Source organism: Megalops cyprinoides, chromosome 4 (genome assembly GCF_013368585.1).
Source record: "Megalops cyprinoides isolate fMegCyp1 chromosome 4, fMegCyp1.pri, whole genome shotgun sequence".
Classification (NCBI taxonomy): Eukaryota; Metazoa; Chordata; class Actinopteri; order Elopiformes; family Megalopidae; genus Megalops; species Megalops cyprinoides.
The window spans coordinates 20,891,190-21,033,034 of record NC_050586.1 but is presented as its reverse complement, the minus strand read 5'-3'; the positions used below and the strand labels follow the sequence as shown (position 1 = coordinate 21,033,034).

Genomic DNA, 141,845 nt, shown 5'->3' with positions numbered 1-141,845 from the left:
GTGCTTGGTGGCGAGTAGGAGGAGGGTTGTAGGCAGCAGGCTGTCTTCTCTCCTCCCGGACTGGTGGGGGCACTCTCTCCTCCCTCTGGGGCATGGTGGAGTAGCTGCTGTCTACCTCAGGCGCAGCTGGTAGGGCAAAGACTGGCTCAGTTACACTGCACACTTTCCTGGGCTCTGCTGCAGCCTCATGGCTACATGCTGGTCTAGAAGTGTTGCCATCTAACTGTTTTCCTTTCTAACTGAACACTTCATAATGTGGTCCAACAAAAACCCAACCAGGCTTCCCAGTTATGAGAGAATAGGTTGTATAAAAAGAGCTGGAACATTTGTAACTGTTAACTATAACCTTGTCAGTCAGCTAACTGAATAATTGATCAATTATTTTGATTTAAACGAAGGACATTTGTTTAAGAAGCTTTATTTAAGAATCTCTAATGTCAGGAACTCGTGATTACAGAACAGGGGCAATAATATATCTATGTCTCAGGAGAGAGTATGTTTGGGAATTGAGGAGCCACCATAAACTCACCGATATAACCTCACCCTGGATTATGTATGTTGGGGGGTTATGCAGCACTATGGGTTCAGGCTTGCCCTCACCTTGTTTAGCTGTGGGGGCTGCTGTTGCCACTGTTGCTGCTGTGGGGGGTCTAGAGCTCTGGAGTGGGACAGCCCTCTTCATTACCACCGAGCCGCCCTGGGCATCGCCCTCCCCCTCACCATAATGGGAGCCAGTGTGACCCATCCGCACCTCAGAGGGTTTTGGGGCCACAGGGGGGCGGCCTCCCCGTCCAGAAGTCTCTGCTTCTGAAACACACATATAAGCACCCATAAACAAATGCACACCCACACACACACACACATACACACACACACGCACACACACACACACATACACACACACACGCACACACACACACACATACACACACACGCACACGCACACACAGACAAACACACACCCATAAACAAATGCACACCCACACACACACACACATACACACACACGCACATGCACACACAGATAAACACACACCCATAAACAAATGCACACCCCCACACACACATACACACACACGCACATGCACACACAGACAAACACACACCCATAAACAAATGCACACCCCCACACACACACACGCACACACACACAGACAAACACACACCCATAAACAAATGCACACCCACACACACACACACATACACACACACGCACACGCACACACAGACAAACACACACCCATAAACAAATGCACACCCACACACACACACACATACACACACACGCACACGCACACACAGACAAACACACACCCATAAACAAATGCACACCCCCACACACACACACGCACGCACACACAGACAAACACACAGCCATAAACAAATGCACACCCACACTCACACACACACACAGTCTCACACACACTCATAAACACAAGCTGACAGTAAACACACAAATGTACACAAGAACCCAGCAGCTGCTCTTGGCGCGCCACTTCAGATGACCACTCCCTTGCCATGAAATCATAGACACTCCCTGGCTACGGAAGCTTTGATGCGCACTCATTGCAGAGGCATTGACCTACATACAGCAAGCCGTAGCAAGATACCTTGATTGCGTTATCCAATTTTTGCATTTTTCTCCCCTCTGGATGGATTTATGAGGATATTAAACCTGTAATTATACTGCTGCAGTGTCTGCATGGCTTCCGTAGCAGTGCCCTGGGGCATCCGCCTTGTCCTGGCATGCCCTACCCGAAAGAGGCCATCTCCCCAGTTCTGCCTCCTGGACGTGGGGGGCAAGTGGTGAGGGCTAGTGCTTTTTCTTAGGGATTCCAAACAGCTAGGAACTAGCACCCTAAACTATGAACCACATATCTGAAAGGTTCCCATTTAGGTTGCCAATGGATTTCCTTTCACACAACTACTGCAGGCTGCTCTCTCCCACCACTGTGCCCAACCAATTAGGAGAGATTGAGAGGTATCAAATTTCTTTGACAAGGTGCCAGACATTCTACTGGTACAGAAAGCAGGAAAGAAAATAGTTATTCTTGGATAAATGTCTGCCCTTAGGTTGCATGAAGTATGAAGTGTTCATCTTTGATCTAAACTGAGATAAGCCAGCTAAAATATGTCCACACAACTTGCTAGAACTGCAAAGATGTTCTTTAGTAAGGTTCCACTGTTCACTAGGTCAAGCAGTGACTCACTGACAAGACAAGGACCTTCATCATACAGCATAAATGAAAACAATGTCTGAATAATGAAGCGTTGAATGAACAGACAGACATTTTGAGAATGCTATGAGCCCCAATCTATAATCTAAAGATAAATCAAAGATAAAACTAAGAAGAGATATTTCTCCTGAAACAGCTATTTGCTCTTTTTCCACCATCTTTTCAAAGAAAATTGATTTGCTAAGCCTCGCTAAGTTGGATGCAATAACTCTGCCCCACACTTATGTTACCAGGGCTGAGTCTGCCGTCAGAGAACATACCGATATATGCTAAGGCATTCAAAAGAGCCTGGGAGACATTGCAGAAGGAGAGAATGGGCACAGTCTCCTGCAGTGGGAGAGACTTTCGGTTTAGTAACAGTGATAGAGACTGTTTAGGCATAGGGAAAGCTGGAGATACTGTTTGGGTTTAGTTGCAGTGGGTGAGACTGTTAAGTTACAGTGGGAGAGAGACTGTTTCAGTTTTGTTGCAGTAGGAGATACTATTTGGGTTTAGTTGTACTGAGAGAGACTGTGGTGATGTAGTGACAGTGAGAGATACTGTTTGTATACAGAGATAGTGGGAGAGACGGTCTGGGTTTCGTTGCAGTAGATGAGACTGGCTGGGAAACTTTCATGATTAGCTGTAGTGGGTGGGGTTGTAAACTCACCTGCTACTTGTGGTTCTACACTGGGGACCTGACTCTCCACTGGGCCTGAGACATACAATAAAGGGATTTACCACATGACATATGTCTGCATCATTAATGCCAGAGCATTCACTGCAGTCATGCCTACAGCCAACTAATTGCTTTAACACTATCTAAGCTTCAGTACCCTTCAGTTACTCCTAGATATCTGTGAGGCATGCTATCTACTGCAAGTGACATATACCAGATCACACCTGATAAATTGATGACATAAGGTTGTTCATTCCAATTTGACATTCATTGTCTTAATTCTGTCTTTCATGCCAGGAAAGCAATTAGTTGTACATCAGGGCAATATTGAGCAAGCAATGGAAATGGCATGAACAACTGGGAACCCCTGTTCCCCACTCACCCCTGCCCTGTGTTCTGGGGAAGCTGGCTGCCCTGGGCTCTTGCTCAGGGGGTGCTGATGTCCCAGAGGCCGGCTGGGCGCTGGACTCTCTGTGTTTGGAGATGGGCATGGGGGAGGGCAGGAACTGTTTGGGCAGGCCCTTGAAGAACCAGGCACCAGATCGCTTCCACACCTGGACCAGAGAGGGGGAAGGGGAGTGCGGACAATCACAGCAGCTGTCACTGTCTGCAGCTCCTTCTTGCACATTAGCCATTCTGTGCCCACCAGCGGAGCCTTACGACAGGCACAGCCTACTAGCTACGCTGGCCATTCACCACCTGGAGATCAAGAGCCTACTTCCACTGTGCGTAGTGCCACACAAAGTGTACACCAGCCCAGACAAAACAGAAATATTCCAACTGCTACCAACTACACAAAACAGCGGTGAATACCAATTTCCTGACTCCCAGTGAGTAGAGGTGAAGTGCACTTCAAATTCATACTCATTAACAACTGCAGCGTGTTTAACCTGCTTATTTGTTAAATAATGTATTGCCTTTTACTGACAGTTATTTTGAATAACAGATATCACCAAACGTGACATATTCTTGTGTATTTCTTCACTACTCTACTCTAAAATCTAAAATAATGTGCTGGTAAATGTTTGCTAATATTCTAGTTTGCTTTAATGCTTTATGAACAGGCCTTTGAGTGGTTAGACTTGGCTTACACACACAGCATGTGGCATGGCAGCATTTTGCCTCTTCCTTGCCATCTCTCCTGTTTCACTCTCACTACGCTTTATGAAGGCCCTGACATGACACGCCTTCCTGTCTTCTGCTTTTTCCTCCCTCTGTCTCTCACATCCCACTCTCACTTTCTCACCTTCATTTTCTCTCTCTTGCCTTGCCTTCCCCTCCCTCTCCCACACATCACACCATCTGTCTTTCCCTCTCGCTGTCTCACCTTCGTTTTTTTTCTCTCACCCCGTCTCTTTATACCTCCCTCTGTATTTCTCACTGTCAGCTCTCTCTCTCTCTCATCTCCCTCTCCTCAGCTCTCTGCCTCACCTTCCTCTCTCGCATCTCTCCCTCCTTCTCTCCCACCTTCAGCTCTCTCTCCCCTCCCTCTATCTCGGTCTCTCTCCCTCTGTCTGTCTTCCTCACCTCCCGCTTTCTCTCCATCTCACCTCTCTCTGTTCGCTGCAGATCTTGCAGAGCCATATGGCCCGTGGCCGGCTGTTGTTCTGCACTCCGCACCGGGTGCACATGTTCTGGGAAGGAGAAGGACCGCAGATCTTAGGGTTATTCTGCATTTGTGATCACGGCCACAGCCACAGTCACCGTCACGTCATGTGGCATTAGCGATGCGCAGCATTTGGTCTAGCTCCAAACAGACCAAAGCAGCCGGCGTTAAAGGGGTGCTCTACCTTCTTGCAGTCCTCGCACACCACTGAGCTGACCCCCGGAACGCCCAGCTGTTCACCACACAGCAGGCAGCGGGACACGCCATCGCCACACACCATCTTCTTCATGTCGTCCAGCCGGTTCACCAGGCGCCTGAACGGGGAAAGAGCGAGTCAGAGTCAAAACCTTCCTGACCAGATACCCACAACTACTCAACTGCCCTTGGTAGTATCCAAGACACTTAAATTGCGTACATTTTACATATTTTCTATTTTGCATAGATTTATTCAACTAAGCGATTCTAGTGCAGTGCATTGCTATGGGGTCCCTTGCTTAGCAATGCTTTAGCCAAAGGGGTGGCCCATCACCGAGAGAGTTTTTCCTGTCACACTGAAGGAAATAAAAAACATATCCCAAGAATGCTTCACTTATCATCAAATGGAGCCTGCATTACATCAACTGTTACATCAATAAATACTGAACAGAAGGTTACCAGCTCTACTAGACTGGCCCAGGGAATACCAGAATCCACATCTATATTCCAGTGAAAATGTAAAGCAATCTATGAGATTTTAATGGAAGATTTTAACCACCATCATCAGATATTCATATCATGGCTGTATATAATACATACAGATGCTGATTCATTATTAAAACTGACCAGTGACATGTGATTGCATTTTTCCTTACCCTGCTTGCATAATTAAAGAATTATGTAACAAACCAACCATAATACTATAATTAGTCTGATAAAGATTGTACGCATTTTTCAGTTTTTCCATTGGTTTCATTGTTTCCATTGCAAGTATGACAGAATGACATTATCCTATCTTGGTAGCTTGTTAAGTAATACCCAAAACATGAAGGAGACTGATGAGAGTCATTCAAACATTTTTGGTTGTTTTAAAGACACCTGGTATGAAGAAACAACATTCTTCTGGGGATGAAATGCAAGGGAAAACATCTGCTGACCAGGCACACAGAGAACTGAAAGCACTGGGAATCCAAGCAAAAGGAAAACAGCACCACAGGTCACATCATTTTCACAAAAGGCCCACCCCAAAGAGACAATATTTGGAGCAGAAATGAATGAAATAAGATTTAAAGACAATTATCAGAATAATGACTGGCAGTTTTTTTTTCAATTGCTCTTGGAGATTTAAAGTAATGCATCCAATGCCTGATCAAACAACAGATGCAACTGATTTTCAATATACCTTGTGAAGAATTTAGTGCTTTTCACTATAATTTATTATTTATGAATACTGCTAAATTACTGTTGAAAGTCTAAAAATATTCATTCCTGATGCTATGTAGATGGTAAGCAAATGACGACAGAGACAGGGTTGGATCTAGAATTAAGATTTGTGCAAATAAATTGTCATATGGATGGTAATATAACGTTTTCTTACTAATGCATTTGACTTTACCAACTATTGCAACATGTCCTATTCATATATTATATATTAATGACACTCAAAACAGTTTGATACTCTGAACAGACTGTAAAGTACATTTGATAACATTACATAATGTTAAAAAAAAACCAACCCTGACAGCTTCAGTCAGAGTTGGCAACCCCAGATGAAAACGATGAAAGAAATGAGCCTGGATTACAGCCACAGAATGTAGACTTTTACTGCAGGCGATGATTACCATCATTTTTTTGTAGCTTTTTAGACATCACCGAGGCAGGCTGCCGACCACATGCAATCCAGCAACACACAGTTCAGTCATCAGAGCCAGCACCACACGAGGCTGCATGTGTAGCAATGATCTCATCTAGACAACACGCTCCACGCACAGGGCTTTGCAAAGAGTATTTTTATTTGATCTACTATCCCTGCATGTTCTATGCCTGTATAATCAGGCTGTAAAAAACAGTTGTCTTCGTGGCACAAGAGTTGACGAGTCCTGCTACGTGGAAGGCTCCATGGCATTCAGCAGACACCATCTACCTGACCTAGATCGAAACTTCTCACTGATTAATGACTTGTGATAAAAGCATGACATGTTCTGTGTTCCTTCATTATTTTTTTTTCATTTACATGCTCTGGTAAAAGCACATACATTGTACACAGGCACTACATTATAACTGGGAAGTTGCAGGAAGAACCCCCCCCTTTCATACTTACAGCATGAAAGCAGTTCATATTATCTTGCAGTAACAAAATAAATATTTGTTCATAATTATTTATTAATCTTTATAATTATTTATGATTTATAATGAATAAGTAGCAGTCCAGGTGAGGGCCTTCACAAATAAATGCCTGTTGGTGTGCATGAGTGTCAGATCAATACGTTACTACAGCATTGAGAGCCATCATTTATTTCAGACCTATTATCCCCAGACATGCCCAGTATGGAGTCACTGACTCTACAGCAGGACAATAAATATGTATCAGCCCCTTCAGAAAAAAATCCTGAGACGAACCTCACATTCATATTAAGGTGCAACAAAAAAGTATCTGCATTTAGTACATTTAAAGAAAAAGACAAATAATGAGGTAGGAAAACCATATTTAAACCACTGACTTTTTGAACACTGACAGGACCAGGAGATAAGTCATTACCATTTCAGAATGAACACTTCATTAAAAATACATCTTTGGAGACGCCCTGGAAAATATTCACAGCAAGGAGGGTATTTATAGAACAATTTGGAACAGGAGACTGGCAGACTCGATGGTCAGAGGTGGTCTTTTAGGAAAGCCATCTGTGACGGAACAAAACAAAATATGTGTTTTGATTGGATGCACACTCATTGTTTCTCCATTCCGGGTCAGAAAAGATTTACGTGTCAGGCAAATGAGTGGTATTATCAAAACAGTGGCGCAGTTGTTAATACCAAGTTACAACAGATGCACAGTGGTGCAAATTGATGCTAATAGCTCACTGAAAGCTTGCGTATACATTGTACCCACAAAAACTGTTACAGGCTTGAAAGTGCAAGAGAGTATTGACAACTCACCCATTAGGCTGTATTATTTGCAAATTGAGTGCTTAAAGTATTACATCTATCGGTTTTACATGTCTCATGCCTTATAATTCATGTTGGTCTCGGGATCAGCTGATACTGCTGAAAACTTGCTGGAGCAATTGAGGACAAGAACTACACTCCAACGAATGTGAGTTTGTGCCCACCCCTGATTTTAATTCCTCCACATGGCCAGACACTCCGTCTTGCTGTCCGTCCTCACCCAATTCTCTCCTGCTCCATCGCCTCCATCTTCTCAGCCCGAGCAATCACGCTGTTGATGATCTCCTTCTCCTCATCCGTGAGGTCGGGACCAGGTCCCGGACCAGGCTGCATGGTCCAGCTGCCCCTGCCAACCACACACTTCGATGGTCAGGCTGGAACGAGCTCGTCACACGCAAACATGCGATGACACAGACAGGCAAGTACACACGTACACACGCTTGGACAGAAATGCACATATATACGACAATGGACGTGCACACACAGAGAGGCACAGAGAGGCACGATCAAGCAAGCTACGAAGTGAAGTCGAACGAGAACAGCTGGGTACCCAGTGTGCAATGACGCCCTGCAGAAATCCACTGCACTGCAGGCCCAGGGCACGCAGTCAGTGCAGGGATGTGTTCAGTATTCATCGTCGCGCACCCCACTTTATCTTTCCTGCCTGCAATGCCGGGATAAAAGAAACTGGAGGCAGCATAACAGAGGAACGGGAGGAAACGTGCAAGCAGGGCCGCTGCTGCAGCTCGCGTGGCAGACCGACGCCTCCCCTGCAGGCGATTATGCAGCATGTGTAATGCTCTGCAGAGCCTGTGGTGGAGAGATGCCCTGCACCAGCTCGCTTTGGCAGACTGAACTGGGACATGGCACAGAATGAAGCCTGGCTTTGACAGAGGAGCTAGAAACACAACAGGGAGGCACACGCTTGCACATACACACACGCACACACACATACACACACGCACACACACGCACACACACATACACACTGCACACACACATACACACGCACACACACATACACACACGCACACACACGCACACACACATACACACTGCACACACACATACACACTGCACACACACATACACACTGCACACACACATACACACACATACACGTGGCACACACACATACACACACATACTCACACACACACATACACACACGCACACACACATACACACTGCACACACACATACACACTGCACACACACATACACACACATACACACACATACACGTGGCACACACACATACACACATGCACACACACATAGACACTGCACACACACATACACACACATACACATGGCACACACACATACACACACGTACACACACATACACACTGCACACACACATACACACACATACACATGGCACACACACATACACACATACACACTGCACACACACATACACACTGCACACACACATACACACACACATACACACATACACACTGCACACACACATACACACACGCACACACACATACACACTGCACACACACATACACACTGCACACACACATACACACACACATACACACATACACACTGCACACACACATACACACACGCACACACACATACACACTGCACACACACATACACACACATACACACACACATACACACATACACACATACACACATACACACTGCACACACACATACACACACACATACACACTGCACACACACACATACACACTGCACACACACATACACACACATACACATGGCACACACACATACACACACGTACACACACATACTCACACACACACATACACACATGCACGCACACACACACATACACACACGCACACACACATACACACTGCACACACACATACACACACATACACATGGCACACACACATACACACACATACACGTGGCACACACACATACACATACACACCGCACACACACATACACACTGCACACACACATACACACATGCACACATACACGCTGCACACTCACATACACACTGCACACACACACACAAACATGCATGTCATACACACACACACACACACACACACACACACATGCATGTCATACACACACACACACACACACACACACATACACACTGCACACACACATACACACACGCACACACTGCACACACATATATACACACGCGCACACACATCATACCCAAAAACACTCACAGACAAACACACTTACACACACATAACTCACCCACATGCACACAAACATACATACAAAACAGATACGCAAAAATATGCACACAGACAGACACACACATACATACACACGCATATACACTTTAGCTTATTTCTACTTACTGGTCCTGGTCACTGTTACATTGAGAGTAGTGAGAGAAACAGAAAACAGAGGGTAGGTTAGTGCCTTGAAAGACCCAGCCATTGCATAAGCATTTAAGGGTTAATAATGTAATACAACTCTCATATCCAGTGGACACCTTTGCATACAGACTATGGTCTTACTTTCAAAACCATAGACTTATAGACAAAATATTTTTCCCATCATTTAGGCGTATTGTGTTAGTGCCGTGTGTGTTTCTTGACAGATTGCTTAATACTGTACTAATGTGAGACAAATTTCCTCCAATGCCCTTCAGTTTTCAATACCTTATTTTCAACAGCACTGGAAGGTTGAGTAAATTCCAGATAAATCAGTGGCTGCTGTTCTTGGTATTTATGGATTAATCTACCTGAGAGGCATTCCCCATTAAGAGTTACAATGTAATTTGCGTCTGTACCAAGCTGCGTGCGCAGCACCATCAGCATTCTGGCAAACGTATACAGAACGATGTCCTGAAGCTCAAGTGCTGAAATGCGGGGCACATTGGAGCCAGTTATTCTGTGTGTGTGTGTGTGTGTGTGTGTGTGTGTGCTGTATGGCCAAACATCCATAAACGCACTTCTTTCAAAGTGTATAACATAGGTGTGTAAATTATAAAGAGGTACTTATAGCTATATTTGTCCACAGTTTTGTACATAATACAATACAGTCAACAAAACATGCATACCAGCATTCAATAAAAAAGCAAATATACAAGCTGCAGGTACTAAAATTAATTTATTCAAACTATATAAACTGTGAAATAAAATTTTTATCATCAATAATTATGTGTCATCACAGCTTGTTAAAGTCTCATTTATGTCATTTACATGCAGCATATTTCAAGCTGGCATGGCTTATAAAGCCTATGGAGCTGTGTGCACAATTGTGTAGGGATGGGTAATTAATTGTCCACAAAATGGAGTAACAAAATTCTATCATTCTGACCCAAAAAGGGGTAAAACAGAAGGGGTTGGCTTTTGCAGCTATTTTTAATAATGCATGCATGAGAGGGTTAATCACTACAGCGCACAACCATCCCCCCACTCCTCGCTCTTACTTGGCAAGCGCACCAATTTGCCTGTCATTCTGTACCCAGCGGCCCGAGCTCCGGCCCATAACCGTGTCCGTCATGGCTGCACCGGGAGAACCTAAGGTGGCCAGACAAACAGGCACAATTACTTGCAAAGCTAAGATACAATAAGGCAGTGAAGTGTCCACAAGAATAACAACTTGGAAAAACACATTTTATAATGAACTCCTCACAGAAATTACATTATGCGCCAGTATATGCCAGTGTAGCACAGTGGTATGGAAATGGGCTTGTAACCAAAAGGCTGCTAGTTCAATTCCCCACTGGGCATACTGCTGTTGTACCTTTGGGCAAGTTACTTAACCCAGGATTGCCTCAGTAAATATCCAGATGTATAAATGGATAAAATGTGAAACTGTAACCTATGTAAGTCGCTGTGGATAAGAACATCTGCTAAATGCCAACAATGTAATGTAATGTAAAAGACACTTCATTGATCCACATCGTCCAGGATGTGCAGGCTCAAACTCTGTGACATTGTAAGAATTATCTTTCCCTTGTGTCCATGAAACAAAACACTGCAAATCTATAAACCACAAAAACTTGTAACTGTGTGTGGGGTGTGCTTGGCAAGCTTCACTGAGGCAGAAACATTGCATTGTGTTTGAGCATACTGAGAACATTTATGGAACATCAACTACAGTAATCAAAGAACACTTTCAAATGCAGAACATTTTAATTGTTGTTGTTGGAGGATTCTTTGATTTTTTTTCTTCATGAACGGTACCCAATCTTTCTCTGGCTTTTGCTGTTTTGCTCATTTTGAGTTTTGTGAATGTTTTTGTCATCCTGTTTTTGTCTCCTCACTGCACCTCACCACATTCTTCGCCAAATGTAACAATGCCACAGCAGCAGGTAATCATGCATGGATAAGGCTGAGGTCATTTCACATATTTGTGTTTGGGAATTGCAATTAGTCTTCAAACATCTGCAAAAAATAAATGATAAACAGACAGTCACTCACTGCAACAACTGACCTTTCCTCACATTCCTGCTGAGATGCTGCTGTTTACTTTTCGTGATGTAAATGATGTATAAGTGAAGATGCATCACAGATATTGGCCACAATGATATTCAACTTCCATTATGTTTTCTATATTAAAATCATTTAATGAAACAAATCACACTCAGGTTCTACCTTTGCTTTTGAAGGCAATGCGGAAGGCAACCTCAAAATGTATATATCAATATACCATGAATATCGATAATATAGAACGGTGGTAGTGAGACATTCTTTTACAGGAGGTAAGGGTGGGGGAAGAGAAAGTGACTCACAGTAAGAAAACCGCAAAAGTACAGGTGTGTGAACTTGAACTTTTGTGTTTTGAATGAGTCATGTGATATTCAAACGTTCCAAGGTAGGCTATTATATCTGAAGGGTATTTCCACATGACCCCTCAAGCACATCGAACATATTGTGTCAGCATTAAAAAATTGTAAATTAAATGCTGATGCGCTATCCATTACAAATTTGGCTCATATAGAAAATCATTTTTGCCAGAAACTACTTCTCACTGTCTCTAGCTTGCTTTTTGGTCTCTCCCCCCCAGTGATTCGTACCACCTGCTTAGGCGACACATTTTGCAACAATTACACTTCATCTTCTAGGTAAGGGCCAGCAATGCATCATTTCCAACTGGCTGGTCACCAAATGCTCTTACTGTAATTGTGATGTAAAATACACTGAGTCAGCTTGTCCAATGATAATCAAGAGGTAATAAGCCTGCTGTCTATAGCACAACTTAATGTCCACCCTTTCCAACTCTGAGCCTTTTCCACTCACGTGCAAAGCCGTTAGGCATCAGCTGCCAAGATTTTAGCTTTTTAAGCATTCTTGCACCCACACAAAAGTGGTGAAGATCCAAGCAGTCAGACTTCCACCACTTGACAGTTTCAGCCTAGTACTCAAACCAATCCTGGAAATGATACACACTGCACTGGCAATTTCAAGACAAGCGGAGGAAAGCGGCATGAAAGTGAAGCAAAAAGGCAACCCAGTTATGAGAGCCTCACTGCATCCCCACTGTGGCGTCAGGTCAAAAAAGAAAAGGCACAAGCTAACATAAAGGCAGCAAAAAGAGGAGGAGAGCTGTGATCTTACCTGAGGCAGGTGCGTGCTGCAGCGAGATTTGAGCTTAAGAGCACAGGGGGTGGAGCTCTGAAGGGACACACCTCCAGACAGAGCTGAGGACGGTTTCTCAACAGGGTGCAGAGCAGGTACCGGGGCTGTCCACGAGAGCGGTCCGACACGGCTCAGACCTCAGCTCGCCGGACTCTGTCCCCAGGAATATCTTGTTCTCTTCAGCCTGTACCCGCTGTTTATTCAGACAGCATCAGAGAGCTCTGCGAAGTGACGGGGAAGAAAGAGGGGAGAAGAATGGGAGAAGGAGTGGAAAAAAAGGAAAATCAATAAATCTCATCTGTCTCCGGTTCGCTGCAAGCAATCGCACTTGGACGGGCACTGCAGAGCCTGGCTAAGAAGGGAGATAGAGAAGGAGGGAAAGAGATGTGGGAGGGGGGAAAGCGACGTGATGCTGATAGAGACGTACAGCATCAATTCCTGTATCACAGCAGCAGGATGTTGTTCTCTTCGTGACGCTCCCAGCCCTCCCTGGTTTCTGCGCGAGCCCCACTGGGAGCCATACGTCCTAGTCTATACATGATGGCCTCTCATCAGCATTCCCCTCACTGCACAAAATGAATCAGCCTTTTATCCATAAGACAGCTAGCTATGCGGTGGTAGCGAGGAAGCAAGCGGAAGAGATCTGCACCTGTTAGCCGCAGCTAGCTGCAAGCAGAATGTCTCCTTAAGAAAACATTATCGGCTAATGCAGTCTCATCCACAAGAGTCCCAATCTTTTGTCACTGCACCAGCACGATAACATTTACTTATCATTAATCAAATATTTCCTCAAGTAATAACACATCACATACTTACATAAAGACATAAATGTAACCCTGAAGAAAACTCAGCTCACAATTAAGTAGTAAAATTCTAAAGTTTGGCCATGAAATTCACCATAATTATTTTTACAGCTTACATCTAGACAATGAAAGACACATTCTTATAAAAATTTGTGGCAAAAAAGTTATTTCATAGCCCTAAATCAAAACTTCTCTTCTGCTCTGTGAAAAAGGAGGAGTCAACTACATAATGTCATATTCTCACAGAGTGATAGTCGGTCCTTTACGGTAGGGAAGAGCCTGAATGCCCGCTGACATTTCCTTAGTGCTCTTTAAAATGCCAAAGAGCCTGATGATGGAGTGAGAGGCAGTGACCTGACAGTGGTGTAAGACACAGGGCCACTTCAAGACAACCTGCTGGGAGGGAGGACAGAGGAGGAAGGGGGCGCAAGGTGCTCAGAGTTCGATGTGCCCTTACACCACTGTCACTATTACCCACTTGCGTTGCCTCGGCAGCCAACATGCAGTTTCATACGGCATATCGATTTTTCTGAGACCAATTAAAAACCAGTGCCTCTTGAGGGTAAAATCTATGCCCTGAGCTCTGAGAGTTACTCCACAGTGTGGCTACACTTAATACGTACAGTGCTCCCTTCTCTTAAAAATTCGCACAGTCAAAAGGCAGAGAAAAGAGGGCAGGTGGTATGTCTTACACAGAGGAAATTAGAAAACCGATGCTTTATTGATGCTGTAAGGATCGTTAGGTCGTTTTACGGCTACGTCATGGAATTGGGAGGTGGGGGGTGGGGGGCTGGCCGAGAGCTGGATCAGCTCTTCCCCTAAGATGACACAAATAAAGAGCGGCAAGGTAAAGAAGGACAGATCCCCACAGACGTTTTGGTATTACTGATTAACACAATACTCATGCATAACTTCTGTAATGTCACAGCAACACAAACAGAACATTACCTCCATGTTTCTGGATTTAGCGGGACACAGACCAATGGAATAGGAACCTGAACTGGACAGCATGCACAGGTTATATTCATCCATACCGCCCACAAAAAAAAGCAGGAGGAAGGACTTGAAGGAGAAATTCAAAATCCTCTCTTTGACTGGCAAAGCCCTGTCAAGCTATTTCTTCTTAAGCTTGAAGCTAACTCATGTGGATGAGCTCTCTGGCATTTTAATATGTATCACACTAAGCAGGTAACATTTAATGACATTTTGACAACTGCTCTATACACATGCAGTTTCCTGCTTTTATAGACCGTCTCTCCAGCTGTGCTATTTTTACATTTAAGGCTTTGATTTGCAAAAAAAGAAGAGTTAAACATGACTGCATTCCAGTCTTCATCATGAAAATTTTCAAGTAGGTTAATGAGATTCTCAGATCAATGCAATTCCCAAGATTCATTTCACTTATTAATCATTCATTGCACTCCAATGCTGTGACTTGGAGTTTTGAAACTCTGAAACTGTTCCTACACGAAACACATCTTGCAGCAGCTGTCCAGCTTAAACACCTGCTGTCCACTTAGGGGCACAGCTGTGCTGTCCTGGCCAATCACAGCTGACCAAAACCCCCTGCTGCTGGTCCCTTTGGGGCAGGTGAAAAAAATTACAAATGGAATCACCAAATAGCCAATCCCATTCAGGTGACAAATGACAGATCAATGTAGGTCTTTTCCAAGGGCTAACAGCCTCACCAGTATTGAATGACACCGCCCCCCCAACCCCCCATCCCCAGTGACAGCAGTTAGGCAGAGGCTGAGTGACATCCCTTCTGCAATGTTCACCTACAATATTAAATAACACTTCAACATTGGGTAGATGAGGGGAGAGTTATATCCACAGGAAAATGGCAAACAATATGATGAATAGCATTGCTCCCACGTATGTGAAGGTGCCCAGCACACAATCTCCCAGCCTACACCCCACTCTGCAAAATTAGTAGAAGCCTGCATCAGTTCAGTTACTGTTACCTGTACCTGTTACCTCCAAGAGGTTGCAGACCTACAAAAAAGCTGTGATGTCAAAGCTATAATGAAAATGCTTCATGACCAAGTTTTTCCTGGATCAATGCAGCTGGCTCCCGTGTTGGAAATCCAGATTGCTGAGTTCACCACTTCATTACACTACAAAACCTTTAATTACAAAGTAGAAACTGAACTAAGATGAAGATTGCGTTTGCGTTGGCGTTTTTAATCACAGTTAACAGTGAGGGCTTGATGCTGTAAATACAAATAAAGGCAACATTCATTACTTCATGTGGAGAAAACGGTATGTCACGGTCCTTCTCAGGCCAGGAAACATAAGGGAGAGATAGGACCACAAGAGGACTTCTAAGAATCAGACGGCTCTCACCAGGGACAGTGATGTTGGCTCCATCTTACTGGGCCACTTGATCTGCCACTCAACCATTGGTCTGTGAGGCAAAGGAAATGCCATCCTGCCTGAGGAGCGGTGTAAGGAGGCATAGTAGAAAGGTGGCACAGGTATGTGCACCTGAGTCAGGACTGCAGGGACTTCACAGACTAAAGGGAGGATGGCAAGTCATAAGGTCCTGAGATACTGAAACACACAAACACTTGCAGGCTCAGACACATAAACACGCACACATGCACATACACAGGCAAACACATTTGCACAATCGAGATATGGAGATACAGACATACAGATCCACGCAACTGCTCTCCTTACTGTTTACCGCTATATCAGTACATTTTAAATGTGAGCTTATCTGATCTGGAACATGTAACATTCATCATGTAATATCATTCATCATGAACATGTAAAAACATGTTTATCAACCTCTCAATATTAACAAAACCAAAGTTCTTGTGTTGTAATGTCCAGGCCATGGATGGGAATGGAGCTGTCCGCTCAGCACCACCTGAGGCAGTGAGCGTTTCAGTACTTCGGACAGCGACAGCCCCCTCAATCACTGCACCAGCTTTGTGACATCATTACGGCGCACCTGCGGCCCGACAGCTCATCATCCCTCTCTGTTAAAAGCCCGAAGGCGCAAGCAGACAGGCCAGAGTCCAAAGCAGCTCTCGTATGTGACTGCTGACTCTGTTACGTTTGTGAATTTAGTGTAATTGCAATTATCTCTTAAATCAATTGACTTTATTTATTTATTTAAAAAATTAATCTATTTTTCTAGGGACAATTCCAAATTTTTCAAAAAGTCTCCCAGATTTGCAATCAGGAAGTGCACCATTACATAGAGGCATACTTCAGTCACTGCATAAAGAGGGATCCACTACCTGGCCCTAACCCACCTAATATATTCCTCCAAAATATATACATAAGTGTTGTCTTTTCTTTCACAAAATTGCCTCCTGAGCCCCTCCAGGATTGGAATGAATGCCAGTCATTTAACTGAAACAGCCCTTCCCTTTTTGCCCTCCACATGGCACAGTGTCACCATCCATGTTGATCATCCTCCATAAAATGTCTGTTGTCCTTGATACAGTGGACCATACTCCTGTCTACGCTCATGGAACTGGGGATTTGAGGCACCATCATGTCCTGGTATTCCACCTCCACCCTGCTCTCAGGTCTCCTGGAAAGGTTTCATGTCTGCCCCCCCCAAACCTCTCATTACAGGTGTACCACATGGCTCAATCCTTGGTTCATCAACTTCTCCTTCTACACCTGTCAGTCCCTCCCATCTGGGGCTCCTGGGCAAAGACAAACTTTTTCTTAGCATGCCCCCCCCCCCAAGTGTGAAACTAAGCTAACCCCATTCAGAACAGCAGACTCACTCAACTTTTTCTCACAACTACTAAAGACTTATCTTTTCAACCTGCACCTGAATTTATTGAGATTGGATCGGCCCAAATCTGACAGCTGTATTGAGGCCTGAGGCAAATGTACCTACGTACATTTTTTAGTTGTTCTAAAATCTGGCACCTAATTATTATAATTCAGGTTTATTTTGGAGTTGTTACACTGAGGGATTTGTCTTTTAATTTAACATAGATAGCTCTATGCTGTCTTTTAGGTCACAGTCCCCTCCAGGATATATTGTACTTGCTCATTTGCAATATGTATTGTGCAGTTTATGTTCTAATATTCTTTGCCCTGGAAAAAAATGTGTCTGCCAATCTCTTAAAGTAATATTCAGACATATTATAAAGTAGAAAGGCTCACTAGTGAGTAAGTTGACCTGTTGCTGATACAAGACTGATTCGTTAATCAGGAATGCCTCCCTTCCTGTGTTACCTTGAAAGCAAATCTTTGTGTTTTCAAGGTGTTTAAAAAAGACCATTTGGACACAGACACATGTCTCAGTCCACATCCTCTCCCTGGACTGACAGAATGTGAAAATAATTTTAAAAAAACAAGAATATCATTTTCTTTTGTTTTTGCTTGTGTCTGGTTCGGCACACAAGGATGTATTTTCTCAGCCGGCAAGCACTTTTTGATTCTCTGCGCTACTCAAATGAGTCCTCCCCAAAGTCTGTACAAATCTTCATCATTTTTACCTTCAAGCCTGCTGCAGTTTAGGAGTGGAATAAATTAAGGCAGACACTGCAGCCTGATGTATTTATCTCTGCCTGTCATTAAGCCTCAGCTCAAACCTGTTTTAACACACCTCTGTAACTGTTATGCCTATCCATGTCAATGGGCCCCTTTTGGACACAATTCTCCACATGAGACCACTCTGTCTTTATTTATGTTGTACACATTATTTGTTGGAACTGCTGCAACATCTTCTTATCTTGTTTGTTTTAGACAACACCCGAATAGCATGCAAATCACTGTTATTCAGTCAGATCTTCATTTTACTTTCATCTTATTTTCTTCCAACAGTATAAACAACTGATAAGCATAAATTGCTTAAGATTTTAAGGGATTTTCAATTCTGTTTGTTTGTTCGAATTAATATGCTTTTGTGACAAGCTATGTGATTCCCTGGCCAACCCATATTAACTTCTCAACCAGCCAGTGAAATATGACTTTTATCATCACATTTACTCATCATTTTTTACATTTGCAAAAAGCCATGTGCTTATTGAAACTAGCTAGTTATATTATTAAGCACATGACTTTTCGCAAATGTAAAAAATGATGAATCAATGAATGAATCAATGAATCAGAAATCAATGGCTTGCATATTAAATCAATTCAGCAGCCTCCCTAAAAGCCCGAATAGATGACTAATTTCTGCCATAAAGACAGACACACAGTCAGCCCTCCAGAACTTGCATGGCATTGCCTCTCCTAACCCTGAGCAACTAGCTACTGTACTGCTACCATTACTTTACATTACATTACATTACGTCATTTAGCAGACGCTTTTACCCAGAGCGACTTCCAAATAAATGCATAAGTGCAAGATAGATAGATAGATAGATGCACTGGTTTGTTCTGAAGAAAGGCTTATATTGCAATATACACAAATGATTCATCAGTGCTTATAATCAGTAGAAAGCACTACTATATATGTCAGATCCTGTGTCTCGGGCTTCTGATCACTTGTCATTTCTCCATATCGCTGTAAAACTCATGTGTTTGCATTCTCGCTGCAGAGGAAAGGAAGTGTTCTTCAGGGTGGGTCCTGCACACCTCCTACGGAGAGCACATCCTGCAGGGGGGCCGACTCTCTGGGAATCGCTGCAGCAGATCAGAAGTCTGTTCATGCTCGTGAATGAACTCAGAATCGGCCCACCTCTCTCCCACACTAATTCTCTCTGCTAGGGTCTCGAGTGACTCTTATCAACCTTAACATGCATCACCCTTTAATCGCCAGCCTGCTGGAAACATCGCCAGTCTTGCAGAACACCAAGCACAGACGTCACAGTGTGTCACTCGGGCTCCCCAGGTACAAAGCCACCCCCCCCCCCTTCCACCACATGCAGCTTGTACCATCAAACGATCCTCTTCCCTGTCGGACCCGAACGTAAAGGCTGGCTGATTCATGTCACCGCTCTCCACCACCCAGCACAGATATTAAGAAGGACTGTGGGAGAAGCAGACAACCAGTTTACCACTAACAACGAGTTTACCCCCATGACCAAGGTGTCAGTGCATAAACCTGCAGATGTGAGAGGTGAAATGCTGGTCTGAAGCACCGTCTGCAGCGACAGCTCCTGCTTGCTCAGTGTGCGCAGTAATGCAGAGTGACCCCATGTTGGAAAGGACAAAGCCAGCTGTCATCCGGCGTATGAATGTGCACGTCTCAGCCGAGGGATGCTGATAACAGCAAGCAACGTCTTAGAATTCTGTGACAGACAGGCTTAATGGCAGGCCCATGGTGAAACAGTCCAAAAACATAAGGAGTAATCAACAAACTGGAGGAAAGTGTATCAGTGCTGATGGGGTAAAGGGACGTATAAATAAAAAGGATAAGTGCCTGCGGGCCAGAATCGATTGGTGCGCAAGCCCCAACTGAGTCAGCGCAGACAAGTCTGACTGAACGTACTGGCGGTGGGAGGGGGAGACAGAGGCTCGAGATGTTTTTCCCCTCAGGATGGGAGACGGCTGGTCTGTGGCAAGGTTAGGGGGCTAGCCGAAATCAGAGGCACCACACCAGCGCCGTCCCCGAGCGAGAAAACACCCCTCTGCTTTCTAAACGGTCCACGTCCCCCAGGTCTGGCCCCCCGTCGCAGCTGGCCCGCGTTGCTCCGCAGACGTGTCGGTTATTTATTCATGTACACACTAGCTCACGGAGGGAGCGCGGCAGGCGGAGCGAAAGAGGGGAAGCGGAGAGATGAAACAGCCAGGGGAGACGGAAGCGCCCTTCCCCTCGCCGGGCACCAGCCCCGTGCCAAGGCGACCAGGGGGGAGAAGTTGCTTGATGCGAGGGGCCAGGAGTGGGCGTGACTCGGGCTGAACCTGGCAGAAACGGTTCCCCCCTTTTTCCGACGGTACAAAAAGCGCTCGCGGGACCATCTGCCCCGGCCATCTGCCGAGAGCGAGGCGCCCTCTCGGCGCTCAGCGGAGGCTCCCACGGGAGAATCGGGGGAGCTGCCGCTTTTGAGAGACGCTGATCCGGCTCAGCTGGAAAAAAAAGGAAGTCCCCCCCGGGGGGCCGAAAGAGCCCAGCATTGTCACTCTCACTCACTCGCTCCTCTTTCTTTCCGGCTCATTTCATTCATCTGGAGCATGCTCCGTGCTCCTCTACAACCTCTGCGAGTTGTACGCGCCCTGTCTACGCTGCAGCCACGGCAATGCAGCAAAGGGTGCAAACGTCTCCCCAGCCGTCAGCTATCAGATCTACCTGCCCTGCCCCAGCGAGGACTCTCGTCCATTTTCTTCCCCCGGCACTTATGATCGGACCCCTTATCGCATCCTGAAACGAGATAAGCTGAGCGATAAAGCCTGTCGGACGGCCGAATCGTTTGTTCCGGCTCAGCAGGCACACGCTGAGCCACACCGGCATTAATCACACCACTCCGCTGCCACTGTCACCGCTGTCACAGAGCTCTATTATTACCCTCCCATTCTGATCTACTGCCATTGATCTGCCTTTTTGTCTGCAGGGGGAGGGGGCAGGGGGGGAGTTGGTTCTTTTTCTTTTTACACTATTTATATACAGCGGGTCATTTCCGTCCAAGGGAAAGTGCCATGAATCTCTCTCCTGTCCAAGTGCAGGAAGCGTCTAGGCTCTGTCCTTGTGAGCTGGCACCGCTCGGCTGGCTGCTATCGGACACCACCTCCGGTCCCCGCTCTGAGCGCAGATGGTCTCCCACAACACCCCCGTGTGCCTCTAATTGACTTCTGTTTGCAAACAAAGAGCCACAGCTAGGAGAGCGGTGGTGTCGCATGCGGGAGCACTGCTGCGCTGCGCCTCTCTTTCTCCCCATTTGTTTTGGCTGCTTGGCACCCCTTCCGAATGAACCTGAAGTGTGCGGCAAACTGAATCTGCTGCCAGCTTTGACTCACTGCAGTCTGACGGGCGCCCCACGGCTGAGCCAGCCAAATTTGGCCAAGGACCGGGGTGGCATCCATCAGAACCAGGTTGCCACTATGTCTCAGCGCTTACCATGTCGTTGTGGGGTTGCTGCTCCTGTACATGTGGAGGATTAGGACAGGAGCCAGCAGCCACAGAGCAGCAGGGCGGTGCCAATCTGCATGTTTATATCTCTTATGCGATGGATGTAAAAAGCCAAATACATCAACATTATAGATAAACCCAGTGGAAATCACATTGACAAGGAAAATATGTTACATTAATTATGAATAGAGGGAGGCTTGGGGTCACATCCTCCTTCTGAACTCCAACATTCACACACACACAGTCACAAAAATGCTCACAGACATGCACACACAGACAGACAGACACACACACACGTATTTCCACACTCATGAAGACACACACACAAACAGGCACAGTTGTAGTATTTTCTTTACCATGTTTTCTGTAAGACAGGAATGTGATTAGCCAAGAGCTCTGCAAAAAAACTGGGAGGAGTATTACATACACTGCCATAATCAGCTCAAGCTGTCAGAATTGGGAGGCAGTAACATGATCCCAGCTCAAGGTTAAAGCCTTTCATGGAGACCTGCTGATAGTTTCACAAATTAACATGCGGGAGAGGGGAGAGAGACCTAAAACACTTGCAGTGCAAGCTGAATTTGAAAAAAAAAAAAAAAATCATTCGTATCTTTGCAGACTGTGACCATAGAAACAGAGATGTGAAGAGGGAAAGGGATATAGGTTAATATAGATCAGCCTCTCTGAATGATGCACAAGAGACAAAGCTTCTCACAATTTCAATGCTCACATCAGGAATTTCTATAACAAAGCCTCCCTGAACTCTAATATATAATGTACTGAAAACAGCCTTAACATAACCTTTTAGGCCTTTTCAGTTTTTACTGGATGGAGAAGGTCTTGTAATCAGGACAGCATCTTTGTGCAGTTATGATACAGGATTCCTTTAACTACCAACATGTTTTCTTGATCCACATTGTATCTGATACACAGTCTCAGTTCAAGGCTTCTCGCTGGCACACAAGGTGCATCCTGACACGTAGACTCCACCCAACCCTAGTGCCATGACTCCCTGACGCCAGTGCCTCCCCTGCCTTGTTGCCATGGCTTTACCCATACATGGAAGTCGCAGTCCGCCCTGACCCCACTCTGATGCCCTGGCTCCTCCTAGATACTCTGTTCCTCATAGCCTGCAAAGAGTAACACTCATACAGAGGAAGGTTTCACATTGTACAGATCATTGTAGAACAGGAACTGCATTGCCAATCAATCAGGCTCCCTTTCCACCATAAAAGAACACGGTGCTGCCTTTTTGAACCAGCTAACACCTCTAGATTGGAAACTTCCTTTCCAGAAGCATATGCAGTAAGTATGAATACAATGAAATAACTCCTAGAATGGAAAATGGTCACATTACCAAGGCATACATGTATGTGTGGAGTCTCATGTGTTCAACAGTAAAAACCACACAGATGCTGGAGAATATGTCCATCTGCCTGTAATCCTGAAGTCTTAAATTATGCAAAGATGCTGTTGAAAAAAGGGTGTGGAGCAGTTAACTGGCTACTGCTTCTTCCTCCCCCATCTCTCTAATCCTATACCTTACACTCCATCTTTAATTGTACAGTACTCAAAGCCCATCCCTCTATTCTCTCTCTTTCACTGAAACGCACAACGTCCACCCTCTGTCTTATCCATCTCTGCCTCGTCCGCTGTCATTCCCTCTCCCTCCTTTCCCTCCTTGGCTCTCCCTTCGTCTGTGCTTGCTGCCTCTTTCCCTCGCTCTCTCGCTCTGCAGTGCCAGGAGGCTACGGTAGTGCAAGGCAGAGGGTGCTGGCCAATCACCGCGTGCTCTGCGCACACACAGAAAGGCAGCCGCGAGTACGACAGGAGCTCCATTCAGGCTCGCGGAGCTGGCGAGACTCGCTGCTGGCAAGCTCCAAGCCCAGGGGAAAGGGAGGGCCTGCGTTCTCCCCCTCCGACTGCCACTTTCCCCCATCACAGCCCCAGGTGTGGAACTGAGTGACCGTAAAAAAAGAGGACCAGGTGCGGTCTCAGCTCACCTGGAGCTCCGGTTCTCGGCAGCACCTCTGCGGAGGGCTGCCTTGAGAGGACGCCCGCCTGAGCTCCAGAGGTGTCACACACCATTTTGTTGCACTGGAGGCTGCCAGGAGCCGCCCGTGGCCCCTCCGGTTCCTTGAGCTGGCCAAAGTTGCCCATCAGAAGCATTGTACACCCCTCCCACACTAACCCCCAATCCAGACCTGTTAAGTCTTGTCACCCGTCTTACAGCTAACGCAAACCCAGCAGCAAAAACACAGTGAAGCATCTCCAGCCCCTCCTTTACACACAGGATTTTTTGTGCATGGAAGTGGGGGGCATTGTGGTGCAGAGACCAATGAGCCAAAACGCTCCCATACTTCCAACTACATCAATCATTCATCAATTAATGAACTGACACATCAATTAAAGGATATATTTCATAATAGACTGGCAGCCTAATGCAGCAACTTTTCACCCCACATCAGACCCGTTTGCCCAGGAGAGCATATTGTCACAAAATATATTAACAGTTGTCATACTATGAGACGTTTAACTGTCAAACCGTACATGTTCTTGAGGCTTTCTCTGGCATTTGCACACACGTGAGCGTGAAAGCGCGTATACAAATGATTTTAACGGTCACATAAATGGGGTTAAATTTATTTTTCAGAATATTCTTAATTCTGATATGGAAAACAACGTGAAATTTCAAGCTTCAAATAAAAAATGCAACAAATGATACAACTGTTTCATTTGCCATTAGCTGAATATACATATATACATACATTTCAGTCGGTGCAGCAGTCATATCAGTCGACCAGCCCTATTTTAGCGATGGCGAAGATGGTCTTCCATCGAAGCTGCCCGGCACCTTTTCTTATCGTTCCTTCTTCAAAGCATATGGATTTGCCAGCATCGTCCCCACATCTCCCAATCCCCCGAATCGCTGTGCAAAGGCAGTGGTGAATCCACTTACCTGTGATTCAGCTTAATCTTGATGGAAGATGTCAGCAAATGATGCGATCTTGTTCTGCACAGTCGAAGTTATCGGCAGAGGCGTGCATTGCGCATGCAACAACTATCACACAAGCCAGTTGCACCGCGAGGGCGCTCCTGTATTCTTTAAGGTGATAACACCTTCTTGTGCAGCGTTCGCCCCTCTGATCTCAGCCTCGGCGCTCGCTCGCGAAGCTCTGAGTGGGCTTCAGAAGGATGGCAAGCCCTTGGTATTCAGGGAAGGAAACCCCTGTATCCATGTAAAAGCAGGAACGCTCGAGTCGACTTTTTTTACAACTACTACTGCTATAATTTCATGTGTAATAATTATAGTTATTAAGGACACTGAGATTATGGTTATTTTATAATTGTCACAAGTAGTTTAATAAATATTCTCAGTTGTAGTAACAGTGGGAATAGTTGTTGCAGTACTATAAGTATCGGTTCCAACGGTAAGAGCAACAGTATTAGCAATATTATTAGGCTTGCGGGGAAGTATCTAGCAGCTAATCGTACAAGCATGAATTTGCTCTTGTCAAAGGCATCATTGAAATGTCTGTGATGGCTCTAAATTCCTATATTTACAATGCATTTGTTTAGGGTTTTTTCTGTTTCTTGCTTCTTTTTTTTCCTCAGAAAAATGGTTTTAAAAAATCTTTATACTCGGGTTTCCATGCAGTCACGTGAAACCGCAAGTGCGACACATTAGAGTTCAATACCTTTTAAAAGCTAGATAAATGCAGTGTAAATTCCGGAGTTGTATACTTGGATAGAAAATAATACTCAAACCAAGTGTTGCCATCCTGTGGCAATTACTGGAACATCGGTTTAATTTTACCCTACTTGCTCCTACACCCTGCGGAATTTAAGACACGATTCATTCACAGCTGAAAAACACAGTAATGTGTAGATGCAGACAAAGAAGCGATGTATTCAGAGTAGGTGATTCAAGAGAATTGTTAAATGTATTTCATGCTTTTAATACTAACTTATTGTGTTATGCCGAAGCTCATTTTCATGTATCTTGTGCTTCATCTCATGTTGTAGGCTACTTTGACGACAGTGTGTTCGTAATTGGTTTCACTGTCGTAACTGTATTTATCATTTTGGTGCTTTGGAGTAAACTGCAAAAATTCTAATTTTTCTGGAAGACTTCAAAATTTGAGCCTTGCCTTTGTGCATGAAGCACTTTTAGGGATCAGAGCATAAGGCCAAAAATCTATAACAAAAGGAACAGACAAGAAAAAAACTGCTTATAGGAGTACATTATTTAATTAGTTTGATTTAAAATAAAATATATTCTGAACCAAACGACGTTTATATTTTATAGCTTTTGTGGTCTTGCGGTGGTGATCGTTTATTGCGTTTGTCAACTGGAAGTGAAAACATGTTACCGTATGTTACCAAGTCGAATTATGAATTATGTTGCCCTGTCATTTTAGTTGTTTCTTGATTATCGACAGGACCAAGCAGATTTTCTTTACTGGACTAAAGTAGCCATCATATTCCATTTGACTGAGCAGAGTAAGTCCCATTTAAACATACCTTCCCCAAAAGAGCAAACAATCTAGTCTCTGGCTTCACTCGTCCTCGAGCCAACGTTATTTCATTGTAAAGCGTATCCCAAGAAGCACCAGTGCCGAGATGACTTTAGTACACCTAAAACTGCCCATTCCTCCAACATATTACTTTCCTAAACAGAAAAAAGCATTAATTCATACTTTTAGAATTACCTTTGAATGGCTGTATGAGTTTCATTTATTCTTCAATAATTTGACTAAAAAGATGTGTATTCTGTTTGCATAAGTCAACATCATGTTTCTTAAACAACTCACAGTAAACGTTTTAGGACAACTTTTGCATACAGCTTTTAGTCATTTAAGAAGCACTTGAATACTCATTTATTTTACTGAACAAGCCAGAACATTCAAAAGCAAGCCTTCCCCTTATCAAATGTACCACACCACAGTCTGAACAACAATACAAGGTTGCTATTCAACAAACAGAAAATCCAGCACACATCTAAAATGCACACCCCAGCAAATGAAGCCTTTAATCTGTCAGGGCATATGGGAACAATACTCAACTTTACCTAAAGCTTTTTCTTATATTTGTTCAACTAATCGCAAATACACTGCATGATGCAGAAAAACACAAAGGCAACAATGTAAAAAAAATTGTAAGCTTGCAATTCACTGTAGTATCGGACATATGGTTTCTAATCGTCAAGGCAGTGGAAAGCTCACCTTAAGACGTTTTAAAACAGCAGGATTTAAGGGGATATTGATTAGATAAAGTGATTTAATGAAATCCATGTGCAGTTTATAGGTGATAACATTTCATTCAATTTGCATTGTGTTGATCATTTTACAAGTTATTTAGGATGATAAAATGAACAGCATCTGTCTTTCATTCTTAGTATGTTGGTCCTAGAAAGAACTAGTTGAGAAATACACAAAAAACAACTGTACAGTCTTTTTTTGGGTAATATGTTTATTAAACAAAGTGGATTAAGAAGATTGTCCATTAAAAGGGTAAGCAAATAACTCCATTTTCAAAAGACACAGAACAAAGTCATCCTACAGTGCATTTTTCACGCACACACTGTGGTACACTAAGCATGCCAGTGTGTATTAACACACACACACACATACACACGCACACACACAATGCTGGCCAATCCTGGCCCAGACCTATACTACAGAGGCACATAGACCAGGATAACACACCACACCACAAGTGCATCCAGTGCACAACTATACCTGGACAACACTATTACTATACACTATTACACTACTGTTAATCGTTCACTCTCTTGTAAAACTGACACCAAGCATTATTGCCACCCTCAACATGAAATACAAATGATGGTACATAAATATAAATTTACCATTAAATTATCATTATGAAAATAAACCATCTAAAATACTGCAGTTGACAGAAAGTACTTAATTCTAGACAGAAAACAGAGAACAAATTGAAGTTTACTAAATTAAGCCAAAACACACTGAGTCTGAAAATTCACATGCTTCTTTGTTAAAAAAAGTGTCTTATCTATGATCAAGCTGGTGTACACACAGCCACAAAACCTGATCTTGATTGTGCATGCCTTCGCAACTGTCATTCAAGTAATGTCCATTGGATTAAATATTAGGACTTGACCTTTGTGTTACACTATAATGACCACTTGTTATAAACATTTACTGCCACTACATCTATTAACATCAGGAGCTAATCATATGCTGCTACTAAGTAAATTATGGTCATATAGTGCTTTTAAGGGATATGGCAGACATTAAAGAAGAAAAATATTATTTAATAGCATTCCAAATTTTTAAAATTCCTAACACTGAGCAATCATGACAGCTAAAACTGCTAACCAGGCTCCTGTTCACACTGATTTTTCAGTAAGCTTTTGTAAGAGATCAGGCAGATAATGCCTCAGTGAGTCCTGAGGATATTTCACCAAGGGACACAAGTCATGATACCAATGAGTAAGTGGTTCAGCAAGAACACTGGGAAAGAAACCCTGCATTCCTGTGACACCTCACCGTTGGCAGTCCACATAGAGGAGTATCTACAAAGACATTAAATTAAAATGCTGGACCTTGAACAATGAAGAGCAATGTTAGGCAACCTCCTGTCCCTGAACGGGCTTTCCAAAGGGTTAATGATGACCAAAACCTATTATGTTCACCATACAGTACAGAGGGGAGGCAGCCAAACAGTGCCATTGTCAGAGAAATGCCCCATCAAGTAATATTACAATAACAATAATAAACGTACAATGTGGCAGGAAGGCACTGGAACCAAAAAATGTTTAATAATGAAAAGGGTCCCTTTGTTTTTGAAAATAAGATTTAAAAATGCTGAGGTAGATTAGGCAGGTTTAGATATTAGTGTATTATCTGTCATATTTTTTCAGCTGTATGCAAGTTAAAAACATAAGTCAACAATGAAAAAGCCCAGGAAAGATAAAAAGCTGGAAAAACGTGGTTTCTGCTAGTGAGAAAACAAACCATTTGCTTGTGCTCCATTCAGGTTATGCCTGCAATTGCTACCTGTCATTTTCATGGTCCATCTTAGCAAAAACAGAAAGAAAAAGAACTGCTAACCTACTTTCATTCTCTTAGCCTTTGCAGTCCAGTTCTTTTTCATGGTAGAATCCAAGTTCCCTCAGCACAGCTTGCAACAAACAACAAAAACGGGTTTCTACAAAACAACACATGAAAGACATGAAACTCATACCTGAGCAATTTCTGCCATCAGGACCCATGCGGTTCATGTCAAGACAATTGAACAGGTGTTAGAGAAGGCTGCTACAGCAGTTTTGCAGTTTTATATTGGAAATGTAATGTTTTAAGGAATTGTTGCATAGTAATTATGTACCTTTAGGCAAAGTATTGCACACTATTGTAAACTGAAGTAAAATATGTTATTGTACAATATGTTTTTGGAAACCTCACTGTATGAGATGTATGAATGAATAGGAACTAAGACTGGGAAATATGGAAGAATGGTAAAGAAGTTGCGAGAATGTACACAAGACACACGTGAATATTACCTCACAGATAATTGTAAAATCAGAGGGAAGTAATTGCAAAAATAATCAGACACCTCTGTGACCTCAAAATTTTACCTTTTAACTTGATAATCAGTATGGCTCTGAAGAAGACATTTGTGCAAAGATTCGTCTATGCACATGATACCAAGTGAGGGACTGGAAGTCAAAAAACCTAAAAAAATCAGGTGCCTTTGTGGCCCTGACCTTTGACAAAGTGACCTTGATCAATTTTCAATGCAGTGGTGCCTGGAAACTATAAGTGCTAAAAAAAAAACCAACAATGTAAAACCAAAACCTTTTACCATCTGCACACTAGCAAGACCTTTAAGATTCGAGGAATGATTTTATGTAATACCAATAATGTAACCATGGCAGTCAAACAGTTGCTAAGTGAAGTCACACTAACTGTTGTTTGGGAGCAGAACATAGGAGGTCTAGTTTATAGAATTACCAGTATTATATAAAAAAAAATACAAACAAAAGGAAAGCCAAAATGGATCTCTACAAAAGGATAAAAGCCCATAAGCAGTTTTCATTGGTACTGAATTTTTTCCACTCAGGCCTATTTTCTACGGTTCCCTTCACATTTTGTTATTCTTCATGCTGTTGTAGAAATTCATTGCAAACACTTGAATTGTAAAAAGTGATTGCTTTTTTTGTTTGATTATTTGATTGAAAGGGTGATGCACTTTTGCAGGCTCACCTCTAAGAAATGGGGTTAGCACAGTTAAATGGGTACTTCAACACAATGGCATCACCATTCTCTTTCAGCTACCCATGGTGTTCCATGTTGTACTGCACCAGCTCAATGTGGCAAACAGGTCATAGTAGCCCCCTGTGTTCTGGATCTTGATATGAGTGACAATTCCATTCCATCTGGAAGGAGGGGGTGGGGCATGTGGCTGGTGTCATTGCATTTTCAATACAATATGTGTATCCAGTAGACTTAATAAAAGTAAAAGCTATTGTTATGGCTTCGCTGTCTAGGGGAGAGACTCTCGCTTTTGCCGAACCGGTCACCAGACCAGCTTAAGCTGCCGCTCTGCCGGCGAAGAGCTCCAGCATCCTCTCGTTACTCGTTCAGATTTTTTAAAGCATTTTCTTAACGTGGCATGTCCCATCAGAAAAGGAAAACTAGTGACCAGTGCCCCAATCAGCCCCAAATCATCATTCCAGGTGCAAAGCCGCCGTGTTACTAAATGAGTGCTATAGACCCGTGTTTCCCAACCCTGCTCCTGGAGGCACACTGTCCTGCATATCTTCTATGTATCCTTCCTGCTTGACTAAATCAGGTGTGCTCAGCTAATCAAAAGTGCCACTGATGAGTTCAGTCAGGTAGGTAGAGCAGGGATAGATAGAAGATATGCAGGACGGTGTGCCTTCAGGAGCAGGGTTGGGAAACGCTGCTATAGACTAACTAAACTAATAACTAATATAACGAACTAAAGAAACCTCAGGAGAGAAATGATTTGCCATTATGACCCACTCGCTAGGGCGTGGGCATAAAACTGTGCTATGCAATGTACAGTATATTTACATTCACTGATCAACGTAAAATGGCATCACCATTTATTCAATAGATAGCTGAATTATCCAATTTACATTAGTGACATCTTTCTTTAATCATTCTTCCCCTTTATGCAATCCCATTTTGGAATCCCCAGTTGTATACCAGGCTCATAGCACCATGGCAACCATGCAGGGACACTGAGATGACATGACAGCAATCCTCCAATACACCTGTCTTTTGTGCCCGAAAAGTCACATAGCACACTACAGCAGAGTGTGAACTCATTGGGCAATACTTACTCAGACGACACGCTACAAACCAACTTTTTTACGATGTCATGTCAGTGATCACATCTGCACAGAGGTTTGTTGAAAACAGTAAGTGAAACATGAAACAAAAAGCTCAACAGTTGTAGCGAAATAAATGCAATAACTTCAGATATGATATTCTTACAGAACTATTATCTGTAGTTGGAAAGCTCTGTTAATATCTCCAAAAATCATTATTGTTCTCATAATTACCCTTTCCTAGTGTTCCGGTACAAATGGCAGGTTACACACGGTGTTTGCACGTTTTGGTTCATATTATTATTATTATTATTATTATTATTATTATTATTATTATTATTATTATTATTATTAGGCCTGTTACATTGTACTCTAACCAGTTTACGCTTCCTTTCCTAAATCCTAAAGCGAATATTATCTTAAGTCGGATGGTTTTCAAACATATTGCAGGAAAAAAAAAAAGTTTGTAAATTCTCGGTTTTCAACGGTTAAATGATGATGGGAAACAGGTTGCTGTAGTTATGGAAATATTCAGTAAACACTAAAACACCTAAATATGTAACTAAATCAGGAACTGACATTTTTCTATAAATATCCACACGATGTCAGTCTGAAGACGAGGATGTTGTTCCTTAACTGAGTTAGCTGCTTATCGTTCACGATGCTTTTTAATAGACCTATCTATCTAGCAAGCTAACCTCGTTAATGTGAAAAAGCCAAGAAATCACTACGTAACTCCATTTCTCTAGTTAGCTAGATAATATTATGAGCACAAATATTTGGTACTTATATACATGCATACTTAAATTTAGACGTACTTGAAAAAGAATGTTCCGACCACATTAACTTCGGGAATCCCGTCTCATTTAACCGCCCAATCTAAGACATTTTCCGAGGAGAGGATTGATTAACTGCAGAGGAGACGGGAACACAAAGGACAGTGGGAGTCAATGTAATAAACACGGAGTTATGTCTGACCACAGGCTAACGTTATTCTGATCGCTTTGTCAACGCATCGAAGAGTTTTTAAAATAAATTCTACTCTAGCGTACGGTGACCATAGCCTACACCACTTATTGTAGTCTAGCTAGCTATAAAACCGTGCCCAGTCTACGTTTCCGTTCAGTAAATCTGATTTTAATAGTGACTAAAGTGGTGGTTTTCAAGCATAGTGTAGAATAGGGTGTTTGCAATAGAATAACCGTTTGTAAAGTCCAGAATTTCAAAAGTTAAATGGTATGGGGAAATAGATTGCTCGATTAGGCGAAGACTCTTCTTGGCCTTACTCAAAATCCAGAACTCAAAACACCAGCTAATAAAAATATTACAGTAATATATATATATATATATATATATATATATATATATATATATATATATATATATAATACAGTGGCAATAATACAGAGGCTTTATGCAAACTCTATCCTACCCATTCGAGTGTAGGCTACGTATTTTATGCCTTTAGGAACTGACCTAAATCAAAATTAAAATGGTAAAAAAACTGCGATTAAGACTAGGAGAAGGCAAACTGATACTACATCTGTTGTCAAGGCCATAAAGTGCATAAAGGCTCCCACTGCCTCATGAGTAAGTGATCCGGCACATTTGACGAAGTAAGTCTTGCCCAACATTACCGAGGTAACCAGGGGGCGTGGCCACACGCCAATTATGATTATGCTGCATAGATGACGTCACAGTAGGGCTAACAAACTTCCATAACTTCTATAAATTGCGAGGTCAGGCGGAAATATTCAGTTTGCAATCTAGGAGAACTTCGGAAACTTCAGAAGCTTTACACTGGGAAAATTTAGGAATGATCCTATAATTGACTAAACTAGGTGAGGTTACAAATGGCTTCACCTTATTTGCCACAACGTGGCAGAAGAAAAGCCCCCCACTGCCAAAGCAGGGAAGATGCTACGGCAAATCTGAGGCGCCAACAGTTCTTTGACACTGATCGAGTCAAAGAATTTCACCGCCAAATTCTGCTCGCAGAGACTCTGAAGGAAAGGGCAGACCAGATCGAATTGAAGCGGCAATTAGACAATGCCGCCAAAGAGGAAAACCGGAAACTGATGGAACAGGTCCGGCGTAAACAGTTGGAGGACATGGCACGGGAGCAGCAGAGAGCATTGCAACGAGAGCGGGAGAGAAAATCTGTTGCAGAGTATGTGAAGCAGCAGATACAGGAGAAGGAGATGATGAGACAGCAGAAGCAGCAGGACAAAGAGATGGAGGAGATGGAATGGCAGCAACGTCGAGAGCAGTACGAATGGGAGATGATGATGCTTAAACACAAAGAGCGAGAGCAGAAGATGAGAACTCGGACGGTTTACGCACAGCAGGTGCTGAACAGGGATGCCGCCCGAGCGCATGAGGAAGACATGCGAGAGATGGAGGAAGAGAGGCGGAAGCGTTTTGTAATGGAAAAGGAGAAATGGACGACAATGGTGAGAGATATGGAGGCAGACAGGCGTAATGCGCTGCAGAGGCGCAGGGACCTGGTGGCGCAGGTGATTGCTGCGCAGATGCAGGAGGAGAGCCGTAAAAGGGAGGAGGAAGCTGCCAAGGCCCTGGCCAGCGGCTTGGCCAAGCAGCAAGCAAAGCTGGAGCGTGAGGAGAAGGACAGGAATGAAAAACAGAAGGCCATGCTGGATGCCATGGCTGCTCAGAGAGAAAGCAATCGCAGACACCGTGAGCAGGTGGCAAGAGAAGAGAAAGAGTGGGGATTAGCCACGCTCCAGGCCATGAAAGAGGACGAACTAATGTTCAGGGAACACGAATGGCTGAAGGCACTGAAAAAGAGAGAGGATCACTGCATGGTGAACGAAGAACGACGTCAACAAATCGCTCTCAAACGTGCCATGGACCTGTATCTGAAAGAAGAAGAGGTGGCCATGGATGCTAGAAATGCACGTCTGATTGCCAGTGCAGATACACAGTTCGAAGACTACACTACAGCTGTAATCAGAGCAGCTGCAGAGGCCGGTCTGAACATTCTCCCGCTCTGCAAGGCTGCCCAAAAGGGCACAGGGTGTGGGATTGATCCCGTTTATGGAAGAAGGAGAGCTAATTACATTGTTCCAGGGGCCACTTGTGCTCAGATGCCAGAATACATCAGCAGTGCAACCCAACGCATCAATGGATTTCAGAGGAATCAGGACTATGAGTCCACTAAAGCTAGACTGGGATTCATATGGTGAAGGTATTTGAAGCATATTTTTCTCATTATATGACAGCAACATGGAGAAGTATATTGTAATGCAAGCTACGGGGTTTTTGTTGTCATTTTCAGGTAAGTTGCCTGTTTATTATGAGACAAACCTTTCTCAGTCCCTCTTTGCCCTGGTTTCTCTCTATCCTTTATTGATACCTCAGGGTCTTGATGCCAGATTTTCAGGTGTTCTACCATCTATGAACAGGATGCCAGAGAGGAGAAAGAGAAGGGGGCCAAATCCATACCAGGAAAGTACAAGCAGTATTTTCTAGAAAAATGAATACTTAAGGCAAAAAGTACAACCACAGAATCTGATCCCATCCCAAGTTGCATTTAGGTAAAAGAAAACAGACTACAGCACAGGAGCAGATTTGCTGTGCCACTTTTTAGCCAGCTGGGCCTTTTTGTAGCTAGTGCAGTTTATGTATCATCAGCTAAAGTTTAAAAGGTTAATATCATAATTAGGCCAAGCTAGCAAATGAAAATTAACTTCTTGCAAGCATCCCAGTCACAACTGCAAGAAATCCTGGAAGACGGAACAAGGCAAAGTACGGAATTGCCAAACAGGAAGTATGGTAGGTAGTTCTGCTACCTCGGCCACCACGGTTACCATGAATGCCTGTTTTAGGATTCATCCAGAAAAGCGTTCCGTTTACATTCAAGCAGTGCTTGTGGATGAAGATGCCAAGTCAAGACAGTACCTTTTTGCTCGCGAGTTACGGGGGGGTTAAGACGCTCACCTTGAGCACAAACTGTTAGATCCTACCCATTTCATTAGCTAGGGATGAGCATGCCGGTCAAGGTCCCCTCCTCTCACTGCTCTTAGGCACCCTATAAATTGTCAGGCACCTACAAGTTGCTCAGATGACATCACCGCTGTACTGTACTGTAATGCGCTGTGTGACTTTAGCAGTTTTATTAGCTAATAAAGACAAGATGTTAACATCTACGTCATATGTCTGAGTTTTTATTGATTTGAGTTTTTAAAAATACTGATTAGATTATGACAGCCTTAGCAAATTACATCTGCCCAAACCTTAGTTCACTAGGAGTTAGGTAGCACCTTGACAGTCAATTACCGAAAATTTCAAACTGAAGTATTTCTTAAGGCATCTTTGGCCCTGTTTACACTTGGTTTTAAAATGCGACTTGGGCTATCTGATCACAAGTGGACAGCCGAGACACATCGCCGTTTACACCTGTGTCTAACATGCGTCTCCAGGGTGTCCAGCTGACCACGTGTTCAGATTTCATTACTGCCTACGTCACCTCACCTACAGTTATTACGTCAGTTTCTGTTGCCAGACAAGCGCCAGATTTGTTTAGCATGGGCTAGCTAAGAAATCAAAAATGTTTCAAGAACTAATATACATGTACGGGCTATTCCAACTGTTGAGATTGGCAGGACAAAGTCATTTGCGACTTGCAAAAGAGTACAGGACAAGACAAAAAAAGGAAGAATGTTAGAAAAGCATTTTTTCGACTGTTGGCGCGCTGTCACCAAAACAACCACCACATCCTGCATTGATGACGTATCTTCCTGTTACGTTCTTGTCAGGGATGCATCAGAACGCATTAGCATGCGTTTACACTACAAAAGATATGTGGTCAAATGCGTCCCAGACCACCTCGGCAAGTGGTTTGTGTGATCGGATCACAATGCATCTTGGTGGTCATTTACACCTGAATTTAGCGCTGTCCACTTGTGATCCGATCGCCCAAGACGCATTTTAAAACCAAGTGTAAACGGGGCCTTTGTTGCCTTACAGTGTTCACAATATAATCATGCATATAGTAGAGGACTTATTGGGTTTTTAACATCACCACATCCTCTACTGTGAGAGGGGTAAGGCTACAGCCAAAATTGAGCTTTTGCCACAGTGAAGGGTATAATCCTGCAATAGCAGTATGCACATGCAGTGATAGGTATGTTCTAGAAGACACTGTTTTGAATCTTATATTAGTAATTTGTCAAAAGTTGCAGGTCCTTGTATATATGAGGAATTACTTACATTTTTTCTTCAAAATGTCCATTAAATCATTTCACTATAATCTGAACAACACAACAATCAGTACTAGTTAATTTCACAACAGTATACTCACTAAGGTTTTCCCCTTAGTAGTACTGGTGCCAGTGCTAGCAAAAGTATAAATAAGCAATTTTTTAAAAAAAATTTATATATATATATATATATATATATATATATATATTTCCTGTACCATATTAGTCATAGTTAATAACGTTATCTGTTGGCCAACAAAGAAAATATTACGAAGAGTTAAGAACAAAGCCACGTGTTTTGTTTCAAATGAAGCTTCCTGGAAATGTTCAATAAACATTAATACACGAAAATATTGCCATTTTCCTATAAATATACACACGATGTCACTCTTTGAAATGGACGCCGTTCCTTAACTTAGCTAGTTGCTTACCGTTCACGATGCTTTTAGTAGGCCTATGTACCTAGCGAGCTAACCTCGTTAATGTGAAAAGACAAGAAATCACTACGTAACTCCATTTCTCTAGTTAGCTAGATAATATTATGAGCACAAATATTTGGTACTTATATACATGCATACTTAAATTTAGACGTACTTGAAGAAGAAATTAAGCCAGCGCTCATGCTCGCACCGATGTTCCGACCACATTAACTTCGGGACTCCCGTCTCATTTAACCGCCCAATCTAAGACATTTTCCGAGGAGAGGATTGATTAACTGCAGAGGAGACGGGAACACAAAGGACAGTGGGAGTGAATGTAATAAACACGGAGTTATGTCTGACCACAGGCTAACGTTATTCTGATCGCTTTGTCAACGCATCGAAGAGTTTTTTAAATAAATTCTACTCTAGCGTACGGTGACCATAGCCTACACCACTTACTGTAGTCTAGCTAGCTATAAAACCGTGCCCAGTCTACGTTTCCGTTCAGTAATTCTGATTTCAATAGTGTCTAAAGTGGTGGTTTTCAAGCATAGTGTAAATAGGGTGTTTGCAACAGAATAACCGTTTGTAAAGTCCAGAATTACAAGCCTAATACAGAGGCTTTATGCAAACTCTATCCTACCCATTCGAGTGTAGGCTACGTATTTTATGCCTTTAGGAACTGACCTAAATCAAAATTAAAATGGTAAAAAAACTGCGATTAAGACTAGGAGAAGGCAAACTGATACTACATCTGTTGTCAAGGCCATAAAGTGCATAAAGGCTCCCACTGCCTCATGAGTAAGTGATCCGGCACATTTGACGAAGTAAGTCTTGCCCAACATTACCGAGGTAACCAGGGGGCGTGGCCACACGCCAATTATGATTATGCTGCATAGATGACGCCACAGTAGGGCTAACAAACTTCCATAACTTCTATAAATTGCGAGGTCAGGCGGAAATATTCAGTTTGCAATCTAGGAGAACTTCGGAAACTTCAGAAGCTTTACACTGGGAAAATTAGGAATGATCCTATAATTGACTAAACTAGGTGAGGTTAGAAATGGCTTCACCTTATTTGCCACAACGTGGCAGAAGAAAAGCCCCCCACTGCCGAAGCAGGGAAGATGCTACGGCAAATCTGAGGCGCCAACAGTTCTTTGACACTGATCGAGTCAAAGAATTTCACCGCCAAATTCTGCTCGCAGAGACTCTGAAGGAAAGGGCAGACCAGATCGAATTGAAGCGGCAATTAGACAATGCCGCCAAAGAGGAAAACCGGAAACTGATGGAACAGGTCCGGTGTAAACAGTTGGAGGACATGGTACGGGAGCAGCAGAGAGCATTGCAACGAGAGCGGGAGAGAAAATCTGTTGCAGAGCATGTGAAGCAGCAGATACAGGAGAAGGAGATGATGAGACAGCAGAGGCAGCAGGACAAAGAGATGGAGGAGATGGAATGGCAGCAACGTCGAGAGCAGTACGAATGGGAGATGATGATGCTTAAACACAAAGAGCGAGAGCAGAAGATGAGAACTCGGACGGTTTACGCACAGCAGGTGCTGAACAGGGATGCCGCCCGAGCGCATGAGGAAGACATGCGAGAGATGGAGGAAGAGAGGCGGAAGCGTTTTGTAATGGAAAAGGAGAAATGGATGACAATGGTGAGAGATATGGAGGCAGACAGGCGTAATGCGCTGCAGAGGCGCAGGGACCTGGTGGCGCAGGTGATTGCTGCGCAGATGCAGGAGGAGAGCCGTAAAAGGGAGGAGGAAGCTGCCAAGGCCCTGGCCAGCGGCTTGGCCAAGCAGCAAGCAAAGCTGGAGCGTGAGGAGAAGGACAGGAATGAAAAACAGAAGGCCATGCTGGATGCCATGGCTGCTCAGAGAGAAAGCAATCGCAGACACCGTGAGCAGGTGGCAAGAGAAGAGAAAGAGTGGGGATTAGCCACGCTCCAGGCCATGAAAGAGGACGAACTAATGTTCAGGGAACACGAATGGCTGAAGGCACTGAAAAAGAGAGAGGATAACTGCATGGTGAACGAAGAACGACGTCAACAAATCGCTCTCAAACGTGCCATGGACCTGTATCTGAAAGAAGAAGAGGTGGCCATGGATGCTAGAAATGCACGTCTGATTGCCAGTGCAGATACACAGTTCGAAGACTACACTACAGCTGTAATCAGAGCAGCTGCAGAGGCCGGTCTGAACATTCTCCCGCTCTGCAAGGCTGCCCAAAAGGGCACAGGGTGTGGGATTGATCCCGTTTATGGAAGAAGGAGAGCAAATTACATTGTTCCAGGGGCCACTTGTGCTCAGATGCCAGAATACATCAGCAGTGCAACCCAACGCATCAATGGATTTCAGAGGAATCAGGACTATGAGTCCACCAAAGCTAGACTGGGATTCATATGGTGAAGGTATTTGAAGGATGTTTTTCTCATTATATGACAGCAACATGGAGAAGTATATTGTAATGCAAGCTACGGGGTTTTTGTTGTCATTTTCAGGTAAGTTGCCTGTTTATTATGAGACAAACCTTTCTCAGTCCCTCTTTGTCCTGGTTTCTCTCTATCCTTTATTGATACCTCAGGGTCTTGATGCCAGATTTTCAGGTGTTCTACCATCTATGAACAGGATGCCAGAGAGGAGAAAGAGAAGGGGGCCAAATCCATACCAGGAAAGTACAAGCAGTATTTTCTAGAAAAATGAATACTTAAGGCAAAAAGTACAACCACAGAATCTGATCCCATCCCAAGTTGCATTTAGGTAAAAGAAAACTGAGACTACAGCACAGGAGCAGATTTGCTGTGCCACTTTTTAGCCAGCTGGGCCTTTTTGTAGCTAGTGCAGTTTATGTATCATCAGCTAAAGTTTAAAAGGTTAATATCATAATTAGGCCAAGCTAACAAATGAAAATTAACTTCTTGCAAGCATCCCAGTCACAGCTGCAAGAAATCTTGGAAGACAGAACAAGGCAAAGTACGGAATTGCCAAACAGGAAGTATGGTAGGTAGTTCTGCTACCTGGGCCGCCACAGTTACCATGAATGCCTGTTTTAGGATTCATCCAGAAAAGCGTTCCGTTTACATTCAAGCAGTGTCTGGATGAAGCTGCCTCGTCAAGAGTTTCACTGCAAAGACAGTACCTTTGTGCTCGCAAGTTACTCAGGGGTTAAGTTGCTCACCTTGAGCACAAACTGATCTTTCTGCTCAAGGTTTGATCCTACCCATTTCATCAGCCTAAATTGACGAAGAACAGGAGCAGAACAAATTGGCTTGGTTCTGCCAGGGATAGGGATGAGCAGGCTGGCGAGGGTCCCCTCCTCTCTCTGCTCTTAGGCACTCTGCAAATTTTCAGGTGCCTGCAAGTTGCTCAGATGATGTCAGCACTGTATTGTTCTCTACTGCAATGCGCTGTGTGACTTGTAGTTTTATTGGCTAATAAAGACAAATTGTTGCCATTTAATGTCAAATGTCTTAAGTTTTTCTTTTCCATTGGTACGACATTAACACATCTTGAGATGTATTAATATTAAGGGTATTTTATTATTGTTTAATTACAGTAATATCAGTGCATATTTCATCCTGAAGCGGTAAGTGCTCTGGAAGTCTTTTCAGAGAAAGGCTAAATCACAGTCTGTCTGATTGATGTCACCAGTTCACTGTAACACTGATAAACCACTGATCAAAAGGCAAGTGCATTAGGGTATTAAAATGTTCAAAACGATACAGTTCATACAAATTGTATTTTTAAAATATTGATAACAATAGCCTAACCAATCACATCTACCCAATCCTTACATTTCTAAGGTTGTGTTAGGTTCCAGTATGACACACAATGCAGAAAATTTCAATAATAGCTACCTCTAAGAGGTACCATTTCAGCAATATTAGTGTGTGCATAGAATATTTTCATAAAAGAATGTTTTCAAGTATATGACTAGCTACTGTGTGAAACGTTGCATGGGAAACGACAAAAATACTCTGTCGTAACTTATGTCTTCACTTAATTGCTAACATACTGTATACTTAGCTACTCGTATTGATCAACACTGCAACTGTGTTAGCAAACTTACTAAGTTACTTTGCCTTGAGAAAGGCTAAAAAATCATTGGATTAAATGATAAAACAGTTTGCCATAGATAAGCAATTGTTTCAAGCTAACAGGTAGATTTCTGCACTAGTTGTGTAAACACTTAAGTTCGTCCCATTGTGTGTGGCGGTAGGGTTGATAATCTTTAGTTGGCACAAAGTCATTTCAGTCAATGACACATGATGTTATATTCATGGCACACAGGTATCATGCATTAAGCCTTGAAAACACTTTACAAATGGGTATGTATGATTATTTTTTTAAAGCCTTGCATTAGCCACACCAAAGGACACGTTATGTATTTGAAACAGAATGTTACAAAATAAATAAAAATATTTCATAATGTATGATATACCCAAGTAAAAAAAGTTTATTCTTACATGTTTACCAAATATATATGATGCGTACCACCTGCTGTGTGCTGTTGCCCACACACACAAGAGGGAAGACTGAAACACTGTTGTTCATTGTTTCCCGCGTGCAGGCTATTTCATGAGGATCATTCGAAAAATTCACGTTTATGACAGGTTATCTGGCTTTATTTACCCCTATAATCCAAGTCGGGTTTATTCCTTTTAATGACACCTGTTAAAGATTACAATGCTAGTATAAACAAGATCTGTGTACAGTACCACAGTTTCAGGAGTGTCTGTTCTATCAAAATGTAACGTGCGTCTTGCGACTCGTAGGGAAAAATGGTAGCCTACCTCTGAACAGACATTTTCCTCGAACTGAAATCGAACTTTTTGAACAATGCATTGTTTTCGATAGTTGTGGAAACAGCCACTCAGTTCAATTACAATAATGATTTTATTTATTTATTTTTGATAGGTCGATTACTGTTGTGCACAATTGATGTACTGGCTCACAGTCACTGTGTCAACGGTGTGTTAAATATTCCAAATAATATCCGTTGCATAGCAAGTTATATTTGTTGTCATAGCGTTTTCACATGCTAAAGCTCTTCGCAGTCTTCCAGTCGGCAAGTTACTTGTATCTCTGAAAAGATGACGGCAGTTTTTCCACAATGGAGAATATCTGATTTGATTCGTAACGAAGATTCTGATTTAGCATACCTGCCACATTATATTTACATTAACTATATATTACTCGCGTAGTAGACAAACGTTTTCGGATGTGGGAATTTATCCATCGCTTCCTGAAATGGAAAAGCCCAAGTTTTCTAATCCTTTTACAAACATTAGCAGTAGGTGTCAGCCTCGGGGACAGTTCCTACGTGCGCTGTTGTTCTTACCTCTCCCAAATGTCAAATCACCACGGCCTGTAGCCCATTCACCAAGCGTCTCAGAATAGGAATGGCCTTGCTTCTATAATTGCTGGAAAAATCAGTGACGTCTCACTCGTTCTGCTGTGAGTAAAGGCCATTTTAGCGTCTTTAGACTTAAAAGTAACGCTGCCTCGGGATGAATTTAGGCGTCCTCACGAGTCCTCACCAGCAGTACGAACTCGTTGGGATTTGCCGTTTGGTTGTTGTTTCGAGGATGCGCTCATGCATTTATCGGGAGAGCAAATATATTTTGCATTCATTTGACAACTGATACCCGTCAGATGAAAGGGGATATTTTATTTGTCACTTACCAGAGACACCAAAGACGTTGTCACCACTTATTGCTTTAATTAAAGTAATTTAAACTTTCTTGGCGTTTCTATTTGAAAACCATTTCGTCCCACTATGTCACTTACTCCATGTTAAGGGATACCTACAAAAACTATAGCTGGTGACTGTATTCCCATGACTTCTCGCAGGTGCAGGCGTAGTGTTTGGAGACGGGGCCCGTCCCTCCTGTAGCTTATTAGCGACCCCAGCTGGTCATTTCCGCGCTCTATAATTATCTGCATAAACATGCGTTAGCACCGTCCTTTGAATCATGTCTGCGCAAGCTTGCCATGGGGACTGCAGTGTGTGAAATAATCAGTGGCTGACACCACTTGTTTCGGAGGAAGGCGCGTATTTGTTTCACCCTCGGTGTGGGTTGCACCCATGGGGCGGTTTGTGAGACATACACTGTATGGCCAAAAGTATGTGGACACCCGTCCTAATTATTGAGTTCAGGTGTTTCAGCCACACCGATTGTTAACAGGTGCATACAGTCAAGCACATAGCCATGCAATCTCCATAGACAAACCTTGGAAGTAGAATGGGTCATACTGGAGAGCTCAGTGACTTTAAACATGGCACTGTCATAGGATGCCATCTTTGCCACAAGTCAGTTCATGAAATTTCTGCCCTGCTAGATCTGCCTCAGTCAACTGTAAGTTCTATTATTGTCAAGTGGAAGCGTCTAGGAGCAACAACAGCTCAGCCACAAAGCGGTAGACCATGCAAACTTACAGGACGTGGCTGTGGCGTACTGAAGCACGTAGTACGTAAAAAACACAACTCCATATTAATGCCCATGGTTTTGGAATAGGATGTCCAATAAGCTCATATAGGTGTGATGGTCAGATACCATCCACATACTTTTGGCCATATAGTGTATTTGGGCATTCCAAATTTTAAAAAATCTATAGGGCCAAGCCATAAATATACCGACAGTATTGGTGATCTTCTCTCAAGGATGTTTGTGCTGATTTAAGAACACTATTTTCAAGGAGTAGCATTACCACAGACCTTAAATGTATATGTATCCTGGAAAGTAATGGAACAGTAATCAAAAAGGCATATCTATCTGTGGAATGTCAATATAAATCACCTAAAATACTCTTGTCATCAACTGCGGGGAGTGATTTCTTGCGGGTGCTGTAGTTGGTAGAAGGAGAGGGAACATACAGAGTGAGTATATTTGGAGTTCATAGTCTTTAATGTGGGGACACGTCAGCTCAAATATCAAAGCACAATAAATAGATGAAAAGTCCAAATAGTTTCCCACTGGGGTTTTGCTTTTTGTATTTACATTTCCACTCTCTAAGCTTGCTGGGCCGAAGCAGGTGACAAGACCAGGGTCCCTTGGAACATCAGGGAAGAACTCTATCCAGGCCAGTAACACCAGGGATGTAGGGCAGCAGGGAGAACTTGCTGAACCAGTATGCAAGAGCAGTGAACCTCCTACCTGATTGCATGTATTTCCCTCTCTTATGCAGCTGCTGTTGTTATAGTTCAGACATGTGGCAGTAAAACAAGGAGGCAAGAGCTGCATAACAAGGGAAATGATTCCCAGCTGCACACTTCCTTGTTTCTCACAGTTCTTTAATGGTAAATATCAAGCCAACATGAACTTTTTGACCAACAGTATTTGATTCCCATTTCCTTTATTCTTCACACTTCAGGTTTTGTAGTATCATCAGCCTGCAGAGAATTACACTTGACAGTTCATACTTCTGTGTTAAATATGTGTACAGTTAGAACTACTACTGTCCAATATTGCATGTTGTTCATTTTTTTGCCAAGAGTTACACCCACATAAGCAGACAATTAGGGATCTTATTGCAAACTTTTCAATGTATGACCCTTGCCATTAGATCATTACTACTTCCAGCCAAGGAAAATTGGGGGGGGGGGCATTCTAAGCCTATATACATTGATATTGTTGATTGATGTTGTAGTTCATACTGCTGCTACAGTGAAAATTCTTACTTGATCATAAACCTTTATAGATACGTTTCATAGCCTATAACCAAGAAATGGTATGCAAAGATATACAAAGAAACTGCCATTTAAAATCTGTATTGGTATGGTGTATATATACTTCGATATCCTGATGCGAGATATGACGAAAATCCATTTATTAGAATATAAATTTCGTATGAAGATGAAAACCGAGTGCAGCCACTGCTACAAGAGAAAGCGGATGAATCTCATTTGTAGTTTTGTTACTACCATTTAGTGGATATTCCAGCATTGTAAGATTTATTCATCGACAGTATGACATACCATTTTCCTGGGAATATGATCAATATTTTCATTGAAATTCATGATTCACAAGACACACAGCATAACAATTCTTAACGTTTCACAACATTACCATCTCTTCCCAACTCCATCCCTCAAAACACCCATCATCATAATTCATCATATTTATGAGTGTTGTTCATATTCTATGAAATGGGCTACTTATCATTGCATTAAATGTGTCCAACGTCGGATTGCATAGATTTATTGCATATTGGATGTCAAATTGCATATTTGTTAATCCACTTCCTTTCGACAAATTAATTTCGATAAATTATATTTCCCAACTAAATTTCATTTCCACTACATTCGTCACGCACTGTGTCTGAGACACCGGATCCTTGAAAAATACGAGCAGAGCAGTATATTATCCGCTAAACTGGAAGATATATTTGACCGTGACTTACAAATAGCAATACAGGCATAAATAATAATACCTTTAAAAGTAAGGAAGTAAAACATAGTACCTGTGATAAATATGATAGCACAAATCGTCACAGAGTAAAAGAGATTTCTGCCGGCAAAGAAGTCTGCGATAGTCAGTGTGACCCAGAGGAACCTCACGTCAAGTGTTATGTTTTGCCATATGACCACTCCCAACTGCTGATGCCGGTCACATGATTTCGCTGCCAGACAGGACGAAGATGGCGGCGCATTTATCTTATGGCAGAGTAAATCTGAATATTTTGAGAGAGGCCGCTCGAAAGGAGCTCCGAGAATTCTTGGATAAATGCGCTGGAAGCAAGGTAATTTATTTCCGATGGAAAATGAATAGCCTATTCCGTTTCTTCGACGTTTTGCTTGTTAACGTCTGATCGAGAATCTTAGCTGGCTTGGTTGGATATAATTCTGTTTGGTACTTGCTAACGTTTGCTGTTCATCATAGTCTGCAACTGCTGAATTACTATTAATGTACTCTATATGTATGAAAATGTTTCTGTCAGTAGGTAGCTAGCTGCATTTATTTGCTGTCGAACTATCTAGTTACATCTGCATGAACGTCATCACTAGCATGCTAGCTGTGAAGGAAGTTGATAGCTACGTAGAAAACAAGTAGGCTGTCAAGTGCTGTCAAGCCTGTCACTGTTATAGCAATAACAGTGACGCGTATGTACAGAACGTGTAAAATTTTGTTAATGAATTGTGACTATTAATTGTATGCAGGCGATTGTGTGGGACGAGTACCTGACAGGACCCTTTGGCTTAATTGCTCAGTATTCCCTGTTGAAGGTATGATTCATTTCAGGGTAACGTTGCACATTTTTTGTCCAAATTTTCCATATACAACTGTCATGAACTTTTTTCAGAGATATAGACAGTGTGTGCATTTGCATCGTCAATGAGCTCTTTTTCCCTTGCAGGAACATGAAGTGGAGAAGATGTTCACACTTAAAGGAGGGCGCCTCCCTGCAGCTGATGTCAAAAACATAATCTTCTTTGTCAGGCCGAAGCTGGAGTTAATGGACATAATTGCTGAGAATGTCATTAGGTCAGTCTTCTGCGATCTGTCTTGAAAGTTTTAATTGAGTTTGAGGAAACACTGGAGTGGAAAGTGAGTCAGCTGACCCAAGGATCGGATTAACAGACTCTTATTCTTATCTGCTGTGCATGGAGTTTTGGTAGTGCCTTGCCAAATCATGTCCAGTTTTTACTAGATTTCAGCACTGTGTATTTGCAGTTACAGGTGACACAGGGTTAATTTTTCAGAAAATTTTATTCGGCATGCATTGTTGTTATTAGTAGCATTAATTGTAATAATTATGAGAATCTTTCCAATCACCTATGCTGAGTACAAATATGTTGCTTGAGTGTCATGTTAGAGGTGTTCCTGTTTGTGGCTTGGCAGTGAGGACAAGATGCGCTCTCCACGGGACTTCCACATCCTGTTTGTGCCACGCCACAGCCTGCTGTGTGAACAGCGATTGAAGGAGCAGGGTGTGCTGGGCTCCTTCATCAACATTGATGAGTACATCCTTGACCTGATCCCATATGATGGGGACCTACTGTCGATGGAGTCCGAGGGTGCCTTTAGGGTATGTTTTTGACCACCCCAACCACTTTCCTTCCAAACACATACACACACACACACACACACACACACACACACACACACACATACACACATTTACAGAAGCAGGTACCCATAGAAGAACACATGTAGACATGCTGCAAATATACATCATTTGCTTTCTTTGCTGTTGTCGCATTTGAGTTTTTGGGAGCTGTTCTGTATTCTTATTCTCATCTCCAACCCTCTTCCGAACAGGAATGTTACCTGGAGAATGACCAGACCAGCCTGTACCACACAGCCAAGGGTCTGATGACCCTTCAGGCCCTGTATGGGACCATCCCACAGATATTTGGGAAAGGGGAGTGTGCACGGGTACGCACAGGGAGTGAAGCAGACATGCGCGTGTCCTTCTTGCTTAGCGCGTGGTCATGTTTGCATCTGGTCCAGCTAACATATGCCTCAAGAATTCATTTTGAAATATTAACTTGTGACGTGAATTTGTACCTCTTTCATAATGGTTTATAATGGTTATTAATTTGTTGAGCTTTTTAAGCAAAATAGAAGCGCTAACATGCTAAAATGCTTATCCAGAAATTATATATATTATATATATATATGGTGCCAGTTGCATCTTGTATTTAATTAATGCGATGGCTGACAGATGATTCTTCTTAAGACAGAGGTGAATGATAGTGACTGCATGGGGAGCTATCAGGCCTAGCAGGAGAGCGTTTATATGCTTCCCTCTTCCCCACAGCACGTGGCCAACATGATGCTGAGGATGAAGAGGGAGTTTGCGGGCAGCCAGACACAGATCCTCCCAGTCTTCGACACGCTACTGCTGCTGGACCGCAATGTGGACCTGCTCACACCCTTGGCCACTCAGCTCACCTATGAGGGCCTCATTGATGAGATCTACGGAATCACTAATGGTGCGCTCCACAGAACCCCCTGACTGCACAGGTCACATGCAAACACAGTGAGCTCAGCTCTGCATGATTTGGACATTGATGTATTGTGAAATCAAGGATGGAGGACAGGGTAAACGCAGCAGTTGCAATTTACATCATAATGTTTTACAAAAAAGAAATTTGTTTCTGTGATAATTCATGCCATCACGATTGATATTACATGCACTGTATTTGCCTCACAGGATGCTCTTGGCTGTGAAAACAGTAACCAGATGTAAGTACAGTAACAGTGCCCTCCTGGTGATGCGTATGTTTGTACAGGCTATGTGAAGTTGCCCCCAGAGAAGTTTGCTCAGAAGAAGCAAGGTGAGGGAGGGAAGGACCTGCCGACCGAGCCCAAGAAGCTGCAGCTGAACTCGGCTGAGGAGCTCTATGCTGAGATACGGGACAAAAACTTTAATGCTGTTGGGGCAGCACTTAGCAAGAAGGCTAAGATCATTTCTGCTGCATTTGAGGTGAACACCATACTTGGGCTGCTTTAGTCTGATGGAGCCGATTGTCACTTTGTGCCACTGTTGTAATTACAGTTCTTTTTAAAGCACTTGGGGGCACTCTGACTGTTTTCAGAATTGGGTGATTAGTGACTACTTGTGTTTAAATGAGCTTTTGGTGCAGAAATAAATGTTTATGAGGAATCAGACCTCAGGGTTATCATTGTTATTTCTGTAGGAAACCCCAGAAAGGGCCTAAATCTTGGTACTGTAGAAAAGGGTATGCCTGAGCAAACCATAACCTGGTAGGTGGCATACCTGCCATCCCAGTCTTCATGATATAATAAATAATTATGTCTTGGTGAAGAGAGAAGGCTATGAGACCTGTTGAATTGGCAGTGCTAATTAGAAACACAGCATGCATCATCTGGTCGCGCAGGTGTTAATGAAACGAGAAATGGCTTCCTGTTGTGCTGTTTCAGATAGACATTCAGTTGATATCTATTCCATGTCTGGACCTGTCGAAAAACAATTCCCCATTGAGCTAAGCCATTCCCATTTCTGCATAATTAAAACATTCTAGTCTGAAATATTAAAATAGTCTAGTCTTTAGAATATTAAAAGTCATTTCGAGACAGCAATGTTGTTAGATCACTTATAGACAAAATGCAGGCACTGTTAATTCTCTGGATTGTAGTGTCTGTTTTGCTGGAAGCCCTGTCCCACTGTCTGTCTGATAGGCCGTGTATGTTTTTGCAGGAGCGCCACAATGCCAAGACGGTGGGCGAGATCAAGCAGTTTGTTTCCCAGCTGCCCCACATGCAGGCAGCACGGAGCTCACTGGCCAATCACACTTCAATTGCTGAGCTCATCAAGGACATCACCAGTGAGAAAAAAAACCTTTTTTACATGCCAGTTCCTAAATCACACTACATTGCAAATAGTTACCTGTCTCTCAGCAAGATGTATTAGGGAAAGTTACCGCTTGTTACAGTTAACATCAGCATCTGTTGTTTCTGGTCATTTGAAATGAGCCACATAAATACCTCAGAGCCAAAAAAATTAAAACGTGTTTCATTGACAGTAAACTGTAAAGCATATTATTTGTGTTTTGTGCATGTTCAGGCTTATTGAGTACTTTCCAGCTGTGTCTTTCTTACAGTCATTTTTCAGAGTTACAGGGAAAATAACTTCTTTCTCCATTTCAGCCTCAGAGGCCTTTTTTGATAACCTGACAGTGGAGCAGGAGTTCATGACTGGAGTGGACACGGACAAAGTATGTAGGCCTCAGTGATATTCCTCCTTAAGCAGCTGTGCATGTGTGCCAGGGGTTGGTGCTGTTTCGATGTTGAGGTTTGAACAGTTTCCCTCTCTGCCCCTCCAGATTAACACTTACATCGAGGACTGCATTGCTCAGAAAGACCCCCTGATCAAAATCCTGCGGCTGGTGTGCATGCAGTCTGTGTGTAACAACGGTCTCAAGCAGAAGGTCTTGGACCACTACAAGAGGGAGATCCTGCAGGTACAGCCAGGCCTTTTTCTTTCTTTGAAGAGCAGACAGTCTTATCCAAGATAACTGCACTGACAATCAATAATGTCTCTCTGAGAATAGCAGAAGTGCATGACTGCATAAATGTGTCCATTAAGGTTCCTAATGTGCTATTTCCGCTGACCCAGACTTATGGCTATGAGCACATACTGACCCTGAATAACCTGGAGAAGACAGGCCTCCTGAAACCACAGACTAGCACAAGGAACAACTACCCCACCATCAGGAAGACGCTTAAGTTATGGATGGAAGATGCCAATGAGCAGGTGCTCTTTCAGAAGGAGAGGGAGAGAGTGCGAAAAGGAACTTAGCACTCTATGACCAAGAGAATTTTTATTTTTATTTTGTATTCTCTGAAGCATCCATGATATCTTTGTCTATTTTATTTATTACTTTAAGTTAGCATTGGACTTACTGTTTTAAGTGATGCTTTTTTTGAACAAGCCATCAGAACTTTAACATAAACTGAGAAGAGTTGATAGGTGTTGCTGTATCGATAGTTGTATGGTGGTAGATATTGTGGGGTATGTTGGTGTCTCATTTTGTGTGTATCTAACCCTCCACCTCCTCCAGAACCCCAATGACATCTCCTACGTGTACAGCGGCTATGCCCCCCTGAGTGTGCGGCTGACCCAGCTGCTGGCCCGGCCCGGCTGGCGCAGCATAGAGGAGGTCCTGAAGATGCTGCCCGGCCCACACTTTGAGGAGCGGCAGCAGCTCCCTGCCGGCCTTCACAAGAAACGTACGCACTCGGGGAACGGGGCCAAACAATATTTGCCTTTCTGTCGGCATAGCTGTTGGGGGGGGGGGGGGGGGGTGACGACATTGAGGCTCTGCCATTGAAGTGGAGTGAATACCCACCAATATGCTGGGTGTAGATAAGCACTGCCTGTGTCTTTGTGCCACTGCTTGATGGAACAGAGACCGATTTGTTGTTTGAAAAAAAAAACAAGGCAGTGTCAGGGAGGGATGAATGTCCATGTGCAAGAAACAGGTAGGGGGGACTTAATGTCCCTTTCTTATAAACCACTAGCCATTACTCTATCCTCTACCAAATATTGGATTCTAAACTAGGATTCTGTCCCTATGCCACTGTGGTGTTCTGAGATCTTTCACGCATTAATAATGGATGTGAAGCTGATCAAGATTTGTTTCATGTTATGTGTTAATTAGAGCAGTAAGTTTGGAGCTGGGTGTTTGAGGCAGACAAGTCCCTGCATGTGAGGGATATCTCATAATTACTGTCTGGAAAACAATTTTCATAGAAGGCAATTACAGCAGTGCAGATTTTTGGGGTTGTAGAATTGATTAACTGTAAGTGGGGAGGACGGGGTTGGGGGTAGGACGGGGTGGTAGGCAATCCTTTTCAAGTTCCTGGTTTTAATTTCACCTGAACCAGGAGTTCAGGTGAAATTAAACCAACAGAATCATAATGTGGCACTCCAGGAGCATGGTTGCCTACCTCTGTTTTACAGGCAGTATAGCATAGGCTCTGGAAGTAAAGATTGGTTGAATCCTTGTGTGTTTCACCCTCACAGGCCAGCAGGGGGAAAACAGGACTACGCTGGTATTCTTCCTGGGGGGCGTGACCTATGCTGAGATTGCCGCACTCCGCTTCCTGTCCCAGATGGAGGATGGAGGCACTGAGTACATCATAGCCACCACCAAGCTCATCAACGGCACAAGCTGGATCAAATCCCTAATGGATCGCCTGGAGGCCCTGCCCTTCTGAGACTTGTCGCGCTAATGCTTTAGCACCTCCCGTACTGAGTGACATGGGGGAACTTGTGTGACACTGGGCATCAATGCAGTCCGAGGCCCTGCTGCCTGATTCACCTGTGGGCAGCTCGCTGTTTCCAGTCCAGTGTAATCTCCCCAAAACTCATTCCTAACCACTATTCCTCAACAAACACTGAAGCTGATCTAAGTTTATCCGTACTCTGTTTAATTGCAGAACTCCAGGACTTTAGTGCCTAAATGTGAAACCTATCCTAAACCTTCTCTGTCAGTGTTTTAGAGGAAAGTTACTGATCTGTTTAAGTGGGAGCATCACCATCCTATTTTATTTATCTTTCTCTGCTTGCCTGCAACTTACTCTCTCCAACACAAGTCTCTAAACCAGTGTTTTAGGGGGAAGGTATGAATGACAGTGATCTTAAAACAAGCAAAAATGGTGAAACTGCAATTGTACTGTTTGAGCTGAACAATACTAGCTTATGTTCTGTGAACCTGTCATATCCCTGCATAAACTGGTATTCAGATGGTTCCTGTTTTCCATCAACCAAAGGCCCGTGATGATTGTGAAATTATGCTGTGATCAAGGTCTTGTAAATAAAGTATGTTATAGAAAGGACAGTGCTGATCCGTTACATCTTAGGTCCATCGTCTCCTGACAAAGTTAGCTTCAAAATGAAAAGGGCGTTATTTTTTATATTCTTTATCATTCTATGAACCCATTGTAAAATAGTGGACAGGTTTCAAATAACTGAGAGACAGTATGTATGATGGACAGTTTTTAGCTACTCCTCCAACTTTGTGCAAACCTTTCAAATGGAAGTGTGTGGTTTAACTTCATGGTGCTGCTTGGAAGAGAACCTACCCCAGTCCAGACTTCTATGGTGGTAAGATTTATTTTCTGGCTTATAAGAGAAGTTAAGTGTGCACAGCTCACGTGATATTAATGGAACCCGTGTGTGATGCATTTCCAAATTAACTGGTAGTTGGAGGATGTCCTCTGTGAATATTCGGTATTCCACCACCGTCCTCAGAAAGGCTAAACCGAAAAAGAATCAGAATAGAATGAGCCTGTCCACTGAGTTATTCATAGAGGGATCAAAGTATAACGGGAGCTTGGTCAGTAGTCAGCAGCCGGGCTCTCTCGTGGAGCAATTAGTGCTAACAGGCCTCCTGATCAGCCGATAATGGCCCGCTGCTGTCTGGAGATCTTACCCTGTAATAGGCAATGATTTGATAGCGGAGGACGTTGATTGAATTATAAGGGCATTTGCTCCTTGTTCCGGTGGAGGATAACTCGGTTGGCGTTGGAGTTTGATCTCCCTATGATCGATGCTGTGTCCGTGCCGTGCGCCACGGATTGTTCGGCCGGGAAGCAGCAGGAGGTGGGCTGCGACAAGAAGCCGGAGAGGAAGAACAAGTCTATTTTGATCATTCAACAGAAAAGTTTCGGTCTTAAATGTGTTAAAGGCTATCCATGAATTAGCTCTCTATTGGCCCAACTTTCTTTATTGCGCAAAAAGCCTTTAAAATGAACACAACCCGGATAAGTCACATTTATGTCAGGCGATCAGAAACTACAACTATGAAGTGTCAGTCCCTCGTTTTATCGACCAAATGCACTCGCATAGAAACGCCACTTTCTACAATCAAATACATTTAAACTCAGACTGAACATTTGTGATTAAGGAATATATTACAAAGGGGTTGCCACCCAAGGGCACAAATAGGCTAAAATGTTTAAATCTAATTAGATATATGCCTCGAGTAAACTGAAACTGCAAATTATGCCAAATAAATTATATTAATATAGAACATATCTTCTTCTGTTATTTCTCAAAATAGAAAGATTTTGGTGCGGGACCTGTTTTTGAAAATATTCAAGAATGAAGACCACGTTTTTTGAAACATGAAAAACTGCAAGGATTACGACGGGGAAGGGCTGGCTCGGATTCATCCTGGGAGCAGGTGCATGACGTGGCTTTCTTTTCCATTAGGAAAAACCCAAGGGTCTAAGACTCTTGTAATCAGTTTAATTGCCCGTGACCACTCCTATGCCATTAGGACTTGTTGTGGCAGCGGGCATCACCTTGTTTCTCCCCACAAGGCAAGGAAACCGTTGATGTGTGCGTACTTCAGGACTTCAACTTTCTGAATAACACGAAGGAATAAAACATCAACTGAGTAAGTGAGTAAGCCTGAAATGGTATACAAGCTTTGCATTGTTTAAGATTGCGTTAGTTGGTTTTACTTTTTTACCGAATAGAATTACTCGCATTTTTCATGATGTATTTTGAATTGTTTACTTTCAAGACATATGATATGTGGTTGAGCCATTAAGTTAAAAGCGCAGGCGTTGCATAATAAGAACAAAGAGCAAAATGTCTTTCTGCTGTTTTCAACATAACCAATTATTGTTTATTTTACACTGAATGCAGTCTAATAAAATGCAACAATAATATTATAGCTAAGCTGTGTCGAACAAATTGATTGCCAGACATACTTTTTTGCGGAAAGTATGGGTCCATACACTCCTGTAGCCTTTTCTCAGTTGCCATTATTGCCTACTGTATGTATCGCTGCTGCAGTTACCGTACACCAGGATGTTTGTGATATAGGCTTATTAAGTCACAGGTTTGCTGAAGTTCAATATTTCAGCAGCAAGGACAGATCTTTTGAGCGGAAATAGCGAATACTTTATGAATATCTACTAACGTGGTGTGGAGCCGGACATTTTAGTAAATATTTTTTTTCCTTTGTAAACTTTTCATGTCAACAAGTGCTTCGCTACTGAAGTGCATTCGCTCAGTTTCTGGGACACTTTTTCGATGTAAACCTTAAAACATGGTTTCCCGTAAAATAGCCTATTGCATTGTGACAAGTTCGATTCACTGTCTATTCGCGGAAAGATCTATGCGTAGAACATTAAGAGCAATTAAAGAATTAAATATTCATGCACTGGTAGTGGTACCTCAGCTTTGCATTTGCTCTCTGAAGTAATTGATTTAGAACAGCTATGATCGACCTGTTTACTTATAGAAAACAATCAAAATGTATAGTTTGCAAAATGTCTTCAATGTCATATTTTAAAAATGTTTTACCAGACATTTAGACAACCACCGCAGTCTGTTTGTGAAGATAAACCAAGAAGACCACGGGGAGATGGATGTCCTTCGTTTTGAGAGGGAGCCTTTGACCATCCGTTTCCTCCGGACCTTCAAGGAACTTCTGAAATTTGTGCTCTTCAGTTACACAGTGCTCTTAGGAGCGTTGTTGTTAGCCGGGTGGACCACATATTTCATGGTTGCAAAATAAAAAAAAAGATGAAAATGAAGATGACAAAAGTAAAACGACAAAAGTCTCGCGTAAACTGGGTGCCTACCCTCTGCGGTGAAAAGTGAAATGTACAATTTGTTTACTTTGACAATGCAATATTAATTACATGAATGTTTGTTTTCATTAAATCGTACTGTGCTGACAGTGGCACTGAAACCCTTTTGTGTTCGTTTTGTATCTTTGTTTTAATAACTTTGACCACTCTTTGCAGAGACAACGGCAGTGATACAAAAATCATGACGTAATGATTTCTACCAAATATAACTAACATATCTGATAGTTAAACTATGTCAGTACAACGAATCAATTGGGGTTATACCCTTCGTGGACCTTGTGAACGACGAAAACACAACAACTTGGAAATTTCTGCATTTAAGATTCATTCATTAGCAAAGATGAGAGGGAGAGAGCACGTCAACAAGAGGCATGAGGGAGTTCTCCATATAATTGACCAGACTTCATTAATCAGAATATTGTCATGTTTTTTTCTACCTGTGCATTATCATCAAATGCCTGAAGTGCACCATTAATTAGTGACACAACCAGTTCAAAACGGAATTGTAAATATGGCCCTCATTAATAAGGAAACTACAGGCGTCAGTGGGAAAATGGAAAAAAAAACATTTCAATTTTGTTTCAATTTAACGAGGTGTTTAAAAAAAAAACAATAAAAAGCGTGTGAATCAAAACACAAAGTTGTCATGTCTGATAGCACATTGAGTTATATTACAAAATGATCCGCATCTCTTGGCTGTTTTTAAGGCTTCATTTCCTGACAGTAGACAATTGTTGACACTAACAACTCAATGTAAAATATTATATATTTGGCATGTTTATGTTGGCGTTCATAATTAGTGATAGTTTTGAGTCAAAGAAGATACTAAATCCAAATATTTTCATATGTATCGTTTAGATTTAGTATATATAATAAAAGATTAAAAATAAATTAATAGCAAAACAAAATGGTGAAACTCCACAAAATTATTTTAATTAATGGTGGAATAAATAACTTTTATAGTTTTTGCTTCGTGAAAGGATGAATATTTTTTAACATATAGCAAAGCAGTTTTCTCAGTATTTAGGCGCTGAGTCCATTATAGACAGACCCTTTGTGCATTTAGGGTTTGCTCAACCCCCGTGCTAGCATTATTAACCATGGATAAAACAAAGGAGAGTAACTTCATACAGGGGAACCTTGGTATTACGGCATGGACTTATAACATTATAACTTGTAACTATTATAACATAACGATAATAACAGCTAATAGCTAAGATATTAACGACAAAGTGTATGCACAATTCTCAAAGCAACAATTTCCATACAACTTCCATACATGTTTTAATACTGAATCAATTGATACTGGAACACAAGCTACATGCCGAACTGTATTTGACTTCAAAAATGAACATTACAATGGCAAGAACAAAAACTTAAATCGTAAGTTTTATCCAGCAGCCTACCATACATTACCCCAAGAACACATGGACGTGATCTAAATTACATTTACGAATATATCACATGACAGATATACTTCAGAAAAAAATCTTAATAATTCGAAGAGGTAAGTGCAGGAAAATGTGAAAAATAATTAATCATTTTAAATTTACGCGGAGTACACACGAACTAACTAAGGAAAGATCTAATTTAATACTAAAACGCGTAAAAATGGATGGTTTGTCCCTAGCCGGGCTTCGTCGTAGGTTTTACGTGGCAGTGTCGGACAAGCCAGCCTAGGTAGCGCATTAGCGCAAGCGCAACCTCCGCAAGTCGGCGCTCACACTCAGAGGAGATTCCTGGGAGCCGAGTGTGTGTTTCTGCAGTCCCGTGTTTGTCTAACATTAGTAGCTAGCTAGTTATACGACAAATTAAGTAATAATGTTTACACTTTCGGAGCTCATGTTCCTTCTAGCAGTCTTCTCTGCCACTGCGTCTGGCTACTTCGTTAGCATAGACGCTCATGCCGAGGAGTGCTTCTTTGAACGGGTCAACTCAGGCACCAAGATGGGCCTCATGTTTGAGGTTGCCGAGGGAGGCTTCCTTGACATCGATGTGGAGGTAAGGCCTCGGAGTTTTGACAGATCAGCACGGCAGTAACGTTAGCGAGTTAGCTAGCTAGTTACCTAGCCAGCTGTTGTGGCAGTTCCGCACACGATGAATGCAGAATGCAGAAGACAAGAGCCGCCTAGCTATCTGAGTAGCTCTATCTGAACTTGTAATGCAGATAATTACTCTTGTGATATGTCTATAATTAGTTCGTATGTATTGTAACGTATACTGTTGCATGTTATGTGTGGCTTTCTAACTAGGATCCATCCATGGTTACCTTTGAAAAGATTGTCCTGATTCCAACATCTAACATAGGTAGCTACTTGGTTAGCTCCTCTGCTGTCAAGTATGTTAACTAGCTAGCTAACTCTAGCTAGATTGACGATATTGACGTAGGGCGAATGTAACAGTTATCCATTGGGGGAAATGTTTTTATTGACTTAAGGTTCACCTTAGTTGGCTTGCAAAAACCGGCTTGGGTTGGGTTTACGTCAGCAAACTTCACAAACAAATTCGCTGGTTATGTAGAAAAGTAGTTGGCAAGGTAGCGAGTTATTTAGCAGATCAATTAATTCGGCGAACAGCTGTCGAGATTTTACTTAATCAGACTGCTGGTTACTGAGTTTATGAACGTGCACACGCTCTATTTTCTAGCTGGCTAACTGCTGTGGTACAAGGTCGTTAGGATAGACGGGTAGCTGCTTAGCCAGCCGCAGTTGTCGTTGGTTGATAGCAAGCGTGCTAACTGGGTAATCAGTTGCAAATGGCAGATAGCAATTCATGCTAGTAGTGGCACTTCAAAGATAGCTGCAGCTGTTGTGATCAGTGCTGTCTTTATTATCACTGCAAAACCTTTGTTCATCTAAAAGAGTATTGTGTAATAGTGTAGTCTAGTTAGGTGTGGGTGTTTGTGTGTGTGTGTGTGTTGTTGGCATATGTGTAAATTGTGCTTTTGGTGACATTTAAATATCTTGTGTAGCATATGGACACATATTATGTTTAATAAAATGGCCTAAAGGCTCTTGGAGGCGTAATGTATTGAAACTAAGAGATGCAGTTTTGAAAAGTCCAGTTGTTCACCAGAAACTATGGCCAAAAAGAGTAAGTTAAAGTCTATAATGTGCATATTGCACAGTTAATGCCTAGAGTTATAAACTTGAAAGTTTCAATAGTTGAAGCCTTATTCGCTCAGACTTGTCTGGAAGAGGGAAATGTCAGAACAGGCAGTATTAATACTTTAAGCAAGAACTGTCAGATTTTTAAATACAGTCCAGTGGCGTTACATGTCTCTGCTGCAGTTTCCAAATTCTTGGATACTGAAACATGTGGGTGGGGGTGTATTATGATTTGTTAGCTAGAAGAAAAGTAGCATTTGATGGAGCACAAGAAGGAATTTCTCCCTCCATTGCAGATTACAGGACCTGATGGAACACAGATATATAAAGGAGACAGAGAGTCCAGTGGAAAGTATTCTGTTGCTGCTCACATGGATGGAACCTACAAGTTCTGCTTCAGCAACAAGATGTCCACGATGACTCCCAAGATCGTCATGTTCACCATTGACATCGGAGAGGCCCCCAAGGGAGACGGCATGGAAACAGAAGGTGGGCTCAGTGGTTTCGAGGGAGCATTAGTGCAGAGTGCTTTCATCCACCTTTTACACATTTCACATGGTTCATTTTCAGCCTCCAAATGGGAATGGTAAGAGGCGATGAGCAGGTCAGACTTTCAGAATTTTATTTGCTGTGGGGCCATTTGAACCAAATTGCCACAGGGTAATTTACAGAGATAATGAACATTGCTTTGTCTCTCTGCCAGTCTAATTTTACATTCCATTGGTCTTGAAAGTGTTCTGTATTTTATTCTTAGCATCTTTTAGAAACTGTTGAAATGCCCATCAGTGTGGATATATGACTCTGAAGTGATTAAGTGGTACGCGTTGGTCTTTTAATGCTTCATTTCTAAAATTTCTTTTCCTCCTAAGTGTCAATGCTGTCTGTAGTTACCGCCAAGGTAAACTGATGGTCATATCACTGCTTTGCCAATCCATGCTCATTTTATTATCTTTGTATCCAAGTCAGCCTCTAATGGTTGATTGTTTCTACTACATTTTTAATTTTCTCTCTTTGTGTTTTCCCCATTGGTTACATGGAGTCTGTCATTTCTTTCATCTTGTTTATCCCATGTCTTTCCCTTCTCAGGTGATAGCGAATCTTGGGATGGTAGGTCAAATTCTGCATGGGAAAATCTGGTCAACAGTTGCCTTATGCTCTAAGGCCTTGTGCAGCATTCAGATTTAACCCTTGCTCCAATGAAATCCTAATGGGTTTGTCAGCAGAATTGCCGTAACATTTTTGCCTGTGCGCCTGGTTGTGAAGTTTGGATGTTTTACAGACACTTACACGTTGCCTGGTTACAAAGTGCAAATACAGGTGTTGAATACCATGTGGAAATAATGCAGTCAGTGTCATAAAAGCATTGTCATTTACTGGATTAAACTGATTGCTTTGTTTCTTATGACAATGCTTTTGTCATATGTTAAGAATAATAAGAGAAATTTAATTTGCGTGAAGCGGTTCGTCACTTAAAAAAGCTTAATGAAACAATTTGTTGGAAGAACTTTGTGTGCTGCATTTGTAGGTTATTTATACAGCTACCTTGGTTTCATTACAGTTAACAAACTATGACATAAAGGTTTTGTTGTTGTGTTTAGGGGCACAGGCAAGATATATAGCTGCCCCTGCAACAAGTAGACCATGTACACGTAGGAAATTCTTAACATGACTTGCCAGTTGCTTTTGAGTTGCTTTTGTTTGAATGTTTAAGTGATTGATGAATTTTTAGAAGAATGTACCATACCTTGCTTGACAGTGTTTTACTTTTCAGCTTGGTATGCTGTCAGTGTGCCTGGTGTGGGCGGGGGGGGGGGGGGGTTGCTGGTAATGGTTGGCCCTTAAATCTGAGATGTGGTTTCCTTGCCCTGCTGTGTGTGTTTCAGCCCACCAGAACAAGCTGGAGGAGATGATCAATGAGCTAGCGGTGGCCATGACGGCGGTTAAGCACGAACAGGAGTACATGGAGGTCCGAGAGAGGATACACAGAGCGAGTAAGCCCTTCCCCATCACAGAGCTTCCACAGACAAAAGGTTTTATCCCTTGAAATTACTGACAGGTTTTAAAATGATGCATCATAACTACATTGTATCCATGTTTTGTAAACTGGCAAATTAAAATTTCAGGACCCACATGACTAATAGGATCTGGAGTTACATAGAAACGTTTTTCTAGATTGTGACTACTTAAAAGTTCTACTTAGCATTCAAGTGACAAAGAATTTGAAAAATATTTTGGATTTATTTAAGCAGGCAATTTCACATACTGTAGTTTAAAGTTTAAAACATGACATGACTCAATTGGAGTGGAAATATGGAAAAAGGTGAATTTTTTAAGATCGACAAACACTAATGCGTGGAAAGTGATTAGAATCAACATAAAATAATCATAATTTACTTTTTCAGACCAGCCTTACTGCCAAGTGTAAACTTGATTTGATATGGCATTGCTTAATATCACCATTGTGCACGGTTTCTTTTTTTTTTTTTTCTTCAAATGCTCATTTGCAGGAAGATATCCCATTTCTGTCTCCCCCAGAGTTCTCATTGCCTTACTGTACCAAATAATATTTAATTGTCCACACTTTCTTTGCTTGAGGTACATAACATACTATACAAATGAGAGTTCTCTGCCCCCTACTCCTTTGAGAGAGAGAGAGAGAATGATTCAAAATGTAGTGGACATGTAGGTTATGAAGGAAGGGAGGCAGATGGGGATATAGCCAGTAGGTAATCAGAGACAGGTGTGTAGCTAGTTAGGAAAGATAGATATTGAATTTCACAGACATTAGGTCAGTGGTTACACTGCACAGCACAGCATTCTTTAATAACGAATTACTGTTCATAACATATTTTTCGTGTCTGTCCAAATCCCCCAGGTTTTTTTCATTCTAGGTTCCAAGCAATCAAGGGCAGAAGTCAGGTGGTCAGTGTGTTCTCACTAGCATCTAGTGGCTATGCTGTGAAAAGAACTATGCATCTGTATATGAAAACTGTGTATAGCGGTGGTTTAGTATTTTTGTGAGATCAAAACACTCCAAACTTATTTGAAAAGGGATTTTGAGTATGGAATATTAGATTGTCATTGATTTGGTGTGGCATTTTATGTGTAAACATGCCATAAAACAAAAGTCCAGGCAATTTTCTGGTGATTCCTGGTAAAAGTCATTTTTTCTTTCTCTTTCAGTCAACGACAACACAAACAGCAGAGTGGTCCTGTGGTCTTTCTTTGAGGCACTGGTTCTGGTTGCCATGACCCTGGGACAGATTTATTACCTGAAGAGGTTCTTTGAAGTGCGGAGAGTTGTCTAAAACAATTTATGAATCTTTTTTACAAAGCATTTCATCTCTCACCGGAAACATTATATGTGCTATTTACATCAAGATTGGAAATGATCTCACTACACCTCTGAAAAGCCTTTAAATACATATTCTATTTCTCGAAAGCCTTTCGATATACTTTCAGTTTCTTTCTTTTGGTTGCTGAGGTCCCTCTTTGTTTTCCAGTTTCATTTGTACTTTCTTCTTCGGCTTAGTTGATGGTACCATTGTACGGTTTTTGATCACTTGCCTTTTTAGTTCTTCAAATTAAGGTTTTGGTAACCTTCACCAATGAGATTCCCCTCCTGATGCCATGGAGGACGTTTTTAATTTATTTTGACTTAATCCTGGCAGCTTTTGAGTTCATTTGAAACCGCTGGGAAAACAAACTTGTAACAATGACATGAACTTTCTTCCTGCAGTATTTGCGAATGGCATGCAGCAGTTGCAGTCACACTGGAGAGATGCAAAGCTAGCTCTGGCATTTGTGGGCTGGGTGATTTGAACTGATGCAAATTACATCACAAGTCTACATTCATTTGATGGTTGGGAGAAAAGGTTGTCATTGTGCTTGATGCTTGTGTAACATTATTCTTGACATATGGGAAGGTTTTCGGAACAACTTGGGCGGTGCCAAGACACACCCGAACATTCTGATTGGCCATGCCTGTATCAAGTGACCTCCTGGGAAAGAAGCAGAGCTGTACAGACTGCCACCCTATGAGTTCTACAACTCGCAGCTTTTATGGAGGAGTACAAGGAAAGTTGGTTGTTTTTATCATTCAAGGCACATACTATATGCATCTGAGAATGTTTTGTGTATGGGACGGGATGTTTTTCTCCCAGTTTGTTCCCAATGGGATAAAAGAAAAGTTTAATGGTGTGTGTGTGTGGATCAAGACAATGTTGTGAGTGGTGTAACTTTTTGGTCTAATAAGAAAAACATTTATCAAATGACAACACCATTTTTTACAGTTAATTCCTGGTTGGTTAAGGAAGGTTTGATTAATTTTTGGAATGGGTATCTGTGGTTAGTAAATGAGTGGGTTGACTACTAAATAATACAACAAATTTTGTGCAACAGAAGACAACTTGGACAAAACTGTAAAGATGTAAAGTTAATGCTGTGTGTAAAATATGACCCAGGTTTGATAAAAAATAAAGACATTGTTTAAAACTTTTTTTTCTTTTGCTTGATTCAAAAATCATGCTACCCACAATTTATGAAATGGGAATATGGCATGTAAAGTGCTTTTAAATTTTATTAATTGAATTACCAAATTCATAGCCAACTGTGGACTTGAAATGACTGAATTTGCATTTGCGGTGCTATATTTGAAACATTAATACAGTGGTTGCTCTCATTATATTGTCAATATATGCTCATCATATATTATCAAATATGACTTGACAGCCTTCTAATGTTACGCTGTTCAGTAGTTAAAAGTTAACTCACCGTTGTGTAGAAGTGGTCTCAGGGCAAAAATATATTACCATTACCCTTTGTAGTCTACCACAAATATCCATTGAACATCCTTACTAAATGCATATCATAGATACATAATCATTATATTTGGTGTACTTAGGCCATAAACTCCATAACCTCCACCACAGCATTGAACAATACAACTGTGACTGACAATCTGGTCACATAATTATAGACAATAAAGAACATATGCTAGCTTTGGAAACATACTGTGATTTAGGTGAAAAGTATGACAAGAACCAAGGACCTAACAAGACAATTAGAATCAACAGAGGTTTAAAAGTCAAGGTGTTCTCTACAGTACATACTCTTCACCTCAGCATCCCTGATTCCCTGATCCCAGACAACGTGTGTGTCAAAAATGGCTTCAATTTCAATCAATTCATGTGTCAATCAATCAATGCAATGTGTCCAAAAACAAAAAACAAATCCAGTTTGTGGTTAGGGACATCATTTGGACCTCCTATATGTTTATTCACAACTGTGATCAAATAGTAAAGAAATGCAATGTATAACAGAAATACAGGATATTTTTCCTACTTAATTTGTAATGTTGTGCTTTAATCTTAATACCATTACACAGAGCAGTCATATTGTTCACAAATAATGAATTTTATTCCAGAAAATTCACGAGTCACTTTTGTTCACTCCCGTGTCATTGGTATTTTGTTATTCCTCATCTGAATAATAAACTTTATTTAATAGTGGGCTTTTCTGTTCAAATACAACTTAGGACACTGCTGTTGCACACTGTTTTACCGTAACCTTAATTGATTCAGTGAAATATACAGCTATATAAATCAATAATGTGTAAAGTATTTAAGGCATGGGTGTTGGTTTGAATTAACATAATACCAATAAATATGTGCATTGATTCTACTCATCAAGACAGCAATTGACATAATTCACCATCGACTACAGCATCTTAGGCTTGAAGAATTGGGTTTTCCCGGACCATCCAGCAAAACCATATATAACTGCAGTAAGTGAAAAACAATTTAAGAAAACTACAAATAAAAGTGGTAAGTATACACAAATTTTAATTGAAATTAGTCAGTTGCGTTATTTGTCGTGGAATTCTTTTGTTGGGTAGTGACCTGCATGTAATTTGCTGAACTCGTTTCAAATCTCACCATGTAATCCTTTTCTTCCAAAATCTATCTATTTTTTGATCCATGCTTTGTAAAGGAATGTGGCACCAAGTTGCAATTTTGGATAGTCTGCGTGTGTGAGAAAAAACGCACACGTTGACTTCTGCGGCCAGTATGAAATTCTGGGAACGGGGTTAATTCATTCACATTGGCTTCTGAAACTGAATCGTCTCCGCTAGATGGCGTACGTTGGCGAGACAGCATAAGATGTCATTTCAATGCGACAACATAAGCAACCCCCCCCCCCCCCCCCCCCCCCACCCTTTTTTTTTCTGCGCATGTGCTACGGGTCCACGCGTTCTACGTAATATCACATAATACATTAGTAGTGGGGAAGCTTGTGGGTTCTCCGAATGCGGAGTTGACATGGCGTCAGGTAAGTCACTATAGCTAGTAGATTACTACTTATCCTCGGTTTTATATCTGCTATAATGAAGATGATCTATTTACAACCATAACTATAAATATAGTTTGCGATAAGTGTACGTGTGTATGCGCGAAAAGATGCTCGAAGTTTGGTAGCTAGGCTAGTTAGGTAGATATTAGCTGCTGCTGACAGCTATCTTAGAATTTTAACTAACTTGCTGATGTTAGCTGAAGTTGAATCCACACAACAATAAAGCACTTTGACGACGTATTTGGTTTTGGTTTGCAGATGATGAGCTCAGCCTCCTGGTTATTGTGTTGGATGTTAATCCCATATGGTGGGGTCAGCAAGCACAGAGGGAACCAGAGGTAAGGTAGCCAGTCAGTTTTTTAGATTGCTGGGTAGGTAGCTATAATCGGCTGCTATATTTTCCTCAGATCCTACTTTTTATGTTACGCATTTAACAATGGAGCTTCCGTGAAATGTAAACCTTGGTGTTATGGTCGGCAGTACAATGACCTACTCATTTTGCTTACGTTCAACAATATTTGCGCTAAAACCATTGGATGTTGTTAGCTGGTAACTAACAGCTGTGATAGATTAGTTAAATGATCAAAGGCTGCCAAACTGTATTATGAAATAGCATTCACACCGATTTAGAATGATCACATCACTTTTGTACACACTGACGTTTCTCCTTTTCCATCTGACCAGTTCACCTTGTCCAAATGTGTGGATGCTGTAATGGTACTGGGGAATTCTCACCTGGTCATGAATAGGACTAACAAGTTGGCCATTATTGCTAGCCACTGCCAGGAGAGGTATGAAGTCCTCTAACTCAGGGGAAGATGGCTGGAAATATGTAATTTTTTTTCTCATGGCAGTTAAGTCCTCCCCTCTCATTCTCACTCTCTGCTGTCATGCAGCCATTTTCTGTACCCCAATAAACACTGGAATTCTGGGGACGCCTCTAGTGATGATTCAACATCACCCAGCGGCGATGGCAAGTACGAGCTACTGTCAGTCGCTAATGACCTCATTGCTGAAGAGATCAGGAGTCTCATGGCTAGAAGTGAGTCCACTTTTCTGCCTTTTGGGAAAGAAAATGAATGTCGTTGTCTCACTCTCAATGTACTGTACCCTCAGTGGTCACCAGTGTCTCTTAATTTTGCAGCTGAGGTGAGGGGACATCAGACAGACACCCTACTAGCCGGATCCCTTGCCAAAGCACTCTGCTGTATCCTTCCTTACAAAAGCTTCACCATCAAAAACTATTATCTACCCTTTACTCTCAAATTACTCAAACTACTCTGCTGATGCTAGTTGGGAAAAGTAGTAAATAATAGCAGCTGCTCTATAATGTGTGACTTTTTACTGTAAACACATTGTAACTTTAATGATTTTCCTGTTATGAGGACTATCCATACTCATCTGAAAGTGCATGGATATACGTATTCCAGCAACCATTGTCTCTAACTTTTAATATACAGATATTCATCGAGTGACAAAAGAACTTGAAGGTATTTGGGTTCTTGTAATTATTCATCATCTAAGTGCAAAAGAATCCTTTGTGCTGAGAATATTTCTAGAAGCTATAATACTTGAATACTATCTTCTGTCAACTCAGAACACCTTGTTTTTTCTTTCCAATCCAGCTGGGCAAGAAATGAAATCAAGGATATTGGTAAGATTTTCCTGAAGTCTGTGTCTGATGTTATTTATATGGTATGTAATTATTATAACACCGGTGTTTGTTATTTCATGGAACAGGTTATAAAAGCTGCAGAAGACTGTGCTTTGCAGTACATGAATTTCATGAACGTGATCTTTGCTGCTCAAAAACACGTAAGCATGGTTCACTGCATTAACATTTAGCAGTTTGATCATTTATTTCAGTTTTTAGATAGGGCTATGATTAAGTGGACTGTGTTCCTCTCTTTTAGAATGTCCTGATTGATGCTTGTGTATTGGACTCTGACTCCGGTCTTCTGCAGCAGGTGTGCCTCAGAGAACTATCAGTGGTTTGCCAAACCAGACTGTTCAGAATGCACTATGTAGCAGTTTAATCACAATGATACATATATGTTTCCCAGTCTCTAACATTTTAATTCTCTTTCCAACATTTATGTTACAATAAATGGTCATGTGGGCTTGTTGTGGAGCCATGGACCCGTCATTTAACCTCTTTTGGAAGATGAGAAACTATTGGCAGACTTAAGGAGGTTAACTTCCAATGTTCTGTTATTGTTTTGCTAGGCTTGTGATATAACAGGGGGTTTGTATCTAAGGATACCACAGAAGATTGCTTTGGTGCAGTATCTGCTGGTAAGTATGGTAAACCTGAGTTTAATTTTAGTAAAGTTTTGGGGTCCTTCATGGAAATGTTGACCTTTGGTCCTTCATTTCTCTTTGCTGTTGTTGACTTCCTGTGTGTCCTGTGCAGTGGGTGTTCCTCCCAGACGCTGACCAGCGATCCCAGTTGGTCTTGCCACCTCCAGTACATGTGGACTACAGGGCAGCCTGTTTCTGCCACCGAAATCTCATCGAGATTGGCTACGTTTGTTCAGTCTGTTTGTCAAGTAAGTTTCAGGATGTCTTCTCTTGTCTCTTACTCGGTTATGTAACACTTTAGCGGACACTGATGTGAATTATCTGTGGTGTGCGATCAGTTATGTGACCAGTAATTTAACACAGATTGTATACCTATTGATAGTGTACCTATCAAGCTGTACAATTTTCTCATATTGATTATTTCAGTGTGTTTAGTTGGCACTACCATAGAGTGAAACATAGCAGAACAGTTTCGCTATGTAGCCAGCACCACAGCATTGCACACTTACATTTGTCAAGATTTTCCCTCCTTCCTGATGGTACAGTGATGGAAACAAAAGCTTTTGGCTATGTGCATTTAGGACTATTTATGAAGCAATTACAGTTCGTGTGTTGGTAAAAATGGTAGTTTGTAACTATAGATTTACTAGCGAGGTTAAAGCTATTGGGGTTTAGAAGCTTCAAAAAGACAGATAGGGTATTTGAAAATGACATTTCTAATCGTTTGAATGTGTCTGTTTTTTTCATGTTTCTTGCATGAAGTATTCTGTAACTTCAGCCCTATCTGCACTACATGCGAGTGAGTATCCCTTTCACTAAGCCTTTTATAAGCTGAATGTGCTGATGTTTTTTCCATTTATGAAAGATCTGCTTCACTATATTCAATGCACTTGTTTTTCTTCTAGGACTGCCTTCAAAATTCCATTGCCCCAGCTGACAAAGTCTAAAAAGAAGAAGCTTAAACCAGCAACATGAACTCCTCAATTCACATTGCAAGAGTCAGATGGAAATATCTTAACCTGCAAACTGTGTAAAGAGGGAGGTTTTTTTTTTTTTTTTTTTTTTTTTTTTTACAATCAACCGTTTGTTTCTGGACCAAGTCCTGTCTTTGCAGCAGAAGACGTATTGCATTAAATAATACAGTGTTCTCATATTTTTGTATCGTACAATTGATATGAAAGGTTTGTGAGGCCAATAATTTATATTTCAATATCCACGATGTTGTGGATTAAGTAGATCTGTTAAAATCTACAAGTTGCATGTTAACTGTTTTGATACTTTTTTTTAAAGCGGGCAGCTAAGTTTGTATAATAAAGTTGGAATGGTGATCATTAAAATAAACACATGGTGTATTTATTTGTGAAATCGGCGCAGTTTTATTAAGGATTGTATGATGACTTCTATGAACCTTTCTAGTCACTATGAACTTGCGTTATAAACAACTATATGTCTATAAACCTTGTGTTCGCTGAAACAACCAGGAAAGGGCAACGATCTTTTTTTTTGGTCTAGAGGGGTGACTTCACAGGAATGTCATCGAACTAGACCCTACAAGTTAAAGCATTTCCGGGTTAGAGAGTCAGACGTAAACATACCAGGGAAGCGGGTGAGTCTAGCACCGTAGCCTACATTGTATTTGCAAAGGTATTATCTCTACATCCCCAAATGCGGTCGTCTTGCTCTGTAGCTGGCTTTATTACTAACTATTATTGTGTGTTAATTATTTACGTGAACTTGATACAGATAGAAATGTTTCTAGCTATACAACTTATTTATAGCGTTAACCACAGCAACCTATTGACTGATTGGTGTTTAGCTTAACTGGCTAAACATCTAGCTATCCTTTGTCGGTCGCAACAGTTTATACTAGGCAGCTAGATAAGCAGTATACTTAGATAACTGCAATCTGAAAATAATGTAGCTTAAAATGGGTAACTGGGTAGTTGCTGGTGCTACTAGCCGGGTAATTTTAGAACTAGCGTCAGTTTGCTTTCGTATTGAGAGGGATTGTTAACATCAGGTTCGTAGTTACGTTCAAAGTAGTGGCTAGCTAGCAACCAAACGACAGCATGTTATGGTAACAAAGGGTAGGTAGTTTGTTGGCTAGTTTAAATCAAACGTTAGATAAGCAGCTGTGCAATAACTTGTTCTTGGCACAGCAGCGAACAAAGCTTGAACAAAGTGTCTTCGCTAGATCTAACTAGCTATTATATTAGTTTGCTGTAGAACAGGAAACGTTTATCTAGGCAATGATTTAGTACTAAAACTTCTATTCTAGCGCCGTTCTTTAAAAAGATGACATTATAAGTAGTCCGAGTTAGGAAAAAAATATGAAGTAGTGTAACCAACGATATCTAACGTTAGCTAGCTAACAAGTTGACAGGTCATTCAGTTATCACGAGGGTTAGATTACCGAGGGCTAAATGAATACGTCCTTCTCGCTAGGGGGAGACACATTGGCCTTTAACCGGTATTTGATAATAGGCGATTGCAGATATTTTCAAGGACCGCTATGGATAATCATATTGATTTGTCAAATTTTGTTTCACGTGACAGCACATTTTTTGAATGTGACCAGGGCCGTTCAAGCAATGTGTCTTGTGTTCCGGACAGGCGATAAGCATGTGGGCTCAGCAGCAGAGAGGGATCCACGTCAGCCAGGCAGAGCTCCTCTGCAAGGATGGTTGTGGTTACTATGGCAACCCTGCATGGCAGGGCTACTGTTCTAAGTGCTGGCGTGAGCGGACCCGCAACACACAAGCAGACAGGCAGGAGAATGGGTAAGGTAGACTCATCACGTAACAAAAGACTGACCCAGTTCTGTTTCTGGTTAGATTGGAGTGTTCTCAGTTCAATAAGTTTGTGTGGTAAACCTTAAACTGTCAGTGTTGTTTATCTCTGGGTGCTTGTATGACTTTTATTAAAATTCAGTCTTCACTCCCACAGTACTAGCCTCAAAAATGATGGAGGAACTTCTCTCACCTTTTCGAAATTCGAGGAGAAGAAGAACATTGAGAAGGGGCGTCGGGTCAATACAATGAGGAAGCTTCTCTGGGGTACTCCCTCCCCACCCAAACGACTAGGTTGTTCCTTTATGCTCCTACCCTATACTGGTATTAATGTACGCTAGTTTCACAGCCTGTGTTTCTACAGCCATGCACTGTCTGAATGACATCTGCTGGCAGACAATTTCTCTTTCAAGTCCGATCTGTACTTGATGCAAATCAAGGGCAGTGGGAGCCAGTAATATCAAATGGCTGCTTACTGATCAGAAGTCCCTCTTTATCCTTTACAGGGGAGTCATCAGAGGGCCAAGAAGCTGCCCTAAAGGCCTTCCAGAGCCTGGAACCTGGAGACTTCACTAGCTTCCTGAAGCTGCTCCGCAAGCCTTCCTCTCAGCGCCTGCAATCACGCTGCACTGCCTTCCTTAACACCATGGAGGCCTATCACGTAAAGCCCTTCTTCACAATACTTTGAGGCTACATAACAGTTTGCTGTTTCTCAAGTCATTACCCTCTGCTGAACACACAAAATTTTCCACATATGTCCCTCAACATATTTTTATATTCCACATTCTTTCAGTGTGAAATAATGAAATATCTGTTATGCAGCTGAGCATGTTCCAGCGCTCTTGCCCTAACACGTTTTCCTACTACTCTAGTTCTGAGAGAGCTCACTAATTCTCTAATAAGGTCTAAGCCCCTATTGAGCTCCTGTTCCTATCTTTGCAGGACTTGCCAGTGCAGAAGCAGTCTGACCTCGTGCATGATTTCTACCAGAATGTCGCTACACATTTCAATAGTGAGTATTGGGATTTGATATGGGGTTTGGTCAAATATTTTACTTATATATTACTTTAATATATAAATATATTTAATTGAACCCAAATTGTGTATCCACAAGCACTGAATAACGCCCCACTTTTTCCCCCTTAATAAAAAATGACTCATTGTAAAGAGAGGCACTTTCGCAATATCCAGGAATCTTATTTGTGCAGGGGCCTTAGGCTCAACCTGATGAATATTATAAATGGAAACTTATTGGAAAATATTTTAGATTAACAATTGTTTTGAATTAACAAGCAATCAAATACTGTCTTTTTCTACATATGTGAGTTTGTATTTGTAGACTGTATGTTACTATATCAATAACTGCATTTCTGTCAATCTGTAGCAGTAGATAAGCCATCTTTGAGACATGTCAGACCCCACTCACAGCAAATTGATCCAGGTCTGTACTCTTGTGGCTTACTGCACATATGCTAGTAAGTGTGCCCTTAGAGCCAGATAGTGCCTTTTTCGGTGCTTACTCCCAACTAGGACCTGCCTTGTTCAAATGCTATTGATAATATTTGAACCTTTAGAAAATGTTTTTTTTTGCAATCTTTAGAGCTTGAGCTTATGCTTATGTTCTGGACAGGTCTATCAGAGGAGCAGACAACACAAATGATGGAGCACATTGAGAAGTTGATCATGACCCGGCTGCACAAGTGGGTGTTCTGCCATGACAGCTGCGATGACGAGCAGAAGGACCTTGCCCTGCAGAGGAGGATAAGGTAAGAGCTGGGGTGGATGGCGACCTGGTCCATCTCCACTGCTGGGCCCGTCACTTTGTCCGAGAGGGTCACGACCCACATCCCCATGCAGCAGATCCTGCTCCCTGCTCAGAATGGAGTGGTGATTCATTCTTTCCACAGATGTGATAATGGGAATTGTTGATAAAACGGTCACTTTTAATGAGGAAGATCATTCAAAGTGACAACAGTGGGAAGATTTCAATTAAATGAAGAGGTAATCATTTATTTGCTCCTGGGTCTGTGGTGCCATGGACACAGGGTAGCATGAGTCATTACCCTGAGGAATGATAGGTTAAGATCCTTATCTGTGAAAACATCCTGCTTTAAGAATGCACATGAATCATTGATAATAACAGTACAACTGTGTTAACTTTTGACTTCGGCAGGGCACTTAAATGGGTCACCCCTCAGATGCTGCGTGTTCCCTTCCCTGAGGAGAGGTCTGACGGCAGTGACCCCTTTCTGCCAGCTATTACAGGTGACTGTTTTGGGTGATCAGTGGGAGGGAGGGTTTTGTCTGTCTGGATTTCAGGAAAGACTCTGCTTTAGCTGGTAGTGGTAACCTTCAGTAACATAGTGATGTCTAACACATGAAAAAATATGAATGCAAAATTATTTCCACTGTGGGCCAGTCAAATCTCAGATAACTTGAATTTTTTCCTCTCCGCTTCCCTTCTCTAGCAATCATTGAGATGGATGCCAAGAGAGCCCCTCAGGACAAGCTGAGCTGTGTGTCTAAGTGCAGCCAGAACGTGTTCCAGGCACTGGCCTCGTCAAGCTGTGAGCCAGCAAATGCTGATGACTTCTTGTCAGCCCTAGTGTATGTGGTACTTAAGGCCAACCCTCCCCGGCTTTACTCCAACATGCAGTACATCATCCGCTTTGGCCTGCCACACAGCCTGATGGCTGGGGAGAGCGGCTACTACTTCACCAACCTGGTGGGTACAGGCACCAAACTGGAGGAAATTTAAATTGTTTCGTATAAATCCCTCAAATCCAGACTGGACTGATATTCCCCAATAGAAGTATAGAATATAATATCGACTCATTATACTCAAGTAGGTAAAAAATGGGTTTTGGGGTTATTTGTATGCTGAGAGAGATGTTCAGCTGGGCTCCACTGAAATATAAGTAACAAAATGAAGGTTCAACACATTCAAGGCAGCATTAGACACATCTTCTGTTGTCTGGGCACAATGGTTATGGCAAGTATGTGGTCCATTGACTTATTTTACAGGCAAATATCAACTTTATTCTTAAAAACCTGGGTCTTGGGAGATGCTGACTATGTATTTGTGCATCAAGCTACTGTTGGCCCATGAATTCATCTTCTCTCTCTTCAGTCCTGTGCTGTGGCCTTCATCGAGAAGCTGGATGGGCCAGCCCTTAATCTGAGCCCAGCAGAGTTTGAGGCGTACATGCAGGGCCGGCGGACTATCCCCAGCAGCCCGCAGGTGGGCAGCGAGGGGAAACGCAAGGCCATGGAAACAAGGGAGCAGCTGGAGGAGCTGGGGAGCAGACAGGAGAAAGTTGCCCAAGGTGTCCAAGCCTTGCAGGAGCAGCTGCAGCAGTGGGTACAGTCTGTGCAGGCACAAGTGGATGAGATCACAACCCTGTCAGTGTCAATGCAGACGGAAGCAGTCGCAGCCCAGTCACCACCTGCGCAGGTGGATGAGTTCACTGCCCGGTCTGTGCCAGCACAAGCGGATGAGGTCACTGCTCAGTCTGTCCCAGCGCGACTAGATGAGGTCACAGCCCAGTTAGTGTCTACGCATCTAAATGAGGTCCCTGCCCAGTCAGTGATGACCCAAGTGGATGAGGTCACCGACCATTGAATGCAGGCCCAGGTGCATGATGTAGCTGTTTAGGCATCCAAGTATATGAAACCATTACCACTGGGAATTGCATCACCATCGGTGCTCTTATTGGGCATGTAATGACCTCATGGAGAGGGTGCTGACACTGTGCATTATCTTCACCAGCCTTCTCTTCTGGTACAATTTGACCACCTATGCAAGACAACAGCCAACAATATTCTGTAGTGCCATAGCCATACACCACACTTCAAGATACCAGCAGTCTCTTGTCCCAAAGCTGTTGCCTTTCTCTGAAGTGTTACTGTCATGTGTATGAGAGGCCAGTTGGTGTTGCCTTCTGTTTACATTCATGCCTTTGTGCAGGTAAAATTCTCTCAGCTAATAAATTATTTGTTATGGTATGTGGTTGACACCCACTCAAAGTAAGGATTTAAGGTCATCAACAATCATACTGGCATTTAGAGCTGAAGAAAATAAACATACTGTCTTGTACAGAAGCCTCTTCCTTGCACTTTGTAAACCAGGTGTGGGTTATCCATACCCCGAGTGCTGAAAACCATTCTGGTTTTTGGTCCTTACAAATCTTTAATAAAATATGTGGATTAAATGTTAGGATATGTAAATGCAGGTCACCATGTGCTCCTTATGTTTAGTGTTTTACTGTTTAGAGACACCAAGAAAATCAGCAGTACTGTAGCACTTGAGGAACAGGGTACATTGCCCTGTTAATGATGGTTAGTACACAGGTACTGAGGAGAGGGTCCAATAAATTATTAATGGTTACCACTTTTATGTGTACTTTGTAAGGCAATGATGTCTGAGGTTTTTGAAGCTATTTTGTCTCTTTTTATTTGTCTGTTCAGATTCCTTGTGTCTTGAATACAAAAGTGCCTAAACATTTAAACCTGTAAAGTTTTAACACCTTTTCAAAGGATCCTTCTGACCAGCTAAAGGTTCAGTAACTCACTAATGAAGCCGTCATGTGGAACTCCAGATTACAGTGTTACCCTCAAACTGAATGTTAGTGACCTACCAATGGATTTTTTTCCTTTTGCAATATATGTGTGAATTTTTGCAGTCAGACCGTTATCATGAAGAATTGCAGCACAACGCTGCCTTTGTATTGAGGATCTGCTTATATATTCATAAGAATTATTATTAATTTAAGGTGGAAGTACTTCTCTTTTGATACTCCTCAGTATCACTAATACTGACTGGAGGGGGGAGGAATAAGTAGATTTTTCTGTGTGTAGTTGACAGACATTTGTGAGAAGGCCTTATTGTTTACCTGTTTTAAATGAAGTTCCCAAAGACAATGAAGATTTGATGTAATAGTTTATATATATATATATATATATATATATATATATATATATATATATATATATATATATATATATGTGTATTAAAATTAATTGAATAACTTGTCATTGTGTGGTTGAAATGTTTATTTAAATTGTGTTACCATTTGTATGTCTTAAATTGCAGTCTTAGGTGAGACACTCATGTCTGCCTCTGTATTTCAAAACAGTTCTCATCCATACATACTGTCTTTTTCATTGATAAACCTGTTTAAAGCTCCATGAATACCGAAGTACAAAAAGTAAAACATTGCAGGCAGGTCTATCTCTATTTAATGGGTGGTGATAGCCGTTTCATTTTGGGACCAGCAAAGGAAGACCGTAGGTGACTACGTTCCGTCCGTCGCGTTAGAATGAACATATTGACGCTTTTGATGATCCGTAGTTGTAGTTTACCAAACTTCCGGGGAGCGAGAGGCCATGAAGATGACAGAGGAAAACAACAATCCAAACTCCACAATATCAATTGAAGATGTTCAAAATCTTGTCAAAAAGAAAGATCAAATAGAAGAACAAATTAAAGCCTATTACGATATGCTTGAAGATGTAAGTCAATATTGTAAACCTTCTTTGCTATTTGGACAATGACTCCGACACGGCGTTGCGTATTGATGCGCTTGCTAGCGAGCTAGCCCTGGTTGTGGATAGCTAGAAACCCAGTCAGAAGGGTTATCTACGTCTCTTAAATAACTGTTGTATTTGAAGTGGTGAGTGGATGTATTTTAACAACAGTGTATAGCATTTCCTGTGATGTAAAAATCGATATGTTGCTCACCGTGGCCGCCTCGCTACTAGCAAGTTAGCAAGTCACTGAAAATGGCCCGATGCCGCTTCGAACTATTTCGTCGATGCTTTACTTTATGACATCGGTATTGCGCTTTATTTGGGGGTATTTTTCGCAGTTGATAATAATGTGCGCAGTTTGATAGTACACTTGCCTTAGAGGCAAGATGCAGTTATGTATCTGATGGTGTGCGTATGGATTTGTTATGAAATGACGCTGACGAACTGAATTAAATGTTTATTTTGCTTATTTTAACAGCAAGGTGTCGGAATGGAAAGTCCTTTGGTTGACAGAGAAGGTTATCCTCGTGCAGATGTTGATGTGTACCAGGTTCGAACGGCAAGGCACAGTATCTCTTGTAAGAAGAGTTTTCTACACTGTATGTTTAGAAAGACCCATAGTCTGTTACAGATCAGCCTGTTGTACATTCATTTTATATGACTGTTTGTAATCCACATTTGGGACTACCCAACAATCCTAAAATTCAGATTTAATCACTAAGCACTTTATGGCACAACCCACCTGTGCAGTGTTGAGTATACAATGTAAGTACGTAGGTCTGTAAGTTTGATTCTATATGGTTAGTCCTGTTCATTACACCCACTCAGTGTATGGATTTAATTGTGCCTTCTGTGTGTGTGGTCAGGTTTGCAGAATGACCACAAAGCCATAATGGTCGAAATCGAGGAAGCGCTTCACAAGCTACATGCTGCAGAGAAAGCCAAGCGGGAACGGGACCAGGTGGAGGCCCAGGCAGAGGCTATGGAGCAGGAAGTCAGTCTGCCTCCTCCCTTTGCCAGGGTGGACACTGTCACACAGGGCTCCCCTGCTAGCCAGTCTGTGAGTCTGCATCCCTCCCTCATCTCTCAACCCCTTCTTAGCTTGGCTGTCAGGGATAACATTAATATTGGCTATTAATATGCACAGTAGATGAATAAAATAATGATAGTTGTGTTGTTTTTGCGAATAATTACCTCATTTTTGTATTAATTACAGTGGCTGTGGTTAATTTTTTATGAGCATAGGACAGCTTTGCCTATGACCTTTAGTTTGTGAATTCAATGAACTTCATTAACTCCAGAATTGTGGCCACTTAAATAGTAAAAATGTATTCTAGTGGCGTTATTTGTGATCATTTACCGTGTGGTAATTTGTGCTGGTTCTTTCCCACAGGGTCTACGAGTTGGTGATGAAATAATTGAGTTTGGCTCTGTCAACACAGGGAACTTCCAGAGCCTTCAGAATATTGCATCCGTGGTACAGCACAGTGAAGGGGTAGGTTCAAACATGCACAACCAGTACAGTCAGTTCTTGGAAAGATAAGCAACCATTATTCAGAGGTTGGAGAAACAAGGAACAGCACAGATAAAGTACATTAATAAAGAAACAGAAATGATTAAATCTAAACATTCTCTAGTCCTTCAAAACTACGTAGAGTGACATTTAGAAATAATTCTAATACTAATTTTCAATATATTTATTCCAGTGATGAATAATGATTCAAAAATTGGCTTAAAGGAGGGTCTGTAGAAGTGTTTAACTATATTATCTCTGCTCCAGAAACCCTTGAGTATAACAGTGATTCGCAGTGGTCAGAAAGTCCACCTGGGCCTGACCCCACAGCGATGGTCAGGAAGAGGTCTGCTGGGGTGAGTGTTTCACAACTTGTGTCACACATTTTAACAAAAAGAAAAATGATCATCTTTGTCAAGGGGCGTATTAATGGGGTGTCCTGAAACCCCTGTTTTGTTGACCTCAATTTTGACATCATGGACAACACGGTCATCATCTTGAATTTTTTTCATTTTCAGTTCTTTACTGCAAGAGACAGCAGAAAATCTCTTTACTTGTACTTTATTATTTTACAGTTGACACTTTCATTTTCCAAAAATGAAATTCTTGGGCCTATTCAGGACACCTGTTATTCATTCTGTGTATTTAAGAGAACTAGAAAGATCCTCATATTTATATCGCCATTGCCTGCAGCTGCAACATTGTGCCTCTTCGGAGATGACAAAGATCACATGAACAACAGGATTTGACCGAAGACCATCAGGGGAACATCTCTGGATTCTCAGCGTGACAATTATTGGGTTGCTTTTGAGGGAAAAGCTCCATCATGGAAATCTTATTGCTTTGCAATTGGATTATGATGTATTGCACTACACTTTGTTTAAAGTGCTTACCTTGTGTAAGATGCTGGTATTCTGATGTGCCACTTGTCACTCGAGGATAATGGTGTGACAAATGAAATGTTTTGGGTGATATAAAAAAACAGGTTTGGTGTTCTACTCTGAAGGCTCATGCCAAGCTTGTACAGAAGAGTAAACTCTATTGGCAAAATAAATCAAATAAATTTCACCTCTAAAATGTCATCGCTAAAATGTCTTTTTTCATCCTTAATATTTATCGGAACAAAGTCAAATGAGGCTGGAACATTGGAGCAATGTAACCTTTCTGAACATGTTTGTGAATTAAACAAAAAAAAATTGAATTAAGTATTGTGGCCTGTTATGTTCACTTTTTGGAGCTAATGTGCGGAGAATGGGGAAGTTCCGTTTTGGGCAGCACTGAATTACAAGTAGTTTACAGCAAAACAAGCTTTGATTACACTTTGAACAACTTCCTGATACATGAAAATATATTGTAATTAAATTGAAACAAATTGTTAGTCTGCAATGTCATTAGAGATAACATCGAATGTGTACGACTTCCATGTGTTCATAGGAAGGCAGTGTGTGTACTTCTGCCTGCCAGAAAGTATTTATATTTATCAAAATTAAATTCTATACAACACAGTCACAATTCACATTGATAACCTCTGCCTATACATGTTTGACAGTTTGTCAGCCCAAATGTTGGTCAAAGGAATGTTGGCGAATTCACAGCAGATGCCAGGAAGTGTTTCCCATTTAATTTAGATACGCCTCATCTGTCTGAAGAAGCACAGACATGAGATCACATAATTCAGTCATTCTTTTCTCTTTGCAAAGCTCATTGAATGACGCAAACTTTTTTTCTTTCATTTGGTAAATGATTCGGTGCTTTCTATCGGCTCTAGATGAATTTTTGGCAGTGCCACCTATCGGTTCAATCTCACCAGTCCCATCAGTCCCTTTGAACGTATCTAAGCAACAGGACGCTTTATTCCAATGCGCTGTTGAGTCCACAGAATTCGGTATGTAGCGAAGTAGCTAAATTTGTACTTTGTCTTAAAGGGACTAATTGTTGTTTTACATTATGGTATTCATTATTTGTATGTTTAGTGTGATCAGACAGAATAAAGTTTTACTCGTGTCAGAAAGAAAATGCACCACTTTCCAAAATCAGCCCGGTAGCTAGCTGGCTACCAATTCATGTTAGCTAACTCATCAGCGAGCTTCACTTGTTTTAACAATGCTTTCGAAGGTTTTTCGAGCTATCATTAAAAATCATTCAAAACAGCTGCCTCGCTAATAAAAAGATAATTGGCTTATCCGGCTAACGTGAGCTAATAACGTTGCTAATGTGAAAATACAACTTTCATGTAACGGTCATTTGTGTGACAACTGTCAATTATTGACGTGCGCTTGTTCTTTTTTGTAGTGGGAGCACAGACTACCTACCCTCTAAGGACTTGTGACTATCAGAAAAGACAGGAGTTTAGAGACAGCCAACACGCCGTGTGCACAATTTGTGACATCAAGTGGGAACAAAGTCTTACCAGCCACACAGCAAGTGGAGTGAGTAGTCACCAGTGTTTTTCAGCATTAAAGTAGTTTATTTGTAGAAATCCGATTCTTTATAGATTCACTGATTAATAAAATAATAGGATTACTCGATTATTCATTACTCACAGCGTACAGAATTATATGATAGTACAATTCACAAGCACAAAGCACTACGTTTACGTACAATCTGCATGGTGGCTATCAGATGTGCAGCAAGTTAAGTGACAAAGCGTTTGTGCGTGTGCAGTTATCATCCTAATGCTAGTGTTGAAATCCACGTTTCTGAAACATGTAAACGTATGTATGGTAATCATAACTGTGTCCTTCTGACAGCCTCAATTAGGATTTCAAGACTAGTTGAGCTGTTGAGAACAGATTTTTCTTTAGGGGTGTACTATCCCTTCCCCCAAAAGGGGAGCTGTTTTAGTGTTAGAACCCTGCTAAGATTTCAAGGACTTATCTCAAGAATTTGTCCTTTCAAATATTGATTAATATAGATAACATTTACAAATGTGAATTTTAGTAAATTTGAGGATCAGATCTGAGTTAGGAGTTAGGCATTCCTTCAGGTATTTTCATTGGTCTTAATATGATTAGGAAGAGAGCTTTGTGATAGTGATAAGAAATATAATGATTTAAAAACAGTACTATGATTCCTAATAAGCAACATACTCATATAGCGTTTGTTTTTAACAGTTTGTGGTGAATTGAACAATGGCTGACATTGATGAAGTACAGGGCAACAGCCCCCCAACAGGAGAAGAGAAAGATGTGGCCAACGTCAGCCCATCTCCAGACGGGCTACCGGTTCCAACAGAATGTTCCAAAGCTGAGGGTAGCGAGGAGCCTGGCCCAGCTGAGGATGGAGAGGATTCTGGGCAGAGGGATGAGGACAGAAAGGAACCTGGGAAAAGGGAGGAGGATAGAGAGGAGCAGGAGCAGAGGGGTGAGGATAGTGGACTAAAGGGGGAAGATGTGAGTGTGGAAGAGGACAGGTTGAGCCCAGGTGGGGAAGGAGCGCAAGGTGGACTGGCTGACGGGCCAGCAGACCCCGACACAGCTGGCCGACCACCATCTGAAGTCCTAGAGCAGCTAGCATGCTCTCCAGTCTATGCAGCAACTTCCAGGGCAGTGACCCCGCAGAAGAGGGTGTCACTCAGTGTCAAAACATATCCTTTGGTAAGTCTGCCACATAAATACCCAGGTCTTTACAAAAGATCGGACAGCAAGCAGCATATGAAAGTGATGCGTGCAACCCCTATTCAAGGCCATAGATTCCTACAGTCAGTCATAGCAGCAATCCAAAGTTATTAGAAGTGGATCATTTTTACACTCTGACCTTGACAGCCCAGTGCTGGTGTTTTTCTGTGGTTGCAGACTCTGGAGTGGGCCTACGGAATAAACCGGGCCCTCCCCGTCTTTAGCCTGCTGGACACGGAGCGGCTGGAGATTCTTTACGGCTGTGCCAACGTGGCAGTGATGTACGACTATTCCGCCCACTCTCAGCACATCCTCCAGGCAAGGCTGGCCCCCTCTTTGCTTTCCGCCCTCCTGGAGAGGAAGAGAGAGAGAGAGAGAGAGAGAGAGAGAGAGAGAGAAAACAGCTGGCAGACACCACCACAACTGGCTTGGATTCACAGTGCATTGTGTCTCATAAAATAGAGGAATCTGTGACAGAAGTGCATGACATTTGCATTATTTTTCACAGTGTACAGCAGTCTGTAGTTCATACCGGTAATGTATGCGGTTTGCAGTGAGCCTAACCTGGAGATTTTCCTTCTTGGAAACTAGGTACAGATTTACATGTTAACTCTTTCAGTGACTCGGTACTCTGCTTGTTGACATGTAGAAGAAACAAGTATATCAATAATGGCAGACAAAATGCTTCCCCAGGGTCACTGCAACCCCATTTCCTGTTTGTGTGTGAGCGAGGACAGACGTTGGCTGGTGACTGCAGACAAGGGTCCAGACAGCTTGGTGATCATATGGGATGCATACTCTGGGTAATGCTGTCTCTGGTGTCTCACAATTTAGGAATTTGATAAAAACATCTGATCCATCGAGCAATAAGTGCTAATAAGTCTTGCAAAGACAATCACAGGTTTTGTTTTACTTTTCTGGGGGCGGACATACTAACATAAACATTTGTATGCAATTAATTTTTGTGATTTTAACTGGGTGCTGCATCAAAGGTGGCTGTGGTCTTGCCAGACAGCCTTTGCATAGTTGTGCTATGAAGGATTGTATAGTATGCTTGGGTATAATTGCAGATGGGCTTGTTTTGTTTTGAAGGATTCCTGTGCAAACGCTGTTTGACTGCCACCCTGAGGGGGGTGTTTCAGCTGTGGCGTTATCAAGTGACTCAAAGCTGTTGGTGACCGTCGGAGCTGGAGAAATTCAGGTGTGTGATAAGAGGAACAGGAGGCCACAAAGCCATCAGTGAACCAGTAATTTTTGTTGGGTTATTAAGGAAAACAGTCCTTCAATTGCTCCCTCATACTACCTCATTGACTATTGGTATTGTGGAAATCTTTTTTGTTCTTTCTTTTTTTATTACACATGTTCCTGATTCTCAGTGTCATAAAAGTGAAATAGTGGATGTGTTCACTTTGCTAGGGTATGTAGTATTGTTGTCCTAGTACATAATAGGTGAGAAAAACTGAGAATGGCTGAGTAATACAGTACTTTAAAATAGCTGAATTGAAAGGAAAAAAATCTTTCTGTACTCCTCAGATAACTCCCTTTTACCCATGGCACTGAGTTGTTTGTGTGCAAAACCACAAGATGTTTATTGTCTTTTCACAGAGAGTCTGTATCTGGGAGTGGACCAGTGAAACAGAGGCTCCAGTCTGTGTTACGGAGCTAAATCCAGAATATGGTTGCCAGGTAACTTGCATCGCTTTGGATGGCTTGTTGAATTCATTTATTGAATCCTCAAAGGAAAAATTATTCTCCTTGTGAAATGCTTTGTCATCATGTCTGTAATATATGCTCACCCTAATATTTTATTGTACTGTCACAAAATCAATCTTATGAAACATAATTACCATGGTATCGGGCACAGTGATTTGTATGTCAGTGTTGTTTTCTTCTTTATTTTAGAATTACATAATATTTGATCCAAATGACAGTACCCAGCTCCTCAGCAACAGCGAGAGTCAAGTTTTATTTTACCACATGGTAAGTAGCATTTTGGATGTTTGCATTGTTGTTTTGTTTCAACATTGATTTTATGAGCTATAATGTTTTATGTTTTGTTACAGGACAAGGCAAATCTGGAATGTTTGGCACCAGAACTGTCAGATAATGTAAGGTCAAGAATCTGATAAGTAATTGTCTCAGTGTGTGTTTTTAGTTCTGTACTGTAATTGTAAAAGTATACACATTGATCTTGGTGTATTTGCATCAAAGAAAATCAGATAATACTGATGATATGAATTGTAAATACATATTTCTGTACTGATATTCTGTTTACAGCTTCACGTGCTGCCATTTTACATTACTTCATTTATTTGTTAATGAGATGTTTATATCCAGTGTAATAGATTTTTTTGCATTTTACACAGTACCCAGTTATACAGTTGGATATTTACAGAACAGATTACACTGATGCCCTCACGACTGGTACAGAAGTTGCCCACAGCAACTGTACAGAACAGTTATGTTCTGTACAGTTGCTGTGGCCTCTGTTTTAGACTGCTGCCCTGAACACTGACACACACTACTGCCCTGCCTTGCTGTTCTGTCAACTGCTCTTCACTACTAACCTGACCATATAACTGCTGTCCACTAACAGCTCTCAGGTTTTTTCTTCTCTCAGACCTTCAAGAAGGTGGTGGGGGCCCTCAGCCAGTCCATCTTCCACTCTGGAGGCATTCAGGCTTTTACGGCCACCATGGGAGGGAACATGGTGGTGTGGGATGTGGAGGAGGGCTCCACTACTAAGGTCCCCATCTCCAGAACAGCTATCAAGCTCATCTCGCTGCAAAGACACGGCATCACTGTGTTGACACGGACCGACAGGTATTTATCCATCTCCAACTGCCTGGATAACTGTGCCACTACTGCCCTGAGCATTTGTTTATATTTCCACTGCCTGGCCAGTAAGGTCCGTGGACAGATTTCTGGAAGCCTCTGTGCCATGTATGAGCTATGCTTTGTTTATTGTCATACTCAAGGTGAAGTAGCCAGCATTGTAACAGGTAAAACAATGTATTCTGGGTTTTGTATAAGGATTGGATCAGAAGAAATACGAATACCCGCAGTAATAGTTACATATAGTTACAATAGTTAGCTGCAAACATATTTTATAGATCATCAACATTCTGCTGCTTAGGAGTAGGTCAAGCTTTTCATTCTATGCGCTATACCTCACCCTGCCCTTGAAAAAATGTTATTGGTTTCCTTAAGGTGTGTGCCATATACTTATTCCTTTATTAAAAAACATTATTAATAAACATTTGTAGGACAAGAAGACATGGGCCTTCAGTGAGTGAAGGGCTTCTTACTTCATCCCCTGAGTGCTGGTCCAGTCTTGCTTTGTTAAGAGTTTCTAAATTGCAGGAATGCTGTAAAAAGACATCTTCACAGACACATCTATTATGCATTTCATTCATGTTCATTTCCATAAGAAACTTTGGTTTTCAAACCAATTATCCGAGCTTCTAATCCTTGATTTTTGACACAATGGCATTGTAATGTGACTGTGAATCTGTGATGCCTGTGGTTGCCAGATCTTAATGGATTGCTTGCAATGCCTCAGTTATCTTGTGACAGGCAACACCAGGGGCCATGTGAACTTCTATGATGAGAACTTAAAGCTGATCAGCTGGTACAGCAAGTTCAACTTGGACCAGATCACATCCATCTCCTTCTCCAAAGAGTCACCACCAGACAGCGCAGTGGGATATTTAGAGGACTGTACTCTGGAAGCCAAGCCATTTGTAGTTCGGTAAGCACAGAGGGAAGTCAGGTTGTATTCAGAATGGCATAGCTGGAATCTTTTCTATTCTACAAACAGAGAGCAGCACTGTTAACAGACCAGTGAGCATGGCAGTGTGGGACATGTTGTGTAAGTACATGCCCTGCTTTGACCAAAGGGACTGTGAATGTGACCTGCCTTTTCTCCCATAGGAACTTTGTGATTTCCACGGTTAGCGCCACCGTGGTCCATGTGAACACCAAAAGTCTCCAGCTGCAGACGGTGGTTAAGGAGCACTCGGAGGCCCTGCACGCAGTGGCCTGCCACCCTGCCCGTTCCATTGTCTGCATGGGCAGCTACTGTGGCATCCTCAAGGCCTGGGACTACAACTGTAAGGAGCCAGTGTGCAGCAGGGTTTTCCAGAAGGAGAGGCAGGTCCACTGCCTTGCGTATGACCCGAAAGGTAACTGCCACTGACAGGCTTCACCAGAGGCCCCTATCAAGCTCATAGCAGACACCCTGTCACCCTGTCAGTCAAAATAAATTCCCAACATTCTTCAGGTTATTGCTTTCTGAATATCATCATTATTAGTCGAATGGTCTAAATTTCTCATTAGCATATAAATGATGTAATTTAGCATAAAGTCTTTATTTAAATGAGACATGAGTCTCCAACCTGCTGGACAGTAGAGCAGCCTTTTAGATCGATCAATGACGGTGCTTTTCTGTTCAGGTGCTTTGTGGAACTGGATATACAACAAACTGATTGTACTGTTTTCTGGGAAATATTTATTATTAATATTTAATAATAATATTATATAATATTATTATTACATTATATATATAATATTATAATTATATTAACCATGATGTGAAAATACAAAAAGGCATTAGACTCTGTTAATAATGTCTGTTTATAGGGAGTCATTGTATTCAACAATACATTAATCTCACTGAAAATGAGGGTCACTAGTGGTGATGGGAGCTCTGTGCCATGCGGATAATGTTCTGTGGTGATGCACACTGGTGGACACACTGCTCTGATGGACTTGATGCATTTTCCTTTCTGCAGGTTTCTATTTGGCAGTGGGCTTTGCCTGTGGGACTGTTTACGTACTGGACGCCTCCACACTGCTGAACCAAGAGGAGGAATGCTTCAAGTTTGCCAAAGACTGCATCACCCATATCACCTTCTCTCCGGACTCATGTTACCTAGCCACAGCGGTGAGTGAATGCCTATGCAATTCACAGCCCGTACACTGGAGTGCCTCCTACTGGTTGTCACTCACCATTGCATCACACACTTAAGCTCCCAAACCATTATCCCAGTCCCTTCTGCGAAGCATGTAATTGAATTTGTTGCCCTTGGCATTTTCAGTGCCACAATAAGTCAAAAATTGATCAGACAAGAAATACAAATCAGTGAAGTACAGAAACATCACACTGTGTCTTGGTGATGTATGAATTCCAAATGATTTTTTTTCTGCTTGATCGTGACCTTGATTCAGGATGCAGGGAAGGCCGTAACAGTGTTCCAGCTCTGCCCTGAAGATGGCAAAAAGGTGTGGAAGTACCAAGGGAGACACCGTGCCCACTACAAGCCCATTCAGGACCTCCTCTTTGGAGTCTACCCAAACAGCACCCAGCCCAGGTTACTCTCCCTGGGCATGGACAGAATGCTGGTGAGATCCCTGTATTTTCCAATTTACACACAGTGTTGATATATTTTGATTGAAGTAGCTGACAAATTATGTTCCTGCTTGTTTCAAGTCAAAGACTGTTTTTTAAATGCATTCATGGAACATTCTGGGACAACTGATCAGGTGTTTGCAAATACCATTAGTTCAGTTTAAATGTGTGACAGATATTTTTTGTGTGAGTGTGACAATGGGAACAGATTCATGGTATTCATTGAGGTGGCCGTGACAGCTGATGTGAACGGATACTTGGACCACTGGTTATAGTCACTGTTGTGTTTGTGGTTATGACCAGGTGGAGTATGACCTGAAGAGCTGTGGCAAAGACCAGCTGCCGCTAATGAACATGGTGCGCATTGAGCAGAGTGCCGTGCCCACCTGCATGGCCTGGTACCCTCCCCTCAGCTCCGAGCACCTCCTACTTACTGCCTCAGACCTCTACAAGATGAAGCTCTTCAACAGCACCACCAAGATGTGCAGGTCAGCACCCTCCTTGCATCATTCAGTTATATTCTTTCAAAGTACTATTTAATGGGTGTTCAACCATACAGAACTTGGGTAATTGTTACAGGGCTGAAGGAGAGTATTCCTATTTATTATTGTTCACAAGTTTGCATATTGTAAGCACCTCATAGCCAAGGGAGAAGTATTCATGTGTAATATCTAAAAGCGTGTTGTAACATATGTAGAGGAATTTAAGTCACTTTTAAGCATTCAGCACTATTTCATTCTTAAAGATTATATTCAGGTACATTGTGCGTACAGCTGTTTTGTGTCATGAATGGCTGTTTATTTTTATATAGAATCTAGATTTTCTGGCTGAGGTAAAACCATTTTCTCATCTTTCCGGTGTTCATGCACAGAAAAACAGTCCTGGGGCCCACATACGGATCTCCTATTCAAAAGATGGCCGTTCTGCCTTTATCCCAGGAGGGGGACCCTAAGTCTAATTATCTTGCATACATCACAGAGGACAAGGTGAATGTCTACCCTTCCCAGTGTTGTGATGTCCGCTTTGTCTATGCACTGTGTGCGCTGGTGCTACTGTTTTCACTAGTGAAAGAACAGCACATGTCTCACCACGGCCTTTGTAAAGACACTGAACAAGTACATCACAAAAATGCAAACAGAGAACGGTCAAAGAAGGGATCCTTGGAGTGGCATTGAGGGATAGAAAGGCAAAAAATGAAGAATGTCTCTGTAAGAAAAATGAAACATTGCTTTCTTTCCAGTTGGGTATGCAGTGCAGTTCTGTTCTTCAATTCACACTGCTGGTATAGGAAAAGTAACCATTGTGCCTATAGTGGCAGCAATGTGGAGTTGTAATTTGGAAACAAGAGTCTGCACAGGATGGGACATTCCTGAGCACAGTGCTTAACACATATTGCTTCAGTGAGGAACAATATAAATAGTGGTTTAAGTGGGTAGCATGTAAAATGTTAACCATGTTACTCTCTCCACATTAATATAGCTCCCAGATCAATAAATAATGTAGCTGAGAAATACAGGTGAAAACAGTGTATTGTCTTCATGGAACACAGCCAAAATGTACAGCGGCTGAGGAAAAAGCAGGTAGTGTTTGTTTGCTTTTAACTGTATGCGTATCCTCCTGTCCAGGTGGGCCTCCAGATCCTTCCCTTAGATGGCAACCCCTACAAGTACACTGCCATAATCAGCCACCCAAAGGGGGTCTCTGCTTTCGCCTGCTCCCGTGATGGCAAGTACATCTTCACCTCGGGTGGCCCTGACTACACCGTCCTCTCCTGGCAGATCAACCTGAAGTGAGTTCACATGCAGAGCGCAGCCAACATTACTGTATCACAGTATGTCCTCTTCAGTGTACTGTATACATGTGACCAGTGTCAAATTGGGCCCTTGCAGCCTCCAGCCTCTGCACAAGATGTTCACCATTCCATTTTTGTCATGCACTTTTTGAAAGGATGCAAATTCACCAACTCTTGACAGGTTAATTTTCCCTTCCTCTCCTGTTTCAGCAGCTATATGTTCCCAAAACCATAGTTCTTTAAAACCTGAATATGTATTACTGGTCAGATTTTTTGCCTTTCTCAGTGAGGATATTAAACCAGATCCAGGAAAATTACCTCCCAGAATATCCTTTACTCTGAATCCTAATCCTTCCATGTTTCTTGTGAGATGAATCCCTTATAAAATGGGCACATGTGTTTAGTGTCCACAAGCATGTAACTCTTGCAGTGTACATTTTAAAAACCTCATGAGAATACTGACAGGTCAAAGGGGTTTCTTGCTTGGTTACCAAACTCACAATACACAGTAAGGTCTTCTTATACATTCTTTATTTGAATCAGACATGAGTAGATACAGTCAAGATTCCATTTCACTGACACATCTTTGAACAAAGCCTGTCTTCCTCCCTCCAGTTTGAACATCCAGTTTTTTTTCCCCTTACATCCTGGCCTAAGGTAGAGCAGGCACTTTTCTAGTCATACCAGGAGTACCTAATCTATGGCATTATATTGGCAGGTTGGTCAGATACACAAACCTACACTTACTATGGTAACTTGTACAATATTTTATTCTCTTTGTTACACAGAGATGTTAATCTGTTTCTTGCACTGATTTGATTTAACGTGTCCCTACAGTGCTCTGGAAGCTGCAGCATCCCTGGGAGGGAAGGACATGATGCCTTTTTACAGCCTTCTGGAAGGAGGGAGAGATGGGGTGCTCTTTAAAGTGAGTGAGAGAATGTATTATGTGTTATAATGTAATTATTATGAATAATATCAGAATGCCGATGTGTCAGATTTTCAAATCTTATTTTTGCCAGTCTGAACGGTACATTAAAAGGAGTTAAATAAAAATAGTTCAGTAGTACACTGCATCATTAATTTACTTAGAAGATTCCAGGGAAAGATTCCACATTCTAAAATGTGTCACCGTATCTGATATCTTTGGATGATTTACCTCAATCTATGTCTTTAACTAATGCAGTTACAGACAGCAAAAATCCAGTTTTTATTTTTAAATCAGAAGGATAGGTTAAATAAAACTCAAATGTGGCAAATGTTAGGAATATAGGCTGTTTTTACAGAACAAAAGTCAAATCAACAATCTTTTGTTCTTGATTTAGAATGTTTACTGATATACATCTAATATAGTCTAACGTAAACCATTTACCATATTTCATTTTAACTGGAAATGCTGAATAAGTTAACTTAATTTCATACAATAGCCTACACTTGATTCAGAACCTACAATTATCATGTCCCCTATACATAATTCTCAGCCAGATTCTTGCCATGTTAAGGATGAGCATATCTGAGCAACTAACAGTAGTATGCTCTTGTGTTTTCCTCTCAGGAAATGGAGGACTACTTCTATTACTGTCAGCTGCGCAGCCAAGGGATAGACTCTATGGAAACCCGACAGGTGTCCACCAGAATCCCCCTGACAGAATTATCTTTTGTCATGAGGGCTCTGGGCTTCTTCCCCACAGAGCAAGAGGTATTAGCGTCCTCATCTGTCTATGCTCACCACACACCAGTTTGGCTATCACTGGCTTGGGGGCCATACCTCTAAAAATGATCTGAATTCCCTCTGCCAGCTTGAAGACATGCGGAATGAGGTCAAGTACAGTCGATATGCAGAGACAGGGGAGATTGTGAGGGACATTGATCTGGAGGAGTTCATAAAGCTGTACATCAACCATAGACCAGCATTTGAGATCTCCAGGGATGAGCTCCTGCAAGTGTTCAAGGTCCTGGGCCACTCGGACGAGAATGGAGAATGGGTGCTGAACAGAGATGATCTTCTGCATCTCCTGCAGACAAGAGGTTTGTTGCCATGTTACCTGTGAAATGCCATGTATAGAAAATACACTCTATACACTTTTTATGGAGAAATCAATTCTCTCAATAAAGATATATGCATCTATGGGCAGATCGAGTGCTCAAAGGCCATATAATCTATTGGTTTTCATTTTACTTTAAATTTTAATTGTTTAATTTTTGTCATATATTTTAAACTGGATGTCATCATACCTATACTGTTTCACAGTAGCATTTAAATAGACTCACTGGACTTGAAGAGAAACTGTTGTGGTTGTTTTCATCTGTTTAGCTTAGCTCTGTGATCAACCACAAAGCAAGAGGGATTAGCTCTTAAAGCCTAGTTGTGGTTTTCACTGAGTAATACAAGTAACATTTCATACAGTGTTCACCATAATCAGCAAAAAAAAATTTCAGATGTAAATTATTGAAACGGGAGTTTTTTTTTTATTTTTCATCAACTCATGAGCAAAAATAGTAAGGTACTGCATTGTGATCTCTAATTGTTAACAAACCAGTGTATCTTAAATATAGTTAATACCTCATTGATTGTAAAACAATTACTCCATCACTTAATCTGTTTGCCATTCTTAAGTTGTGCTCCTTTTCCCATACTAATTATGTTACTTTTCTGTATTGTGTTCTGTGAAATGCACTTTGACAATTGTTTTGCTAAGAGCTCTGTAATAACAAAAATTTGATGATGATGAAATGTGACAAAGTCTTGCAAATATGTCGCTAGGTGAGAGGTGAAAATCTGAGTGAGTTACTAAGGTTGCTAAGGGCAGCATGTTGTTTTTCTCCAGGGGAATGTATGACAGAGGAAGAGCTAGCAGAGTGTTTTGCCACATTGCTTGGGGTAACTCCAGAAGGGGGAAGATCGGAACAGGCAACCTTTGACTGTAATGGTATGTGCGGGCCTTAGATGTACGTCTGTATTAATTTTGGAATATTACGCCAAGTGACTGTTGGCCACAAGGCATTTAGACCAAGAAACTATCTAATAGTGACAAAAGTCAACAAATGGATAGTTTAACAATAATATGATGCCTCAGGCACTGAAGGCACTTTGTTGCTGATTTTGTGCTGTGTGTCTGGCAGATTCAGATGCTCTACTGGAGAGCAGAATCCCGGAGGAAATCAAAATGGACACACTCATGGCAGACATCCTTGGCTTCCCTGTTTTCACCCGAGAGCCCCTGCCTTCTGAAGCAAAATCACCAACTGAGTCTGAGCTTTCATAGACAGAAGTGTGAATCACTCACTGTGGCCTCCTTGGTGTGTGTCAAAGAGAGAATGCATCTGTCTTGTGGTGACCTTGCCGGGTTCACCAGCACTGTTTGCCACCCTTATGTTCATTCCTAAGTGTAATAATTTTTTGTATCACTCATTGTCTCATTGTAACATTGTAATGACACATTGCATGTGATACTATTTTCTTGCAAAAATAAATGTATTGTTAATACAGTGGTGCATTTTTAGTTCCCAATTTTTTCCCCCTCACCTTCCTACCTGTACCTTCATATGAACTTTGTTTTACCCATCTATCCATTTTTTGTATGAAAGGAATTGAAGCAAAAAAAAAATGTATTGGGGAAAAAATGCATTTAATTCTTAATGTACTATTCTGCTGTTGTAAACGTGGATCTTTATACATTACATATTATTGTATTATTTCGAAATCAACAACTAAACTTCACGCTTTAAAAGGTATCAGCGTTTGTTCTATTATTCGTATTGTGTCGTATTGAGTTGACCAGGTTGCGTGTACGCTGGATAAGTTTTACACAAAGTTTCAGCCCATAGACAATACAACTTTGAAGCCTTTGTTCTCCTGTCTGTGTACAGTATTGTAGCTCATGTATAACAAAGCTCGAGCTGTGCCTTGCCGTGCAGCTGTAGGCTCTCCGCTCTGTGCTTGGCGCAGGCGCGCTCCCTCCTCTCAGTGCTCTACATTGAGTGTTTGCATTGTGTCTGAACTGCCGGCGAGCTTTAAAAAAATATTTTACCAACAGCAGCAATGTCGGGCAGGTCGGTTCGCGCGGAGACCCGGAGCAGAGCGAAAGATGACATCAAGCGGGTTATGGCAGCTATTGAGAAAGTACGAAAATGGTACGTGAGTTGGAAAAAAACATTATTCGTTATCTAAGCCCAGCTTGTGGGGGAGGAGAGAGGGAGAGAGAACGAGAAGAAAGAATGAAACGAAAGAAGGGTCATCTCGAATTGAATTTGTTCGGATTGTTCAGTCGGCTCAGGTGTGCTGCGGCGCTCTCGCGCGCTGTATCGCGCGCCGGAGTGTTTACAAACCGAAGGTTTCGGCGAATTTTAAATGGATTTTCCCCATTAACATTTAATGTGGGTTGAACCCAGAAGCCATTTCGTTGCAGTCACATGAAGCCTTTGCTGTTTTCTGCCTGGTGTAATGCCGGGTGGAGAGAGCTTTGTACAGTGCAAAGTGTCTCGGGATATAGGCAGCGTACTAATCATAACAATAATCTCCTCTTTGTAACTATATGACGACGGCGCTCTAGAGCCAGAATAGTTTTTATACGGTCTCGGGGTTTTAAATTTAGCGCTTAGAGTCGCTCTTTAGTCCAAATAGAAATAGCGTGCGGTGGGGGCTGGGAGCGAGTGTTAGTGCATGGCTGAGCACGCAATATGACTCAGACAGGGAAATACAATGTGATATCGTTTTATCAGGCTTTCTCCAACGGAACCATTTAATTCGACTCTTATAATAACAATAATTAGAAAGCAGTTTACATTGTTTGTTGAAGTAAATGACAAACCTAATTTTGAAACGGAAGCTAGCTAGACATTAGGCATTACTCTGCTGTGTAGAGTCTAATGTAATGTACTTAAGTCATGATTGTTTAATTTTTATTTTGAACATGTAGTTCATTTATTTTTAAGTCGTCAGTATGGAAATTTTTATTTTAAAATCCGATTACACAATACCTTATTTAGTTTTTTATTCCAAAGTTATGAACTTTATAGATCACAGTTTATGATATGCACGTCAGTTATATGAAAGCTAATTTCTCTGAATGTGTCAACAAGAGTGGGTTGTAGATACATGAAAATGGTTATTATTAGTAGTTTTACTGAACAAATAAATCAGACATAAATGAACAAGCAATTTAATTCAAATTTTTATTTGAAACGAACCAAAAATATTAATTTAGTCCATGTTAGGATTTTCACATTAAATTTTGCATCATAATCGTGATTTTTGTGAACCGCACTGCTTACAGTTGGACTGCCGTTAATGCACTGCTTGAGGGCGTGTTGATCATAACTGCTCGCTCTAGCACACAAGTGCCCCCAGGGTTAGTTTTGTCATGGGTACCATGCAGTGCCATCCCTCAAAGAGCCATGCAGGAACCCCTTTGTGCTAGATTATGGAGCCGTAGAGTTGGAGCTATGCCCAGTGGTTCACAATTGAGCGCCAAGCGGCTTCTTCCATGTCTAGACTGCTTGATTGGCATGCCAGACCCTGTTTTTATTCCCCTGTAAGGGGCAGGAGCCATGTGGGGCTTTTGATGTGTTTTGAAAAGCCCTCATCAATGTTCCATTGACTGAAGTAATGAATCCTGTTTACTTAGCTGGATTTATAGAGAGGTGGGCATTGCTAAAAATGTTTTCTATTTTAGAATTATTTGTATTATTTAGAAAGATTGTGCATGGGGCATTTCATACAAATCTACAACACAGTTAAAATCAAATATTTGCAGAAAGCAATAATGTTCATTTACTCTACCTTAGTGTTTAGGTCAGTTAATCAGAAGTTAACTATATTTACTGCAGTAAAGTAATGTTCTTTCTAATGTTTTTATACAGGGAGAAAAAATGGGTAACTGTTGGTGACACATCCTTAAGAATCTACAAGTGGGTCCCAGTGACTGAGCCCAAATCAGATGATGTAAGTTCACTTGCTGTTTTCAAGTATAAAGTCTTTCAGAATGCCAACTGATTATAATGTATTTGTGACAACACATGTATAAGAATATATAGACTTGGTTTTGCATTAACTGAAAAGTGAATCATGTGACCTTGTAATAGCCACCTTAGGATGGATACTTGGTTACCAATAACTGCTCTGTGCTTTAATTAAGACATGTACAAGATTGGAGCTAATATTAGTTAAATGTCAGCAAGCCTAAATGTTTCCTAAATCATAAATTTTTCATAGTTTATAGGTCTGAATTTTGTATCCATTTGGCAATGCTAATTACATTACATTTTGGCAACAATTTCTTGGATATTTGTATACTTTGCCAGCCATGAGAGTTCATTTAGTGTTGATGTTATGCCTGCCCCTTTGCAGAAGAATAAGAACAAGAAGAAAGGCAAGGATGATAAGTGTGGGTCAGAGGTAACGACCCCAGAGAACAGCTCCTCTCCTGGAATGATGGACATGCATGGTGAGTCCTTTTGGACTTGCAGACTTACACATAAACTTCTGTTGGACATGTCTAATGGTTTAATTTATTTGTTTTTAAGCTTTTGAGAAGTCACACTTACTACAAGCTTCCCGTGGGTTTTCTTGAGAGTCTTTGAGGCTTGCTTTGGGGTTTGTATCTTAACACAGTGCATTTGTCCTTGTCCCTCTCAGATGACAATAGTAACCAGAGCTCCATCGCTGACTCCTCCCCCATCAAGCAGGAGACCAGCAGTAGTGCCAGTCCTGCCCCCGAGCCCACAGTCACCTCCCACAGCGATAGCAACGAGGCCAAGAGTGACGAGAGCCAATCTCCCGGCAAGGAGCAGCTGGCCGCAGACAGTAAGACCGGTCAGTCCGAGCAGAACCAGCACCTGCCACAGGGCAAGTGGGGCAATTGAATTCTGTCATTTATCTAGTGAGTTACCTTTCATGAGCTCAGGTTAGTGTGTTTGATTTGACATGTGTCACAGTCCTGTTTAATATGAACAATACAATCATTTGTGTGATGATCTACAGAAACCCATCTGAAGGTGCTGGAATTAGTTTTGGCTGTCTGTTAAAATGCTTTGATAGTCACTCCAAATCAAAACCTCGATCGCTATAACCAAATTACTGATGCACATCAACAGCTTGAGAGTACAATGTACCTCCTATGAAGAACCATAATCCTCACAATATATGCATCTTGGCACAGTGAGGACACAGTTGAGAAGAGTTACTCACTTTATCAATGACTAAACAGTAAAACTTAGCAATGTTCCTTGCGGTTATGCCTGTTTTTTCATCCTGAATGTGTCTTGACAGATAGCAGATGTATGTCACCAGGTTGTTTGTTTTTTGTGAACAACATATTTTAGACTAGACAAAAACTGTAAATGTAAGTAAAGACATTTTTACTTGCCTAACAAATTCTATGGCCAGTGGTCGAATTTAAATTATTAATGTTATTAATATTCTTTATTAATGTACAGTACATGCTGCCAATTTGCATTGATGTGATAAGTATGCATATATGTATCTTTCAATGACCTATTGGTAATTTTCCACCTCTTGCCTGCTACATTTACTAAAAGGTCTGCTCCAAATTCATGTATCATGAAATGTCCCAATTTCCTCTCTATTATGCAACCTTATATTGTCCTGTGTACAGTTTAGGCCAGGAATGAACCTTAAATTGATTGACTTACTGATATTTGTAGTGATTGATGTAATTATAATAATGACAACAACAACAATACGAAGAAGAAGAAATGCTGAAATATCCTGGAAGCTACTGTCCAATTCCATTTTAGAAAAGGGCAAAAAAAAAATCTAATTACTTTGCATGCATGTGGATTCACCTACCTGTCTCCTTAGCTTGGTCACAGAAAAATGTACTGCCCGTAACGAGGAAGAGGAAATTTGTCTTCCATGTTTAGTGCAGATTCAATTTGAGACATTAAAAAATAGTAACAAGAATACCAACTACATTACTTTCAGACCTGCTATTCCAGGGCTCGATGACATCCTCAATGTGTCCATGTCACTGGGGAGACAATGCTGTGCAGATCCACAGCTCTCTGATTTACCTGGGTAGCTGATCTCATTCTCTGCTTCTGCTCTCAACCTATTCAGATAACGTAATCAGTGAATCAGTGCATGACCGGTGCAGACCTTTGTCTGTGGGCACTTCTGAGAATGTGTTTTGTTTCTCACATACTGTGTCAGATTTTGCTCATGAAATATGGCAGGAATAACAGCTGCAATTGTTTTACAATCTAGCAAATTAGGATTTTTAGTGGAACTCGTCTTGAAATGTCACAGCTGCACCATTTACGTTGAATGGCAGCAGTGTTTATAGGAACCACAAGATGGCGCACAGTGATTCTACTTTGGGTTAACTTGCCCGGCATAGCGAAAATGGATATGCACAGAGAAATATTTTTCACTGAATTTTCCCCTTTTCCTTCCCTGAATTAACTTACTTTCAAAGGTATATACAAATAATTTAGGGCAATGCAGATTAGACACTTCAACTGTGCAGAATGGATCATTAGCTACATAATTATAACTCAGTACAGGACCGAAGTTTAGACAGCTTTCCCACCCTTGCTAACCTTGGAATTACTACAAACTACAAGACATTTGAAGCAGACTAGAGAGAATACACCATTAGTGTATCATATACAGGGTTGTATCTGTATGTTTACCTGCAACTTCAGTCAGCACGGAAAACAGATTTGAAAAGTAATCTCACAAGCTTCTGTTATTCTGTTTGGTTCATTGGAAGAACTTAAAAGGGAATCAAACATGTGCCATTTTATATAATAGGGTTTCCTGTGATTTTGTTCTAAGAGATCTTTGTCATCTTGCAGGTAAAAATCTCTCAGAGTCCTCGCCTGTTGCAGCCAAAAAAGACTCCAAGTCCTCAGGGGAGAAGGAGCCCTCCTCAGAAGCTGCCAAAGTCACTCAGGTACAGCCTGCCCCTATCGCCTGTCCAACAGGCTGCATCAACACATTACATACCAATATCCTGGCAGGAAGAGTAGCAATATCACCTATCATAGAGCTGTAATGTGAGAATTCTTCTGACATGCTGATTGCTGGTTACAGGGCTGGAGTTAGTTTGACAAAATAAATGCCTTCACTCTGACATCATGCTTACATCACACATACAACATTGAAAGAATGAGCAGAAGGATTGGAATTCCTTTGGGGTTCAGTGACTGTCACACACAGCATTGCTGCTTCTATCTTTGAATGCTTCCTTTCACACCAGAGGTGGTTTGAATTAAGTGCATGTTCATTTTGGTCCAAATGAATATATGTATGACCATTGCCATTGTTTCTTTTTTCATATTCCTCTGGATCAGGAATTGGAAGATGGGGCTCCTCCCAGTAAGAAGGGAAAAATGGAGTCTCCCTCCCCTGGTTATGAGGAGAGTTAAGTGTCCTGACCAATCTATTGCTCTCCCACGCCTCTCTACCAACCCACTCCACGCCTCTCCCAAGCACTCCTACTTACTCAGAGGTGGAAGGGCAGTGTTTCTCTCCACTAATCCCACCCCAAATACATATTTACGTTGGCCTTGGACAATTCTGCCCCCTAAGCCCACACCCCACCCGTTCCCTTGTTCCAGCCTATGTGATGTGAGTATGGGGGAAGGAAGGGGGGAGAGTGTAAGCACCACAGCACCTGCAAGACTAGGCCTGCTGAAAGACACTGACAAGCTGCATCTGTGAAACACTCTGGGGTAGATGGTGCCCTCCAGCACTGATCCAGGAACAGCAAACCCAACCCTAACCATACTGCGCAAAAAGCTGAAACTGATCCAAAGTCAGGGGTTGGGGGCACCATCTATTTAGAATGTGAAACACAGCGCTGCAACCAACCTGTTTTATTGCTCTCAAACTTTCCTCTCCTCCTTTTGTATCTTTAAGCTTCTGTTCCAAGGGGTTTAGTTTTTGCTCAGGAGGGTCAACGCACTGTTAAATAATGTCAAGATCACAGTTGGTTCTGCTGCTGTAGTATCGTTTAATATTTTGCAATTATAAGAAGGTTTATTTAACAAAGGCGGCAACAACAATATATTTAATGAATGGTACAGGTCACATATTGAGGTTTTTTTTTTTTATTTTCAGTTTTGTCTTTATATCTGTTTTTGTGAAGACCAGCCTGTAGCATAGGTCCTGCTTGGTCATGTGCCTTGTGTTACCAAAAGGATGATAAGCTTGTGTTCATTTTATTTTTTATTTTAATTTTTTTTTTGTACATTTTTTTAACTTTGTATTGTTTTTGTTCTAAAGTGCCCTCTTTTGTATGCTTTACTTATGAACCATTTTTGACAAAGTGCATATAAGCGACAGTGTCAGTTTCACATGAACAATATCTTAACAATATGAACATCAAGGAATGGAAAACAAAGATGGCAGCAGCAAACAAGTAGATATTCATCTCTGGTTATTTTGGCATTCTTTTTTTTCTTAATGTGAAGATTGTCTGCCTAAAGGATTGAGCTTTAGCATTCCAAGGTAAAATTTGTTGTTTCAGAGCAAAGAAAGCCTTCTGTTACTTTTCACAGTGTACAGGCTTGGTCCTGTGGGATCTTTCTTTGGTGTTCTTTAGCCAAATGGACAAGTGAACAAGTAGTTTGTATTTTAAAAGAAACACCTCTTCTTCTATCAAAGTAGGTTCAATTGAGCTAAGCTTTAGAACCAAGGCAGATTTGTTTGGTTTTGTGTGCATACTTAATATAAATGCTCTACTCTATGATTTTTCCCATTTCTGGATATTTACTTGATGACGCTTTTATTTTGTTTAAATACCATATGTATATTTGGATTCTGAGTAGGTGTGTTTCTTTATGCTAATTTTAGGGAACATTCCACTCTTGTAGCATATTTTCTCGATTAAAAACACACCCACACATATTTACTTCAGTTGGATTATGTAGTAGTGCAATTAGCAGCATGGTAGACTGTAGGAAAGGCATTGTGTACAGTCTGATGTTTGACCCCCATCTGCTAGGATGAGAGGTTTATTGTTACTGACTGCTGCGCTGATCATTGGTGTATTTGATATGATCAAGCCCCTGTCTGACTCTACATTGGGTTGTCCATAATAGAGTGAATGCAAGGTTCTAATAGTAACTCTGCAGAGAAACAAAAAAATTAAGCCACTGTTGTGGGGGCCTAGGAGATTCAGCTGTTTTCATGATCAAAGTTTTGTTTGTTCTGAACTTTAGTTTGACTTGCTGTCCTTTTGGAGGAATTAAACGCTAAATGGAATGGCACTATCCAGTGCCACGGATTGGAGAGAATGGCAAATTTGCACATACATTTGGAACGATAATTTGAAAATATTTACTCCTAATACTTCTCTGATGGCAAGCTCTGGGGCGGCGTCACATGCTGCCCTAGTTTTGTGGCAGCTTTGGGAAATGCATATCGCAGTTCCAGAGTTTATCCTCAGGTTTCCAGAAATGAGATGGCGAGATATGGGACAGCATGGTCCAAAATCTCCCTCTCCTGATAACACATCTTTCCCTTTTTTTGTACAGACCCCAGGGTGCTGCAGTAAAGCTGACAACTAATGCTTGTTATATTGTAAAAATGTCAGGCTGTGTGCAAGTCTAGAACCACAGACATGAGGTGCAACTGCAGAGACAGATAGAAAAACATTTTCCTCTTTAAAGAAGTCTCTGTGGGAATCCTGCATCTTTTTTCTTTCACAGAAAAATAGAGCAGTACAAAACAATCCTCTTTACTTGGATGGGTTACACTTTGGGTCGCATAAGATGGCTCTGCGAATACCTCATTCTCAGTCCAGCAGTGCTGGCACTTAGACACTATGTATTGACTTAGAAATCATGCAATTCTCTCTGCTTGAAAAATCACATATATATGAGATGTTTTCCATATTCCATTTCACCTGTGTCAAGCTGAACTCTCACCATCAGTTGTTAAAATTCAACAGTTTTGACTTATAGCAAGTTGTTTAAAAAACTGTTCAATAAATAGTATATATTTTTGGGACCATATTTTTCCTTTACAGGCTTCAGTAGTGTTGTCTTGTTCAGCAGTATGGTCTGATTTTACTTATTTATTCCATCGGTAGTGATTGGTTTTATCATGTACAATGGATTTGTTTTAATAATAAAAAACTCAAAAGACTTGACTTCTGTGTCTCATTGAATCAAGCTGTGTCCATATTTGGGCAAGCACTAAACTTGTTCAGAGGGGTCATTTTATGCTGGGGATATGGCCCCACCACTTTTTGTCGTGGCCCATTTCGTCCCCACCACTTTTTGCAAGCCTTTAGTTAGTTGAACTTACTGTTGAACACGTCGAACCCATCGTTGTCCCCAGCACTTTTCAAAACAAATTGACGCCCATGAACTTGTTAATAGTTTAAATGTTTAAACACCTTAAAAGTGTTGCAAACAGTAACTGCAATCTGCTTTTAAAGAACAACTTTAAATGTTAATGCATTTATACAAGAAAAAAAAACAAAAACAAGGTGACTGTTTTCAAACTGCTGTTTTTTATGTTTTCTGGTGAAGGTTACGTGGACTGGTGCCAGCTGGCTGGACTATTTCATTTATGACAACTAAGTTAATTTATTTGGTACTGTGTGAATGTTTGAAGGGGAGTTGGCTCAGTGCTTCCTTTGGTGATATCTCTCACTGTTGGTGTGGGAGGGGCTCTTTGTACTCCTCCCCCACCTCAGCTAACAGACAGCATTCCCACAATGTTTCTGAGATATTTGCATCTTTGCAACATGATAGTGTTACTGCTGTCTTACAACAAGCCTTGAAAGAATGTTTTGTGTTGGTTGTCTCAGACCCTGGGCAGGACCTCTGTTTGAAAACTTCAAAATGACTGAATTGAGGCATTGTTGGCTTTGTTTGGCTGTACCTTCTGGTCACCAGAACCCCCCAAAACACATACTCAGAATCCAGGAGATCTCTACTTGTGGAGTGTGCCCATTTATCTTTTTTTGTTTGGTACTGTTAATTTGATGATATCATTCAGTGTTTAGATTCACTAACTGCTGTTTTAAAATGGCAAACATGGCCATGTGTTTCTTTATGCTAATTTTAGGGAACATTCCACTCTTGTAGCAATCCCTGTCAATTGCTGTTTCCACTACTAAAAGCCACCAATTGCATTAATGTAAGAAAAAGAGCAATAGAAAAACTGGAGAGTTTTTAATACCAGTAATGAAACAGTGTACATCACTATACAGCTAAGTGGCGTGGCAAAGGGCTTAATCAAAGGCTGTTCCGAGAATGATGGCCGAGAGATACAGGTTTGAATTAAGATGTATTTTGAACAATAAATATGCTACTGTACTTAAGCTCAGTAATAACACCTTGTAAATATAACGACGTTGGACTATCACGTTACTTGTACTGTTGTTTAACCATCACGAAATAACTACGCTTGCAGGTGCTGATTTACCGTGATCCTCTTTCGCCTGTCGTTTGATATAACAAACTTTCAGACAACGGCAGCTCCATATCGTCTTGAAGACGGCTCGCTCCCAGCGCCTGCCTGTGGGCGTTGCTCCGATTCGAGCCAATCGTGTTCGGCGTTGCGGTGACGGAGCAGCTGTCTGTGTTCACTCTACACTGCGCCCGAGAACTTCCCAGACTGTGTTTGCAATAAGGAGACGGAGCGGGTGAAGTTGAAAATGACTACTTCAGCGAACTCCACCTTTGCAATGGGAGTGAAACTGTTTCTCCTTTTCCTTTAGACGGCGTTATTTTTAAGTGAGATTTTAAGAAATTAGCAATAATTACGGTATGGCAACCAGGGAGCTACGACAATACCGCCGGGCCGCGATGAATATCAAGCAGGAGCAGGATGATGACTCTGATAACGAGGAGCCAAATCTAGTGCTGAAAAAGTCGGATGGACGCGAATCCCAGATTATCCACAGTGGCCACTTCATGGTGTCTTCCCCGCACATTGAACACCCACCTAAGAAAGGCTATGACTTCGACACGGTCAACAAACAGACCTGTCAGACATATCATTTCGGAAAGACCAGCACCTCACACCTCTCCATCGACGCCTCTCTCACGAAACTCTTCGAGTGCATGACTCTTGCTTACAGGTAACGTATTATTAGCCAGACGGGTAACCTTGGCTCAGAAATTTTGTGTTCCAGGGCAGACAAATCTGGTTGGCTTGGTAAAAGTTGTAAGGCAAGTGGGGAAGGTTGGTGTCACGTAGCACTTGCTAGCTTGATAGGCAGTTATTAGCTAGCCAGCATGGCTAACTAAGCTTCCTGCTGCTCGAAATGATAAACATCCCTCAAGCAGCAGAAGGGGATGTTAGGTTCCTGATAGCTACAAATGTGCTTGATGAACAACTGCACTGGTAAAGTTAGCTAGCCTTCATGCTAACTGATAGTTAAGTAACCTAAACGTCCTCTTGCAACTTTGCATCAACATTTTTTTTTTCTCAGGAGTGGTTTGCAGTCGACAGCTATCTTAACGTATCATGTTTTGCTCAGTACAATAGCTGGCTTGCTACAGGAGTCAAGGAATTAATTTTCTGGCCATCTGCACTAGCCAGGGAGCTAGCCCCCTTTGTGTCTTTGTTGTTACCCGTCTTTATGCACGGGCGAGCTTTTGGTAGTTCCCTTTTGGTAGTTAATGTCAGTTCTTAAACTTACAACTGGTTTGGACTGTATAAATTTAGCAATATAGTTCACCAGCATGTATATACGCACCGTCTTCTGCAAAATGCAAGTGGGTGCAGAAAAAAAACATAACGTTATCTAACTGCATCGATGTGAATCGGACAAAACCTGATCTGTGCGTGGCTAGCTATGACAGCTGGTATTGTTCAGTCACTTGTGATACAGGCCGTATGTATCTAGCTAGTGAACATTAGCTATTACATTTATTTAGCTAACGTTTATTTAAATTTGTGTCACCTAGCTAGTTAGCGAACGTCATGTTGTATACACGTAGCTAACACAACTTTTGCTAACTGACTAAGTTCATTTTACCGGGAAACAGCATAACCTTAGATAAAAGGAGGTAGTCTAGCTAGCTACAGTATATTTTGATAAACTTAGCCAGCTAATTAATTTCGTTAGCTAATGTTAGCTGTGGAATATTACAAAATTGATGATTGAAGTGTTCACCATACCCATCTGTTGTTCCCTCAATTTGGTGGAACAGCTAACGTTACTGAGCTAACTACTGTTATTTAGAGCGTTGACTGTTCTTAATTTAGCAAACGCTGTTTTTGTCCATGACTCACGTTTACTTTCGCATCTAAATCCGTTAGCACTCTGCCCTGTTATGTATATTACGCCCATACTCATACGTTTCGCCCATTATAACATTAAAATATTACTGTTTTTCATCATAAAACGTGTTTAATTGGTTTTTAAACTTGATAACTATTTATTTTCATTCAGATTCCTACCCTCATTAGTTTTTTACAATGCCTAATTTCCAAGGAAGTTAATTTCCTTGCGTAGCTAGACGGTCTTTGTCTCCTTCGTAGGCAAAAAGCCTGTTTACTTGTTGGGTTTTAGAAGCAGCAGTTTGGAAGAGAAAACTTTAAAATTATTATGTCGAGTTGACTATCTAAAAATAAGTTCAGATAAGACAAACAGGATATTGTATGTGCTCTCCATATTTTGTTCCTTTTTTTCCAAAAGCATGTGCATCATTTAAACTTCACCCCAAAGCTGCTGATAGGACATATCGTGCACCTGGCTTACAGGCCTGCAGGTTCATAAATGGGTATGTTTTAATGATACAGAAACCAATTTCAAATGATACAGAAACCAATTTCAATCAGCTATTGAAAGAGAGAGAATTGAATGCAGTTAGATTTTGGAGAGCTGACATGGAAATGAAAAGTGATGTACTCTGAGTTCAGTGAGAAAGATGGGGAGGAAGGGGCATGGGACAGGTAGGAATAGTAATACTCAATAGGCTATGCCTTGCATGCTTTGATGGACAGGTTGGCGCTGATGCATGTAAGCTCCAGTACTGTACCTTATTGACTGAACCATCTGCATGAGGTCTGTTGTGAATGCTGCACTCTCAGGAAGCCTCATCCATTTTCTTCTCTAGTGGGGAGGTCTGAGTGTTTGTCTCACTCAGATAAACATGTAGTTTGTCAGACAGCCAGCTGGATAAAATCTCCTGTCGGTTTCAGCCAAATAATGCCAGTTAGAATTGTCCTTGTTGTCCTTTACTACATAATGTGCTGGGAGGTTAAATGTTTGGAAGATCATTGGTACCATTGGAACCCCACCTGACATCAGCAGAGTTTATGACGGACTCACTATATTGGTAGGAGAAATGTATGATCCCCTCATTCAACCCATATCTAAGTTAATGAATAGCTTGGCTGTTCCTGGCAAGACAACAGTTGTTTGAATTGGAAACCAGCTACTTTGTGAGTGAACCATATGGTAGCAGGGCTCATAACCCCTAGGTTGACAGTTCGATTCCTCACTGGGGTTTTGCTGTTGTACCATTGAGCAAGGTATTTAGAAAATATCCAGAAGCATAAATGGATAAGAAGTAAAAGTTGTAACCTGTGTTAGTCCCTCTGGATTAGAACATTTACTAAGCAACTAAATGTAAATGCACTACACTGGTGTAGGGGTGAGAAGAGTGTCCTACTATATGTTGACCTATAACCAAAAAAGTTATCCAAAAAAGTGCTGAATTTTAGAGTCATGTTTCCCAGGTTGCCAAGGAATCTCACGCTCATGGACTGTAACAGGCAGTTAATTTGAAGCGGAAGCACAGTGACACACTGGAGTTACATGGTGTGTAACTCTTGTTCCTGCCATCCCCCAAGATGTTTACACCAGAGGCGATTCCCTGGTGTAGTAGTATGGCTGTTACCACGGTGTATAAAGCCTTTAACCGTGGCCGGCTTGGCCCTGATATGTGCAGCATGCTGGGTTTAACCGTGACCAGAGCTTAGCCTGCTGACATCGCATGCTCCAGGCAAGTGCTGCCACCAATCCTGCATCTGAGCCCTACGCAGGTTGGAGCTGCTTCCATTCACGGTCGCAGGATGGGCGAAAGCGGCCTTCCTGTGGCTCATGCCTGTGTTGCCGTCGGCTCCATCTTCCTATTTAATGCCTTCTTCATGACAGGAAGGATGTCAACAGAAGTTAAGTTGGCATCCATATATTTTTATCAGGCATTCTTGTCAAGGGCAGCATGTCTGTTTATATCTCTCACAAACTTGTTTTATTACAGCTCAGTGAAACTCTCTTCAATGCACTGTACTTTAGTTAGGTTTTAGATTTAGATTTGAAGATTTTGAAAATTTTGCAGTTGTTAGTACTTTACCTGTGTTTTGGGTTTTTGACGGTATCAGGTTCAAGCAGGTACAGTAAAGTTTGGTAGAATTTTCTCATCACTACCAAGAGCACCCATGTTCATATCATATCATCATATCATCGGGCTCACAGGAATGCTTTATGAGAACATAAAATCTACAGGAAATGTCTCCATGGAACTGCCAAGTATTTATTAATCAGACTGTGGCTGGTTTAAATCAGTCCAGGAATGTTGGCTTGATCTGACTATACAAACAATTTCCATGAGGTCAGTTGTCAAGTAGGCCAGCTTATTCTTTTCAGTAAAATGTTAGATTGTAGCTCCAGTGGTATTTGTATGAAAATATACATATGCAGGCCTATAATGTGTGCAATACATATACAAACATGTGAAGTGAGAATGTTAAGATAAAACTGGTCATTATTCTGAGAACATTTCTGAGGTAGTGTGCTTCTTACATTTGAAAACACCACTGTTCCCCAGACAGATTCCAGGAGTTGTGTAATTTGCTGATGCAGCATCAGTTTTCCGGTTGAAAGTTGACCGGAGGAAGGATGTAGACCTTGCTGTGTGCGCTGAGGCATTCTCATTACAGGCATCTCACCAGCTGCAGCGCCTAGACCTGGAAAGTGCTGTCACTGAAAAGGGGATGGAATGGAGCCAGAGAGCAACAGCCTGAGGAGGCAGGGGACAGATGTCCACCAACAGGCTGACTAGGGAGAAGCCCCCATATCTCTACCAAAATCTTCAGATTTTGAACTGATATTGAACGTTGCTAAACGTGGCCTTAATGACAAAATGATCACGTTTAGTTTGCTTACAAGGCATAGTAAGAGCTTGATTTATTGTGTGGTGTGAAATGCTACTCCAGGGGTCTGTCTTTTTTGGTCATCAGGTGTGAATTGACTTTGTTGTTCTATGTGTGTGTGATTGATTTTGATCAGAGTTTAGGCAAAAGAACATTTTCTTGTTTACGTGTCATAATGGTGCTGTTACATTAAAAAGGATACACAAAGACATATTAAGATTGTGCATATCTGCGTCAGTCTTCATGAAATGCCATTATGGTATGACTCTCGCTGACCCCTGCCAAGCAAACCCTCCAAGTACCACATTAGTCATTCAACAAAAATAATATTTAAGGAGATGGAATTAAATAAATGTTAGTAAAACGTCATGAGAGTAGGCCTGATGTTGAAAGTAATGACCTGTTTACATTGAGACTTAAATTAGGGTCTGTTTGGAAACAGTGTTCATTTGCATAAAGGAAAATGGTTGACACCTGCATCCCATGTCACAGAAAGTGTATAAATGATCAGCACTCAGAGTTGCCCTCTGACAATTGCAGGCGATGGTGGATCCCTTATTTACATCACCTCTTGAACTTTTGAAAATAGCGTGGGGGGTAATTGATTAATAAACAAACGGAACCAAGAATAGCCCTGTTAATGTCTCTAGGTGGAATTATGTTTCTGGCATTGGCAGTTCCAGTCTTGGTGACTCAGTCATCTGGATGCCAGAGGGAGACAGGGGTAAGTTTGGGGGAGGGAGGAGTGTCAGTTGCATGGGAAGGAATGTAACCACAGACTGCCCTTTCCACAGATAGCAGGTTGCACCGAACAAGCAAAACAAAGCGCGTTCAGCATCCCAACCAGCCCCGTAAGGTGCGAAAGGAGTGCTCTGATGTGGCTTCTTCTCACCCCCCTCTGAGTTTGGGCAGGTGGCGTAAAGGATTGTGTACGCTCACGTCACCCGTAGCCTGCTAACCCCGGGGCTGGCCAGCCGGGAATGTTCTAAACTTAGCGGCGGTGCGTGCTTGCCGCAGCTGTGGCTAGCCTGCTGGAGATCCGACGTCCTTCAGAGTGGCAAGGCTCCTGCATATGGCAGCTTTCAGATTAGAGAGAGTGTGTGTGTGTGTGTGTGTGTGTGTGTGTGTGTGTGTGTGTGTGTGGGCAGGCGGACAGGGAGGGGGTGAGTGTAATCCTGCTTTACTTGAGGAAGTGAGGGAAGAAGGGGGCGGGATTTGTGGCCACTCTCTTTGCCTCTGGCCTGCTGTTTACTAACACCTTGCCAGCTCGTGCCCATGTCTGCAGCTATAAGGGAAGGGAGACACTCACTGCCTCCATTGTCTCCACACAGACTCCTTGTGTATGTGTTGTGTGCTCTCAAGAGCAGTACAACACATTTGCAGTTCTCCTTTGGCCGATGTGCCACAGCCGCTCAGATTTGTAATTGTTTGATTAGCTCAGCCATGGTAGATAAAGCATGCCGTGACGCACAAGCGCAGACACGCAGCCTTTTTGGAATGGGTCATACAAAAACAAAGCAGAATTTCACCTCTTTGGCTATGACGTTGAAGGTTATGATTAGCAGATGGATCAGAAATATTTATGTAATAATGAAATGTTGTTTACTGTCACCATGGATTAATTTCACCAACCCCTGGATTCAACCAACACTTGTGCTTAACTTTAACTTACAGTTAAATGCAAAGGTCAGGTTCTTACAGTATATATGTCTTTATTAATTTTTGTGGTTGCTGAACTCACTAAACTGTATGTAAAACTAGAAAGTAACGATTGAATTTAATTCTGAGTGACAGTTGAGGAGAAACGTTGATTGAATCTAGGGCAGACATTGGGGAAGTACATGGTCTACAATATCAAAGGTCTTAGTATTAAACAAATGTGTTTTGCAATATGCATACAGATTAAAGTATTGCACCTGGGGAGTGTGTTGAACCCTTCATGCAGTGTTGTATGATACACTGGAATCAGTTACCCATAACCTCACTCTGCAGCCCATCTTCTTTCGTATCTGTCAAAAGAGCAGCTCATGCCATTGTTTTGCCTTCTTCCTTCCACATGGTTTTGAGTTCCTATTGTGAAGTGAGGCCAGTGCCCTCATATTCCTTTGTCCTCCTCATCAAGCCATCTGTACTGAGGAAGCGGCTTGACTCACTCTTGAGATGGCCTTAGTGTGTGTGGACACACACAGTGTTTTTTGCTCTTTCCTCTATGGAAAATGTCAAGGTCGGGCTTCTGAGTGCTCAGAGGATTTCAGTGCACTCTCCACTGAGGAGTTGTCTGTCAGAACTGCAGCACAGGGGCCAGAGGAAGAAACCTCAAGAAACCCAGCCTGAAACTGAAAACTGGAAGTGAGCTGCTGGTTAGGTAGAGAACGCAGTAGGGAAGGGAGGAGAGGAGAGTTTTAAAGGCTTTGTTGTTCCAGCATGGGCGGGGTGGCGATTAGAAAGAGCGAGGGAACATCATGTGTCTGAGGGACTGCGAGTCCAGGGACAGCCCAGGGGGAAGCCGGTTTGCCGGAGAGGGTAACCAGCAGGAAGGGCACGTGATGGGGCAGCCACTTGTATCACCACAATGGTGAGGTTTGTGCACATCATCATTTATCTCTGCAGGCACCTTTATAAAGGACAACTTGCATTGCCCACCTTTTGTCTGTCTTCTGTACTCCTGTATCTACTCAAATGAGCTTTGTTGGAGCAATGTGCAGCAACTTGGAACTCCCATCCCTGTGGCCACAAATTCAGTGCCCTTACCGCAATCACACACAGCTGCAGCTGGAGAAGTCTCCGCTCTCTCAGGGTGAGATTGGCTCATGGGCAGGTGAGACTATAGGCACAGGGTGGGAGACAGTGCTTCCTGTGAGAGGAGAGAGCACTTGACATAGTGGCCTGGCAGCACTGGTGCCCACACACCAAGTGTTAAGGACCGTGGCCTGTGATAAAACTTGCCTGGGGTGAAGAGACCCTCTCTTCTTCTTGTCAGCAGCTGGCATCCATGCCAGGGAGTTAGGCAGTGCAGCAGCATGCCTATACCCACCCTGTGCTCCAACAGAAAAGGCCGCGCAGGGAACAGTACAGACCAGATGATTGCTTAAGGAGGTTAACACCAATCAATGTACAGTGAAAGTTAACAGGTTACATTCAAGCTTGGATAATTTGTATGCTGCACTTTACATATAATCACATTTACTATGAAGAGCATGAATAAATATCATCAACAGCAATGGCAAAGACTATTCTCAAAAAACTGAAACTGTAGAAAATGAATGCTTGGCAATCCTGTAGCACATTTCACATTTACATTAAATGTACTTGTGTTTTATATTTCATCTTATTTCGTCGCTGAGCATGCTCCCTAGTTCTGTTCAGGTGCTGCTCTATTCAGATAACTTACAAACAGCTAAAATTACACAGTGGCCTAAATAACACTGAGATCCTCATTGTCTTTCACTTGGCCAAGTCTGTAAGTCAGATATGGGGTCTGCACCACTGGTGCCCCACTTCTGGTGGTGTTGTAATTCACAAGCCCATGAGGGTTCCATTGTAACACCTCTCCTATAAAAAACATGGATAGTATAGTTTGTGCTTCTCCTTTCACTGGACTATGCACATTAGCACTCAGGAGTCTAAGTACTTTACTTCAAAAAACACTGAGACAAATGACTGAACAAAGGCTTTTTCTACTAGTTGCCAGCAGCTTGTGTTTCAACCATTAATAGTGGTATATCTTCGAGGCAGCGAGGAGAATGTGCCGCAGGTGCTGAACGAAGGTGTGCAGCAAGATTCTACATTCCGTATCGCTTAAACGGGAAAATTATGTCGATTTTTAACTAAAAAGTGAAAGCATGAGTTATGAAAGTATGAATTATGTGCTAATAAGAAGATAAAATCAGAATGATAATATTTATGGTACTGTGAAAGGGCACCAGTCATCACTGGGCCTGTGTCCACCATTGGAGCTGGAACTTGCAGGAACTATAGCTGATGCCTGGCCAGCTGACCTTTTCCTCTGTCCATTTCAGCACCGTATGACCATCAGGGAGGCCTTAAAGCTGTGCTTATTGTGCTACAGCCAAGAGGATCTAAGGGAGTCAATATCAACACTGTAATATGGTATAATATGGTGTGGGTCGAATTGTTGTGTACTGAAGTAAAAGAAGAAGCATTCACAGACCATGGAAGAGCACCAGGGCTGTTCATAGCTACCTGTGTGCAGTGTTATGAGTAAGACTTTGAAGCTGATTATTTGCACAAAAAATTAACTTTTGTTTTTCCTCTGCATTGCAAAATTAAACTGATTTTCACAAAACTGTTGTCCCATTTCCATAGACTAGGTAGAAGACACATGAAAGAAGCATACCCCTGAAATGTTTGAGACAGACACCTGGACAGTTTCTCTGGCTTGGCTCTTTGGCTTCCCCTGGCCTAATTTGTAGTACATCTACAGCTATGTTGTTAGCTGCACACAGTGGATTTGTTTTCTCTTCTCACCAGGACCCTCAACACATCTGGGCATCTGGTGTATGGTAGAGGTATGCATGAAAGCACCTCTGTAAGTCCCAATGGGCACAGTATGTATAGAAAAGCTTGCTGTCTGTTTGCCTTAAAGCGGTGGGTGGGTGTGTTTGTGTGTGTGTGTAAGGGGGGGGGTGTCACTGTATCTCTCAGAAGTAGGGTAGGAGTGTCGGGTTTCGTGGGCGGGTAGCTCCTGAGCGGGTGGGACGGGGCAGCTGGGTGTTCCATCTCAGACAAGTGGTGAAAGTCACACTATAGAGTGACGATATCAGGGCTCCATAGGGGCTCTCTTATGGTCCTCACACTGTCATGCTAAAAAACTTATATGAGGAACTCCAGTGCTAGAGCGTAGTGTTAAGATGGCTTAAAATAAATGATGTAGGTGGTGTGTTTTAAAAGTCTTGTTTGAATAGCAGCTCTTTCCTTGTAAATTCACTGGGTCTGCTCATTCTTATTTTGTCAAAGCTTGTTGATTATTTTGAGGTGATTCTTTGAATAGGGGTTAACTCAGCTGACCCTCTAAGCATAAACTCTGAAACTCCTGTCATGGACATGAGTTGGCAGCTTTCAATGTGGGCTATAGAAAGGGTATTGTAGGACAGCGTGTGGCACTTTTAGTTCTTCCTCTGCTGTGCTGGATGGTTTTTACAGCACAAGGAAAACGCCTGCCCTGGGGTCTCCTCTCTAGTTCGCCTATTGTTAGCGCTGGCAGGAGTGAGAGGTGCACATAGCACGGAATTCGTGCTCTGGCCAAGAGCTTAGAGAGATGGCAGAGGGAAGCCTCGCTGTCCCCTCTGACCCCAAGTCTCCTTTCACACCCTTCGTTGACTAAGCAGATGCCGTTGTCACATGTAGTGTTCAGAGTTTTTTTTTTCTTTGGCCTGAAGCGTCATACTATACATTATACTAACTCTCTCAGAAGTGGACCATAGGATATGGTGGAATAAAGCACCAATACATGGCTTGATATGGGAAAAATTGTTTCTGTACAGTTTAATATGCGTGACGAAAATCACATTTGTTGGTCATTTTCTTCAGTGTGATGTGTATGTGTGAGCCCATATTTCATCAAAGAAATGTGGACTTACTGTTGTTGTTTCTTTTTTTTTTAATACATTGTTGATATTTAGATAAACTCAAATGGTACAGTAGTATGGCCGTCCCAGGATTCAACTCAAAGACTCACTGGTTGCAAAATTTTGTACCAGAAGCACTCCTCTCCTCTCTGTGTTGTGTGTGAACTCAGTGAGGGTGGCTGGGACACGAGGCTTCCCCTTGCTGGCTCTGCACTTGGCTCGAGTCGCCCAGCCCCAAGCCCTCGAGCAGAGCAGTGTGACGTAACGCCAATAAATTACAGGTCAGCAGCCCTTCACACTTCACACACTCGCAGCAGAGAGTGTGGCATTGTTGGCAGACGGAGCTGCCGCCCCTCGCAACCAAGTGTCCTCGGCTTTATGGCCACGTTATCCTAGAAAGCCCCTCACGGAAGGTCATGTGTGAGCCTTGAGTGCAAAGTTAAGGAGATGTAGGGTGCAAGTACCACATACGGTCTGCGAGAGATGGCATCCCTCATAGGGGAGAGGAGAAAGCTCTTTTCTTGACCCAGTGTGTCTTTTTGCAAATTAAACTCAAACAGTAAGCAGATGGGAGGCACTTTATAGAGGAACTTCACCAAGCAGAGGAGCGTGGGCTTTCCCTATTATATTATCTTGTTTATTTATCAGATGTCCTCTTTCAGGCAATGCATGGTTGCTTGCAGTCACGTGTGTTGTGTAACAAAGCTTCACAGTGAACGTATGCAGTTTCTGTACTCCCTGGAGCACAGCAGCACCAGTCCCTTGCTGCGGGGCGTTCCAGTGTTTATGAAAAGCACATAGGGGAGTGGGCCATGGGGGCTGCCGAAGTGCCATTTCAAATGGTAAACAGATCCAGTTACAGTGGCGTCTGGCGTCATTTACTGTGCATTTTGTGTCCTGTACAGTTCTAATGACCTTGCGTTGCTGGAAAAAGTAAAAATAAATTCCAAATAGAGTTTGGCTTCCCCAACTTCACAGCCAACCTTATGTATGTTTTTGCATGATAATAAGATTTACTGTGCATGGCGCCACTACTAGATAAGGGTCACTAGTGTAATTCCTGCTGCCGTGGCGTTATGCTTGTGACAGACTTGTTTGGTTCAGCCTGGTTTGGCCAGACTTGATATAACCCTGCCTACCCAGACTGGCAGGGCTCCATCCGCCTCACAGGTCACACCGGTGGTTGGGTTATTGCATTGTTGTGCACAGTTCCCTTCTCGGTCCTTCTGGTACTCTGTACAGCAACTGAAACTGAGTTGCTAGAGTGCAAGGCAGAGGGCGGTGTACTTGGGAGACTCCTGAGGTTGCTCAATATTGTGGAAAATTGGACAAGTGTTCGGTTATGTAATTTATAAACAGATGACGTCCTCCGTAAGGGCCTCGGTTTTCTCACAGCGTTGCAGTTGCTCTGTATGTGTCATTCCCAGATGTGCCATGTTTACAGTGTCCGTCTGCAGCAGGTGTAGCTTCGTTCTACCACCTCGAGTTCTACGCGTAGTTTCATTGTAATGTCAAACGAGCTGTACATGCCAACCACGCTGGCCGTTTCTGAGGGAGTTTTCCTCTCTGGAAAAAGGGAGTGACTTTACAACTGCCGTTCCCCCTCAACTGTATGCTTGTGCTCATTGTTTGCGTAGGCTATAAACAGCAGCGGGAGCCAAGGACTGACTGTACGTAACAGGATAAAAATAGCTGCAGGCTCCGTTCTACCCTTCACCTAAAGTTTTAGCGCGACGACTTTTTGGCATGTTGCTTTGGAATGCAGCATGCAGGAGGGTGCCGCGTAAATACACTGTGTCCGAGCAGGCCCTGCCCAGAGCGGGGAGGGGGGGGGGGCGTGGAGAGAAAAGGCCGCTGGCTTTGGAATCTCTTCAGACATCCCCGGGACACAAATCAAAGACGAGCCATTCGTATTTGTTCACCTCTCTGACTCGTCCTCCCGCCGCTCGGTAGAAGAGGGCCTACAGTCGAATCGCTGGGCCGCATTGTGCTTGGACGCGCGCGCTGTTGGCTGGGGGGGCCGCTTGATAAATGCATGTTTCCTGTCAGCAGTTTCAGAGTGGGTGCTTGCACGTACATGCCTCCTATCTGCTCTTTGTCAACTGCCAGACGTGTTCGCCAGGCTTCTGTATCGTTCCGGGTTTACAGGCTCGGCTGCATCACAGATCATTTCCAGCGCTCCTTTTCTGTCCGCAGAAGTTTGCAAACATTGCACTCATGACCTGCATCCCCACACATAACAAGCATAAAACATCCCTGTAGTTTCAGTAATATGCTTTGGCTGACATAGGTGCAAATACAGTGTGAGAAGGTAATTCTGCATATCTAAAGGGCTTGACACCACGGGATTGTTCATTTGCAGAATAAGCAGCTGCATGGAGCATTGTGAGCACCTGCAGCTAATGTGCGTTAACAATCAGTCTGATTTCACTGGCAGTAAAACTGACAGCTGGCTCTGTAGTTAATTAGCTCTTTAAATCACAAAAGAGGAAGACACCTGCTGGTAATCATAGTCAACTTCCAGTGTGACTGGATAGCTAGTTACCTTTCTCATAGTTGTATTCTCCATAGGTATATTAAATTGTCATCCGTATTGCATGTCAGTCATCTTTATCATCATCCATAATTTAACTCGCTGGCCTGTTACATGATAACAGAACATTGAAAAAATACCCAGCAGAATATGCAAAATATTGTTTGCTAGCTGGCTTTAATAATCCTAGCCAAATAATGAGTTTGAGAGAATGCATTGTTGTTGTTGTTATTGTTATTGTTATTATTATTGTTCTTGTTCTTGTTAGTTTTATTGAATGTGGCAAATTTTCCTGATTTAAACTATGAACTTTTTTATTGATGATAATATGCAGGCTTGTATCAATGGATAGAAACAGTGTTTAAGTGGTTCTCAAGTAATTTCCTTCTCACTAAGCATGATGGTAGCACATTACACTTGGTTGTGCTACAAGCAAATTTATGTGTAGCAGTTAAGGTGATGTAACTAGCAACTGTATTACCTCCATGAGTGTTGATCCAGATAAATACAAACAGTTAGCGACTATTGAATGATTGTCTCTAATGTAATTGACCTAAGTCATTCCAGCTAATTGTTTGGTTTATTGCCAAGCAATCTAGCTGGCTAGCTAGGCAACTGTAGCTTGCTTTATATGCCTAAGGAGAGAAACAAGTTGGTAGGAATATTCAAGTCCGGAGCAGCCAAGGTTTACAATCTCTTGCTTCCCCAGTAGCTCTGCCCCTTGTACTCCTACTCTCGCTTGCCTGTTAGTGCTGTCACGTCTTTCCAAAACTCACGTGGTTTTTTATTGTTGCAGTGGGAAATTGGTGTCACCAAAATGGAAGAACTTCAAAGGCCTCAAGCTTTTGTGGAGGGACAAGATCCGCCTGAATAATGCCATTTGGAGAGCCTGGTACATGCAGTGTAAGTGTGTCCTGCCAATACAGTGTCACCACCCTCCCCATCTCACATTCCTTAACACCGTCCTAGTAAATGCAGATCCACGGCCCTGAAAATGGTATGCAGGGCCTACTCCTGATGCACCATGGCAGAAATTCAGACCACATTTTGGGTAGAAGGAGATGGTCCTGTGTTAGCAAATAACGGGATAATAAATCATAAATAATGGGATTTGATTTTTCAGGGGTGAAAGATTTCAGCAGTACTTTCAGGAGGGCTCGCTTTTAAACTGACCATGTTTGCCACAATCACCGGTTGTGCTGGGTCTTGGTTCTATCTGCACATGTACATACTACATTAGGTATAAGGCTGATGTGTTTGACTGGATAAGATTTAGCCATTTCTTAATGCTAAACAAGCTACCAGTGACATAGTGGTGTAAAACTTGATGGACCACGGCCCTGAACTTGTCTTTGTTTGCACATTGCCCATGATCAATGTCTCACTCTTAGTCTGACTGAACTGTCATTTTTCCCTTACGGGATGCAGCCAGGTGTATTGATTAATTATGTTTACCTTTGAGTTTGGTCCACTCATACCGTACTGATGTGGTTGTGGAACGGAGCCAGCGTGTTGAGTCTCTCTCAAAAGCAGCCCTGAAATGTTGTGCCCTCACAGATGTGGAGAAGAGGGACAATCCAGTCTGCCATTTTGTCACTCCTCTGGAGGGGACCATGGACTCTGAGGATCACAGGGGGCCAGAGGTGAGCAGTCGGCCTCACCTCAGCACAGAGTGGACAGTGGGTTGGGTGGCATCTCTCTGACATTCATGTTTATCCCTCTCTCTCACTCTTGCTCCTTTTCTCGCTTTCTCTCTTACTTTCCCCATTCCTTCCCTTTTTTCTTTCCTCTTCTGTCTCTCTGACACACCCACTATCTCTCTCTCTCTCTCTCTCTCTCTCTCTCTCTCTCTCTCTCTCTCTCTCTCACACACACACACAGGCAATAGCCACAGAGGGGAAGTATTGGAAAAGAAGAATTGAAATAGTCATCAGGGAATATCACAAGTGGAGGACATATTTCAAGAAAAGGGTAAGGTGATTGTATAAAATACAGTGCTTTATGCCGTATGTCAACATTTCTTTCCCTTTTATTGATTAACTTTTATTGCTGCTTTTTTTCAGCAAAGGGCACCGATTTGAAAAGGGATAGTATGACTCGAACAGATGTAAACTCATTTGGGAAATCCATATTTTATAGCTACATCTGCGTTCCCTCCCTTGAATTGTAAATAGTTAATCTTTTGTGAGCTCTTCTGAGCATGGTGTGAACTATGGTCAACTGCATAATGTTTTACCATGATGATGGACTCAAATGAATGTGTCACTGTCACAGTTACAGAAGCACAAGGATGATGACCTCTCCAGCCTTCTTAAAGTAAGCATATTTGCCTCCAGTTAAATTCTTTATAATCACGCATTCTTTATCACACACAATTGTTGACAATTTACATTCAAAGTGGAGTTTGAAAATGAACCATATATTAGCACTGACACATTGCAAACACCTAATGATTTTTTGTGTATTAATTCATTCATTCAGCTTCAGGAAATGCTCTTACTGAGCAGATGCATCATTCAGTCCCTGTATGGCTATATGCTTGCATTTGTTTGCTGTTGATTTAATCCAGAATTGGTCCTTTTCAAATGAAGATTTTTTTAACATACACTAGTGCTTTTTCGTGTTTTCTGGCATCCTTTGGCAACAAAGTCTAACTGTCATAGCCTGCATTGTGAGAATGTTTTAAATGTTGAGAATGCTTTTAGAGGCCTGGCATAAATAAAGACTTATACCTCTTTAAAAGAAATACATGGCATCTGAAATGAGGCTTCATGTAAATAAGAGAGAGCATGCTACATAATTGGAAGGTTGAGGGGAAGTGTTAGCAGTGTATGCCGACCAGTCCAAACCAGATTAACTAATGGGTCTGAGCTCTCTGTCCTCATTTGGTTCACGTGCATACCCTGCTGCATTAGGAGTTACTGTGTACCCTGTGCTGAGTGTCTTGTGCTGTGTGCACCGCTTTGCTTGCTGTGAACTGACCAGCTGCCTATGCATTTTGAACACTCAAGGGGGCCGAAGAGCAGTTTTCGTTGTTTGGGGAGATCTTTCCAGACGCCCTCCGTGTCTCCCTTTGCCAGGACGAGGAGGTGGCCGGCCGGCGTGTGGCGCGCAAGAGCCGCGAGTCCCCGGTCCCCATGGAGATGGACCCCATCTTCGACGTGGACGTGCTGATGTCCGAGTTCTCGGACACGCTCTTCTCCACGCTGGCCTCCCACCAGGCCGTCGCCTGGCCCAATCCCAGGGAGATCGGTGAGGCCTCGTCCCGTGACCCCACCAGTCTCCACCCACCCTCCACCCCATCTCCCTTCGACAGGATTAAAGCAGACATTTACGTCAGTCGTAGATGAGGTCACTGGGGATGTTGTCCTCGGGAAAGGGATCACATGAATTCACTCATGTGCTGTGTTGCACCCTTTCCAATGCGCATAAAAACAGCATTTTCTGAGAACACGTTAAATGAGTGCTTTGTTTGGGTTTTAACCAATGATCTGTTACACAGGGCCATCTTTTAAATAGAAGGACCCGCTTTCAGTGCTGTTCTGAATCTCTTGCCCTCAGTTCTTCTCCTGGAGCTTTAAGTTTAACTCTAAGTTGTGTATTTTTTTCAGGGGAAATGAAAATAGGGAAGTGACTGACAGGCCATTGTGAATTTTAGGGTCTTCAGCACTTTTTTCTCACCTCAGGGTGCAACCAGTTCGCAATTGTGACAAGACATGTGATGTTATTCCAAAAGGTCACACAGTGCAGGTGGTTGGTGGTTGTTTAGAGGGCAGTATGAGAGGTTGTGGGAACCTGCCTCTTCCACCCCTGAGCCCAGTGCACTGTTCTGCATCAGAACTCTGCGTGCCCTTCCTCCAAGGTCCTGACCTTCCCTCTCTCCCCACAGCGCATGCCGGGAATGCTGACATGATCCAGCCGGGCCTCATCCCCCTGCAGCCCAACCTGGACTTCATGGACAACTTTGAGCCTTTGCAAGGTAACGTGAAACATTCCAGCAGCTAAACGTCTGAAGAAGGAGCACACAGAGCCCCGTATGCTGTTTTTCCCGGAAAGTGAGCTCAGCAGTCAGCTTTTTTCAGGATGAGTTCTTTATTGTGTGCATTTCGTTCACATTGGAACAAAAATGGACATTTGCCATATATCCTGTCGGATTCACTAATAAGCTGTGTGACTGCTTCCATGAGAAGATGCAATGAGCTGAGAGTAAAGCTGAGACTGTGCATATAGCACACAGACACACTTAATCTGCACATAGCCATTTACTTTTGTTCAGAGCACTGCAGTCCATCGGGGTTTCATTGCTCTGTTAGTTATGAACTCCAGGAGTTGCTTGTGTCCTGAAACTTCATTAACCCTGGGGTGCAATGAAACTCAGTTTATGAGGCAGAAACATTGTCTAAATCACACTACTTACATTCACTATTTCTGTGTATTTAAGGTAACTCTCATATTGGCATCCTGAGGAAGAAGTGTCACGTTACAGTTTTAAAGTGAGCGGTATAAATGTCATGTTAATGCTTTACGACTGACCCCAGCACATCTCTTCTTCGCTTGTCATCTTAACATGCATTGTGTCGCGGACATTGTGCATACGCCATTTAATCAAGTTGTTGAGTCCCTCTCTGTTTGTTTCAGACCTGTTTCACGCCCTCCGTCAGCCAGTGTTTGCCTCAGCCTCCCCCACCGCCTCATCCATACCCCCCTCACCTAGCAGCAACTCTCAGACCCAGGTACACCCCCCAGCTCCCTGGTCATCGACCCAACAACCAGCTTCACTTGCCCTGAAATGTCCCTCTGTCGCCTCTCTTGTTTAATGTGCAACAGATCCGCTGGGTAACAGCAAAGAGACCCTTAATGATGTACAGTACCAGTCTAAAGTTTGGACACACCTGAATAAGATGATGGGGAAATATGGATTCAAAGACATTTTTATCTAAAGACATATGCTTAAATGCTTGAAATTTGTTTTTGTCAGACAAATACAAATCATGAAGTTGATCCCTATGTATGAATTTTTTTCTAAAAATGTTTATTTTTTTTGGCTGCTTTGAAGAATCTAAAATCTAAGAGTTTTGATTTGTTTAAAACACTTTTTGGTCACTGCATAATTCTGTTTGTTTTATTTCATAGTTTTGATGTCTTTACTATTATTCTAAAATGCGGAAAATATTAAAAATAAAGAAAGAAAAGTGTGTCCAAGCTTATGACTGTTACTGTATTTTTATTTTCTGAAACATTGTATAACTCAGAATATTGCACAGAAGCTTTCTCTGCATTATAGATTTGAACGAATACAATTGCTCTTTCACTTCCGCCTTCCATTGTCAGCTCTGATTAGTGTTTTCCCAAAGCCCTTGCCTGTCGGGCCTTGTTTTTCAAGGAAGTTTGTAGTATGTTTGTAGCTCTGCAAGAGTGTTGCATAATACTACGTGTGCTGCTCGTGAGGGATTTTGGGGAACTGATATTGTCCCTGTATAATGCTTGCAACTCTCTGTTGAATGTGAGAAGCTGGCCTTGTGCTGCTGCTCTCAAGCCTGTCCTGTCCTCTTTTTCCTGCCAGGCCTCTCTCCTGCTGCCCCTGACGGCCGATCCCCCATCCGTCAGCCTGGACCACAGGCTCATCACCTCTCCTGGCCCAGAACCTGCCCCTGTCCCCGTCCCTGTCCCCGTCGTTCCGGCCGTGGCCAATCACAGCAGTGGAAGCGCTGCCGTCCCCACCTACGGACAGCACTACTTGCCACAGTACTCGGCGCCCATGGCCCCAATGCCCGGCCCCGTGAACGCCAACCCCGCCGCCCTGCCCCCCATTCAGGCCTCTCCCGCAGTGCCCACTCCCATGCCCCTCCCCCTGCAGGGTCAGGGACCTGCGGCGCCGCCGACGCTGCCACGGCCGCAGCCCGCTCTAGACCCCTCTCTGCCTCCAACCGTCATCACGCACACCGCTTCTTCCACGATCACACCCAGCGAAGCTGCCACCACGTTCAGCCACAGCTCGGGGTTCACCCTTCCCAGGGTGCCTTGCAAACCCGCACCTCAGACCCAGCCTCCTGCTCCGGTTGTTCAGACCTTCGCCCTGCCCAAACCCATCCAGCCCTCGGGTTCGGGCAAGAAGACCAGGCCTGTTCAGAGGATCGTGCCTGCAAACACAATCTCATCTCCCCACCTTATCTTAACAGGTGACTCAAATGCTTCTCTCTGGTGTGGGTCCCTCCTAGAGACATGCTGTTTAAATGCACTTCACCTTGCTCGAAATGTGGAAGCAACGTCAATTGCTGTCCCATCTTCAGATTTGGTATATGTGACCATCCAGGTGTGGTTCCATGTTGGTAGAAACACAGAAGGCAACATTGCTTCAGAAGGTCGTTTACACTTTCCACATACAGGAGAAAAAGTGCACACCCTTAATCGCACACATGAGATCAACCCTCCTTATAGTATAGACAAGTCGCTCTGCTTGTTCATGGACATTGGTCTGGAACAGCAGTTTCACCTGAGCTTTTGAACTGCATGAGGTGAGAATTCAGTGGTAAGCAATAACTTCAGAATGCACAAGCAAACTATTCACTATTCAGAAGCACCAGAGCAATAATGAAGTGCCCCTGCCCCACTTTTTTTAGCAAAGTCGTACAGTTTTTGCCATTGATCTGCATTAGCTCTCCTGCAGCGCACTATGGGACTTTCAGTGTGACTGTGACGGTGTCATGTGGCTCTGTCCAGTGGCATCACCTTTTGCTGTTATATTAGCAGTTGATTGATTTCTCTGCAAATATTAGATGAGTTGCATATTTAAAAGTATGTTTTAGGGAAAACGCTGTATATTCAGGAGAATACAGTCAGTGCTTCTGCCTGTCCTTCCCTCAAAAGGATTCACCATTTCAGTAGGACAGCCAATCTTTGGTAGTGGGAAAGGGAAAAGGATGGTAGAATCTAATAAATCACTTTGAAAGTTCATCTCCCTCGTGACTTACAATGACCACATAGGCAGTATTCTCTTGGAAGAAAACGCTAATGTATTGTCTACTTTGGCCTGGCTGTGATTATAGACTATATCTGGCTATTCTATATGTGTTGCTGCTTTAAATCTCTGACAGTGCAGCTTCATTTTGTGGTTTTGTTTCATGCTCCCTATAGTGTCAATCGAAGGTCTCAGAGTGGTGCCTTATATTATACTATTTTACAGCAGTGTTTCCCAGCCTTTCAGAATTTGCCAGCTCAGAGAACTCTTCTCATTTGCGGTTTATCCTGACAGATGTATGTTAAACTTTTTTCAGCTCAGCCCTAAATATATTATTTGGTATAATAGCCAAACAATACTATGATATGTGTAAAATAAAAAACAATGTTTATTATATTCATAATACCACAAAGGAGCTGTATGGAATTGCACTGTACAGAGGCTCTTTTTCTCAACGAATTGTAATATTATCATCCACTAGGGGGCAGGGCTGTGCTACGTTGTAACTAACTGTTGTAACTAAAGTTTTGGTCTCTGCACTGATGCAGTACCTTTAGTTTAAATCATTGTCATCTGCAGCCCATCTCACAAAGTTCGTGAGCTCTGACTTCCTGAATGGTATTGTAAATTCATTATCTCTCAGTCTTAAATTGCTCTGAACTTTGTGACAGCCTCTTCTATCCTGTTTGCCGATTGAACACTGTCTGCTGCTGTCTTTTTCAGCACCATTTCCTGGGCACACAAGTGCTGTGATTGTCACCCCCAGCCCTTTGAAGGCGGATGTGGTTCCTCCAACCGGTGTTGTCATTACCTCTTCTATTGGACGGGTAAAACTGCCAAATTCATTCCACCATCATACTTAACCTGGTTTTATATTTCAGCTAGTTCATTATGAAGTTCCTGATATATTTCTCTGGTTAGGAATTACACGCACATGAATATATCTGTGTGAGGTGATGCCCAGCAGAACAGAACGTCCTGCGGGCTGCCAAAGTGGCATAGAGTAGCGCTGGCAGAACGCTGTTGAAATGCTGTTCTTCTGTTTAAGTGGGCAGACATAGGTGCTGTCCTGCCTGACTCCTCTCTGTCTCTCTTCCAGGCTCCTGGCTTTCACATCCTACCGCAGACTCAGACATCCCCTCAGCTGATCATCCCAAAGGAGGAGACGGCCTCTTCCTCCAACTGCAAAAAGCAGGTGCCCTCTCCCAGCACTGGTAAGAACCGGTGACCACACTAGCTCTTCTCAGTTATACTTCAGTGATACTGTGGTTGGGTGAAATATATTATAAAACCATGTATGTTGAGAAGCATTTATTGTTTTCTTGTGATGTGGTCATTATGCCAGGGTGATGCAAATCAGGGCAGTATGTGCACATTTTGATGTGGAGTTGTATTACAATCCACAGCCCAATGACTGTTCCACTCACTGAGTATGTGTTTCAACACACAAGACAAAATCCCATCTTTGTAGTTAGGTTAGTACTTTGAATTTGTTTGTTGTTCTTTGATGTAAGAAGGTCTGTTAAAAGGCTTTGTTAGAAGCTACACTCTTGCTTATTTGCTTGTCAGAGTCCCTTATTCAGCTGTACAGTCATAGCTGTAGTTACAGCTAAATGTCTGTTTACACAGATGATTATTAAGTGAACCAGTTAGGTTAAAGGTAGATCTTGAAGGTCCAACAAGGTCTCCCCTTGGGAGTGCTCTGCTTATAGGCTTATATGCTTATATTGTCACACTACTGCCCCATTTGTAATCAAACAGTTTACTGAGCTCTGTGCTAACAGAGGCTGTGCTGGGCCCATTATAGTTTGTCGTTTTTTGTAATTGTGCCTCTCTAATGCCTTTCTTTGCAAGTACGAGATGGGCGTTGCTCAGGGCAGGGGTCACCATGCGGGCCAGAACAGGTTCCCAGCCCTCAGTCGCCTCATAACAGCTGCACAGGCCTGGCCAAGAACGATCCCAACCAGGTGACAGCTACTTCCTTTGTCTGAGTGTCTGCCTTTCTCGTTGTCTGTTACTCTTTACCTGTCACTACTTCTTTATCTCTCTCTCTGTCTGATATCACTTTCTCTTCATTTTTCTCTTGAATCAGCAAGCGCGTTGATGTCACGTGTTTCTGTCCCATTTTCCTCCAGAGCCGTAGAGTGAATCACATTTCTGCCGAGCAAAAGAGGCGCTTTAACATCAACATCGGCTTCAAAACTTTATGCAGCTTGGTGCCCACACTGAAGTCCCAGTCAAATTTAAAGCCGGTAGGAATATAGATTTTTTTTCTATTACTTTGCCATCTTTGAATAATATTCTCCTACACATGATGAAGTCTTCAGTAGGAAGTTTACCTGTGATGAATGCATTATTAATGTTTATAAATTAATGTTTATAAATGAGGTCTTAGTCCCCCAGTTGTTGCTATTTTGAGAGTTGATTTAATAAATATATATGTAAATGTTCTTAAATAACAATCTGTAGCCCTGGATCATGTGTGTTTATTAGGGTTGTAAACCTCTGGTTTAGTTATGATGCAATGCAATAACTATACAGTATGCCTGTATATTCTATTCTCTACCTGAATTTATGAATTCACTTTGGCGCAATGCATTATGATTAGATATTATACATTTGGATACAGTGTGATTCAACATAACCTTAAAGGTCACTAGTAAGCATTAGTTAGAATAACACTACTTGTTGAGTGTGTGAAGATAATTGGGGTTGTTGCATGCACTCTAGTTTAATCCAAATTGCTGCATTAATATGAATAAAAATTTAAAAAATAAAAATCAATGGTTTGAGTCAGTCCTAGCACATAGCATAAATATAATTCAATGTATTGTACCCTCTCCCAGAATTTGATCATTTCTATCTACCAGTTGAAAGTTAATTGGAAACTAAACCATATTTTCATCTAGCTAATGTCAGTATGTGTCACAACAACTGTCAAAGTGTGATGCTGTTGCCCTGATGGTCAAGTCTGATACTGTGTCGCATTAGAGTGGATAGCGCACTGTGATGCTCGTTGATTAGCGTCTCTTGCGTTGAGGCAGATAAGCAATGCAGCCACCCTGCAGAAGACGGTGGAGTACATCGGCAAGCTGCAGCAGGAGAGGCTGCAGATGCAGGAGGAGACCAAGCGCCTCCGAGAGGAGATCGAAGAGCTCAACGCCTCTATCAAGTGTGTGCCTGTACCTATGCATTAGCTTTCGCCTGCTAATGTTAAATGAACCTCCCGCACGCATGCTTCAAAAACTGTGGCGCACCCGGTTATAAATGCAGTTGTAGTGTCATGCTTTCTCTCACTCCCAGTGGTGTTCTTAACTGGCATTTTTATATTGGAGGTCAGTTCCATATCTTAAGCCGGGACATTGAACAAGAGGTCAGAGCCCACAAGTGAGCACTGACTCCATATTCTCTGTTGCCTTTCCATATTTGTACATGTATGTGAATACAAGGGTCATAGTGATGGTTGAGCCCCCATGTGATTGAATGGGTTGCATACCTTTGATGGTAATTGGTGACACAGCTGTAATGCAGGTCTTTACTGTCCTCCATTTATATATGAGGGCATGTTTATGGTAACACACTAGAGCGTTCAGCTGTACAGTCAGACGAACAGACTGCTCTCCTGACATGCACATATACTTTCCTATGCGGCAGCAAGTCCTTACAGGGAGATAGGCTGGGAAGTAGTGTAGTATTTACTTTTTGCTAACTTGTCTTGTATGAAGACTTCAATTCTTGTAATACAAATTATTTTTTTCCGTACTGTTTTTGAGGATAAAATGTGATCTAATTTGAGTGTGATTTGTCATGTTTTTGTTCCTATTTACTCAGGGGTAAGAATAAATACGAAGGGCACTATACCTGTTTGTGTACTAGTTTTCAGATTTCCGGGAGAGTGTTACTTCATTGGTGTGTTGCAAGTACATATCTTAGGATAGGATATCATCATTCTGTGCACATGCTTGTTCACACCTGAACAGATCTGTCGAACAGATCGAACAGATCTGTCGAGATCTACAGAAGATCTGTGTGGAGATCTGTGTAATCAGGACTGCTGCCTACTGCCATCAGAGTATAAATTAGCATTTTTATGTTTCCCAGCTCATGTCAGGAGCAACTCCCAGCAACAGGAGTCCCTATAACTCGACATCGTTTTGACCACATGCGCGACAAGTTCGACGAGTATGTGAGGAGCAGGACCCTTCAGAACTGGAAGTTCTGGATTGTATCCTTTTCATTGTTAAACCCTCTCTGAGCCACAAGGCATCTCTACAAACAAGTGTGCAAGCGCTTGACCTCCGGTTAATTCTGTGAGCTTCAGAGTCATTTCCAAAGTTCACGGCTAAATCTGTGGCATTTATATATCCGCTGGAGGATGCTAACAGTGTTAATGATTCATTGCTTTTCAGAAAATATGAGGTGGCATGTAGATGACTAGTTAGACTTTTTAAAATCCTGGATGCTTCAGAGTAGCTCTGCACTTTTCCCTTTTAACTGAAAAGCAGAAACACAGTATCTGTTAGTAGATGCACCATGATAAAGCCGCTGAACCACATGTGGAAGCCACTCTACTCACTTTGCCCTCTGCTCTCGTGACCTTTGAGTGGGTTGCATTTATAATCTTTGAGGTGAGCTCTGTAAACTGAAAGCATAGCAGGCAGCCGTAAGAAGCAAACACTTTAACACTGTCGATCCTTCTGTGGAGTTTGAGCCTTGACCCATGCCACCCCCGCCCCAGTTCAGCATCATCATCAAGCCCCTGTTCGAGTCCTTCAATGGGACAGTGTCCACCACCAGCACCGAAGAGCTGTGTCAGACCACGCTGCTATGGCTTGACCGCCATTGTGCTCTGCCCGTCCTGAGGCCCAGTAAGTGTCCAGCCTGTTCCTGACTCATCCGCAGGCACACACACACCTTCACCAAGGCCAGCGCACCGCACAGCTTTGGTCAAGGCCTCAGTGCAAAGTGTGCATACTCATGGAAACAATACACTGGAAAACCAGTGCCAAGGCTTCCATAATTCACCAATGTATATGACTTGTACATATGTGTTTGTTGATGTCTAGTTTTATTTGTGATGACACAAACAAGACAATTTTCCCTCTCAGTTACATTTTCCCTTTACTCACATATTGTCTGTAAGCATTTGAGAGCTGCTGGCCCAGGATCTAGCAATCTTTAATTTCATAGGCCAGTCTAAGAGGCTCCCTCCCTGTTAGGATGGGGTGGAAATCTGCACCATTTCCCAAGGACAGAGGCAGCCTGTTTGGCTTCCAGGTTCAGCAGCCATTAGTGAATGGATCAAAGGACCTTTTATCATGCGCAAACTTGTGCATTATTACATATTATACATCTTATGTAATGCATGTAAGATTCATGCATTATTACATTGTATACATCATCTTATCCATTATTGTAGAAATACAACTCTCTGAGTCAAGTTTTAGTAGATCAAAAATATACTCTTTGTGCCCCACCATTTCAGAGACGTTGATAAGAGATTTGTCCTACGTGTCATAGCAGGTCTTAAAAGTGTGTCTTGCTGGAAATCCCCTTCAGCACTGGAAGCCTTTGGAAACTAGATGACAGATGCTTCCCTTTCTGTTTCATTTTCATAAGCTACATCATATTATCCTTTCATCAATGACAAATTCTGCATCTTGCGATCTGTATCTTTGGATGCTGCACTTTTATGAGTCAGCAGTGGACAGGCAGGAAAATACAGAGAAGTGCTTAGAGGTTGCAGTTTCCACTATGTGTTTTTTTTTTTTAATGAACACATGGTTTTCCACAAAGTGACCACGGGGAAACCTGTGATGTGCTTAGTGGCTTCGTTTTTTAATCCAGACAATTTCTATATCAATTGAGAGAAGGGGGCATGGCCATACATAGCGTGGTGTAAGTTATATGGAAATGTGTCAAAGGTGGTATCAGAGAATAGTCTCTTTTGGAAATGGTCATTTTTGTCAAAGTCCAGGGGGATATGATTTCTTCGTTATGCCATCTCTCAGTAGAAATTCAGTCACGAGTGTAAAGTTTTATTGAAACCCCTTTTTGTCAAATTTCCAGGAGTGCATGTCTGTGAGATCCTCTGGGTTGTCACACATGCTATATCCTCTAATTGTAAAAGGTAGATTCCATGCAACAGGGAAATGACATTGTAGAAAAATCTTAGTGGTGTGAGTGAAAACCAAGGCAAAAATGGATGTGCATGCAGTGACGGTAATGTACAGATGACCATGCTTAATGTTATCCTGCTCGATTTCACGAAATCATTTCTTTCCAAAGCCACTTTATTTCAATATTAAATGGATTGTTAATATCCCCAGGAAGCCCATTCAGATTGGTGTCTCTCCTGTTCAGTGTTGGTATGTTCAGAGTAGCTGGTTAATGTGTATTTTGTTTAATTATTTGATTTAACCAAGAACACTATACTCAGCTATATAAACATTGTGAACACCCATTCATACCAGGTGAGGTGGTGTTGCTAAGGGGTGTCAGCGAAAATAACACAGGTTAGTATGTAAGGGCGGATCAGTGCCCACTGTGTCTCTTTTGCATTCCTTGGCACTGTGATATTGTGTTGTTAATGTTAGCATCATATTGCTAAGCTATCCAGTTAGCTACTGGGAGTTGACATGGTCATGTCCCCAGGCTATAGTCTCAGTGTAGCCACTGTTATCCAGTGTCTGTTACTGGATAACTCCCATCTGGTACACTATGGTGCCACACAGGACCCACATGTCTCTGACATGGCAGTATACTGTTTTTTTTTTTTTTCTTTTTTTCTAATCAGCAAGTCCTTTAGTCCCCTGATGCTTGTTGTGTTTTTAGTGAGCTAGCCCACAGATTGGTACTCTTATCAGAGGCTGTTGATATGTTGAAAGTGTGTATTCTTACATTGTCCTTCATTGGCTAGCGACTTTATTAGCTTGTGTCGATCGTGAATCTGATCGTGTATTTACCTGCTTTGATGAACAGGCCTTGGAATTGGCTTTGTATGAAGTCCACTTTCCCAGACGAACATTATGTATGCCATTTAGGCAGTATTTGTTACTTGTTGGTACTTGCCATCGGATATTAGGGCTCATTCCACCTGAGCTTTGACAACATGCTGTGTGGGTAGCAGTGTGGTTTAGTGGTAAGGAGCAGGACTCATAACTGTAAGGTTGCTGGTTTGATTACCCAATGGAGCACTGCTGTTACATCATTCGATAAGGCACTCAACTCACAATGGCCTCAGTGGAGATCCAGCTGTATAAATGGATGCAATTATGACCTGTAAGTCACTCTGGATAAGCCTATATCAGTGCCTCCACTGTCTGGGCATTACCATTACCCATTACTCGATTCTACCACCTCAGCGTCATGTTAGTCATTGGCTATGCATCTCTTGGAGTCTTTCTTTACCTCCTTTTTGAGAAACACTAAGTGTAATCTTGGCTCTGGTGTAGGGTTGGGTACCGAAATTGGCACCGGTTCCTATACAACCGGTATCTCCTGGACCAAATCGCAACGCAGATTTCGGTCCCTCATTTCGGTGCCACTTAACCCTTTCGCTCGTACGGTCAAACCAGTGTGCTTAGCCGTTTAGCACGTATGCTAAAACTGGTGTGATTAGGACATTAGATTGGAGAAATTCTAGCTAATTTTAATTTTGAGGAAACCGCAATTTAACGTTAAAAAATATAGCAAATGCTAACTGAAAACTGTGAGAAACTTAATACTGCTAATGAAAACACAACGAACCATGTAACGTAACATGCGCTACGTAGCATAAAAAAATAAGTTACGTGTGAAAGGGTTGTTAAGGTGCTAGGTTTCTTCCAATATTTTTCCCTTTAGTCATATCTGATGCGGGAGCGCACCTCCAGTTTTCCGAGGCCATGTGAAATGTTTCCGGGGGAAAAAACGCCACTCGCAGCTATTCCATGTTGATATCACAGCAACAGCACTATGCTGCTTCCATGTCGTAGATAGAAACACATGGCTACAAAAGATAAAGAGTGAAAATATGTGCTAACAGTGCGAATGTTTGTTAAGTGTTTTGTATTTATTTATATTTGTATATTTAAGTATACTTTAAACTGTTAACAGTTAATATATTGTTCAACTTCAAGTTCAAATTTGCCTTAGCAATAAAAAAAAGCCATTCTTTAATGTTGTCGACCATCATTTTGTGCTTTTTTAAAGTATCGGTTCAGGCACTGGTACTGTTTTAAAAGTATCGCTTTAGCACCGGTATGGGAAAAAACCCAAACGATACCCAACCCTACTCTGGTGTATGACGCTCAGTTCATGAGATGAAGGAGACCCTGATGAGAGCAGCCCTTAGAGCACTTCAGAATGGAGGTTACAGATGTATAGCCATGATTCTATGACTTTGTGGCTGCTGCAGTCATCTTCACATCATCCGTGTCACCTTGGAAGTCAAAAGACATAGAATAGAGAATGATACACCCTCATATAATGAAAGAAAGACTTCCAGATCACTCCTTCTCTGTTATGAGAGCTCCTTTGATATTACTCCTTTTGAATATGAGGAGAGAAGGGATGAATCCGTTCTGATAATATGGACCGATTGGAGCAACCTTTAGTAACATTGTTACACATGTAACATCAGTATACTACCATTGACATTGATTTTTGCCCAGTATTCATGTGTAATGGTATGTGAAATTGATCTTTTTCATTGATCATTACACTTGATCAGTGATTCAAATTGATGGTATTTTCTTGTTTGTTTCTTTTTTAATCATGCATGCTTCAAGTACAATGCAGTCATTTTTAGGGGTGTCAAATTAGCAGAAGTTGGAAAGCAAAAGAACTTTTGCATTCCGAGTAATTTAGTCTGCCAGTTTCTCACAGCCAGAGCAGTAGCAGGAAATTTGCAAACTGATCAGAACAAAGATGGCTATCAGCATTGCTCACTGCAGTGAGATGTTTTTTTTTTTTGTATGTCATGCGGACAGAAAAAGCAGTCTACCGTAGTGGAATTTCTGCATCTTTTTCAGCACTTTCTGTCGGTCCCTTACGCTGTCTTTTCTTTGTTCCCCTCCAGTGGTTTTGAGCACGCTCCGACAGCTCAGCACCAGCACCTCCATCCTCACCGACCCCACCCTGCTGCCTGAGGAAGCCACGCAGGCTGTCGCCAGCATTCACAAGCGAGCGGGTGATTCCTAGCCCGAAAGAGACGGAGGGCAGGGGTTAAGGAGGAGAGAGGACTGAACAGAGTGAGAATCGCGCTCTCATCTTCCCCCACCCCCGACTGGAAGCAGACGCCGCGGTGCACATTTTGCACAACAAAATACCTCCAGCAACGCAGGGGTTGCTGTCTCCACGAGCCATTGCTGCAGTCCCAACCGTGCCTCTGTGCCATCTTGTGATGTCTGGGCCTCCTAGATAACTGGACGCGTCACAGGCCATCTGTTCAAATGGCCGGGATGTCTGTTCAGAACCTCTTGAGGAAGTTGATTGCCTGGAGCTTTGGAAAAGTTTTAGGGGGTTTTAGAATTTTCTTTTTTTTTAATTTCCTGTACATTATGAAAAGAAACACCAGGAAATCTGCAATCGTAATAGCTGCCAGAAAGGGAAGGTGGTTACCGGAATACCCCGGTACCTCCGCAGATTTTTTTTTTTATTATTATTTTCAGTTTTCTGATGCTCATAGGTTAGTAGAAGACAAACCAAAGGGAGATTTCTGTTTCTGCTGTATGACTTCCTGCTTGCCACACAGCTTTCTTTCTCACCTCATCCACAGACCCGTGGACCGCTGCTGGTCTGAGAAACGGCCATCTGAACTTTGGACCTCACCTGGTGGTCATGGCAGACCCGTGACAGCTACCCACCTCCGTGGGGTCCTCCCACCACTCAGGGGATGCCAATCTGCGCGGAGCTCACAGACCGCCCTAGGAGTGCTGCTTTTCTCGCTGCAGTTTTAAAAAGGCCTTAGAAAAGGGATCAGCTTGTACCAAAGCCTCCTTAGGCACTGCCCCTTCAACACCACCCCCAAGGGGTAGTAAAAAAAAATCAGGAAAGTCCATGTGCACAGTTTTCCCATTGATAGAATCTGTACATGTTTCTTGGGAAGGGAAGCTCCAGAAAGTGGCACCAAGGGCCAAATTTACTAAAGGAAAACTTACACTAATACACATTGCAAAATGTAGTGTGTTCAGTATACTATAGAGCATGGCAGAGTCTTGACAGCAGTACGAAAAGGCTGAAAGTTCATGACATGAATAATGAATGAAATGCAAGCAAATCTGGAGTGCAGTCACACAGGAATTAAATGTTGTAGAGAAGGACGGGATGTTCATAAGAGCACAAAACAGTTCCCCTGCAGTGACATTTGCAGAAAGTTGCACTGAAGGTTCAACATGCAATAACTGTTACATGGCTTAGGGTAAATACAAAGCTATACCCCAAAACCTTTCCAGCTGATATAACCTTTCAGATATGTCAGATGTATTACATGCGTTCTGTTTCTCCATCTCAAAGTTTTTATGAAGTAAAGAAACCAGCAAAATGGTGAAAATTGCCATTTGATTTTCTCAACACAATTTAAAACTGAGAATTTACCATTTTAAAGTACTGCAGAAAATAAATTGGATAGTAACTACAATGACACTACAAGGTAGATGAGGGCTCTTAAAGTGTATAGCAAATCTGAAGGCACAATTGTTTTGTTTTTAGTTGAGTTTTGGTCATAAAATGTTAAATCTATGGTGTTGTTTGTTTAGTGTATAGACTTGCTTAATTTGTAGCATGTTTTAAGGTTTAGCTTAATGTGCAGGGTCAGGATAATATAATGTGATGCACTTACATTGATGGAAGATGACTGTTATTCAGTTACTTCCAGACTTATTTTAGGGGCCTCAGGACACATTATATAGGCCTAGAAAGGGATTATGAAATATCACTACATATGAATCTGAGTCTGTTCTTTCATTGAGGTGGTGAGGTCAACACACAGAATTATAAACACCTTTGAAATTTTTATTCTAGATTAGTGCACAAAAAGAGACTACCTTAGATAACCAGATAATCTAGAGAGATAATCTGTTGTTGTGATATCTTGAAATATCCCAGCAACTATGACGAGTTCCGGTGCCTTATAAATTTGGTAGATTACATAACTGAAAAAAACCACACAGCAAGGTCAAGGTAATGCACAGTCACGTCATGACCTGGAAAGATAAACACCTGTTCATTGCATGTTTAAGCCACCTGGTCCGTAAGTCCCACATGATGATGTGTTGTGTGTGCGGGGGGCTCCATAGTTTCGTAAATCTGGCCCATTGTAACCAGCCATTGAACTCTCTGGGGCTGACAGCTTTTGAACCAACTCCAGTGTTAGGAGCACTTGTAACAAGCTTTATATTGACTCCCTCTGAGTTCTGAAAGGTTGTTAATGCTATTGCAAAAAAACGCATTGCCATAGAATCCGTATTAAGAGATGTTTTATTTTCGCTTGTGCGCTCAGGGCTGAATAGGGATGAGCTTATCGAGTTTATTTCTTCCAAATAAACCAGAAAATCAGGGTATTTTCTCTGAAGACACATTGCAGTACAAGCACACGAGTCTCATGCATTGATAATAATGAAGTGTGCGTTTCTCTTGCAGTCAAGGAATATTGATATTTCCATACCAGAGTTTTTCTGCCATTGTTTTTTGCGTTTCTTCTTGCTGCTAGACTTTCAGGATTGCATTCTGTGTTAACTTGTGTCTTATGTGCTTGGCATCTTCTGCAAAACACTGATCAAAACCAATTCATTTTCACACCTTTGAGTAAATATTTGAAAGAATCTCTCACCATACAGGATTTTGCAATAAATGTCAACAAATTATGAAATATTGATGTTTTGCTTGGTTGCCTATCAAAGGTAAGCCAACAGAAACATCAGTAGTTAGTAAAATATTTTCTTGATGTTTATCACAAGACACTTGTATCCGAGTTTCTTTACAAAATGCGATGGTCCATGTGAATTGTCATTGCACCTGCACAGAGATGAAGCCGTGTGTGATTTTCTTTCTGTTGAGAACCAATTGACACGGAGACAAGTCACAATGCGGGAGTAGCATGTATGTGCTAATCACTTTCATAAGTTTCCTGGTTTTGTTTCTTTCTCGTGTTTCTGTGTCTGGTATAACATTAATCCATTGTTTTTCGCAATGAAGGCAACATGGCAGGAAATATGATTTAAAGGTTTTGTTGTTTATTTTTGTCCCTAATCGAATCTGATCAGCATGGTTTTGTAGCCTCCTGTTGTTAGCAGCCACAAAAACACAGCCTTCTTTGATATGAAATGTTTTACTTATGCATGATGTTTTCTTATACAGAAGAACCACTTAGAAACACACCTTTAGTTAAGATATAAACTTAGGTGCAGTCTGTCACGTGTGTATTCCTTGGTTTTACAGTTGTGTGGTTGATGTGTCACTCCTCAGTTTTAGGACATGCAATTATAAATAGAGAGGCCCCTCTTTGTCTAAGCCCGATAATAATCCCAGTAGTTATGTATCTTACTGATGTATAATGTGTCATTTGTGAGGCAAAATGCTGTTGAAATGTTGGTTTTGATGAGTGCATGATAAAATGCTGGATACTTGCTGACATTTCAGATGCATCAGCAGCATGCTAGTGGCATGTTCTGTGCAGAGATTCAGCATGCTTCCGTCCTTTGAGAGATTGATGATACATTTCTCTGTATTTATTTCTTTTAAATGAACACTTTTAAATGAACACTTCCACATCAGTGTTTTTTTCCCCCATTTCACAACTGCTTTATCTCTTTCTCTGCCACAGTATAGATTTTGAGAGGGAATATTCTATTTGTTGTGGATTTTTTTTTAATAAAGGCAGATAATTTTGAGGTAGCATTATAAGGCCTTAATCTACTAGTGATATTCTGAAGTTCTGTGTGGTCTCCGATCTGACCTGGATATATTTTTTTTGCAGATGGCGTTAATCTCAACCTTAAGTCAAATACTTTATACAGTAGTTCCAGACTATGCAAAGACAAGAGCACAAGGGCTTTACAAGATTGACTGTATTATAATGATACTATTATAAGGATACTTGCTCATTTTGTTCATAGTTTGCTGACCAGTCTGTTTGCTGTTCGGGAAAGTCACCAATGATTCTGTCTGTCATAATCATGAGACATGCTACAGAAAGACCTGAGAACACATTGTATTTAATTTTTTTCCTTTGAGGAGCATGTGGGATAAATTATTTTAAGTTGTTTTGCTTTTGGTATGTTGTAGAAATGTGGGGTTTTCAGGATATTAATGATATGAAACCATTTGTCTTATGTTTCTGGGGTTACAATATTGTAAATATTGTATTGTTCTGTGTATTTACTTCAACAAAGTAAAGAAAAACCCAATTCTGTTTTTTTCTATATGGGAGACCTGAGTTTCTGTTATGTACATTTAGGTATGAGATTCATTTCAAGTCCAAAAGAGGTTTGACTTTCACCACAGTTGCTGCACATGTCTGTGACTTGACCTGGTATTGAATTTTACATTTTACATTTACATTTTACATTGAGACCTTTACCGATACTAATGTTCTACAGTTAGTTGTATTTCAGGTACTTAAAGTACCAGTTGAAGTGCACAGTGTACAACAGTGTCTTGATTTAACTCTGTTTATACTCCAGTATCTAACATTTTGCTGTTATTCCTGTATTATGGCCAGTAATATTCAGATTTTCATATTTTCGTATTTGTAAGTCAAACAAAGGAAGTAATTGTTAAATCACAAACGGAGAGGTCATAGGTGGTCTGAAATAGCCGAGCACCAACTCACTGAATTCACACTCAAAGCACATAGATGCAGACATTTTACTGTCAAAAGTAGAGTACACCAGCTAACAGTTCCTGATTTTAGTACCTGGCAGTTTTTTGTAATGAATTTTTGCTGTTTGTTAGCTGCTCTATCAATGAATCAGTTTACCTTCACTGATAAACTTACAAGTGAGTTTGATAATGGACTCACATAGATGATGCCTGTTCTCTGACCAGCAAAACAATGGCTGGCACATTTGCAGAATTATCTGAGTGAATTAGTCTATGATCTCCTTGTATTAGCATTAGTTCCAACATTTTACCTTGATGTTGGTTTATAGATACTGAGATGGTGAAGCATTTTTCAGCCAAAGTAGAATTTATTTTGGTCTCAGTTCACAGCACCAACTTGCATTAATAGGGGTTGCAACAGAGGTTGCTAAGACAATTGCATTGAAGGCCACAGACTAGTTAATAAGTTAATAAATAAATACATTGGTGAATAAATAATAATGAGTAACAGTAGTATTCTTATTCTTGAATAGTATTTTTAGAGTTGAGCCACTTTGGAATTGTATCCATCCATTTTATGTACAAGACTAGGATATTTCTTCCAAATTCCAGCTTCTTGTAGCTATTATTCTTGAAGTCAGGTGGTCTGCATGTTAAGTCTTCTCCACACTCTTTTGGCTCAAATTTCATCCTCTGCCTCAGGTTGTTGATGCGCTGAACAATCTTGTTGAATTCATTGTGCAGAATCTTTTCCATTTGAAACCCAGCTGCCAGTTTCATGTGGCAGTGAAGTTGAGAGAGGGCTTTGTCAATGAGGTCCTTGGTCAGGTTTTCTTTTGGTTCATGGATGCAGCCAACCTGAGAGGGCACTTTGTGGCCCCAAGGAATTGAGGTCTTTCTCTCCTGTAAGGCAAAAATGTTCCATCAAACCACAGAAGCACTACAAACCTGTCACGTCTGATGTTAGGGGCCACATTATGGCATGGCAAACTCTCAAATATATACACGTAGACATAAAACTTACATAAAGAGACAGTGCAATTTTACCGTCTTCCAACAAGCTTTCAACGATGTACTCGAGGGGATGAGGGATAGGCTGAGTGTGACCCAGGGCTAAAAGCAGCAGCATTCGTAGCACTGTGGAATAGACACAGAACTTGAGTCAGCAGCCCAACACATTAGCACATTATTCATTAGCCTCCTCTGGCCATATTTTACATGTTGCATGTGTTGAATGCAACATGTAAAATATGAAATATGGAAATGCATAAATGCAGATAATATTTTGTAAAAAATGTAATGTGTCTGTCTCGGGCACCTAATGAACTATGCAAAAAAGGTGCACTTGAGTAGATGATAGTTTCAGGTTAAAATAAAATAGCATTACTACTTGCCTATGCCTTCAGCGCTGTGACTAACAGCCAGACAGTATTGAAAAGAATTTTACAAAATGCTACAGCTCACCTTTGCTGAATTCCATTTTAAGAGAAACGGGGTTAAATCGCTTAGTGGAATTAACTTTCACTGAAGCAGAGTGCGTTTATGCCTCTATATAGGTTGTCATTCTAATGAAGTTTAAGTGTAAATATGCTGTTGTAGGCAGATAATTATGTCACTTCCTCCTTATCTTTGACTTCTAATATTAACGGGAAATGAGGGAAAAATAACCATGACGATGGTCTGATATAGATTTGGAATCAGATGTTTGGGGGTTTTTTCTAGCACCAATATGAACCTGTTGCAGATAATGAAACATTGCTAAATGGCTTATCAGATCTAAAAAGGAACCTGAACTAACTGAAATTATGAACTGAATGCTGAATTTGAGTGTCCTTGCAGAGTTAGACCACTTCTATCACATTTTAAAATATGATTCTACAGGATAATTAGAATATGATCCACAGTCATCAAAAAGTTTGATTGTCATTAACATAAGTATAATTCATTACATCAGTGGAGCATTCTGACAAGTGCAAAGCAAGTACAATGAATGTATGAAAGTGACATTCAGCATGTCCATAAAAATGACAAAATGTCAATTTACCCTCAAGGGGATCATACAGAAACACTCAACATATTCAAAATCATTAAGCATATTTCTCCCCTTATAAATGAGTGAATATTTTATGACAAAATGAGACGGGTAGATCTGTAGAAAAATTAAATTATGCCCAGAAGGTAGATTTGTTTTATGGTCAAGTCCAAGTTAACAGTACAACATCACAACAGTAAAGAAGCATCAGATAAACAACACATAGAAAAGGTGAATGCTGAAGAAGTACAGGCAGAACAGTAAGCAATGTCCAATATCCCATTATCTGAAATATTTTTTATTTATAAATAACTATACATAGGAATATGAGCTGTCAGTCAAAGTAAGGGAAGCGATTTTCAGCAGTTATGATTAAACATGAGACGAAATATCATTATTACCATTATACCATTATATCAAATTTTGCGAAATCATACAATGATGATATATTTCGTGTCCATGGCAACTTATTTGTTCTTCAGAAACCTTTCACCCAACCGAAGAGGGCCCACGTTACACCTTTGTGTCGCTCCAGTGGCTCCCTGTAGCTGCCCGCATCAAGTTCAAGGCCTTGTTGCTTGCGTTCAAAACAACCAACAAAACTGCCCCTACCTAACCTGAACGCTCTACTACGAGCCTATGTTCCCCTCCTGACCATTGCGCTCTGCTACCGAACGGTTTCTAGCGGACCTGTAACACCGCGCCGCGAAATCACTATCCAGAACTTTCTCTTTTAATTTATTTGATCGGTCCATTAGTACTCTGCAGTGCTTGGGACAACGACTAATTTGCGATTTATGTTCCCATGGGTCAGTGTGCATTCCAGTTGTGACTTATTCGCCGACACGGATGAATGGCATTTTCGAAAATGGGAAAATAAATAAATAAAATAGAAAATTGAATTTTCTGAACTTCGTTTTAATATCGTTGAGCTTTGTCAAAAGTAAATATTGAAGCTGGTACATTCCACATCACTTCGTTAACGAACCCAAGTAGCAAAAAATACGCGGGCCGAATGCGGCTCGATTACGGCCACCCGACTCGGCCGAGCTCTGGCTTTGAATCTAGGTCCAGGTCCGGCCCGAACACTCGGCTTGAATGCCCGAGTGTAGTATAACGAATGCTTACGAATCGGGCCACTTCCGGCGCAGACAGTAAAATACCCTTTGCCATACATTCAGCCAGATACCAGAAGCCCGAGTGAGCAGCTGCTGCTTCGGTTTCATCCAAAAACTTGCCTTTTTGCTGCTTTGCTATCTAAATTATTTCATTTCTTACATAAAATAAACCCCTTAATGCTTGAGCTACTACTAGAAGCGTTACTGTGCTTTAAAAAAATATTGTTTATAATGTAAATTAAATAATACCTATAAAAATGTAGAAACATTCTTAATAGTATGTGAAGAACCTGGGTTTTCTCTATAATAACACAGCCATTACTACCCTGTGAGTAATAAACCTTTCATTTTACAGTAGTGCAAACCAATGCGCCTCACTTACATTTTACCACCGTAGGAGGGAAGTAGATCATTGACGAAGACAGTTACATTCACGGTGGGCTAAGCAACAGCTCATCGCTCCAAGGCATGCTGGGAAGCTCTGCCCACTTACCCCCAACACGTTACAATAATTAGATAATGCTACCAAATAATTCTAAATGTAAATTACAACCCATGGAAACAAACGTAATAGGTCTAACATTGGGCTACATACCTAGCAAGTATTCATTATTTTTTCAACAAAAATGTAAGTTTGCTAGCCAGTTAACCCAAAAGCCCGCCAAATGGTTAGCAAGTTAGCTAGCCAACGTTGGAACCTATCTGGTCAAATGGTTGCTAATGCCCTTGCGCATCAATGCACCCAAGGCTCATTGATGCGCAAGGGCAACAAAGGTTATCCTGTCTGGTCTGAACTGACAGAAGGTCTACTGCTACTACTAAGTCACAGAAAATTTTAATGATGGTTACTGGAGGTGTCACAACATACAGTGCATCGCACCCTGCTGTGTATGGGGCTGCATAGCCGCAGACCGGTCAGACTGCCCATGATGACCCCTGTCCACCGTCGAAAGCACCTACAATGGGCACGCAAGCATTAGAACTGGACCTTGGAGCAGTGGAAGAAAGTTCGCCTGGTCCGATGAGTCTCGTTTTCTTTTAGATCACGTGGATGGCCGTGTACGTGTGCGCCGTTAACCTGGGGAACTGATGGCACCAGGATGCACTGTGGGAAGATGACAAGCCAGTGGAGGGGATGTGATGCTCTGGGCAATGTTCTGGGAAACCTCGGCTCTGGCCGTTCATGTGGACGTCAATTTGACATGTGCCACCTACCTAAACATTGTTGCAGACCAGGTACACCCATTCATAGCAATGGTATTCCCTGATGGCAGTGGCAGTTTCGGCAGAATAATGCGCCCTGCCACACTGCACACATTGTTCGGGAATGGTTTGAGGACCATGATGAAGTGTTGAACCTCTACCTCGCAACTTACAGGACTTGAAGGATCTGCTGCTAATGTTTTGGTGCCAGATACCACAGGACACCTTCAGGGGTCTTGTAGAGTCCATACCTTGGCGGGTCAGTGCTGTTTTGGCAGCACACGGAGGACCAACAGCATATTAGGCAGGTGGTCATAATGTTTTGGCTCATCAGTGTAAATCAATACATTAATACACTCTCAATAAAAGATTTAAAAAGGTGAAAAAAATACACTATATGGACAAAAGTATTCAGACGCCTGACCATTACACCAACAGGGACAGTAATGACATTGTATTCAAATACATATACTTAAATATGGAGTTGGTCCCCCTTTTGCAGCTATAACAGCTTCCACTCTTCTTGGAAGGCTTTCCACAAGATTTTGGAGTGGGAATTTTTTTCTGTGGGAATTTGTGCTCATTCATTCTGTAGAGTATTTATGAGGTCAGGCACTAATGTTGGACAAGAAGGCCTGGCTCGCAATCTCCGTTCCAGTTCATCCCAAAGGTGCTCAATGGGGTTGAGGTCAGGGCTCTGTGCAGGCCAGTCAAGTCACCGGACTCATCAAACCATGTCTTTATAGTCATTGCTTTGTGCACTGGGGCACAGTCATGTTGGAATAGAAAAGGGCCTTCCCCAAACTGTTGCCACAAACTTGGAAGCATAACGTTGTCCAAAATGTCTTGGTATGCTGAAGCATTAAGATTGCCCTTCACTGGAGATAAGGGGCCTTGCCCAAATCCTGAAAAACAGGTGTGGCCAAATATATTTGTCCACATAGTGTATTTCTGTCTATATCCTTAAAAAGAAAAAAACTGTTGGACCTTTTTTGTAAATAGCTTTTCTCCAATCTTAGATTTTTGTCTATGACCAGTTCCAAATTCATCAGCATCATCTGAAATCAATATATGTACAGTGTGCGTGGTAGCTTCAAGAAATAATGGAAAAGACCTGTCATGCAGTTGGTGTAGTTTCTGTAGAATCCTTTATAAAAAAGAGAGCCCTTTGAAACACTTTCATCATGGTCTGGTAAGTATTTCTTGATGCACTAGAGTTTTCTTTCAAATGCTTTCACAGGAAGTGCATCCTATGCTGTCATAATCCTAGGAGAAAATGAGGGATTTTGTAGAAAAACATGACAAACATGAAAAACACGATTGCACAAAGCTTTAGGAAATTCCGGCAAACTGAAAGTAGCAGCTTGATGAACAGGAACTTAAAGGCCATGGGGGCAGCAACAGTATAAGAAGGAAAGAGGCTGAGCTACAGAAGATGAAAAAGGTACCAAAGTGCAAGGTGCATGAACTCCGCAATGGGAATTTTCCCCAACACTTGGCAGAGTACACGGCATTTAACAGAGCTGTAGGTAGATGATGAATTTTAAGAAAGGGGTAAATGATTTGTCAACAACATTTAATTTTTAAAAATAGTAATCATATTACATACATGCATACATACATACATGTGTTGATATGCTTCTGGGATTTAAAAGGTCACAGGGCAATTGAGTTAGTAAACAGAAAAATAAACTTATAATGATGGGGCAATAAATAATGAAAATGTTCTTTTGCAAGTGACCTAAAGAACAGATTAATATTACCTTAATCTAAATAGGCATTTGATATTCATTTCACATATATATTATTTTATGAGACATCAGACAGTCCTAAAACACTATTTCCAGCATCTGATGCAACTTTCCAACCTGAAAGCTACAATGAAAATCAAAAATTGATAAAATATAAGGAAATGTTATCTTTTCAAACAGAAGGTTTGAATATGAAATGTATTGCATTTTCATTCATAACTGAGTAGATTAAAGTATACAGTGCAGAAGGTGGTGGAACAAGTGCTGAGTAACAGACATTATTATTATTATTATTATTAGTAGTAGTAGTAGTAGTAGTAGTAGTAGTAGTAGTAGTAGTGGTGGTGGTAGTGGCATGCTAATTGTTTCTGTTAGTTGTTTTTTATGATGAAGATGATGATGATAAGAAGAGTAAGAAAGCCTGTTTATTGAAAGTTTCCACTATCCTCCAATTCTTCTTTGTTAATTCAAATAATATATTTTTTTAAAACACAGCAAACCAGAACCAGGCTAGACCTAGCTGGACACTGACAGTGACATTTCTCTCCAGCCACACACACCTGTATTTAATGATCCTTCAGTTGAATGGGTGGAGTTTGTTAGCCAATTGATGGCTAGACACACTGATAATTACAATTACAGAAAATGACAATTAAACTGATTTAAATGAAGTCAATGAATTTATATCCGTTATTTGATAAGATGATAAGTTGTTAACAATGAGGATCCTTACATTTACACATACATTTAAAAGTTTACAAATATATACATTAATAAAGTAATTGTGGGGCCAAGTGAAGGCTTTCCCTCACCCATATCATTGTAATCTGCAGGGGTTGCGTGTTTTGTTAAATGTATAAGGTGATCATTAATTTTGAAAATATATATTATAAAATACTTTCATGAAAAAAAATTGGGCACTCTTATGTATTTAAGTTGGGAGGGAGAGCAGGACCCTCCCCTAAGCCAAAAGTGCCGGAAAAAATTCAAGACCCACGTCTATGCTAATTTAGATTAACATCTGGTTGAATTGCTACATGTAAAAATCTGTCAGGAATTTATGAGCAAATCATAATCATGACCTTTTGTGATCACACAGGGGAGTTCCTTTTCTCATTTAAAAAAATGCACATCCTACTCTATTCCTGGAGGAAGGGGACACTGCTTTCAGGATATGACTTTACTGACAGATGTTCCTCTTTGATGACTTTTCCTTTGATGACATTTTCTTAAATTGCCTCACCCACCTACAGCAGAGAGTGGTGATGGTCAAAGCAATGTTG

General features: G+C 41.9%; 10 protein-coding genes across 17 annotated transcripts in view; 9 read left to right on the top strand and 1 right to left on the bottom strand.

Annotated features, from left to right (window-relative positions):
* Window positions 1-25,165, bottom strand: part of LOC118776399 (rabphilin-3A-like) — a 33,742-nt gene extending 8,577 nt beyond the window's left edge. Inside the window, exons 1-11 of one of the 4 annotated variants that reach the window (XM_036526732.1) lie at window positions 24,959-25,165; window positions 13,186-13,427; window positions 11,052-11,142; window positions 9,973-9,984; window positions 7,863-7,988; window positions 4,686-4,815; window positions 4,446-4,529; window positions 3,278-3,449; window positions 2,887-2,931; window positions 601-807; window positions 1-126 (exon numbers count right to left, since the gene is read on the bottom strand). The exon at window positions 1-126 is cut by the window's left edge and continues 54 nt beyond it. In XM_036526732.1, the coding sequence (XP_036382625.1) occupies window positions 1-126; window positions 601-807; window positions 2,887-2,931; window positions 3,278-3,449; window positions 4,446-4,529; window positions 4,686-4,815; window positions 7,863-7,988; window positions 9,973-9,984; window positions 11,052-11,125 (976 nt within the window). In that variant the 5' untranslated portion in view covers window positions 11,126-11,142; window positions 13,186-13,427; window positions 24,959-25,165. Of the gene's footprint in view, window positions 127-600; window positions 808-2,886; window positions 2,932-3,277; window positions 3,450-4,445; window positions 4,530-4,685; window positions 4,816-7,862; window positions 7,989-8,192; window positions 8,604-9,972; window positions 9,985-11,051; window positions 11,143-13,185; window positions 13,428-24,767; window positions 24,938-24,958 lie in introns of those variants that run through there. The other 3 variants (XM_036526733.1, XM_036526734.1, XM_036526735.1) reach the window with 3 other exon arrangements.
* An 8,285-nt stretch (window positions 25,166-33,450) lies between these two features.
* Window positions 33,451-39,399, top strand: LOC118776154 (trichohyalin-like). Its single transcript, XM_036526263.1, has 2 exons — window positions 33,451-34,258; window positions 38,192-39,399. The coding sequence occupies exons 1-2, from the start codon at window positions 33,451-33,453 to the stop codon at window positions 39,397-39,399; spliced, it is 2,016 nt and encodes a 671-aa protein (XP_036382156.1).
* Window positions 39,400-45,628: 6,229 nt separating this feature from the next.
* vps33a (VPS33A core subunit of CORVET and HOPS complexes) lies at window positions 45,629-51,846 on the top strand. Its single transcript, XM_036527284.1, has 13 exons — window positions 45,629-45,732; window positions 46,151-46,216; window positions 46,348-46,475; window positions 46,833-47,019; window positions 47,253-47,369; window positions 47,755-47,929; window positions 48,230-48,423; window positions 49,159-49,285; window positions 49,608-49,675; window positions 49,784-49,921; window positions 50,077-50,214; window positions 50,522-50,690; window positions 51,487-51,846. The coding sequence occupies exons 1-13, from the start codon at window positions 45,631-45,633 to the stop codon at window positions 51,678-51,680; spliced, it is 1,803 nt and encodes a 600-aa protein (XP_036383177.1). The 5' UTR covers window positions 45,629-45,630; the 3' UTR covers window positions 51,681-51,846.
* A 4,931-nt stretch (window positions 51,847-56,777) lies between these two features.
* Window positions 56,778-62,638, top strand: LOC118776600 (transmembrane emp24 domain-containing protein 2-like). 2 transcript variants are annotated; one of them, XM_036527042.1, is made up of 5 exons: window positions 56,778-57,074; window positions 58,477-58,669; window positions 59,267-59,287; window positions 60,064-60,171; window positions 61,364-62,638. In XM_036527042.1, exons 1-5 carry the CDS (start codon window positions 56,895-56,897, stop codon window positions 61,486-61,488), a joined length of 627 nt encoding a protein of 208 aa, XP_036382935.1. In that variant the 5' UTR covers window positions 56,778-56,894; the 3' UTR covers window positions 61,489-62,638. The 2 variants fall into 2 exon arrangements, with proteins under 2 accessions (XP_036382935.1, XP_036382936.1); XM_036527043.1 differs by lacking the exon at window positions 59,267-59,287.
* A 1,834-nt stretch (window positions 62,639-64,472) lies between these two features.
* gtf2h3 (general transcription factor IIH, polypeptide 3) lies at window positions 64,473-68,123 on the top strand. The gene is made up of 13 exons (XM_036527605.1): window positions 64,473-64,510; window positions 64,790-64,869; window positions 65,216-65,322; window positions 65,428-65,573; window positions 65,676-65,738; window positions 65,992-66,021; window positions 66,157-66,185; window positions 66,272-66,346; window positions 66,445-66,498; window positions 66,758-66,826; window positions 66,945-67,080; window positions 67,595-67,631; window positions 67,738-68,123. Exons 1-13 carry the CDS (start codon window positions 64,501-64,503, stop codon window positions 67,805-67,807), a joined length of 906 nt encoding a protein of 301 aa, XP_036383498.1. The 5' UTR covers window positions 64,473-64,500; the 3' UTR covers window positions 67,808-68,123.
* Window positions 68,124-68,382: 259 nt separating this feature from the next.
* Window positions 68,383-74,527, top strand: LOC118776665 (rab5 GDP/GTP exchange factor-like). 3 transcript variants are annotated; one of them, XM_036527149.1, is made up of 9 exons: window positions 68,383-68,438; window positions 69,446-69,612; window positions 69,779-69,915; window positions 70,128-70,282; window positions 70,564-70,633; window positions 71,252-71,387; window positions 71,795-71,886; window positions 72,090-72,346; window positions 72,752-74,527. In XM_036527149.1, exons 2-9 carry the CDS (start codon window positions 69,455-69,457, stop codon window positions 73,241-73,243), a joined length of 1,497 nt encoding a protein of 498 aa, XP_036383042.1. In that variant the 5' UTR covers window positions 68,383-68,438; window positions 69,446-69,454; the 3' UTR covers window positions 73,244-74,527. The 3 variants fall into 3 exon arrangements, with proteins under 3 accessions (XP_036383042.1, XP_036383043.1, XP_036383044.1); XM_036527150.1 differs by lacking the exon at window positions 68,383-68,438 and adding an exon at window positions 68,441-68,476; XM_036527151.1 differs by lacking the exon at window positions 68,383-68,438 and adding an exon at window positions 68,877-68,919.
* Window positions 74,528-74,988: 461 nt separating this feature from the next.
* psmd9 (proteasome 26S subunit, non-ATPase 9) lies at window positions 74,989-77,811 on the top strand. Its single transcript, XM_036527735.1, has 6 exons — window positions 74,989-75,132; window positions 75,629-75,728; window positions 76,017-76,210; window positions 76,544-76,645; window positions 76,931-77,019; window positions 77,357-77,811. The coding sequence occupies exons 1-6, from the start codon at window positions 75,007-75,009 to the stop codon at window positions 77,382-77,384; spliced, it is 639 nt and encodes a 212-aa protein (XP_036383628.1). The 5' UTR covers window positions 74,989-75,006; the 3' UTR covers window positions 77,385-77,811.
* A 1,126-nt stretch (window positions 77,812-78,937) lies between these two features.
* Window positions 78,938-90,748, top strand: cfap251 (cilia and flagella associated protein 251). Its single transcript, XM_036526262.1, has 21 exons — window positions 78,938-79,092; window positions 79,777-80,259; window positions 80,458-80,598; window positions 80,974-81,083; window positions 81,373-81,481; window positions 81,886-81,966; window positions 82,183-82,260; window positions 82,344-82,388; window positions 82,901-83,103; window positions 83,843-84,031; window positions 84,214-84,464; window positions 85,074-85,225; window positions 85,510-85,683; window positions 85,994-86,178; window positions 86,562-86,676; window positions 87,316-87,479; window positions 88,320-88,410; window positions 89,038-89,181; window positions 89,282-89,510; window positions 90,311-90,412; window positions 90,606-90,748. Exons 2-21 carry the CDS (start codon window positions 79,795-79,797, stop codon window positions 90,746-90,748), a joined length of 3,171 nt encoding a protein of 1,056 aa, XP_036382155.1. The 5' UTR covers window positions 78,938-79,092; window positions 79,777-79,794.
* A 722-nt stretch (window positions 90,749-91,470) lies between these two features.
* LOC118776748 (B-cell CLL/lymphoma 7 protein family member A-like) lies at window positions 91,471-97,532 on the top strand. Its single transcript, XM_036527278.1, has 6 exons — window positions 91,471-91,616; window positions 93,345-93,426; window positions 93,832-93,928; window positions 94,120-94,296; window positions 96,303-96,400; window positions 96,801-97,532. The coding sequence occupies exons 1-6, from the start codon at window positions 91,525-91,527 to the stop codon at window positions 96,873-96,875; spliced, it is 621 nt and encodes a 206-aa protein (XP_036383171.1). The 5' UTR covers window positions 91,471-91,524; the 3' UTR covers window positions 96,876-97,532.
* Window positions 97,533-101,068: 3,536 nt separating this feature from the next.
* Window positions 101,069-131,086, top strand: LOC118776338 (MLX interacting protein). 2 transcript variants are annotated; one of them, XM_036526616.1, is made up of 17 exons: window positions 101,069-101,548; window positions 114,494-114,600; window positions 115,255-115,340; window positions 115,579-115,668; window positions 115,972-116,013; window positions 116,778-116,949; window positions 117,587-117,676; window positions 118,336-118,430; window positions 119,261-119,876; window positions 121,379-121,482; window positions 121,755-121,869; window positions 122,510-122,622; window positions 122,791-122,907; window positions 123,700-123,827; window positions 124,757-124,880; window positions 125,394-125,523; window positions 129,717-131,086. In XM_036526616.1, the coding sequence occupies exons 1-17, from the start codon at window positions 101,235-101,237 to the stop codon at window positions 129,836-129,838; spliced, it is 2,565 nt and encodes an 854-aa protein (XP_036382509.1). In that variant the 5' UTR covers window positions 101,069-101,234; the 3' UTR covers window positions 129,839-131,086. The 2 variants fall into 2 exon arrangements, with proteins under 2 accessions (XP_036382509.1, XP_036382508.1); XM_036526615.1 differs by having other exon boundaries at window positions 116,709-116,949.
* Window positions 131,087-141,845: the final 10,759 nt, after the last annotated feature.

What these genes read in the sequence shown, in the direction of transcription:
- LOC118776154 (XM_036526263.1), top strand. Translation starts at nt 33,451, where the DNA reads ATGGCACGGGAGCAGCAGAGAGCATTGCAACGAGAGCGGGAGAGAAAA. An exon ending in CATGGATGCTAGAAATGCAC is followed by an intron (nt 34,259 to 38,191) that starts GTCTGATTGCCA and finishes TTCTGCTCGCAG; the next exon opens with AGACTCTGAAGGAAAGGGCA.
- vps33a (XM_036527284.1), top strand. Translation starts at nt 45,631, where the DNA reads ATGGCGGCGCATTTATCTTATGGCAGAGTAAATCTGAATATTTTGAGA. An exon ending in AGTCCGAGGGTGCCTTTAGG is followed by an intron (nt 47,020 to 47,252) that starts GTATGTTTTTGA and finishes TCTTCCGAACAG; the next exon opens with GAATGTTACCTGGAGAATGA. An exon ending in TCATTTCTGCTGCATTTGAG is followed by an intron (nt 48,424 to 49,158) that starts GTGAACACCATA and finishes ATGTTTTTGCAG; the next exon opens with GAGCGCCACAATGCCAAGAC.
- LOC118776600 (XM_036527042.1), top strand. Translation starts at nt 56,895, where the DNA reads ATGTTTACACTTTCGGAGCTCATGTTCCTTCTAGCAGTCTTCTCTGCC. An exon ending in AGACGGCATGGAAACAGAAG is followed by an intron (nt 58,670 to 59,266) that starts GTGGGCTCAGTG and finishes TTCCCTTCTCAG; the next exon opens with GTGATAGCGAATCTTGGGAT. An exon ending in AGAGAGGATACACAGAGCGA is followed by an intron (nt 60,172 to 61,363) that starts GTAAGCCCTTCC and finishes TTTCTCTTTCAG; the next exon opens with TCAACGACAACACAAACAGC.
- gtf2h3 (XM_036527605.1), top strand. An exon ending in TCTTTGCTGCTCAAAAACAC is followed by an intron (nt 66,347 to 66,444) that starts GTAAGCATGGTT and finishes CCTCTCTTTTAG; the next exon opens with AATGTCCTGATTGATGCTTG. An exon ending in ACTCCGGTCTTCTGCAGCAG is followed by an intron (nt 66,499 to 66,757) that starts GTGTGCCTCAGA and finishes TTGTTTTGCTAG; the next exon opens with GCTTGTGATATAACAGGGGG.
- LOC118776665 (XM_036527149.1), top strand. Translation starts at nt 69,455, where the DNA reads ATGTGGGCTCAGCAGCAGAGAGGGATCCACGTCAGCCAGGCAGAGCTC. An exon ending in GCCCTGCAGAGGAGGATAAG is followed by an intron (nt 71,388 to 71,794) that starts GTAAGAGCTGGG and finishes TGACTTCGGCAG; the next exon opens with GGCACTTAAATGGGTCACCC. An exon ending in GCTACTACTTCACCAACCTG is followed by an intron (nt 72,347 to 72,751) that starts GTGGGTACAGGC and finishes CTCTCTCTTCAG; the next exon opens with TCCTGTGCTGTGGCCTTCAT.
- psmd9 (XM_036527735.1), top strand. Translation starts at nt 75,007, where the DNA reads ATGAAGATGACAGAGGAAAACAACAATCCAAACTCCACAATATCAATT. An exon ending in GCTCCCCTGCTAGCCAGTCT is followed by an intron (nt 76,211 to 76,543) that starts GTGAGTCTGCAT and finishes TCTTTCCCACAG; the next exon opens with GGTCTACGAGTTGGTGATGA. An exon ending in TGGTACAGCACAGTGAAGGG is followed by an intron (nt 76,646 to 76,930) that starts GTAGGTTCAAAC and finishes TCTCTGCTCCAG; the next exon opens with AAACCCTTGAGTATAACAGT.
- cfap251 (XM_036526262.1), top strand. Translation starts at nt 79,795, where the DNA reads ATGGCTGACATTGATGAAGTACAGGGCAACAGCCCCCCAACAGGAGAA. An exon ending in TCTTCCCCACAGAGCAAGAG is followed by an intron (nt 89,182 to 89,281) that starts GTATTAGCGTCC and finishes TCCCTCTGCCAG; the next exon opens with CTTGAAGACATGCGGAATGA. An exon ending in GGCAACCTTTGACTGTAATG is followed by an intron (nt 90,413 to 90,605) that starts GTATGTGCGGGC and finishes TGTGTCTGGCAG; the next exon opens with ATTCAGATGCTCTACTGGAG.
- LOC118776748 (XM_036527278.1), top strand. Translation starts at nt 91,525, where the DNA reads ATGTCGGGCAGGTCGGTTCGCGCGGAGACCCGGAGCAGAGCGAAAGAT. An exon ending in CTGAGCCCAAATCAGATGAT is followed by an intron (nt 93,427 to 93,831) that starts GTAAGTTCACTT and finishes GCCCCTTTGCAG; the next exon opens with AAGAATAAGAACAAGAAGAA. An exon ending in AAGCTGCCAAAGTCACTCAG is followed by an intron (nt 96,401 to 96,800) that starts GTACAGCCTGCC and finishes CCTCTGGATCAG; the next exon opens with GAATTGGAAGATGGGGCTCC.
- LOC118776338 (XM_036526615.1), top strand. Translation starts at nt 101,235, where the DNA reads ATGGCAACCAGGGAGCTACGACAATACCGCCGGGCCGCGATGAATATC. An exon ending in TGCATGACTCTTGCTTACAG is followed by an intron (nt 101,549 to 114,493) that starts GTAACGTATTAT and finishes TTATTGTTGCAG; the next exon opens with TGGGAAATTGGTGTCACCAA. An exon ending in AGAACTGGAAGTTCTGGATT is followed by an intron (nt 124,881 to 125,393) that starts GTATCCTTTTCA and finishes CCCCCGCCCCAG; the next exon opens with TTCAGCATCATCATCAAGCC.